At 42.7% G+C, this 144179-nt stretch overlaps 2 protein-coding genes across 7 annotated transcripts in view; one reads left to right on the top strand and one right to left on the bottom strand.

Moving 5' to 3' along the window:
• The window catches only part of LOC147307432 (formin), a 49826-nt gene extending 28933 nt beyond the window's left edge, over window positions 1-20893 (bottom strand). The window contains exons 1-7 of one of the 2 annotated variants that reach the window (XM_086275498.1): window positions 20798-20893; window positions 18313-19954; window positions 12464-12630; window positions 7504-7624; window positions 4396-4457; window positions 2381-3075; window positions 198-339 (exon numbers count right to left, since the gene is read on the bottom strand). In XM_086275498.1, the coding sequence (XP_086131624.1) occupies window positions 198-339; window positions 2381-3075; window positions 4396-4457; window positions 7504-7624; window positions 12464-12630; window positions 18313-19861 (2736 nt within the window). In that variant the 5' untranslated portion in view covers window positions 19862-19954; window positions 20798-20893. Of the gene's footprint in view, window positions 1-197; window positions 340-2380; window positions 3076-4395; window positions 4458-7503; window positions 7625-7754; window positions 10428-12463; window positions 12631-18312; window positions 19955-20797 lie in introns of those variants that run through there. The other variant, XM_086275499.1, reaches the window with a different exon arrangement.
• A 3603-nt stretch (window positions 20894-24496) lies between these two features.
• LOC147307431 (ryanodine receptor 3) lies at window positions 24497-134840 on the top strand. Of its 5 annotated transcripts, none has more exons than XM_086275160.1 (105): window positions 24497-24936; window positions 46867-46986; window positions 50896-51000; window positions 58084-58098; window positions 58569-58643; window positions 58791-58869; window positions 59399-59511; window positions 60633-60732; window positions 61032-61125; window positions 61897-61971; window positions 62431-62587; window positions 63113-63277; window positions 63669-63790; window positions 64543-64723; window positions 65473-65608; window positions 66984-67079; window positions 67383-67501; window positions 69243-69376; window positions 69668-69909; window positions 70169-70361; window positions 73454-73670; window positions 73927-74031; window positions 76174-76277; window positions 77112-77195; window positions 77512-77671; window positions 79374-79521; window positions 79730-79932; window positions 80131-80305; window positions 80621-80829; window positions 80916-81115; window positions 81221-81287; window positions 81373-81533; window positions 81627-81792; window positions 84930-85016; window positions 85138-85364; window positions 87720-88524; window positions 88888-89088; window positions 91064-91166; window positions 91725-91856; window positions 95149-95422; window positions 95534-95648; window positions 96163-96295; window positions 97406-97509; window positions 97676-97811; window positions 98033-98219; window positions 98362-98470; window positions 98560-98680; window positions 99158-99327; window positions 99647-99867; window positions 100042-100132; window positions 100814-100954; window positions 101431-101594; window positions 101726-101804; window positions 102409-102498; window positions 102612-102758; window positions 104066-104128; window positions 104287-104362; window positions 104642-104765; window positions 104902-105017; window positions 105119-105186; window positions 105282-105403; window positions 105580-105629; window positions 106609-106669; window positions 108014-108252; window positions 109257-109338; window positions 109429-109559; window positions 109897-110220; window positions 110426-110666; window positions 110758-110845; window positions 112415-112507; window positions 113150-113164; window positions 113928-114098; window positions 114336-114395; window positions 114491-114625; window positions 115177-115289; window positions 116016-116115; window positions 117984-118093; window positions 118382-118433; window positions 118518-118565; window positions 118661-118760; window positions 118838-118917; window positions 118999-119075; window positions 120342-120415; window positions 121219-121236; window positions 121879-121959; window positions 122095-122183; window positions 122261-122389; window positions 122533-122637; window positions 123984-124065; window positions 124243-125552; window positions 125636-125694; window positions 125906-126080; window positions 126192-126278; window positions 126373-126567; window positions 126800-126930; window positions 127010-127052; window positions 127178-127305; window positions 127414-127474; window positions 127621-127767; window positions 129188-129322; window positions 129441-129597; window positions 129736-129800; window positions 131591-131691; window positions 132404-132455; window positions 133716-134840. In XM_086275160.1, exons 1-105 carry the CDS (start codon window positions 24889-24891, stop codon window positions 133809-133811), a joined length of 14664 nt encoding a protein of 4887 aa, XP_086131286.1. In that variant the 5' UTR covers window positions 24497-24888; the 3' UTR covers window positions 133812-134840. The 5 variants fall into 5 exon arrangements, with proteins under 5 accessions (XP_086131286.1, XP_086131285.1, XP_086131287.1 ...); XM_086275159.1 differs by lacking the exon at window positions 116016-116115 and adding an exon at window positions 116766-116862 and having other exon boundaries at window positions 79727-79932; XM_086275161.1 differs by lacking the exons at window positions 113150-113164; window positions 116016-116115 and adding an exon at window positions 116766-116862 and having other exon boundaries at window positions 79727-79932.
• Window positions 134841-144179: the final 9339 nt, after the last annotated feature.

Raw genomic sequence — 144179 nt, 5'->3', positions numbered from 1 at the left:
GTGAAGATGACGGCAGACAGAAAGCCTCTATTAAACAAGGCTAGATGAAAGAAATGAAAGAAAAAGCCTGCCCTCAGCTGGCAAAACGTGCAAGATAACCACATGCAAAAGAATACAGTGATGAATTAAGCTTTCAACACAGCGCCCAAAGTCAATACAACCCAAGCCGGGGAGTGAGTGGAGCCCAATGATGCTACCTTCTTAGTTTTGGCTTTCTTCTCATACGTGTCCGACAGCGGCTTCTTCTTCGGTTGCAGCGTGGCCTTGGAAAAAAGGTCCTCAAACTCTTTGGCGTTGACGATGTTTGGCTCCTCCAGAGAACACCATAAAGTGTTGTTGCTACAAAAAAAACAAAACAAAAAACGGATCATAATTTTTTTAAATATAAACAGACCATGAAAAACTGAGGTTATAGCGTGTAAAACATTCGATCACAGTCAAGGCTTCTCATAGAACGGCTAGCAACATGGAGGCTACTTGAATCAAACAAAATTGAGTGTTCTCCATGTTTGGAAGCTCATTTGATGTTGTCCATTTTGCTGTTTGGACAAAAACCTGGCAGCCACGGTCGCAATCTTGACTTTTAAGAGCGCCGTTTATAACCCGGGTGATAGAAATAAAAGTTTAAAGACAAGCCTGTCTCTGTAATAAACCACCATTTCCAGGCAAAGGACAAAATGCTGTGTTGCAGAAGTTGCCGAGTAACGTGGAAAAAGAAACAAACGGAGGTGCAAAGTGAGAACGAGAGGTGTCTAAGAGTCAAGAGGGCGTTCAGCAGTTTGCTGTTAAAAACACATCTACTGTTTAATTCAACTCAACCTGCCTCACTCTGCTTCCCCCCCACCCCCATCACGTCTGGTCGTCAAAATGACATTAACGCCACAATCAGCAGGCTCCTCCCACCCGAAATGTATTCTATTATCTCCTCACACGTCACAGTTCTTCTTGCAGGTCACCATTGAACGATATTACAGCCGGCAGGCCACCTGAGAGAGCCTGGATGTAACCGCACTGGGTGCAAGTGCTTGGAGGCTTATCGTGGCTTAAATACCAGAGCAATCAACTGCCTTTCAACAGTGACTAGATTAGGGTCAGGCAAGTTCAGCTGCGTCTCCAAAGCATGCATTTGCAGAGGTGAGCATATTTATCTAGGGCAGCCAAGAGGCTTTATAATGATACCGCCTTAAAAACAAACTAACAAATCCTTGGATTTTGTTCTCTCCCACCTCGAGTCCAACAAACATCTGATGGCTCTGATGCAGGAACGTAGCTTACTAAAGAAACTCAGACCCGACTCCCCCTCCTAGCAAAAAGAAAAAAACCCACAAGACAACTTTCTAATTGGACTACGGCTATAAGTGAATTCTTTAAATCCCCCCCGTCGTACACGCTGCCCACTGTACTCCACATCTCAGGTTACATTCAGACACTGGGCACCATTTCAAACCTCACACTGCATCCCCCCCTACAGCCCCCCCAAACCTCATAACTCAGACCTTCACACCATTAACACAGATCACACAGCTGATCCAGCTACAGTTAAACATCTGACCCATTTAATGCCCCTTAACAGTTAAATTTATAGCTGACACGAAACTACTGCAGTGCAGACACTTAGTCCTCGAGCGCTGGCCACAACCGGCGAGAGAACACGAACCGCAGCTCAGCTTCTCCCCACTAATCCAGCCATGGAAATACAAGGCCATAAAGCTGAAAGGCTGGCACTCAAAGGCAACAACCACAGCCACAGTAAATGGTCTGGATAATCCACTTACTATTACAGAGCATCTCAATAGGGCCTTTAGATGAGGGAGTGCGGTGCAGCAACCATATCGCTGAAATCTCTTTGAATAGGAGCATTCAAGCCTTAGACTGAGAGCCCATTAGCCCAGAGCCAATAATGCCTACAGCTTCATTTGCACTGGGATGACAGGGCTACTCCTTTGACTGCAGGATATTTGTGTATCTAACCCATGCAGTCCTTAACAGTAGCATGTTTACATCAGTAACAAAGGAAACAGCAAAAGCATCTTTAAAATCATCATACTGAAGTTTGATTTTGAAGTATTAGCTTAAAGTTTAACATAAAAAAACAAAACACCCCCCACAATTTACAATATAATGGCTAAATCTATGGTTATAGATTTTTTGGGGACCATGACACACAGCGTGGGACATTTTAAGAGGCAGTAAATTCTGTAGTGTGGTGTGGTGGACAAACCCTGTAAGTGCACCACAGATTTTCAATGACATCAAACCTAGTTTGGCATTTTTTTTGCTTCACTTTCACTTGTTAGAGTTTGCAGATCTATAAAAAAACCTAAGCTGTAAACTGAAGTCCAGTGGAGCCCCAGTGGAGTGGATCCTGTCTTATACGTACTTGTTGTCCTGTATCTGGATCCGGGTCCAGTACAGAGGCTTCATGGGACACGCAGGCTCGACGGCAGGTTTCCGTGGGGCCATGTCTGCTTTCTGGCCGAGACCGAATCCCCCCATAGGTGGAGGAGGCGGGGGGCCCATTCCTGGAGGAGGGGGAGGAGGAGGTGGGCCACTGCCAGGTAAGCCGGGAGGGGGAGGTGGTGGAGGAGGTGGGGGCGGTGGGCCACCCCCAGGGGGAGGAGGAGGTGGTGGAGGGGGTGGCGGCGGGGCTCCAGTGTTGCCCGGCAAAGGAGGAGGAGGAGGGGGTACTGGTGGCCCTGAGAAACCTGGTAGAGGAGGAGGAGGTGGCGGCGGCGGTGCAGAAGGCCCTTGGTCCATTTCAGCCTTTAGATTCAGTCCGATCGAGTCCAAGTTGAGTTTTTTCGGTAGGTTCTGACTGGGGCTTTGAGCGAGCCCGCCTCCATCGCCCTCGGGGCTCTTAATGAACGTCTCCCGGTCCGTCTGGATACCCACAGTGCGGCAGGTCTTGGTTATGGGGTCATCTCCGGTGAACACAGCAACATCGCGGACCTCACGGCGTTCCCGTCCTGCGTTGTACGGCTTGTCTCCTTCCAAACTGGCAATGACTCCCTCCAGGTGTGATATGGAGACCGCGTGCTCACCACGCAGCTGGAACATCTTAAACTCAAACTCTGACTGTAAGAAGAAAATTGCCATGAGAACAAATCCAGAGTATCAGCAACTTTAGTCATTTCCCACCATCCAACAGAACCGTATCAGGCGGTAGACGGCGTTTTCCCTGAGATGAATTTGGACTAGAGTGCCTACTTATTCTTCCAAGTACACGCTTCTTTATTTAAAGAGGGTATTATATCGCTTCATCTTTATTCCAATTAAATGTTTCCCTCAGGTTAGTTTCCAATTCTTACAGTAAAATCCCCAAAGTCCAATTTTTATTTGACATTTCAAACAAGGAGAACCAAACAAAGCAAAGCACTGATTTTAAAGATAAACTGTTTTGCAATAAATCTTACACATGTTCCTTATTAACTCATGTCAGTTTAGAAATAGAATTAGCCCAGCCTTTGTTGTGGTTCGACTACGGTACGTGTTTCTCTGTGTCAGCAGTGGATTTGAAAGATTACAACAAAATTAATGTCTTTCACCAGAAATTCAGGAGGTCAGACTTTTTCGTGGGAGTGGCCCAGAGAGCAAATTATCATCAGTGGCACAAATTCTATAACACAGCCAGAACTTTAGTCTGTCTCTTTCATTTTTCTAAGAGCAAATTTGTTTAAATAGGCAGATAAAACATATTTCAAATTCTTCCAAATCACCGTTTTTGAAAAATGATAAACTAAAAATTTTAAGGGACATTTGATGGGAGCCATCTGTGTGTGCTTGTGTGTGTGAAAGGACTGAACAGCTGGAAGTTGTAATAGTACACATTAAGTAACCCAAGTTGGCCTCAAGACTTATATTATAGCAAGCGCTTTTAAATTGGTTTGTTCATTTATAATTGCTTCATTTTTCCCACCATCTGAGATCTCTGTTCTCTGCATAATGTCAGGATTGTAAAACTCCAATTACATTTCATATATCATATGAACATACGTTTGTCCATCGAAGTTTGACAGGCTTGATGTTAGTTCATCACCTGAATAGCTCAAAGGTTCCAGCCTTTTAGTTTGCATACTGAAGCTCCTCCAGCTGAGTATTTCATGCTTACTTAGTGCCATCTTGTGGTCATAACCGTCATCTGCTATGAGAACCCAAATTCCTACAGCTGAACTTGTGATTCATTTATAGATCTTGCACAAATGTACAGCTAAAGCTCGAACCACACTGAAGTTTAATTCCCTAACTGTGTGCTATAACACGCCTGTCATGACTCAGATGTAAGACCACACTGTCTCTGTTGCCTGCATCAGTATTAGTTTAGTTCTTTTTTGTCCCTTGACCTTTTTTGCTCATTTTTCCCTGTGTCTGGTTTACTGCAGTCATGAGAAAACTTACATGCATCTTTTCCAGCTCTTCCTTGCACTCTCTCTTCAGCTGCAAGAGGGCAGCCTGGTGCTCTGGAAGAATGCAGAACAAAGGCACATTAATGAAGCATATTCTACATATACTGTGGGGAAAATAAGTAATGAACGCGTCACCAATTAGACCACTAAAAGTGCTCTTGACATGAAATTTTCCATAGACGTCGCTAACAACCCGTCCAATGCACACAGGCAAAGAAATCAATCCATAGATGTCCAGAAATTAAGCTGTGTGTCAACATCACCAAATTGGTGATGTCTTTAGTACTTTACTTTTACAAGACTCAGTAATCACTGCTCACTGTTTTCCAATTATTTTTATAAAAGGGTGTTGAATTATGAATTGATTCAACATATGAATATTTCAACATCAACTTCATCTGTGAAACAGAGCCAGCTCAACAACGTGTACAGCAGCCTTTAAACATGATAAAAATACTAGAGAAGGGCGGATCGCTTTCACTAAACAACTCAACCAACCAGTTTCATACCATGCTGCCGGCTAATAGAAAACATTTAGATAAAAGATGCTGGTCTGGTTTCACTGACAGAATGAAAAACAAACAAAACTTGCTTGAGATTCATAATGTTATAATAATGTAGCTTATGTGCAAGATCATTAAGGCAGACTGGTATTCACTCATCCAACCGCCTGCATTCTGGGGCACTTGTGCCGCTAGTTTATTCTTTACATCACTTCCACTTTCCCACACTGTTACACTGGGTTCTGTCATCTCTCTGGCTGGATCAATTTTCCTGCCTTCAATGAGCTAATCAGTCTCTGTTCCACGTGCCTGAAATCTAAGAACTCATCTGTGACGCTGCCTTTTCAGACATTCATTTGTGCAATTCGCCTCCTTCCCATCTATATTTTCCCATCTAATGCTGCCCAGTTTTGAATCCTGGGTCTCCACCTGCTTCTTCTCTGCCATCACCTGCATCCTAGCAGGGCTTTAAAACCTAAGGACCAGTTTGTCCTGACAAACAGTCTAATCCGGCCTTGTGGACTGCTTTGAAAAACATAAAGGAGTACAAAACTTTGCACTTTTACCCATATTTTCTGAATTTTTACAGCTTTTTCTACCCTCATGGCCATTTATACCACACCAACATAATTAACTAACATATAAATAATTAAAAAGACAGAAAAGAAAATAGTTGAAACTGTGCTTCTTTTTTTTATATCAACACATCTGTGTTGATATAAAAAAGGTGTAACTGAACAGGTGTAGCTGAACTTCTGTACAGTGACAGAAAAAGGGTGTTTCACTGCTCTGGTCCACTTAAGATTAAAGTGGGCTGACATCCCTGATCTGGGATCTCCAGAGTCTAATCACCAAAGAATATATCACTCCAACTATGTCCGTCAATAAATCAATTCTTTCAACTGATCTCTTCTCACTGACATATTTATGGCCACATGTTTATTTTCAGATTATAACAGAATCCAAATACAATATTAATGTTAACTTTCAACGCTACTTGATCTCACTGTCACACGCACACACACTTGTTTATTAACTACAGCTATAACTGTTCTGTTGAACGCTTCTGCTGACGAGTCAAGTCTTAGTTTAAACTAATTTCTGTCCAATTTGAAGTTAGTTGTAGTGACTAACAAACAACAAACGCTAACCCTAAACACTACATGCCAAAAAAAAGAAGAAGATTGATTTGTGGCTCTCATCAGCGACATAAAGACTTCATTTCCAGAGTCTGTAATCTGTAAATTAACAAATACTTTAAAGATATGATTGCATGCACGGTTTATACAGTCTATATGGCTTATAGCCTGGACTTTGCTCTGCTTCTTAAATTCCACACACACTACTGTATTTGACAAGAGCAAAGCTGGAACACGGGACCCAGATCACTGCACTGGAATAATCCATTTTAGCTCGTCTTTCTCTGGGATGAAGCTACACCACAGAGAACAGCCAACATCTGCTGCACTGCTGCTGTGATTTAATGCTAGGCTGTAATTTAATCACCTTTAACTTGTGTGTGTCATTGCACCTTTTAAAGAACACATCAGGCTAAACATGGCAAGTTGCCAGGACAATCCTCATTTTCCCCCTTCTCCACTTTGAGCCACACATGGTGCCCTGTGGTGCAATAACAACAAAAAAATGGCATCATTAAGGTGCAGACACAGCCTCATAGTGCTCTTAGATGAAAGGTCTTACACACCGACACTGAAGCTTTTATCTCAGACACGTAAAGCGTGAGCATTCGAGGGTTAGATGATAGGGGTGCTGTCTTTGTTTCTGGGTTTTAAAGTTGAACATTGACATCATTTACAAGGCTAATCAGCGCGAGGCCTGTTGGTGTAGGCTTAGCTGGTGTGACTCTTAGTCAGCATTCCTGGTTTTAAGTGTAAATACAGGCAGCACCGCCTGAGGCGACGTCCACACTACATAGATTTGAAAACAGCGTTTTCAGACAAAAGCGCTCCGCGTCCACACCATCCTTTTCAGTCATTTTCACAGAGTTGCGCGTCCACATTGTAACGGCCAAAAACTCTCACGTTCCAGTCCTGTGCATGCATGAAACGCAAGAAGATTCAACCTGCCTCATTTCTGTCTGCCGCTTATTTACTTTCTGTCTCTTTGAAATATCGCAGCAAAATGTTGAGGAAAAGCAGCGAGTTTTTTTAAATGGACTAACAATGAGGTGGAGTTGTTGCTGCGAGAAACACAGAAGTACAAAGGTGCAAAAGCGAGCGAGAATTAAAGAATTTGAAGAAAAGCTCTCTGGAGCGCGTGCAGACTGTCAAAATTGAGAGCAAACAAAACAAGTGCTGTATAACGCCCTCCGCTATCTAGGTTTAATTGGTCACATGACTGCATCTTATGACTGAAATGCGTCGTCGTTTTAGGAAGTCTCCGTTTTTGCTGTCCACACTGCAACGTGAAAGCACCGTTTTCAAATGTACGCGTTTTCGAAAGCGTTTTCAAAACGCTGCGTTTTCCATCAGCGAAAACGCCGCCTCAGTGTGGACGGGAGGCCAAAACGGATGCGCTTTCAAATGAAAACACATTAGTGTGGACGTAGCCTAAGCCTACAAGCTTGTGGTTCTTACCTGCTTCGGTGTACTTGAGCCCCACCTTCTCTTCTTCATCCTTGGGTTTGGGTGGTGGCCACACAGCCTGAAGACGCCCTGGAGTCCGGTCCTCACTGTCTGTAGGAGACGTGACTTCTGTCTATGAGAAGAAAACAAAGAAACAAAAATCTTTAAGCTATGTATTTATTATAAAGACATGAAATAAAGTCTTAAGACTTAAATTCAACAGTACATGTGACTTAAAATATAATAATTGTGTAACTACATACAATAGCTTCTTTGGGACTTTTGACCTCCTTGCCAGGAGATTTGGTGGTTCTCTCAAATATCGACCTCAGGTTTTCCTTATCGTTTTTTATTTTCTTTTTCACCGCCTCCAGATCTACAGCTTCTGTCTTCTCCTTTTTGGTGGTCCTGGGCCCGAGGAGGTTTTTGAAGGTTTCGTAGGCCACGTCTGAGGTCGTCTTTCTCTCAAGAGCGGAAGCTGGAGTTTCTGGAGTTTTCGCTCCTGAAACAACTTCTCCTTCTGCAGACTCTTTTTTGCTTCCTAAAGAATCTCCCTCCTGCCCATTGACTGAGTTTTTTGGGTCATCATTGTCCAGCTTAAGCAGATGACTGAGTTGTCCCACTATGGTGCTTTTAGTTTCTGTAATAGATTTAGGTTCAGTGTACTTTTTCATAGGAGAGCCTGTCTTCTGTTCAGGGAAGAGCTTGGCTTTGTTCACAGACTTCTTGAGGTTAAGCAGAGCCAGCTCAGAATCCTTCTCCCTCTGCTTGATCTCTGACACAACCTCCCTATCTTCCCCTGCCCCTCCTTTCTTCAGCACCCGCAAACCACTGAATAGAGCAGGCATTTGAAAGGACAGTGGTGAAGAGATTTCTGCACCTCTGGATGGAGATGAGGTGGACGAAGCCGATGATGTGCTTGTCTTAGGAGTTTTTGTTAGCTTAGCATCTGGACCAGAAACTGCCTGGCTGTCACTTTTAGTCTTTTTAGATGGAGAAGATGGCGACAAGGGTTTTTTAAAGCCAGTGTCTGACTGTTCCTCTGGAGAGGATGTTGGGACCGAGGCTTTATGAGTCTCAGGGCTGGAGGGAACAGAGGAGGATATCTGGCTGGAACGAAGTTCAACCGTTTGCTCAGCTGGTTCTTCCTCTTGTGTACCGTCCGTCTGTTTTGTAGGAGAAGCCACATTAGCATCACTGTCTGCAGATTCCAAAGACTGATTTCCAGAGATTATTGAGGGAACTGGTTCAGAGCAATCTATTCCATCATACTCCTCACTCTCACCTGTTCCCACATCTCCAGCAACCAATGGTTCTGCACTCTCAGACACTGTGGGAGCACTTTCCTTGGGAGTGTAGCCTGTTCTCTGTTTGGAAAGTGAAGAAAGCTGAACTGTCTTAGAGATACTTCTGCCAGCAAACCTGCTGGAATATAACATAGCCTCTACGCGGGATCTCTCTGTACGTTTGTGTGTTCTAAACATGGGCACTTGTAGCGCTGCTTCATTGGCATCTCCGTCCTCTTGGTCTACTTTTTTACCGTCCTCCTCCGATAGAGTAGACTTCTTGGCCTCATGAGCCGCTTCGTCGTCCTCATTTTCATTGTCACTATGCGTTTCCACCCTAGTGACCTGGACCAGATCTGGGTCAAGCGGGGCTTCAGCTGCTGCTTTAACCTGCTCGCCAGAGTCGCTGATTGATGATTCGACCTTTTGCACTGTACGACCGGTAGCAGTCACATCACCCTGAGCCGAATCCTTCCTCCTTTGGAGTTTGTTCTCAGCGTTAACAGATTGACTGTCCTCAGCGTCATACGTCTCCCCATCTGGAAGCTCTTTAAATGAGACCAGCACAGCACACTCTACATCCGAAGAGGGAGAGCGATCCCGCGTGAAGAAATTGCTCAAGACACCTCGGAGACTGGGCTGTTTGCCCTGTTCAAATAAGTCACTACTTGCACTGTCCATTTTTGTTACTCCAACTAAGAGCAGATGCAAACCAGCACAAGTAGACGCTCCAGCAAACTGTCCGTTTAAAATGTCACACAAAAAGTTTGTCACCCCACCTCTAGTTAGCCAAGCTGCTCCTATTCCACCTCTGGCGTTGGCTGGGAACAAAAGGGCTTTGTGTGGACAAAACTCCACAGCTCCTCTTACCTTCTCCTGGAGGGTGCCAATAACAAAAACTATCCTGTAATCCTGTTTAGTGACACACTCACAGGTTCCATGTGGTGGACTTTACTATTTTCACATAAAGACGTCTACTGCCTTTGTTTTCAGAGGTACAGCCAAGTCTCCCCCTTGCGAGCGAGATTCCCATGACGCTGCAAGTGAAGTCAATCTGTTCAGTGGCTGGAAGCATGTCCTGCTGTAATCTCCCTGGGACAGCAGGAGAAAACCGTTCACCTGCCTTTCACAATAGCATTTCCTAGTGTTCAGCGAGTCGGGAGGTATTTTCCCATAAAACTGCAGGACACAAGTCTCTGCTGTGCTGGTGTACAATCCCAAACCTGTGACTTGAACAATGTTTCCAAGCTGAGACTCTCTTCTTTTGCGTCGATCTGTCTTGGTTCACAAACAAAACAAAACCTTGTGTGTGCTGCTGTGTGAGAAAACGCTGTCAGACTTCACTGCTCTACCCAGTCTGGGAATGCCTTCCTTCAGGCCCCTCCCTTACTGGGAGGAGTGCCTTGCTCTACAGGTGTCTGATTACCCATGCGCACTTCCTTATGGGTAGTGAGATAAGGCAGAAAACAGTCACTGTGTGGTCAGGTACAGAGAAGCAGAGGTCCAGCTAGGATTACACTATTAAGCAGTGAACTACAGCAGCAAAGTGCTAAAGATGAGATTAGTCAGCATGACCACTGCCAGCTCTAATATGCTAATATGCTAACATGATTAGCAGCTTATAAATGGGACCGAATTTGGCAAGAAAGCAATGCGATTTTATTCACCTACCTTAAGTGCGAGCATGACACACTGTGTGTACTGAGCGCTGACAATTTAGACCCAAACTGGAATATTAGCTTTGTTAAGTTTCTAAAGAGGTTTTTAAAAACTGTAAAGTGCTAGCTGCAAGGTAATGCTAGCATTCTATTAATAATATGTGATAAGGTAGAAATAGTTGAAAACAGGACAAATGAACAACTTTCTGGGCTTTGAACCGTCTATGTTGGTCAGCCTAAAACTGGTTAGAAACGCTCTATAGGGTTTGGATCAAGGTCAGCAGGTGGTGGGGTAGAAAGTTCAAATTGCTGTTTCCTTAGCAACCACAGGTCCCCCTTCCTGCATTCCTTCAGACTGCTGGACTTTCTCTCTCTTGTTTATCTATATGTGCAAAAAACTGTTTGTACACATACAGTAACATTGTAAAGTGTCGAGCACTGCGCTATGAAAACTACAAACAGTGACCGCTTCTGTGGTTGTGGCATTATTTTATGTAAGAGTAGTGGCATTTCACCCCACAGTAGGCTGCTCGGGTTGGCTGTGCTAGAAAGAGCCCCACTGACAGACACTGTGACGTGAACCGATATGCGATTACAGGCCGAATATCATGTAAACGCTACAGATAAAAATACTTTTCCCCATTCACATAACTGGGTGGTGTCCCTGCCTCCCTGCCTTTGTGTTTTCACCTGTACACACACTAAAAGCCATTATGCACAGCTGAGGTGCGTTTTTCTAATACCATAAACCAAACCGAATGACAATGAAGCCACGCCACACATAATGCTGTCACTCAAAACAACACACAGGACCTAATTATATGCAACGTGCCCTTATGCTGGTATGCCATCTGATTATGCCCACAGGCAGATCTGTTATGGTGTATTAGTAAACAATGCATGTCTTGAGCTGATACACTACCCACCTAAAACCGCACCCAGATAATCTCCCACAGGAATGTCTCTGCTCTGGAGCACTTCAAGTACTCCAGAAGTTTTACATATAATGTTCTGACGCACACTGTTCAACAGGATTACATATTTCACATACTCAGGAAAATAATTTGTGTTGCCATTTCTCTTTAATGGGAAAATGTCACCAATTACCTTAAAAAAAAAAACAAAAAACAAAAAAACATGAACATATAAGAGCATACCAAGGCTGAAATTGAAAGTCACTTTCATTTCTCTTAATGTGAGAGTTTCAAGTGGAAGGCTTCCCACTCAGCTTTGGTTTAGAACTGTAGTCTACAGATTAGGATTCATGACCTATTTCTAAGGATTCATGATCAGGTGGTTAGATGCCAGAGTAGACACAAATCCCCATGAGTCCCCGGTGGGTGGGGTGGGGGGGTAACTGCTGGAGAACATTGTTCTGGATGTGGAAACAGTCAAGTGTGAAACTGGATTTTTCTGAGTTGCCAAGTATATCAGAGCTCTACTGAAGGCTGGAAACGATAGGCTCATCAGAGATGTTTTTTTCATAATAAAACATAAATTAACAATTTTCAACTTTTCAGCCGCTGACACTGATAAATGCCACAATACACTAACAGCAGCCAAAAAGCCCAACATCACCTCATACGGATATTTGGCTGCATTTTACAAAAAAAAGGAATTTGTTTAACTTTACAGCAATGCGTTTGCAAAACTGGTTTGTGAAAGCACTGCTACACTCTGCATGGATGTGCTGCAAACATAATGCTGGGAGTATTTTAGATGATGGAGCAGCTCTGCGGGACAAACTGTGCAATGTAACCATTTCTAAATGACTTCAAGCACCTTTTTCTTTGTTAGCTTCTGTAAGAAACGAATAAAGAAATGTACCAATACAAATTTGGATCCATGACCCATTTGTAAGGATTCATGATCCGGATGTTAGATAACAATATCGATATCATCTGTACTGAAATATTACACCAATACTGGCACATATTTGATAACATATACATATTTGACTATCACTCATAAATTGGCATCTATGTGCAAATGCTTATAAAATAATAAAAAAAAAAAAAGAAATCTCACCGTGCATTCCAGCTTGGGATAATATGGAGTATCCCCAATAATGTCATCCTCGGGAGGTGTGATGCGTAGGAAATCCAGGTGATCAGGCCGTGGAACATGTGAAAGGGTCTCCTGAGGGTCATCGCCATCCAGCGTCCAAATATCATCCTGACGCAAGAGGGACTCTTCTACGAAGACACAAAGAAGCATGCAGCCACAGGGCTTCGTTAATGGTCGCAGCTGTGTAAGACATCGTGCCGCAAATTAATTGGAAAAACAGGCGCAGTCGCATGTGTGATGGGTAAATAAGCAGCTCTGACTGTTTTCCTGTGTAACCTTCAGGGAAACAGCAGTGATGAGAGGTAGGAAGCAGACATCGAAATCTCTTAGCATCAAAGAAACAACAAGTGAGACCCTCTAATGTGCAGACTGGAGGGTACACAGCTATTTTAAATCAACTCTTGGCCCAGTCTCCCCCAACAACACCACCAGAAAACTACATTGATCCAATTATGAGAAAGGCTAGAGAAATCGAGTAGCCTATACTAATATTAATGTGCATTCACAGCATATTCCCTGCAGCAGACAACATTAGATCAGTCAGCATTCCTACTGTACTGCAGCAGTGAAGTCAGTTGTGGGTAGGTGTGATTAGTGTAAAACCAGTGTTCAGTCATCCTAAGGACCTGATGGAGCGAGAATAAAAGACCTGGGGAAGACTGCCCTCTGCTGGCTGTGCAGTGCAATGAGATCATGGAGAAACAGATCTACAAAGAGACAACGTATATTTTAAAATGCAGGCAGGAACTCAGCATCTCTGTGCAGTGTTGTGTGCATTTCAAACCAGCTGACAATATTTGCTTCTCAGAGGCGCACTGCACACACAGAATCAGCAGCAGCCTGCAGAACTCGGTACTGACTACAGGAACCATGCAGAGAGTGCCAACACAGAACAAAAAAAAACCCCAGTGTCACGTTCTTACCAAGTGCACAGAAACATGATATATCATGCCTTGATGAATGAATTCACTACCTCAAGGGAGTTGATCAAGCAAGCTAAAAGAGGAAAATAACATATACACACACACACACACACACACACACACACACACACACACACACACACACGGCAGGACAAGAATAAAAGAGAGAAGGAGAGAACACAGAGAGGAGGAGGGTATAGATCTTGGCGACCTCAATTTCCTTCAGCTGTAAGACAACACCTTGACCTGCATGGGCAGAATTATGAGATCGACAGTGAGAAATATATGTGAATTCCTATCCAGCAGGAAGCAATACATCCCCTATCTTGTGTATGTGATAAGTAACCTTGAAGAGAACATGCAGCACTCATTTCCAAGAACTTGGAAGTCCCCTGGAAAAGATCCCCGAAGTTTTTAAATTTAGTTATTCGAGCGCACACATAAAAACTAAATGGGAGGCCTCGTTGAAATATGAAAGAGCTGACACACAATCATTCATTATGAGACAGCAGCGATGCCTGCAGTCCACCAACTGGACTGAGAGCAGTGTGTGTGTGTGGTAGTAGGATTAGATTAATAACTTTTCATTATGATAATGCTGCACTGCATGGTCCCGCAGTAGGAACTGCTGACTGTGGGCTGGTATGGTTCCAAATGCAGACTTAAGTCCAGTCTGAGCCAAGGAAAGAGACTACTGATGAAAACCAGCTCTCCCCATAATTACTGCTTCATAGACGAGGGTTTAACGGACAGAACACTATCCACCTGCAACACACACAAACATCACTTTTTTTTTGCTACATTCCTCCACGTCTCCAAAAATACTTTTTACCATAAAACAACATTGAACACTTTCATGTTTACTGTTACACTTCACCTGGTTGACAACCAACAAGTGTTTGATTGCAATATTTGTAAAGGTGGCCGACACTGCTACCATCTGTACAGGAAGAGGAAAGAACACATCTGTCTCCCTGCCAGCAGACACACTACAGTGCAGCTCCAATGCCACTGATGTATGCTATAAATGCAATATGAATAAATGCACAGACACTGCAAAGAAATAAACAACACAAATACTGACGCAGGACTCTTAGATGCATTAGGTAATAAGGCATTTAATAATTGGGGAGTTGATATACTACTAGCATGCATGCACACAGTTTACCATCCCTGAGGAAAGCTGCCCACTTATTACATTTAATCTCCTTCCCTGCTGCTCTAAAAGCCAAGACTGAATCAGTGTCCATAACTGAGTGAACACAGGCTGCAGATGTGTGTGTGTGTTGTGTCTGCTGGCTCACATGAAATGTGACATAAATAATGCACTAAACTGGATAATCCCAAGCCTAAGACAACATAAGTGCACCAAATATACACACAGCACAAAGTCTGAATGCAAAGACTTGAATTGACACCACCTTTTGGACACCATCAGAGGTTTCTGAAGAAAAAGCAAAAAGGTGCGGACGACCAACCTGCTGAGAGCAGCAATTTGAAGATGATGTGGTTATGTAAGCATTCTGATTTTAACAATAAGTGTGTGCTCGGTGTGGCTCAGAGACAATCTTATGTCCAAACCTGACAGGTGGATGCTGTTGTCAGGGTTGATGGATTTATCTGCCAGTCACTCCGCCAACTGTTCATCCGGTGGTCAGAGATAGCACTGTGAAAGCTGTATTGAGCACTCCAGAACAGACAAAAAAAGCCCTAAAACCACATTTTAAAAAGCCTTAAACGAATGACATTAGATCAGCCAGATACTCCATCTGCCCACAACAGCTTAAATTCACATTCTGATTTCAGGCTCAAAACAGATTTGGTCAGTGTGCCCTATTTTATCCACTAAAGTCTAACCTTATCATTCATAGTAAAAAGAACTGGGCCATATGGCATGGTGAGTACATCTGGCAGCCTCCACCCCCATCAATCACTTTTAGCCAAGAAGGAGAATCATTGGCTTTTATATAAATCATGAAAAATTCACGATTCTTAAATCACCCGGTCTCTTTTCTGCCCATCGCGGCCATTTTTCTCCCCTCTACACAGGCTATTGGCGGGACATGGCCATCAGGATGTCCGATTGATTGGTTTGGCAGCATTAGAGACCATAAAGACGGCCACAAGCAGAAAACTCTGGGAGGACTACTGCAGTGTCCTGGCTTAGAGCTGAAGCAGAAATGTAGCATGACACAATGCTCAGAGACATGCACTGCACAACTGAAATGCAGTAATTGCTCTGCTGAAGCTGGGTGCTTTTCATTGTGCCTGGCAAGCCACTAATTGGGAGATGGGGAATTTGGTCAACTCCCACCAGCGAGTGTTGGTTTTAAAATAGCAGAAACACTGAGGAGGAAGCCAGTTAGAGCTTCACATGGTAAGAAGCAACAAGAAGCATTAAGATGGAACATGGCTAACGCTTGTTAGCGTGGGCTTGTTAAAGCAGACAAGTTATAATTTATAAGACAGACCTTTGTGCCCAGATTCCCTGTATGTGGTATGCAGCTTAAAGTAACTATGCAAGGAAGACTTCATTATCTGAAAACAGCTGGCCCTTGTCCTCATTGGGTGTAACAATGCTGCATGGTCATGCATGCCCAGTTGAATGACAGCTAGGAGCAGTGATACGCGCTCAGTTTCATATGACCTTGGTAAAACATATTGGGTAATCAGATTATGGTATTGGCTGCCATATGTCACAGGAATTGAGGAAGGGAACTGAAGATGGGAGTGGGGTATAGAGAAAGATTAATCCCCAAACAGGCTGAAAGCTGCATAATCATGTATTAGCAATACTGCCATAACAAGAACTGGATCACAAAAATATCTGAGATGTGACTGGAAGTGTAGTTATACTCAGCTCTATGCAGACTTAAATCATTGTCTGAGCTCAGCTCATCATTTCTGCCCAGATGCAGTGCAGAAGATCTACAAACCACCTCAGCAACCAATCACAGACAGCTAAGCTAGCTAAAGTCTACTTTCTTCTGAATCAGGGCTGATTGTACTTTTTAAAATATTAAGAGGTGAAAGTCAACACCAAGATAACACAGAGAAAAGCAAATTTGCACCTTAGTAAATGCATTAGGCATTACATTAGCCAAACTGCAGGGCATGAGCATTGGCACATGAAGTAAACAATAGAATGTGTCACTTTAAAATTACCACCCGCATGATCACACTCATTAATAAGAACAAAAGCATCAATAAGAGGGGCCAGATTAAAGAGCCCAGATCATAATTAGTTCGACATTTGCAAACCATGAAGGTCCAGGCTCCACACTGACCCACTTAGCGCCTTTTGGCTGTTCCCTGTGATGTTCATTTATCTGCGTTAACATCTAAAGTGTATTCAGTTATCAAAAGGGCAATCGAGTAAACAGCAGAGGGAATTCATTTAAAATTAAAGCCTTCGCTTTGGGACTTGTGGAGCACGTGGACAGTATGATGCAAGGTCTTGGTTTCAATATTACTTTGGAAACCTGCTTGAAATATAAAAACCGATGAGGAAAAAAAGAAAAATAACGGCAGTCAAATTTCATACATTTTATATTGTGGCTACGTAGGGAAGCACATAAAACAACTTCCTTTCACTGGGTGTTGATCCTAATCACTTCCACATGAGCTATTCTGGACTATTTATTTCTCTATCTGCCCCTTAGTTTGGCTCCAGCTCATCTCTTTTCTCCCATCAGCCACCGAGCTGAGCATTGTTGGCCTGTATGTGATGTAACTCAAAGACCCCAAGTTCCTTAAAAAAAAAAAATTCAGCACTGTCGCTGAAGTGTGGGCAAAGTAGCTGCATAGACCGACATAAAAATAGCTAAATATTGCCTGCAGTCCACGAGTGCATTAAATAATCAATGGAAGGCCATCTGTTTGCTTTTGGAGATTAGAGTGAGGATTTTCAATGGGCTCTTTAACCATGTTACAGAGATACTAAATTTAATAAGATGGAATAACTGAAAGCAGCATAAACTTGGGTCGTGCAGTCTGGAGCAGGTAAAGCTGAAACCCACACTGAGGGTAAACGGTGACAGAATAGCATGACCACAGAGCTAAACACAGGCTGGAGGAAGAGAGAGAAATCGTCAGTCACACTGACATCACTGAACTCAGCTTATACCACGTACGGCTTTGCAAAGATTACACAGGGAACGCCGTGGGTTTTCAATCCCATTATTTCCGTCATTGTCAGAATCTCATACAAGAAGACAGATTATTACAAGAGGAAATGAGATGTACAAATAAGGAAATCCGAATCCATTCTGTTTTCTGTAGCCCTTCCTGCCTACTGAGTCCCTGATCCAAATTGGCAATGCTCGAGTTACTACTACACTCATGAGAACTCTGCTCAGGTTGAACTCTGTGTCAACTTTATGCCTTTGATCCAGGACACTCTTACTAATCTTCCCCACAGTGCTGAGAGAGTTAAAATAGATCATTAGTGAAACTATTCTCGAGCCCAGCTTGCCCCTTGTACAACTCTGTTGGGGAGGTTTTAATTTGTGGCCACACATCAAATCCCGAAGCAGAAGCCAGCAGTCACAAACTAAGAGGACTAAGAGAGCCTGGCCTGTTTATTAGATAACAGCCTGAATGGCAAATACATCTCTCTGTGTGGAAGATGTTTGTCAGTTACAATGCTGCAGATTGACTCAGCCTACATCTCAGGCACTGCATGTGCCGCTACAGATGCACAAAGAATGCCTTTCAAGGTGTCTTTTTGTTGTTCTGCTCTTTGAAATTAGCGTCTGCAGCGCCAGTCGAAGGGCATCTTCTAACAAAAAATGGTTTTAAACTACTGAGCGAGTAAAAGCATTTGCATCAAGGCAGGGTGTCTGAGCATGAATCGCTGCGTTAAATGCTTGATTTCTGACAGCTCACCTGTTGTTGTGGAATTGCTGGAGGAGTTCCACTTGCAGTTGCTCGGCGGCCTGCTGAGGTTCAGATCCAGCCGAGTGACGGCCCGTTTATTGCCATTTTTGTCTATGATCTCAGAGAAGATTTTGGGTTCATCTGTGTTACTGGAGCTGTCTTGATCAGGGTCAGTGTCCTTATCTGAAAGGAGTACAATGCGGTGATTGAGTTGCGGGCTTTCCTGTTTGGAAGACAGAGGGGACAGGACTGGGGACATGCTCTGGAGGCTGTTGGAGGCTGGGAAGGAGGTGCTGAACACCCCAGCGAGGGAAGGGGAAGAGGGGCTATTTTTGTGGGATTTGGGCAAGGGCTCAGTGGTATTGTACAGGGGCAGTCGCAGCCCCTCAGAGAGTTTGTTACATGACTTTTCCCCCCTGACCCTGTTTGGCCCTCTCCACTCTTTATAGCCTTGTTGGCCTTTGCTAGATTCAGGGTGTGGCACAGCCCCGTCTGGACTTGTGTGACTAACATGTTGCACCCTCCCTTCTACATCCTGCACTCTGGCAACAACCCTGACTCCAACATTCCTCTGGTTGATTTCACTATAAAGCTGTTGAGCTGACTTGATTGCTGATGCATCCTCAACTACCATGTCAACCGGAGAATCAAATCTTTTAAGCGGCCTAAGGTTACTCCCACTTTCTCGCCGGGTCAGACCCTCCATTAGGCTGCAAGAAGATGACTGGTAACCCAGTTCTCCGTCACACTCTGAGAAACAAAAATCCATGTCGGGGTCAAATGTGCGATTGTCCTCCATGAAGTCCCAGCCCTCACGGGTGATCTGGAAGGGTTCCTCCACTGGCAGGATGGGGTTACTGATCGGACAGACACAAGAGCCAACGATTGGGCTCTCAGACACATGGCCAGAGGCCTTGGTACCTGGCATCTGCTCCACTTCCAAATCGGCACATATAGACAAACTTTTCTCAGCTGGAAGCTCAAGACACGGCTCTCCACCTGGAGTTTTCTTCTTCATCTTACTGTGCAGGAAATTCTCTGCGCTGTCAAGCTTCTTCCCCCCTAACTTCTTCATCTTTTTACTTTTAGCCACACCTCGCGTCTGCTCTGGAGACTGATTAAGGGAGTAGATGCTGCCGCTGAGAACCTGACTGCCAAGATGAACGTCTTGACCCTCCATGTACTCCTGGAGTTTCCCCTCCTGGTTACCCATCCTGACTTTGTTCCTGCAATCCTTACACAGTGATAACAACTGCGCCAGCAACTGGTGGTGCTCCGCCACCAGCCAGCAGAGCTCTGCAACTGCTTTCTTTGTTGCCTGCTGGGAGGTGAGCAGTTCGCCTGGAAAGTCAGAAGACTGGCCTCTTTGTTTGGACACTGCAAGATCCTCCTTTCCTCGGTCACAGTCATTACCAGCCTTGTCTGAACGAGGGGCGCGGCTCTTGTACTCGAAACTTGGGGCCCGCCTCTTGGGGAAATAACGGCTGATGTTGCTTAGCTCATGGATGGGTGCATACAGAAGCAATATAGTGTGGGTGCCCTGCATGATGGGTGCCATATTAATCACTCAAGCACTGTGAGTATGCGGACGGACTCAGCTCGGACTGCAGAGGAGGATCTCTGGCTATTCATCACTTGGTCTGTCCAGATTCTGTCAGAAAGAAAGTAGCACAGAGTGATAAATCTGCTTTTGGATGGACACTTTATGTTCAAGTAACATACCTGTCCTGCTAAAGACACACATTACCTCCACATACCACACTTTATTTTCTTCTTTAGGATAAAGCTTTAACTAAATGAAAGCCTTTAATCTGAGACGGGGCACTGCTAGGGTAGGCTACATCACAACAGTCCTTTCACAAACAGGAAGCTTCCATATTTCAATGTCACATTAAAAGCTGGACACAATCCAGCAATCATGCATTTAAGAAGAAAGCTCCTAACCCCAGCTCCACCTCCATCCTCCTGTCCATTGCTGTGTAAGTGGATGAAACATTTTTAAACCGCAGTTCATCAACATTTCACAAGCTGCGGCATTTAAAAAAAAAAGAAAAAGAAAAAGCCTTGCTAGTGTCACACAAGGTGACGACACACGCCGAGCCCCGAGCAGGCGGCCCGCAAAGATGTTTACAAGCAAAACAGGCTTCCACACGCTCGCCCCCGCATGTCGCCTCATGTCTCAGCAGTTTATATGATATTATAATCCGATGGGTTACTGTCACCTTGCAGGAAAACACGAGTGTTAAGATGGCAGCGTAACTACACTGCCCTGAAGGCTTTCGGGTTACAGCTGCCCACTTACAAGTGAAAACCAGCGAACATTTAGTTAAATTAGAATTTTAATTATCTTGAATTACATTTTTTTTAAAGCGAATCTTCTTCATAAGAGCTTCGGTGACGTTTAATTATCGTTAACCAGAAGCTGAAAGTGCGCTACAACCAACAGCACCTGCTGAGGGTTGAAGCAGATGCTAAAAGATAAATACTTACTTACCCGTTTTAGTGGCATGGCAAATATTTCTTCACATCTTCTGCGGTGCAGCCAGCCAGTGCCGAGTGCTCACCGCTGCTTCTCCGGGCTCGACAGTCCTGATGGACTTCCGTTTAGTCCAATAGGGAGAGCCGCCGCTGGCTCTCTGCTCTGTGATTGGTGCCTTAGTGTTTATCCACAGCCCACATTTTGAGTCAGTGCAGCTGCGGCTTGCAGGTAGGCCATGTGATGGGTTCGGTGTGTACTTCGGACAGGGAATAAATAAAGTGTGGCTGTGCTTCAGCTATGGCAACGTTGGCAACAAATGCTACTGTTTTCTCGGATAACTTTGAAGAAAAATAAGCGAAAGCGTCGCAATTGGCCTTTGAATGACTTAACTAATATTTACAAAACAGTGACACCGGGTGGCCAACTGTGAAAAAAATTAATGAAATTTTATATATATGACAAAAGTGTGTGTATAAAATTAGATAGAATATTCAAAATTTATATTAAATTAAATTCTAAGCGGCATGTCCAGGGTGCCTTCTTTAACCTATTACAACTGGGATAGAGCAAGACAAGTGTTTTCAGCGTAAATAGTCTGGGACCTACGCAAATAAATGGCCACGGAAGTCCATGCATGCACGGGGAAAGCCATTTCGTAAAATTTCTATTCAAACACCAAAACAAGCCAAGATTCTGATAATAAACACATAATTAGAACAAGTGTCATAGCCTCGGTCGAACATGTTTAGAGTCGGACTTATGTCCAATAACTACCGTTTTGAAAGCTGCCATCCTTCTGGATAAAGTAATGTGCTCTCTCACATTTCCTGTGTCGTCTAAATGGGTTGTCGCGGTGAGTGAGGTTTCGGAGAAACAGGCGCGTTTGGACATTTGCATTTGTTGCGAGTTAGATTTGCATTGTTGGGAAACTGGAGAACTGCAGAATGGCTGTTTCTACAACGGTTTGTATCCAACGATTTTAAGGGTTATCATTAAAAACTTAAATGGGCGTTAATATGATCATGATTGATTATATTAATGCTAATACAAATACTTCTGCATAACTTTGAAATATTACTTAATCCTTCGGATGTACTTTTTAAAACATCACAGGAAGAATAAGATGAGGAATAAAGTAACTAAGTATATATGGTGCAATGAATGGTGGAAGGACGCCATGTAGAGCTGGTCTTGCAGGAGTGCTCACAGACATATTCAACCTGTCCTTGGCCCACGCTGTGGTACCGGCCTGCTTCAAATCCACCTCCATCGTCCCGATACCCAAAAACTCCAACCCATCTTGCCTCAATGATTACCGCCCAGTAGCACTCACCCCCATCATCACTAAGTGCTTAGAGCAGCTGGTCCTAGCACACTTCAAATCCTGTCTCCCCCCCACCCTGGACCCCCACCAATTCGCATACCGCCAGAACAGGAGCACAGAGGATGCAGTCTCCATCGCACTGCACTCTGTCCTCTCACACCTGGACAACAACAACACCTACGCCAGAATGCTGTTTATAGACTTCAGTTCAGCATTCAATACAATCCACCCCTCACAACTCATCAGGAAACTGACAGACCTGGGCATCAGTTCCCTCATCTGCAAATGGTTACTGGACTTCCTGACCAACCGCCCCCAACATGTCCGGCTGGATAACCGCTGCTCATCTACCATCACGATGAACACCGGTGTACCACAAGGCTGTGTGATGAGCCCTTTCCTCTACTCCCTCTTCACCCACGACTGCAGACCTGCTGATGGTTCCAACACCATCATTAAGTTTGCAGATGACACCACGGTGATTGGCCTCATCAGTGACAACGATGAGGCCGCCTACAGGGAGGAGGTGGATCGTCTGGCTGAGTGGTGCGACACAAACAACCTGCTGCTTAACACTGAGAAGACCAAGGAGCTCATCGTGGACTACAGGAGGAATGCTGACCCACATCCACCCATCCACATTAAGGGGACGGCTGTGGAGCGTGTGAGCAGCTTCAAGTTCCTGGGAGTCCACATCTCCGAGGATCTCACCTGGACGACCAACTGCTCCAAGCTGGTCAAGAAGGCTCACCAGCGCCTCTTCTTCTTGAGGACTCTGAGGAAGAACCACCTGTCCTCAGACATCCTGGTGAACTTCTATCGCTGCACCATCGAGAGCATCCTGACCAACTGTACAACAGTCTGGTACGGGAACTGCTCTGCCTCGGACCGGAAGGCGTTGCAGAGGGTCGTGAAAACTGCCCAGCGCATCGCCGGAGCACCACTTCCTGCCATAAAAGATATCTACAGGAAGCGGTGTCTGAAAAGGGCTGGGAAAATCATCAAAGACCCCAGTCACCCATCACATGGACTCTTCACCCTCCTGCCCTCTGGGAGGCGCTACAGGAGCCTCCGGACTAAGACCACCAGGTACCGGAACAGCTTCTTCCCCACAGCTGTCAGACTCCTGAACTCTGCCTCCTGACATCTGACCCACGTTAAACTCATGGACTGAACATACACACACACACAATGGACAACTGTACCCTCAAACACAATAATAACATGGACTGAACCACCACTCACAACCACTAGCACTTTATATAGCCTCTGTAGAAACTATCTACACCCTCACTTATCTTAACTGCACTACTGTATAGCTCTGTGTAAATAATCATTCTGTACATTCGATAATCTTTAATCCTACAACTGTTTACAACTTGCATAGTTCCCATTTCTGTATAGCTGTATATCCCAGATTCTGTAAAGTTATTTATTTCATATTCTGTATAGTTTTTCATATTTATATCCTGTTCATAGCCTGTACATAGCTTGTACTCACTACAGCCTGTACATACTTATAGTTATAGAATATTCACAACATACTTCATACCGTGTACATTATAACATACCATAATAGACCCATTTCTGTAATATACTCACATATCTATATTATTGCTAATATATATTGTAATATATCTATATCACTAAAGCACTTCTGGATGGATGCAAACTGCATTTCGTTGCCCTGTACCTGTGCATGTGCAATGACAATAAAGTTGAATTCTATTCTATTCTATTCTATTCTATTCTATTCTATTCTATTCTATTCTATTCTATTCTTAGCAGTTTGGCGCACTGACGCTAGAGGGCAGCATCTCATCGTGTTGGGGCGCCTGCGTGTTTATTCGCTGTAGATGAGATGAGCGAGCTTCATTATGCTTATGACCAACCTTTGGGTCACCAGAACGACCGCTGTCACACATTATAAGTGAAAAGTCTTACTTTGCATTCATTAATATGTAATTGAGTTAATCAAATATCTGATAAATAATTTACAAGTGAGGTAGTAGTTGTGCAAGAACCCCCCCCCCCCTTTTTTTTTTTGTAATAATAAAAAAAGAGCTCTGTTAAGACATCATAGCAAATGAGGGAACGTTGTTCTAGATTCAGGCTGATTTGGAAGACGTTTGCACTTCAGCGGTAGCAGTGACATATTTTCTATACAATAGTCATATCCACACTTCCTCAAACATTTAGAAATGATCGGCAACATGAAAAAATAGAAAAAAAGGAAAACAAATAAATAAATAAATAAAATCCCGTCCTCTGCAGGGTGAGTGCAGGACCCTCCACACTGAAAGCCTGTGCGGGTAGTGGGGTGCTGACCATGGTGCTGATCTGGAAATGGCAGCTAGCGTGAATTTCTTGCGTGCGCCGTGGTGGGAGGGCGCGCTATACCCCACGCTTTAGCATGCGTGTCGGGAAAGAAATTAGCTTTAGACGGAAAGCGCGTGTCGATTTTTTGAATATTCCCGCTTGTGCTAATAAGGTCTGACGGTGACGTCGAAGACACATACCCCCCCCCCCCCCTCTCCAGCATCTTTCGCTACAGGACTCGTCTTCTCCCCGTTTCCCCGCCACGCACCCGTCCCCAGTTGCTCCAGCCCTCCGATGCTGACACACACTCCTCCTCCGGGCGGCGAGCACAGGGGCGTGAGCGCAGGGGTTTTTGAGTGACACATGCTGCGGTAGTCTCCCGCTGTATGGCCGTGGATTAGCTATATGCTAATTTCGACAGGAGAAGGCAGCCAGCGGAGTCTGAACAGGCTCCTTTGCAGCCATGGCTGAAGGTGGAGAAGGAGAGGATGAGATCCAGTTCCTCAGAACTGTAAGTACATTACTTGTAAGCGCTGCGCTGTGGGAATATGTGTAGCTCTCTGTGTGAGTGTGTGAGAGATTATTCCTGTCGATTGGCTGCCACTTTGATTTACTGACAGATGTTATTCTGTCATGTAGCTTTCGATAACCCTCTCCCTTTGCACATCTCACAGGCGTTGACAGTGCCCTATTGTTTTGCGCATCGTTCACTGACAGCTATTGTGTTTCGTACAATCTCTGCCCCTAAGAAGTTCACAGCGGTATTTTCCCCCTCTTCTGCTGACAAACTTACCTGTTATCATTATGTGGTAACAGTTTGGCAGTTCGAGCTCTGCGATCCAACTTAAAATGGCTCACTGAATCAAGAGGCTTCATTGTTCTGTCAGCGTCAATTGACTTGTTTTTGAAGAGAAAAAAATGGACCTCTGAACCAGTGTGCTGTATAATGCACTAACGTGGTAGCCTGGCAGCCTACACTGCCTGTCCAGACAGTCGTCCCAGGGTTCCTGTGCAGCAGCAAAGGTCTATGCAAATGAACTAAGAAGGAGCATCTTTGCAATAATCACAGTCTCACTGCAGCCAGCCCAGATTACCAACGCTGTCTTACTCGTCAGAGACAAAGCTAACATAAACAGACAGTATTGTATGCTCATTAAATAGTGTATGATTAGGATTAAACGGGCTGAAGACTATTTTCTCTCTTGGCTCTAGCTCCGCACTACAGTGGAAATATTTGCCACTTAGTGGAAATGGATTTCTCTAGCTGAGGATGGGTGTTTAAGCTCGTAAATATCTAGCTGTGTTTGGACTGAGAGGAACGCTTTCTACTGCTGACAATGATAGATGTTGACACAACCCGCTCATCCACGAAAAAACACACCGAGAGGCATATCATACCCGAAAAATTCCACGCTAGTCTCGGATAGATGAAGGAGCGCAGCACCTGGAGGTCTTCCAGATAGACCCAGAGACAGTAGGAGGTGTTCGGTTGCACACACCACTGGCGCTGCTGCTTGTGGTTTCCCTTTATTAAGCTGCTTACAGATGCACAACCTGCTGTACTTGGAGGCACACACAGTAGCGACGTTGTTGTTGTGTTATGCAGATTACAGCCTTTTTTAAAGACTTGAACAGAGGTGTTTTAAATGACATTTTAATTAGTGATTAGATATTTTACAGCAGCGTCGGATAATTAGAGACGTCCAGCTTTAAAATGTGACTTTAGAGGCATGAGCAAGACTGGAAACCACAATCCAAGACTGCCCCTTCCTTTTCACTCAGAAGTAAGCTTATACCCCCTGCTCATTTGCCCTGCAGCCCCCCAACCTTTTAGCCACAGCACATAGAGGTCACCACATCAGCATGTCTGCCACTTCAAAATAGAGCTGACATTTCAGCACCGTTTCTTCTCTTTTCTGGCCTTGAATTTAAATGCCACAAATCCAGAGTTAAGATTTTTAAAGTCAACCTCAGGTGAGAGTTTTGGAATTGGCGGATTTTTCCTTGCTTGGCTCTTTGTCCAGTTTGTTGGCGCGTCACTGAGCAATTTTCGTAAACTCTGGAAGCAGAAGCAAGATGACACTGAGTAATAGAAAACTGCTGTTGCTTTTTTTTTGTTTTTGTTTGTTTTTTTAGCGGCTTGTTGCATCCTCCACACAGGGAAGCGTCTGGCAGAATGGACGGTGTCGGGACGGCGGGCGCATGCTTGGTGCTCATCAGTGTAAAAGTGTGAGTGTGTGCGTTTTGAATGCAAATGCGGAGCTGTAGCTGTGTGGTGCAGTCAGGCTGCACCAGACGTGCCACAGCAGAGCACAGTGCAGAAATTATTCATCAGTCCAAGTAAGGCACAGCTGAACCGCTCGGCGTAGAGGAGCAGAACAGATATGTGTGCGAGGATGTACGGGCAATGAAAGCAGTCCTGCAGAAACAAATGCACAGTTGGATGCACATATGCCTATCCAAAACATCACACACACACCCACGGTGACTATTCTTGCCTTTGCACTGATGCCACTTAGCGCACTTATAAGCACAGATATGCTGAGGCTGTATTTCTTCCTTGCGTTGAAATGTTGACTGTTACTTGAGACGGGGAGCTTGATAAAGCAGTTCGCAAACTGCCTTTTCTCTAACAACACAAAGTAATTTCCCTGGAGTGGTAGCAGAAATTACCCCTGCCGGACTGCTGCCTATAAACCCAACACAGTGGGAGGAAATAAAAGGAAGAGAGGGAAAGAGCAGGGATATCTCAGCCACGGGTAATTTGATGTTACAGGAAGAGGAACGGTGCTGATTGTGAGCCAGGAGACTCTGACAGAAGCTTCCCCCACAAACTGCTGTTTAATGTCCAAGGGTGCGAGGGGCTGTGCAGAGACTTTAATAAGTCTGCATATTCCACAGGCATTGTGTTCGCCCTGTTTGCAAATGTCCTCAAATGCACCGGCTCCATCAGCAGTGGCTTTGTAATAGGCCCTATAGTGAAAAAATATCAGCTTATGGTCACATTGCTCAGGCTGCTCATTATATAAGGGTAGTTTTTTTAATGAATTGCTTGCCTGCTTGTGTCATTAGTGCAGAAAGAAGAGGGGGAATAAAGCAGGGGGGGCCTTAAGAAACTTTCGGTCCTGATGCTCGCCGCTCTTCTCGCTTTAATTCTCAAAAACCACCCTGTTAGCCCCCCATGAGGGCACTCGCACAGCTTCGCTGATGGATGTATCCCTGCTAGGCTAATATCAAATTCTGGGGCTCTATTAGCAGTTTGAGTAGGAGTAGCGACTTTGAAAAGGCCAGACCTGAGCTGTGACTAATGCGCTGTGGCAGCGCTCGGCTTGTTTATGTGAAGGCACTGGCCTCACTTTGCATCCAGGCGATGACTGCCAGCGCAGCAGCACAGAAGAAGCAAAGCAATGAGCCTAAACAAGCAGCAGAGAGAAAAAAGAAAGGAGTCTGTAATCTCAGTAAAACACTAATTTTGAGTGTGCCGCGCGCCGGCGGCCTCGGTGCCAGAGGTCGCTCGTCCTGTGCGTCTCCTTTCTGCTCCTTCGCTGCTGTTGCTCTTTTCTCCTCCATGTTTTTCTTCAGCTCCTTTCCCCGCAGATGAACTTTCATTTCCCTCTAATCGCATAGTTGTGAATAACTGCAGCTGTGCACGTTATTATCACGTGTCTTTCCTGGAGGATGTCATCTGCAATTTGAGATAGTAGCAAGAGTGCGAGGGTGAAGGAGCCTCACGCTGATCCAGAGGCAACCAAAGGTGCCCTTGTTCTGCAGTCAGAAACTTTCAGAGCTGAGAGTGGGTCCCTGCCAACCATTCATCATTCATATACATACTGGGGTATGTATATGAATGATATGTACCTCCATAATATGTACCTCCATACTGGGGTACTTGTTTGTGCAGGGTTTGAGTGCCACAAGTATGGCAGGCTTGCACTGTCACTCACTTGGTCTTTGTATAATTATTAGAGATGACCATGAAATTATTCCACGGACGGGAAGTTCGGTTCAGCACATCACCGCGTTCTGTGTGACACCAAGGAGGCGAGCTTTAACGCTATTATGATGAGTGCTTCTGTCATTTCACGGTTGAATTAAAAAAGTAATAGCTCACTTTTGTTAGTGAGCGAAAGGCATTTCGAGTATAATGGTGCAGATTTTGAGCGCAGGGAAAAAGCTTTGTAAGGAAGCGATTTCGAAAAAATGTCTTTGTTTGTTGCCTTACCGGTGTTTGTGTTTTTGTGTGTTCGAAGCAGAGAACTGATGTTTTGTGTGAAAGCTTGCCTTTCCACGTTTGCATACTTAATTCTTATTTCTGGCCTGCTCGCTTGGCGCGCGTGAAATCAAAAGGATGTGATGCATTATATACATATCACTGCTCAAATACGCACACGATCATAAAGCCTCATCACACTCCATCTCATAAAAAAGTCAACTTACAGAGCGATAAGTTGGTGTGAGGTTAAGAGTGTAATTGTTGTTCAGCAGGAGGCTGTTTCTCTGTGATGAAGATGGACAGATCAGATAGGCCTGGAATGAAGCCAGAGGGCCTGCCCAGAGACAACACAGTGTAAAGCTGCAGTAATGAGCTATTGATTGTGCCACCAAATGAAGAAATTTCCTCAGCAATGTCAGTGGCGTGTGGTAAGCAGGCCTGATTGATCTGGCGTTTCGGATATTGAATATTTAATAAGGCAGTGTAGAATCTGTATTGTGACTGCTGGAAAACATCAGAGGGAAAAAGCATGAAATTCAATATGCTTGAAGTTTTTTTTTATAATTAAATTATGAAAGGATGTGAAAAGTGATCTGTTTTATCTCTCGATTTTCTTATTGGAACTAGCATACGTAATAAAATTCACTGCAGGGTTTTTATCACTTTCTTTTCACATGCTTGTTTAAGCCACATTTGTGTAAAACAAACAAATTTCCATTTAAATCCACACTAACGTACACTTTATTCCCCTGAACTGCGTTTTCCCGACACAGTTCACTTTATCCAGAAACAAAATGATTTTCTTTCTTATCTTTACAAGCAGCATAGATGTATTTGAGTCACGGCCCAACAATTGACTGGAGTTAAGCAGCAAAAGCCTTAAACACCATAAGTCAAAGGAAGCAGAAGCCTCATAGGTTCCACCTCCTCCAGCCACTGTTAGCCTGTTGGTTGCTGTTGCCTCCTCCATCATTACCAGGGCCGTCTCCCATCTCTCTCTGGGCTTCTCTTTGCTGCTGCTTCTTGGCAGTTAATGTTGGCTCGCACACTCGAGCATATTCTGTGTTGCGGGATATGCTTTACTCTAAAAAGCTGTAGCTATCTATTAGTCATTGATTGTAGAAAATCTGTGATACAGATTTCTGCTTGTGAGGCAGTTCTTGGCTTTTCCTCTTAAGTACTTTTTTCTGAACTGTTTTGTCTCAGAGCAGAATATAGAAGATTTCTCTTCAGGTTAGCATAAAAACTGAAATCTATAAAGCCCCACTGGTGACTTTGGAGGTCACAATTTTGTTAGTGTGTAGCAGAAACTGCAGTTCATTTAAGAGTTACCTGAGCCTTGCACCAAAAACAGGTCAATCTCCATAAGTAACGTGAAAATGCCCAAATTAGCAGCACAAATAGAGATATTTACACCCTAATATCAAAAATTTGTTTTGCTCTCTTACAGCTAATGTCATAAAAACTATCCAGTGGATGACTTTGTATATAGAGTCATGTGAAAAACTAAGTGCACCCTTTGATTCAGCAGTAACTTGAAATAATAATTTTCTGTTATAAGGACATTTTCAGTCTCTCATGTCACCGTGTTGGATTTGGCCCACTCACTGCAGTCACTCTGTTTGATTCAGATTTGCTGGTGTTCTTGGGATCATTGTCCACTTGCACAGCCCCTTTTGGGCCAAGCTTTAGCCCTCCATCACTGTGCTGATAGTTGATATGCTGTGTTTGGTTTTCATTAAATGTGGTGCTATGGCCAAACATCTCTATTTTGGTCTTGTCTGTCCAAAACATATTGTTCTGGAAGTCTTGTGATTTGTTCCGGTGCATTTTGGCAAACCTAGCCTGTGCTGTCATGTTCTTTTTAGAAAGAAGAGGCTTTCTTCTGGTAACACTTACAAACAAGCCATACATGTTCAGTCTTTTTCTACTTGTACAGTCAGGAACTTTAGCATTTAATATTCTGAGGCCTGTAAGAGCCTGAGATCTAGCAATTGGGCTGTTTTTACAAAAAAAGCTTTGCACGGTTTGACCTTGGGGTGAATTTACTAGGATGTCTACTCCTGGGAAAATAGTGGCATTCTGTTAACACACCTTTAATGCTCAAAACCAACAACCAACTCCAGAAACTGCTGAAACTTCTGCTTTTATAGAGGTGCTTACACTTGTTTATGATCAGTTAATTAAGGTCATTTGATTAGCAGCACCTGGCTGCTGCTTACTCTCCTTATTCTCATGGAAGCATCAACAGTGCACTTAGCTTTTCAGAGAACCCCGTGAAAGCTTTCTTTTTCACATGGCTGTAACTGTGTAAGTTGGCCACTTAAATTCGGTTAATACAGTCTGAGTTAAGACCAATGACTCTAAAAAACGTTGCACCCCACTTTAAAAGCATTATGGTAGTAATTAGAATCAAACCTATGAGAAAGAAGACCCCTTGAACATAAATCAGCGTAACTACTGATAATGAACGAAAGCATCTTTGGAAAAAAATTATCTGAGGAGAATTTTTAATTTTAATCTGACCCCAGTCCGCTAACATGCAGGAGGTGGGGTTTATGACCTATACTGCAGCCAGACACCAGGGGGCGATAGAGACGTTTTGGCTTCAGTTTTGGGAAGCCAAAACTGGAAGCGTCGTCCATGTTTTCTACAGTCATTAACTGTGTCCAGTTGGGACACAGCTAAGGTGGCAGTTCAGTTTTTGTGTGAGGTACATGCCGTTTTAAGCTAATCGCTCACTAGCCAAAGTAGCATCCCATGTGACATTTAATCTAGCATGAACCTTACTAGCCAAGTTAGGTAGCTAGCGCGATACCTTAGAGAAGTTTACTGTTTACTGCCTCATCCAAATATGGTCGTACCCAATTTCAAAAACACTACAGTGACTAAAATCCTGAACTCTAGGCTTCAGAACAGCAGTCTGAAAAACAGTGGTAATGACCATTTTTTATACACAATTATATAGAGTCATTCACATGCTTAAATTATAGCTAATTATAGCTATAGGTTAATCAAGGCTGTTTCCTTCTTCCTGTTAAGCTAAATCTAGTGTTTAGCTAAATATTTAAAAGGCATAATACCGGAAGCTACTTTCTCATTTAAATCTCGGCAAGAAAGGAAATACAAGTTTAAAAAGCACTGCTTGTAGTGGTCCTTTAGTTTCTCATTCACTTCATGATTTTAGTTGTTTTGCAGTAACATGTGTGCTGCATGAGTTCTATCACTCTGCAAAGAGTTTGCTGCCTCAAAATGTATTGAAAAAATATCATCTTCCCATTTTTAATTACCTGCAGGAATAGCACCAAATCCACCCAGTGAGAAAACATTTGGCTCATTTAAAGTGTTTGCCAAACAAGACAGATGTTCGTCTGAATCTGTAGCCATGAACACAGTGCAGTATTCACTGAAGATTTATACATCAGGTGCATCAGATGGAAAAAAAATAAAATGAAAACAGATGTACTGATGGCCTTTACTGCTGTGTCTGTGAATTCAGTAAAAAAATGAAATGGTACATTTGTCAGGTGACACAGTCTGCTAAGATGTTTTTAAGATATTCCTACCTGTGCAGCTGATAGGCCTGTTACCACTGTTAGGCCTTTAATAAGCCATTTAGAAGAGTGTTTACTGCTGCAATCTGCTGCTGTTGAGGCTCACTTTGCAGAAGTTAAGATCCTTTTTCCAGATTTATTTTAAAGTGAACCTTGACGGTTATCTGAACTGTAACGCCAGGTCTTTATGCTTTTGGGTAATACACTTCCAGCCGTGTCACCTGAGCATGTCAGTGAAGAATCTTGATTGAGTCGACCGAGGGAGTGTAATTGGGTAATTTGCGGGATGGCATAGGTGCATCCAGGCGCAGCAACAATTGCTATGCTGAGAAAATCCCACCTCGAGGCGGGTGCCAAACTCTCGGCCCTTTCAACTGATATTGACAGCGTTACTCATAAAAGATTCGTACCTCTTTAACAACCCCCGCGTCGCACCACGCCAACACAGACAAGGAGGCATCACTCTTTTTATTGGGTCTTTTTGCTGCAGAGTCAACAATGTGTGTTATAAAAACATAAAGTACTATTCTGCCCCGGCAGCAAGCGAGGCAGGAGATTCATGGGCTCCAGCAAAGACAATCACAGCAACACACATGCTTGCTGACACATATCCAACTTACCAGTGCTGTGTTATATTTTTAGTTTTCAAGTGCATTCTCTGCATTATACTGTAGCTTTTTTGTGTGCTCTACTTTCTGCTGGGACTCTGCAGTGCTTCAGTAAAGAGGCAACCTTTATAGCTAGGTCTGTGTCTAAGCCTGCAGGTGAGAAATGCTGGAGCTTTTGTATCCTTCTGCCCTGCTAAATATCTGCAGCATTGCTCAGCCCTCAGTAACACTCACTCCCAGCTCAAAGAAGCGTTACTGTGGCGGTATAACTGAGGAGCTGACACTACAACTTTCCCTTAATACGCTCTTAAGAAGCTCTTCCTTAAATGTATGACAAGTCAGAGTGCTATGGGCTGATTCTTTTTATGCAGTAAAAGTTACCCTACAAGAGGCTGCCACAGAACGTTGGATGCTGTTTTCTGCACCAACACCTGCATTTTCAAGACATGCACTGAGGTGTCCTGACTCCACATTTGGTAACTGCTACTAATTCAAGTCTCTTTACCTCAGGATGCTTTTCTCTACTCTTGTACGCTCCTCTACTTTGAATCACAGCGGTGCTTTAGCTTTGACACCCAAACCCTTCACCTGGTCAGCATCACAAGTCCCTGAACAAATCGAGTTTGACACAGTGATGCCTCAGCTGTAGTTTAATCTTAACCCTCTCCTGTGCCAGGGGCACATTATGGCTATGCTCACATGCATGGAGATGAGCGCTCTGAAGAATTTTCATCAGGTCAGGCCTTAAAGGACAATGGATATTTTTATCCTGGAGAAGCTGACACTGTGACCACTGTTAGAGCATATACAGTGTAGGAGACAAGTGGAATACTGTCAGTCTCTCCAGGATTATGCAGAACAGGTCAGAAGTCTGTTTCTCAAAGTTTGAAATTTGACTGCATTTGTTTGAATTCATTAACAATATGAGAAATAGAAAATTTGCCTTGTTTAAATGTCAGGCACACAGTTGTCCTGCACATCTGAAGTAAAGAAATATACACGTCATATCTTATTTGTCTGATTATAGAAAAACTCAAACTATTTGTGAGGCAATGGTTGGCTTGCATAGGAAGCCAGTCATTGGAAGTAACTGCTACTGGCCTTGAAATAGCAACACAAGTAGAGGTTTCTTTGCACATAAAGCTGGACATAGTCACCATGACATCAGTGATTAGGAAATTCCCATTATGAAACCTTAAGTTGTATATTTTTCTCACTGCCACCTTGTTGTTTTGAAAATGTAAAGGGGTGGATCAGACTGTGAAGTAGTTTGACGCGGCATTCAGTTGATTGACAGTTTGTGATTGTCAACAAAGGTGTTAGCATATGAGAATACACCTGTTTATCCTCCTTTCTGACTAATTATGTGGTTTGAAGCTAGAACGCTACAAGCAGTGCTTTTCATTTGGGCCGATAAAGTCATCAGGAAAGTCTTTACTGAAGTCAGAGAGCAAGAGAGCTGAGGGACACTTACATAGACTTCTATATAACCGGAAGTGTTTTTGACTGTCTATTGTACGGTAAATAGTATATGGCTTTAGACTAGTTATGGCTAATCTCTTTTTCCAGTTTATGCTAAGCTAAACTAGCTAGCGGATGTTGTAGCACAATATTTACCATAGACATGACGCTTTTCTACTCTCCCAGAGTACTGAAAGCACCAGCACTTTCTTCTGTGATTTTAAGTGCTTTCTAACTAACATTCACACGCTATTGGATGCATAAGTGTGCAACTTTATGGGTTAATATCTTACCCAAGGTTATTTGGCATGTAGACTAGAGGGGGGCAAGGATCAAACCACCAACCTTCCAATCAGTAGATGAGCTGCTCTACCTCCTGAGCTACAGTCACCAGTATTTATTGTCATGTCTAAGTGACTGTATTTCTAAGGCGCAAATACAGACAAAATCCTGAGAGTTACAAACGCATTAATGCAGGCTAACATGTGTGTGTATATTGCTAACGCTAATTTCCAATGTAAGTCCAATGTGGACTTCAATAGGTCAGGAGTCATTAAGGACACCAACATGCTTGCAAACACTCACCGAGTGGTAGTTAAACCCTAAAAAGTACAACAACCTGAAACGGAGAGATTCACAGAGAAAAGGTGTGCGGTTTAAAATTTAATGGTTGCACAACTTTGACTTTGAAGGCCAACGTTGTCCTTTTGCATTTGTGTTGCATTTTTCAAGTTTCACTACAGCTTGGAGAGTGAGTGTTTGGAGACAAGTCATATAGGGCAACAGCCAGCAACCATTCAGCAACTGTTCTGAGAGTACACAAATGAAATCAAAGCAAATCACAAACACAGATTTTCAGCAGGACTTGATTGTTGGAGCAAAAATTTAAATTGAATTTTCTTAGAGGTCTCTTGATTAGCACTTACAGTTCAACTTTGCTTTTTATGTTTTTGTCCATTTGTGTCCACAACAACTCTGAGCTAGTCTGCTGCTGTCAGAATATTGGCAGGTCCTCAAATGTTGAATTATTTACCATACCATATCATACCACCTTTATTTATAAAGCACTTTAACATAAAACCAGAGTTCACAAAGTGCTGTACATGCTAATAGCATAAGTAAAGAAAATTAAAATGAGATAAGATAAAATAAATAACTAAAAAACTAAAATAAATTGAAACATGTTAAAACATAATTTGTGTTTATGTAGAGCTGAACCAGGTTATGAAATTGCAAAATTAACTGCAATCACTGCTCTCTTTTATATTGTAGGTCACATATCCAGCACCTCCCGTTCTTGACCTGAAAGCAAAGCATAATTTCCATCCATCCCACACCACTTGGGACTTTCTTTAGTGTCACAAGTTGAAAAAGTGAGTCAAAAATCATGCTTGACTTGCTGCACATAGAAAGGTTATAGATGCACCTGTTAGTGCTGCTCTCCCTTCGGACCTCCAAGAAGGTTCTTACCCTAAAAATAAAACACATTGCTTGTGGAAGGGTAGAAGCAGCCTATTTTCCTTTACCGTGTGCTCTGCCACAAAGAGTCTCAATCTCCTTGTTAAGTGACGCTGCTTTGCAGAGAGGAGTGGAAAAGAGTTTGTTCCTTTTGATTTCTGGTGCAAGCCCGAGCTACAGTGCTGTCACATCTTGCCCCCGAGGCTCCCCAGTGTCATCATGTAGCCAGGGGAAAAATGCAATAACACCCCAATCTTTTTCCGTAGTCACTGTAATGCTTCAATGCCAAGCATGTAGAAACATTGCAAGGTATTTTTTTCATAAAATAGCCTGCATAGACCTAAAGGAAGGCAAGAAAGGAAGGAGCGAAAGTGCTTGCTTAGCTTTTCAGATTAAGCCACCGCCAGAGAGGCAAAGTAGTGCTGCAAGGTGCAGTCAAACATTTTATAGCCTCCCTGCTTCACTCCTTTGCTACAGAGGCATGTAGACAGTCTTAATATCTCCAGACCTGAGTAAGGTTGGTTCTGCCTACAGGGCTTATCTCTTATATAAACTTTATCCTCAGGTGAACTGTAGCGTTCTGCATTTTCAACTGAGTTTTCTACACAGTACCTATACCATGATATACACACTTGCATAGAGCTAACACTGTGCTACAAGCAGGAGATGCCATTTTTTACCTCGTGCTGTTTGCTTCACAGTGATAGCCACACCTGTCTAATCTTCAAGATGAATTGCCTTGGTCCATATGGTGGCTACTGTTCACAGCTGTATAGTGCGAGTGTATGTTGATTGGGTAATTAGAGAGTCCAAGACTGAATCCGAGGTGGCCATATGTGGCAGATGACACATGAAAATCGATGGGCCCATTGAACCACCGGATATTAGATTATCTTCCCTTTGATGGTATTTTCTCAACTTTTTACTCTTGGAATGTCAGATGAACTTGTTGGATTCACTGATGTGAGGCTCTATCACTTAATGAGAGGCTATGTATACAAATGGCTTGACTCTGAGACTTGTCGGGGACTATCTGGCAACAACCAGTCACACTGGAAAAATGTGCGCTCCCTGGCTGGTTGCAAGGGGTTGCTGTAGGTTGTTGGTAGTCAATATGAAATCGATTGCCAAAGCCCCATTCATGGAGGCTTAGAGACTGGCGGGTGCCCACCTGGTATCCAACAGTTGGTAGGGAAAAATATTTATTTTGCATCTGGTTGGCGAGTTGTTGCTGGAGGCTGCTGGCAGTCACTAATGTGAAACTGGTCACCCAAATATGCTGGTTGCAGTGGTAAGGCACAAATTTCACATTGAGAGTGAATTTTCTCTATTTCTGAATTGATTTCTGGGTTAACTGCAGCTCAGAAAGCTAATGGCAGTTGTCTTCAGACAAGTCTGAGTTCATGTAAATTAAGGGCAATCACGTCAATCTGCTACTAAACAACGCAGTCACAAGGAGGTTCTTTGCAACTGATTTCACTCAGGCTAGCAACCACTCACCAGCCAGTTGTGAAAATATACATTTTCCTTAGTAACTGAAGGTTGCCAGTGGGTCGCTGACTGGTGTCTAGGCCTGTGTCACTGAGAGCTTAACTGATCTCATGTTGCAGAATGAGTCCAGGATGCAGCTGCACGCCGATTGTTCCAGGATCTGGTCAGTGACACAGTTCAAGAACATGCTGTAAGGCTTTTATCCTCAGCACAGCCTTAAAAGGAGGCTAAAATTTTAACGGATGTCAAGATTAATTTATGGCGTCACCCTGATTTCTGGGATTTTAATGATGTGTGGACGAGAGGACTTGATACTCTCTGTAGCTCTGTTTGCCTTCTGTCTACCTCTCACTCTCTCATTCGGTCTGTGCACTCGGGGCAGCATGTTCAGCAGTTTGCTTCAAGATGAGCATTAACACTCCCATTTACAGAGTAACACTGAGTCATGAGAACAAAGCTTCACTCCTCTTGTCCAAAGTGTTTCTCTCTTTCGCTTTCCATTTCGACTGGTGTCACACCACAGTGCGAGAGCACTAAGCTGCAAGTCTGTGAATCACCCCGACAGCAGAGAGCTTTAATCTCCACCAGACTGTTCTGGAACAAACATTTTTGGCCCACAGTGCTTCCTCTGATACTGGGGGTCCATTACAGGAAAGGATTTTACAAGTCTTGCAGTTATAGTCAGGCAGATACGCTCAGTGCGTTCGCATTGTATTATTGTAAGCTGTAGCATAACTACAGTTATTTTATTTTTTTGTGATGCATATATATCCAATTTATAATAATGTGTGTAAGAACTACATGTTTGCATTCTGATTGGATGCAGCTGCTCATGTAGATAGTTCAGATATGATTATTGATGATGAGTTTTACATAAATGACACAATCAGTACCAGCTTCAAAGCTTTATTTTCTGATTATTCACTGGTATATATTGCCTCTCTCACATATATACTGCAGTCATTCCCTCTCTTTTTACTGCCTACAAATAGGCTGGGATACACCGGGACTTTTTCTACCTGCACAGTGTGTTTCTGGGTGTAATACAAGAATCCAAGGCAGGAGAGTGTCCTTGTAGGGGGTACAACCGCTGCCCAGCTGCATTTAGTTCTGCATTGCCTGACCAGCTGTATCAATCTGTCCAGAACAGAGTCTCAGCGTATGAGCCAGCTTCAGTGCAATGTTGAGTGGCAGCAGGCCTCTGGTAATGATGGAGAATTACTACACAGTGTAATACAGAATGATAATAGGGGGACAAAAAGCTAAGTGGAGGCAAGCGCAGACTGCTGTTCGGTGTGGTGGTGCGTTTGGAGATGAATGCTCCAGGAGCCAGGATCTGCCTCTCTCCTCTCACCTGTAGTGCTCCACTCTTCAAGCTTCCTCCCAGGGGGCCACTTGGTGCCACCCTCAGATCCATGTGCTGTTGATTCACTAGATTTTTTGGCACATCAAGCTGAAGAAGACAGAACAAATCTAACCTCAAAGAATGAGATAGAAAGTGAAGATCTGCTGCAGCTGCAGGAGTGGAGTCTGGATTTATTTATTTATTTTTATCACCACAAGTCTTTACTTTGATGGGATATACTTAGCAAAGGCAATTTCTTCTTTATAGGAGGTGTAATTGATTTTGCTTTTGTGAAGCCATATGAATATTTACACGCTCCTGCATTAGTGCATTTTTTGACTATGTTGGTAATTTTTGCATTTAGCTTCACATTTTAGCTTATTTAGCTTACAACTCTGAAAATAATGCAGTTAATTAGAATCCATGTGGCCTGGTCTCGCATCATAGGAATCATAGAAATAAAACTTGTGGTTTTAAACAGGAGACACAGTAGTGATGATGCTGCTTTTCGTGCAGGTTTTGTGTTGTACCCGTGCGTCTTACTTTCGCAGAAGCATGTAGGTTTTGGAATTGAGGTAGAATGCATTCAGTACACATTCAATAAGTGGAGGAATCATGATGTCATAAGCATAATGCAAGCAGTAGTAATACGAGGCTCATGGGAGCAAAGCATGAAATACTGGAGCAATTCAGTTGCCATTGCACCCAGGCTCACAGTGCCGCCCGCTAAACAGCACCGGGAGCTTTTTGCTCGCTTGCTCCAGTTTGTTATTGCGACTCGAGCTTTATAGTTGCTCATGTAGCCCCTTCAGGATGTATGAGTGAGTGCATTGCCAAAGCACTGCAGCCGCGTGTGGTGTATGATAAGGCAGTGAGAGGCTTTTCGGTGAGCTGAGGCATGCACTGTACTGCAATACCTGCTGAAGTACCTAAGGCATTTCTTCAAACCAAAGGCTTACACGCTCCTCTTGAGAGTCTTTAGATTCAGATTGCTACTTATTCCAGTACCTAGGAGAGAGCCTTCCAAATAACATAAAGTTACACCCCGAATAAACCCTGGACTTCTCAGATTTGTTGTTTGAAGGCAGATAACCGGACGAGAGAACAAGAGATGCTCTTCACATAACTGCACATTTATGATGCCAGAACAAATTTTTTCCCTACAAGCCATAAGGATGCATTACCTTCCTTTTGAGCTCAGTAATCACTCCTAGCCATCATAGGAGCCCTGTTGTTAGAGAATAAGTGTGGTGCATGTCACTAACACTGGAGCCTGATTTCATATAGTGTTCAAACCCGTGATTGGCTCACAGTAACATGACTATGCCTGCCTGTCTCCATGCAAACACCAATATTATGATTATCCTGAGTATAAGACGGGTGTGATTGGCTCAAAAGAGGGAGGGGAAAAAAAGCCGCTGTCAGAGTCTGCTCATTGATATGCTATAGCATTACTCACACGATTTCTCCAGAACAAGGTAGATCTTTGTGCTATTGTTGTAGCGCACGCACAGATATACACAGTGGAGATGACAAACGCATGTGTTTGCACAGCACGGAGGAATACGAAGGAGGCAGCGTGAGCGAGGGAGTATTAGGATTGAGTCAAATTCAATCCCAAGGTGCCCTTGAAGGCTCAGCTCGCTCTCCTCATATTTGTTTTAAAACAGTTTAATAATTTATGTTTTCTTTAACACAGTCAATAAGTAGCTGAAGTCCTGCCTTCTTGCTGGGTGCATTGGTTTCAGGGTGGAAAAATATTGGTGTCAAAGTCACTTTGCTTAAATCATTACCTCTTCTGATAAATGATGCCATGATGACTGCTTAGCTCGCTGGGGTGGGGAAATTATTTCTTTTCTTGGTTTTAGTAGTCTGCTTCAAAGGAAAATTTATATCACAATGTTTGGGAAGCTTTGAGAAAGATACGTAGATATCTTTGTGTTTGTCTCGAGGGCTGTATGCCAGTATCCTTCAACTCTAAGTACAACATCATCTATTATATATTTAAACCAATTTCATTGTGCCAGTGTTGAATGTCTAACAATATAGCTGTAAAATGAACTCTCATGTCATCCTTTTAAACCTTTCCTGTAGTAATAGAGAGACTTTTGCATATAGACAACCAGGTTCAAATATTTTAAGAGTTTAAGAGTAAAAAGAGTACCTTCCATTCTTACAACCTGACTGACATCACTTAGTGCTTCTCTTTATGAATCCTGTGTAGAAGTCAGGGGCAAGAGGAGAAGAATAAAAAAACAAGGGGTTTGTGACACAGGGTGAGAGAGAGAAAGAGAGAAGGGGGGAGATACCCCACATTACTTCAGTGCAGGGGTGAGACAAGGGAAAAGGGCCAGCTGTGGGCTAGACTGAAGCAGAGACGTGAGAGTTGCCTTCTCTGATTGAATGCCTGGATCGATACTATCCTTATGTGGCTCAAATCAGCTCTGCTCTTGGTCCCTTAACAAGGAGACTGATTGCATGTTCTAACCCAGCTCAGAGCCGCTTTGCCATAAGGGCTATTCATTTCAGTCTGTATCTGAGTCGAATACATTTTATTTGTATTTGTATTTATTTATTTATTGTCATTGTCAAGAACAATGAAATTGCGTTTGGGGCTTCCATACAACCCAAAAAAAGAAGAAAATAATAAATACCCCTTAAAACCCAAGTGTACATATTTAACCCAGTGTGACTCCAATGCAATAAGACAATCCTTAGCAATAATGTTCGTAGAAATTCAGACAAAGACCTGAGAAACATGACAAAATACAACAATGCACCCCATTCAATATTATTGTACTGTGAGATATGATATCAGATATGATAGTTATCTATTTAAGAAAGAGGGGGGGGGCAGGAGGGGGAAGAGAATAAAGATATGATGCACCAATGCAGACCAGTTCATTGCTATTAAGAAGTTGGATATGGTTATTGTCCGTGAGAGGGGGGCAGAGAGTTCAGGAGCCTCACAGCCTGTGGATACAGGCTGTTGGCCAGTCTGGATGTTCTGGCCTGTATAGACCTGTACCTTCTCCCTGAGGGCAGCAGATGGAAAAGGTGGCGCGCAGGGTGATGTTGGTCCCGCAGGATACTGTGCACCCTCCTCAGACAGCGAGTGGGGAAGATATTACTGATCTCTGGCAGACTTGTTCCAATAATTCTGCCAGCTTCTTTCACCACCCGCTGGAGTGCTTGCTGATCGGCCTTGGTGCAGCTGGGGAACCACACTAGAAATCCATACGTAATATCGATCTGAGATGGTTAGCATTATGCAAAGTGTTTCCCATAACAATCCCATGTTCGTCGTGGCATTGATCATTGACCAACGTAACCTGGATTATAATTCTCCCCAGTATCGAACAACCCCGCCAAGATTTATTAGTTCCTACAGTCAGCCTTAGTTTAAATATATAATCTCCCCACTGTGCAAACAGTACACTGTTTGTGTACTGACAGCATGCAGTGACATAACTATACTCAAGCGGTTTGAACTACCGGCCTTCATCAGCAGCTTCATCAGTTTCCTGTGAACTCAATGAGAAAGCCCCATCTGTTTTGAAAAGCTAGAGTATGACACACGGATGAAAGCTCTATAAAATTTGTGAGGAGGAAAAAAGTGTCAGAAGCTCTTTCTAAAGTAGTTCTCCACAGATGTCAAGCTCAAGTGCAACCGCTTAGTTTATTTGCTGTGGGGTTTTTTATAGATCACATAAGCTGTTGCACAAACTTCTGGATTTCTGTGCTCAAGGTGGTTAAATAGATTTGTTGTGCTGCACCCCTCTAGTATCTTACACACTGAGTGGTCAGCAAGACTAAAAAAAGTCATACATATATATAAACTAATCAGGCATAACATTATGGCCACCTGCAGAGTAAGATCCACATAGATGACAGGATCCAAGGTTTGCCCAAAACATCACATTCCCTCTTCTGGCTTGCCTTCTTCCTACAATGCATCCTGGTGCCAGACGAGCGATGCACCCAGCCAGGCATGCGATTCTTCAGACCAGTCCACCCTATCAATGCTTAATCACTATTCCTTCCTTGAACAACTTATGTTAGATACTGACCACTGCAAACCGGGGACACCCCACCAGAGCTGCAGTTTTGCAGGTGCTCTGACCCAGTCGTCAAGGCATCACAATTTGGTCCCAGTCAAACTCACTCAAATCCATACACTTGCCCATTTTCCCTGCTTCTAACACATCAACTTCAAGGACAAAAGGTTCACTTGCTCCCTAATATATCTCTCTCACTAACAGGTGCCATGGCTCAAGAGTTGGGAGTTCGCCTTGTAATCAGAAGGTTGCCGGTTCGAGCCCCGGCTTGGACAGTCTCGGTCGTTGTGTCCTTGGGCGAGACACTTCACCCGTTGCCTGCTGGTGGTGGTCAGAGGGCCCGGTGGCGCCAGTGTCCGGCAGCCTCGCCTCTGTCAGTGCGCCCCAGGGTGGCTGTGGCTACAATGTAGCTGCCATCACCTGTGTGTGAATGTGTGTGTGAATGGGTGGATGACAGGTTGTGTAAAGCACTTTGGGGTCCTTAGGGACTAGAAAAGTGCTATACAAATACAGGCCATTTACCATTTACCATGATGAAGAGCTAATCACTTTGCCTGTCAGTACATGTAATGTTACGCCTGACTGGTGTTTTAGTCCATTTCATTAAGCCAGAAATGTCCGAACTTGTCTCTTCCTAGCTCCGTACGATGCTCGTCCAAATAAATAAAAAGTCAATATTGAAGGTTTCATTTTTACTGGTATCGCATCGTAATTAATGCTGCATGCTAGCATTGTGCTAGTAGTGCTAAAGCACGTTTTCACACTTCCAGTTAAATTCCAGTATACTGCTTCCATTGATAATGATAGTGCCATTAATAATGTTGTTAATAATGTTAATTGTCATTCCCAACTGTTAAATTTCATACCCACATTTAACCTTAACCTAATTTAATGCGAAGCTACAAGGCTGTTTGTAAGGGGAGGAAGACATCCGCAAACCACATAAGCTTTGCTGCTGTTGGTAGCCATCAGATGACACATAATAGTGGTAATATCATTAAGGACACCCACACACCCACAAACACAAATGCACGCACACATTGCTTTTTCTTTTTTTCACTAAAAGGAAAATATCTACACCGACAGAAGCACACACGAGCAACTCGAAAATGAATGTGTAACGCGTGCGTTGCAAAGGGGCCTCGAGGCTTCTCATATTGATTTCCATGCAGTGCTTTCTACGCACACAAACACGGACTTGCACCCGGTGACGTGCAGATGCTAGTCCTCTTTATCTCTCGCTGCTGTGCATTGTGCTGCACTGTAATGGAGTGCTTTACTGTTACTACTACTACTGCTGCACTCTGCTCTCAGCACAATCCCTCTCACATTAAATAATGCAGCTGGCAATTGTGCAGCAGCTTCCAACCCCCCCCCCATCCCATAGCAGCCAATATCAGCAAATTTCTGCTTGCTCTGCTGTCGTAAAGAGTAACTATGCCCAATTCAGCGTTTACAGGGCCAACACTATAAACACCATAAGCCCATTTACACAGCAGTGGCATTGGATGTTTGTTTTTCAGCTCTTGTGCTCCCAAAACAATTTATGTTTTTGGTGACGTCTGTCGTCATCAACTGCATTTGCCTTTACTCGCATAACACACAAAAACAATGAGCCAGCTTTTGTGTGTTATGCGATTAATTTAAATCATGAAATGAGTCTTATTTATTATGGCTTTATTTTCATCCTACTATAAATATGTAAAATCTCTTGTTTTCCTGCGAATTTCTCCTGCACAGTCATGCAGCTACATCTTAGTTCCCTGAAGGTTTTCATCTATGCCAGATATTATGACGTCATCATGATGCCTAGCAACCACCAACCAATTAGCTAAAATGACACCTTATAAAAGCATTGTATAATTTTCCTTTCACAATTACAGCAATTTATTCTAATTTTTAACCATAAAACTTTCATTATGGACGATTGATTACAATATGTTGCCTAGCAACCACCTACGGACGATCTAAAATGAGCCATTTGTGGCCTTTATGTATCTGCAGCACCTTACAATAACATTGTAGTCTTTTAATTTTATCTAATTTATATCCACAAAACTTTCATTTTGCACACACACACACACACACACACACACACACACACACACACACACACACACACACACACACACACACACACACACACACACACACACACACACTGTTTAGTATTTAGTATTTATTTATTTATTGTCATTGTCAAGAACAATGAAATTGCGTTTGGGGCTTCCATACAACCCAAAAAAAAGAAGAAAATAATAAATACCCCTTAAAACCCAAGTGTACATATTTAACCCAGTGTGACTCCAATGCAATAAGACAATCCTTAGCAATAATGTTCGTAGAAATTCAGACAAAGACCTGAGAAACATGACAAAATACAACAATGCAACCCATTCAATATTATTGTACTGTGAGATATGATATCAGATATGATAGTTATCTATTTAAGAAAGAGGGGGGGGGGCAGGAGGGGGAAGAGAATAAAGATATGATGCACCAATGCAGACCAGTTCATTGCTATTAAGAAGTTGGATATGGTTATTGTCCGTGAGAGGGGGGCAGAGAGTTCAGGAGCCTCACAGCCTGTGGATACAGGCTGTTGGCCAGTCTGGATGTTCTGGCCTGTATAGACCTGTACCTTCTCCCTGAGGGCAGCAGATGGAAAAGGTGGCGCGCAGGGTGATGTTGGTCCCGCAGGATACTGTGCACCCTCCTCAGACAGCGAGTGGGGAAGATATTACTGATCTCTGGCAGACTTGTTCCAATAATTCTGCCAGCTTCTTTCACCACCCGCTGGAGTGCTTGCTGATCGGCCTTGGTGCAGCTGGGGAACCACACTAGAAATCCATACGTCAGAACGCTGCTGATGGCACAGTTGTAGAAGTTCAACATCAGAGATCTGGGAATGTGTGCGCTCCGCAGTCTCCTCAGGTAGTAGAGGCGCTGTTGGGCCTTCCGTACAACTGAGGTGATATGGTTGCCCCAGGACAGGTCCTCGGTCACAGTTACCCCCAAGAATTTAAAACTGCTCACCCTCTCCACCGCCTCACTGCCAATGAAGAGAGGCAGATGGTTGTTATGACCCCTCTTCCGGAAATCTACAATGATCTCCTTGGTCTTTAAACATACAGTATCTGCACACAGTCAAATGCATTCACTTGTTTCAGCCATTATTTCTGTTTATAGGGTGAAATGCTCCAGCAAATAGCCTTAACCTCATTTGCACCATATAAACAGCGTAAATAGCCTAAAGAAGATTGGGTTGACTCAAAGGGATCAGCCATGGATAATTTGGAAAAAAGGTCTAAGAACGTCCAATTTTATGTTTGAATGCAACATAGTTTACTTATCTTTTAACAGAAATTTTAATAATTCACCTGACATTCATTCTAGATGCAAGGACATTTTATTCCATCCATTTTTATATGAGGAAAACAAAAAATAATGAACATTTTTGTAAATCCCCGCGTTAGGCAGCTGGCAGATTTGAACCCAATGTGATGTTAAAAATTACAGACGCCATAATAACAGAACAATCATTGCTATGGCAGTGAACAAGTTATGCAAAGAAAGAGCACGGCATTAGTTCTGTGACAGTAACCACCGTGTGGCCATTCAAACAACAATAAACCAACGATAAATGGACTGGTCCTTATATAACGTTTGTCTACTCAAGCGCTCATTAATGGCTCATTCACCCATACAAGCACTTTTTTCTACATCTAAGTGCTTTCCATCTAACATTCACACTCCATTGAGCACAACCTGGGGTTGAGTATCTTACCCAAGGATACTTTGGCACGTACACTGAAGCAGCCAGGGATCGAACCACCAACCTTCTGATTAGTAAATAACCTGCTCTACTGTCTGAACTACAGCTGCAAATCTGAAAAAGTCATTATAGACCTTTGAATATTGGTTAATTGTCAAAAGATGATCATCACTGTAACTTAAGCAAAGCTTCAAAGGTTTAAGGTTAGGCTCGCTTTTGCTTGCACTTCTAGTTTGCTTCTCTTATTCTGATGAACAGCTGTATGAACTAAACTGTGGTTGGTGTCGAGGTTCAGGGGAGAAGAAGGAGCACTTCTCAGGCCATGGTGGTTTGAGAGTTTCCTCCGATCAATGCACAAGGATGGGCATGTGTGTGGATGAACTGGGTTTCTCCCAGGATGACACACACATGCACACACACTGACAGCGTCTAAGCTTGCATGCGCAGACACAAACTGAAGTCTGTTTTGTTTTGACAGGATGATGAAGTGGTGCTCCAGTGTGTGGCTTGCATCCAGAAGGAGAATCGCAAGTTCTGCTTGGCTGCCGAGGGGCTCGGCAATCGACTGTGTTACCTGGAGCCCACATCTGAGGCAAAGGTAGGCAACACTGGCTCTACTGTTGCACCGTTTTATTCTCTCAGATTTGAACTGGCAGCACAACAATGCATGTCATCAGTGTGAGATGTTTCTATATCTTTATGTTCACACACTTGTGTGTGTTAAGATGCAAATAAAAAAATGGACCAATGTGACATGAAGCAGTTTTCAGAAGCGTGTACCGGATGAAAGGAAGCGTTCATCTATAAAAAAACCTCCATGGAAACCAAACATCCGCTTAGTCCGTTCGTGTTTGGGTTGAGCAAACCATCAGAGAAGCCAAGCAGACACGCACAGAAAAAAAAGCAGCACAGCAGCTCACATCCACCGCAGTCTCCTTGATGAGCTTTTCTTTCAAGGGATCAGGGACGGCGTCGCATCTCCGCAGGTCCCCCCCCTCAGATGATAATTCCCTGAAATTACGCCCCTGGACGTGATTGATGGATTGTTTCATAAGCTGCACTGTTGTTAGCTGTAATTGCCCGCTGCTTACTGTAGCAGAGCAGCCTGTTTGCAGTTTGTTTGAATGAGTGTAAAGTTTTAATGAGTTAAATGCAATTTCTTTTGCTTTGCTGTCAGTGGGGGTGCCATCATAATGCCTTTTTGTGTAATTAATCCATATGGCACACATTCTCTTCTTTTTTTTTTCTTTTAATTGATCCCCCTGTTAAGCGATTATTTATAAAGATTGATCGGCTGGAGGGATGTGTATTCTTTCTCGCCTTTTCATGGCTGCCGATGCTTTGCTGCTAATCTGGCATTGATGTTTCCCTGTAGCTACAGTTGACGGGCCTTAGGCTTCATCTGGATTGATTGTCTCTTAATAATAATCCATTAATATTGACTAATTTCACTCAAGACACTATGTGCATGGGCAGCGTGGGTGACCATGTAAGAAACGCAGAAATACTTTTCAGAGAAAGAGGGAAAAGAGTTGTTTTTTACTTGGCAAAATACTGACATTTACTATCATAGCTCACACAAAGAGTATATCTGTGTTTCAAGGGGAAGGTTAGGCCTTTACTCTATTTTGGATGGTAATTATACCTGACAGGTGTGATGGATGTTCTCCGTATCAGGCACTTTGTCTTCATTCCCTGTAGTTTTTTTATGAAAAGGCATCACCCCACCTTTGGGATCAGCAACATAGCTGTGAAAAAAGCCCAAGATGTCCATTTAGAGGTGGATGACTGAATAGGAAGCTTCGTTTCCTCGGTGAACTAGTCTAGTAATGAGGGACAGAACCAAAATGATGCAACGAGGCTGATTTAAAGCGTGCACGTTGTAAGTGGCAACATCAATCAGCTCGTGAGAAGCCGTTGGTGTGATATACGACCAGCAGCTTTCACTTGTCAGAGATTCAATATTATGGAGTTGTGCCCGCATACCATTATAGCTTTGATGCTTGTCTTTGTTGTTTGGAACCAGCTCATTTTTCTAAATTCCTTTTCATTACCAGCCAAAAGCTTTAGCGCCGCCCCCAATTAAACTAAAGAACAATGGAAGCGGATGAAGCCACATCCTCAGGACAGTCAGCTTTAACCCTGCTTGACCTTTCTGTCTGGAGACAGAAATAAAGACGCGATCGATCCTCGCCCACGATCGCAAAACACTTGCTCTCTCATCACACAATTGGTCAGCCAAGCTGCCTCAAAACTATCTCCTTGACGGGGCTTTATAGTCGCCATCCCCTCCAGGTCACTCTGATTTTTATTTCCCCTGTGTCTCGAGGCTGTCCCTCCCCACCTCCTGTTTTAGTCCAGGCGAGGGCAAAGGTCCATGTGTTGTGACCTAGAGAGGTTTGAGGAGGGCTGGACGGCTTCTCAACAGATAGGAAAGACGTTTCACCAGCCCAGACTTCGTGTCATACCTTTACACTGCACACAGAATCAGAGACTTTTCTTTTAAAGCTGCGAGGGAATGGAATAAACTTCCTGAACATTTGAAAACTCTTTTTTGTTTTTTATGTTGAAAGGTGGACTCAGATCTGTCAACATTAACCATCCAACGCTTTGTAATTCTTTCTGTTCGTTTTGAAGTTCTTGATATTTATATATGACGATAATGGATGATGGGGTTTGGCTACTGTTGATATGTTTTTCAAATAATTTCATCTGCGATGTGCAAGGTTAGGGTGCAGTGCATCATTTTCCTTAGAAAAGTGAAATGAAAGAATGAAGATATAAGTGTATTTTTTATTTGCATTTTCACATAATTTATTAGTCAGTACTATTGAGATCTATCGATCATGTGAAACTAGCCAAGAGACATTTGTCTAAGCTTGTATTTAAACAGGAAGTCAAAATCTTATGATTAAAACGCTGTTTTGCGAGTGTTGTGTGCTGAAAGAAGCTCCGACAGACCCAGAACCCATGACTTGGGATTTCACAAGAGATTTTGTTGCAGATCAGTCATTGTAAAGTTGTCTATAAAGTTCATATAAACTACTGTAAAGGCTGATGGAAACTGCAGTTTCTGAGTTAGCTGCCAGTTCACTGTGGGCTCATCACCACAAACCTTTCACACGCAAGAAGTAATCTGCGCCTTTAGTTAAGATAGAGATATAAACTATATCCCTTTACCTTTAATGAGCATGTCATCAAGTATCGAGCTATGCACTTTCTCAGTCTGGTTCTTTCAGTGCATTTGTGTGTGTGGTTCTTTTTCCTTCTGGAAAGCAAGTGAGTTTTTAAGACTCTTCGAATTAAACTAAATTCTCACCATCTCTCGACAAGTAGCAAATCAGTGATGTCTAAATTCAGCAAGCGTGTCAGTGGAAGTGTATCCGTAAAAACTATTTTTGAATTCCAACACGCTGGCTCGTGTTTCTATAAAAAGTCACGGCTGTTTTTCCCCCTGACTTGCCTGGAGCCTTTCTATTCAACACAGTAGTGGCCATTGTTAAGATTCAATTTGCCTTCTGAGTACTTTAGCATAACACTGGGTTGTGGGAAGTTTTTCAATGAGGTTAGATTTACCTGTGTGAACGAACCACTTTGGGACCAGTTGAGATACTCGGGAAGGAGGCCAGAGAGGGTGTTTTGGGTTGGTGTCATTTATCTCGTGTTTATGCCCTGCAATATCTCCATCGGCGCTTTCCGTGTCCTTTCTCTGAATCGTCTGTCTTTTCCAGTACTGCCCTGGTTCAGCGATTTGGCATCTTCCCTATTTTTTTAATGGTGCTCTTTCCAAGACCTGGCTTATCTGAGCGCAGACTGACCCGAAAGCGCTTAATCTGAATTAAAAGTACCTTTTAATGAATATCGCCCACTCGATTAAGACGAACTCGGTTCAACTGGGGGTAAAAATGCAGCAGTCAGCAGAGATTTTATGAGTGGGCATCTAATCAGAGTATCCCTGTAGATTCAGGGAGCTGTTTTCCTTTTTTTCCAGGCTGTATGAAGATGTTTTGCTTATGGAGCAAATTCCTGAAGCACTAAATCAGAATCAGTTTTGATGGACAGCAGAATAACTGCAGTGGTGATCTTTTCATTATTAGCACTTTGGTGAAGGCTGAGTCACTGTAGATGGGATCTTTTGGAGCACGGTGGAGAACACGCTGTACTGAAGAGTGCTTAGTTTGATCTTTTTTCTTTGCTGTCATTTACTAAACATGAATTAATAGTTTGATATTTTTAAAAAAATGCATGCGAGAACATATCCACAAATTTGAATTATTGATTTTTTCCCCATCATTGAGCCTTTCTAAAATACTACCTACCAGTAAAGATGATATATCCTGTACAGAACCCGTTATTTTGCATTTTTATTTACTAATAAAATATAAATATAATGTCTATTTTTTCAAAAGAAAAAAAATGCTAAAAATGTTCATAAAATGTTGCCTAGAAAAATGAGATATTTCATCTGTGACTGTTTTTAACCAGAGATGCTTTTATTTGGTTACAGTATGTTCCCCCAGACCTTTGCATCTGCACCTTTGTGCTGGAACAGTCCCTGTCAGTGCGAGCCCTGCAGGAGATGCTGGCTAAGAGCGGACAGAACAGCGAAGGGGTGAGTGAAGATAGACACAAAAGCTCTTTGATTCTTCATAAACCATCCCCGAGTCATTTAATGTATGTCTCACTGTGCTCTGATATCCAGAGGAGGCGGCTGTAATAAATGCAGTCAGCTAAGTTGAATTTTCTTAACTGTTAGGAGCTTAATGGGCAAAGTAGGCCCGTTTCAGTAGCCTGGGGACCCTGGCTGCAAAGAGGTCTGGGCACCCATGATGCTGATGTGGATGTATCCATTGAATGTTGGGAAATTACTGCAGGTTTCATGCGTTATGTTTACCTTTGCCCATTTGATTAACACTTAAGAAAACAGCGTGATTTTCTTTTGTACAATAGCAATTAAAAGCCTGCATGCAAAATCAGTCGACAGTAGATTTGGATTGTATTTACAGCATTGTACAAAAGTCTCGAGCTGCTCCTAGTTTCTGTAGATTTTGCTTCCAAGCGAAATCCCTGTTTGCCAAATGCCAGCTGTCAAGTAGCCATTACGAAAAGGGCGGATTGGGGGAAAAGGCTTAAGTTATATTGGATAGAACAGCGATGAATAGCGAATCAGTGATGAATCTATATTTTAAACTTTTGATTCAAATTTTCTTCATTACATACAGAAGAGGAGGTTAGTAGAGGCAAGCAACACAGAGTGTATACGACCAACATGGCGGAGGCTCTGGCATGATACGAGGCTGCATTTCAGCTGGTGGTGTGGTCAAAATTGATAGAATTATGAATGCAGCAAAGGAGTATCAGATTTGATCCACTGTGCAGTACCATGTTGAAAACATCTGATTGGCAGTGGCTTCATTCTCCAGCATGACAGCGATCCCAAGCAGACTGCCAAAGCAGGAAAAGGATAACTGGATAGAAAAACAGATAGTGTAACACTCTCAGTCATGGACTGGCTTCCCCAGAGCTGGGACCTCAACATTACTGAGGCAGTGTGGGATCATGTTGACAGAAAACAAAACAAAAGGCAGCCAACATCCAAAAAAGAGCTTTGAATTTCATTCAAGAAGCATGAACAATTCCCGAAGACTACTTAAAGAAATGACAGAGAGAAGAAAAAAGGTGGTCATATTAAATATTGACTTTCAAGTTTAAAAATAGAGTTGTACAAATTCTATTTATCTGCTCTTATATATTCTGTATTTCCTTGAATATTTGCACGTTTCAATAAATCAGAGCACCTAGTTCCTGTTTACCTAGCGAAACATAAAGAAATGAAGGGCTGCTAAAGACTTTTGCGCAGTCCTGTACCCACATAGTGAAAGTAAAGAGGATCGTGTAGTAGGGAGAACTGAACACGTTTCAAATTTTGCAGTAATCTGCACTCATTCGTCAACCTTTCCTGTGCTGCAAGTGTGTTTCCTGCTCTTTTACATTTCTATGATATATAATTCTACCATCTTTATCTTCTATTTTCTGTGTATAATCCATCTTTCACGTGATAGACACGCAGCCTGGATCAGTGGGTATGTTCACTGCTCATGCCATTCCCCTCTCATCCCTTTGCACACTGCAGTGCATCCTTTGCTCTTCTTTTCTACCCTCATTGATCTCTGGTTTGACTTTTACGACACGCCACCTGTGAAATTTGTCTTTAGAAGTCATAGTTTATTACACACCTAAATCATTTTCTTTGAAACGATGGTACAACTGGTTTCTTCAATCTAGTATTTCCGTCTGATTGAAACCCAATCGGTACAAAGTACCTGATTGGGTTTCATACAGACTTCCCAATAAGGTTTTCCATAAAGAATTACTTGTTATATAACTTGATTTTTGCTGGAGAACTAGAGCGTCTCCAATGTTGGATTAGCGTCAGATTAACATTTGTCTTGTCTTCGGGGGATTCAGATGAATGCTCAGTGCAGCATCATTTGTTTTGTGCTACCCTCCGCATAGAATAAGCTCTCATTTGTCACAGCATCTTCTTCTAATCATAGCAGCTGTATGCTGTGAGAGACGCTATAGCATGATGCAAACAGCTGATCTGATACGAACATTTCTGGAAGGAGACTGAAAGCGATCACGATTGATTTAGTCTCATAAGCTCTCTGCATGATTTGGTCTGTTCATCCTTTAATACCATGTGGTTAAGGATAAATCTTTAGTTGTTAAGGCACATATTTAATGGCTTTACTTCAGAGATAAATGGAGATGTCAGGAGTGGATCTTGTCTGTGCAGCAGAATGACACGAGTCAAGACCATTGGTTCCACTGCTGCTGTGGGCGGTGTTAGCAGGAAATTGCGAGCTGCGGCGGAGAAAAAGGGAGCTCCAAAATATTAAACGCTAGATCAAAGCTCAAATGAACATGGTTGACCATCCTTCTTGCATCAGCACCTTTAAAAGGCTTAAAATAACACTGGGGTTAGCTTGCCTCTCTCTCTTCTCCTTTTGGGAAAGGAATTATGCACCGATTTACATTTCAGTCTGGCATCAAAACATCGTCTCCTTATCGCTAATTTGTTTGGCCTTCTGTTCGTCCCTCATCTCTGTAGAAGGCAAACTTGTTTCCACATAGCCAATCAAATTCGTTTTGTCAGCCACACTGACTCACTATCAGCCAGATGACAGTTTGAGCCATAGATTTTAAACAACCAAATTTAGCTGCTCAAGTCTCATTTGTATCTAGCTGGCAAACATAAACACACATCTTGTCCTGGGCTCTGTGCTGTGAATCAAGTTCAACATACTCTGAATATTTTTCTGTTATCTGGCTTCACTTGCACCGACACTGGCAGTCAGGCTAAGCAGACACAGGAAGGTGGTAATCAAGTCAATAAGTCAACCCAGGGTTTCCCAGTGGAGCTGTGAGTGCGTTCGCATGAATGGGGCTGCGTTGGCAGCATCTTGCCAATCACACACATGGAGAGATCTACTGGCAGAGCAGGCAGCAAGCAACACAGCTACTGCAGACAAAGCAGCTGTGTGTGTGTGTGTGTGTGTGTGTGTGTGTGTGTGTGTGTGTGTGTGTGTGTGTGTGTGTGTGTGTGTGTGTGTGTGTGTGTGTGTGTGTGAGAGAGAGATTGTTGAGTGAAGTGCTTTGGAAACATTTGGTATAAGGTCAACTACAACATGGAAGACGAATCTAAATGTCTTACTGATGCTCATCGGGGAGAGACAATGACTTCAGACTCGATTAAACGAATTGAGATGCTCTTACCATCTTCACCCTTCCAGGAATATCTCGCAGGTAATGCTGGAATAGTAGTGACACCATTTTCTGATTGGTCAGTAGGTGGTGATTTCACACATGCTGATCGCTAATCTCAAGGATATCCTACTCAGTATCAGGTTAGATCTGCAGTATAAGTTGCCATGGTGATGCAGTCTGCTAAGAAGTGAACTGCCTTTGTAATACTGAAAACCCAAATCCTGCTTCGTACTACTGGCCTCTGCTCCTCCTCTGCACTCAATGAGAAAGGGGCTCTGCAGGCATCACTTTGCACCTGCTTTTTATCTGCTCAGCTGTAACATTGAAATACTTCAGTTCAGTTCACACAAATTCAGACCAAACAGAGGAAAACAGGAAGTGAACTCCAAAAAGACACAGGAAATAGCAACATGGGAAAACACAGAAAATGAAAAGGACAACATACAATACCACAAAGAGCAACACAGGACTATTTATACACTAAGGGCTGATTAGGAAACTGAAACAGGTGAAATTCAACTAACGTACAAGTGAAGATAGCCAGGATGCCACGACAAAGAAACACAAAAGAACCAAAGCAGGAGCACAAACAGAAACACTACTTCTACTACAAATAATAGACAAGGTGTGAACTAGAGCTCGAGATGTCACTCATCCATTCGCTTATCGTTTTTCGGGGTTTCGGCGGGGCTGGAGCCTATCCTAGCTGTCTTAGGACGAGAGACGGGGTAACACCCTGGCCAGGTCGCCGGTCTGTCGCAGGGCTAACACATACACATAGACAGAGACAGAGACCTATGGCCAATTAACCCACCCCCACTAAGTGCATGTCTTTGGACTGTGGGAGGAAGCCGGAGTACCCACACAAACACGGGAGAACGTGCAAACTCCACATAGAAACTGAACTCAGGACCTTCTTGCTGTGAGGCAACAGTGCTAACCACCGTGCCACCGTGCTGCCCACGGTGATATGCTGCTGATATGATGTTACATTACGATGCATAAGCATCTAAAACAAATGTTCAAACCTGATAAAACAGGAATGACAGGAAATGTTACTTAGGTCAGTTAAGCTGCTGATTTTGGTTCCTACTTTACAATCAGTTAAAAAAGGAATAAATAAATAAACGTTGCCTGCTCGAGTCTGAGCAGACTGTCAGTCAGACTGAGACTCTAACGATGCCTCCAGCTGGCTGAGAGTAGAGAAGTATTTTGACCTCTTTTCCTCCTTTAATCAATAAAAAAAAAACTATAAACACTAAATTCAAAGATCAAATTGACCTTATTTTTGAGATGAATTCTCGTGTACATACACCTATTGGATTTACTTATCGCAAACATTTATATTGTAACCCGTCTCACTTTACGTACCCGTGTAGCAAATACTCCAGAGACTTTTTAGACTTCTTGGATTGGCAATTTGAACCGTGTCACTCGAGTGCGTTCTCTCCTCTCACGTTTATCTGTTTTCGATATTGTCTACCTATTCATCATTCTTGCCTGCACTGAAATGTCACTGGAGGAAGCGCCATTAAAGGGGAAATGGAGGTTGAATATGTCTCGGCTGAGGCTCTGAAATCAATATGTCTTTGAACAGATGGGCTCATCAATAGACAGTGGCTGGAGCAAATGGTTGTTGAGTTCAGGCAGTTCAAGCGGTTTTAGCCGGAAGGCACAGAGACACAAAGGGCACAACAAGGTACCTGCAAAGACAACACACAGCAACTAGTGTAAATGCCAGGCCGCATTCAGATCAGTATCCACTAATAATTACTAAGTGCAAATTTGTCTTTACTAATATAAAGTATCCCAGCCCATATTGGAGGGTTGCTGGTCAGAATGGGCGAGTGGTAAGACTGGTCACTGGGGAATACCTGCTGCAGGCTCACACACCATGCAGTGGGGAAATAATTATTTGATCCCCAGCTGAATTTGTAAGTTTGCTCGCTTCCAAAGAAATCCATAATTTCTCTCAATTTTCCTAGTAGTTTCATTTAAATGTTGAGAAACAGTATATCAACCAGAGTTCCAGAAAAAAAACACATTTAATAAACTTGTAGGTTAAGTGGATAATCCAAATTGTCTGTCCCTGTGTGTTGGCCCTGCGACAGACTGGCGACCTGTCCAGGGTGGACCCCGCCTCTCGCCCTATGACAGCTGGGATAGGCTCCAGCGCCCCCCGCGACCCTGAAAAGGAGAAGCGGAAGTGAATGAATGAATGAATGAATTTAATAAAGTTATGAATTAAAGAATGATTTGCATGTCATTCAGTGGAATAAGTAATTTGTCTTAATGCTTCAGCTTCCTCCACAGATTTTCTGTAGGACTGAGGTCTGGAGACTGGCTAGGCTACTCCATAACCATAATGGTCTTCTTCTTTAGCTACTCCTTTGTTACCTTGGTGATGTGTCACTGTCATGCTGAAAGACCTATGTTAACTGAAGGAAGGAGGTTCTCATCTGATATATTATGCTACATCTTCCCATCCACTGGCTGTCAGTGTAGTGAAGTCATCCTGTAACTTAGCAGAAAAAGTGCCAAAGAGCATCGTTTTGGTTTCATCTGACTTCATTACTTTCTCCCAATCTTTTCTGAATCATTTAGATTCTTAAATGATTCCTAATTCATAGCTTAAGACAAGCCTGTACATGTGCCTTCTTGAGCGGGGGGTGTTGCAGGTGCTGCCAGATTTCAATCCATTATAGTGTGTTACCAATGGTCCCAGTTGCCTTCAGATCACTAACAAGCTCATAGGGCTAATACACTGCCTTTTTCATGATTATCCTCATCCCATGAGGCAAGATCTTGCATGGAGTTCCAGACTCAGGGCGATTGATAATTATTTTATATTTCTTCTATTTCTGAATAACCAAACCAACAGCTGCCCAAGCTTGGTGTGAAGGTAACAGAATATCTGTAATTGATTGATTAATTGATTGTAATCTGTGTGCCACATGGACATACACCTAGTCTGTTGGAGGCAGGCTGGATTGTAAGAGATCAAATATTAAATGACGTGGAAACTGATTTATAACTTTTGAGTATTGTATTTTTTCTGTAGTTGCTCTCTATCATGAAAATCTGAGACTTTTCATTTCTACGTAAATGAACAAAATTGCAGTTTCAGCATTGGATCAAATAATAATTATTTCTGGCACTGGATACGGCGGTTTGTGATCTATAGTTGGAGACAGCATCATTCAAAAGTTTTCTCCCATATGGTTCATTCATCCAGGGGTTATAACAGCTTTGCTCTTTTCACATGCTTAAGTTATATTACGTTTTTGCTGCAATGTGTCTCTACATTTAGAAAATAACTTTTCTTGCTGATCATGCACAGCCCGTCATTGGGACAGGAAAGTGAGTTTGGGGTTTATCCGCTGTGGTGATTGCAGTGCTGCATGCCTCACTGCATTAGACTCAGCCCCTCAGCCAGCTTAGAGCAGTTACCAGCAGCACAGAAGAAGCCTGAAAGCCAGTACTGCAGTCTGCAGAACACAACTGCATCAAATCACAGGCCCGCTATTGTCCCAGTAGCCAACTGAGGGGGATAGAGAGAGAAATAGAAACGCGGCAAAAGAAGATGTAGGACCACACTATGATTTTATAAAACGAGCCATGATTCACATAGCGCTTGGATATTACGTAACTACAATTTTGCAAAATTGCATAGAATAAACTCAGCTTTGCTGGAAACATACTGTATAGTTAGTATCCTGCTTGGCTTGTAGAAAATATTTGTTTTCCAGTGGCTTCACTGTAAAACACACACAAAAAAAGATTGTCAGCTTCTTTTTCTTCATTCCTTTAAATAAGTAACAGCTGTGTGTGGCCCTAAATTTGTAGCACCTAAAGCAGACAGGCTCAGGAGAACAGTAGCTCTTTTCTGAATAATAACACTCTTTCTTACCTTAATGCTTCCTAGAGGCTCATAAGGAAGGTGAGTAACATGGGAGTTGATTGCCAAAGAGAAAAAAAAAACACCCCCTTTTGCATTTCTCCCAATAGATATATTAATTGTTCCCCCTCCTGCATCTTAACCCAATCCCCAAGGCGATGGAGTCATTGTCTGCTAATACTGACATTGCATCCAGAGACTGACAGTAGTTTACAGTGTGCATCCTCCCACATTCCTGTAGCTGGAGTGCTGGAAAGATGAGCCCGTATCCTGCTCACTCACGGATACAGGAGCAGATTGCATGTGTTCATTGGAGAGACTGGGTGCAAACCCTCCCCAGGAGATGCGTGCCCCCAGCTTGAGGTCACCCTAGTCGTCGATGAGGTCAACATTCAGTGTCAGAGGTTCGATTGAAGCGGTTGGAGGGAGACCACTGGGGTTGTTCTGACAGAACACTGAGCTGACATGTAACTATGCGCTTGTGTACATGTGTTTGTGAATCGTCTCTATAGGCAGCGCAGAGTGGCGGACACAAGACTCTGCTGTACGGACACGCCATCCTCCTGCGGCATTCCTTCAGCTCTATGGTGAGAGATCTCAAACAATCCCCGCTAAACAAATCACGACAGATTATAACGGTTGATTTATACGGTATATCAAAAATGACCCTTGTCAAATACAGGAAGCGTGTGACAGCTCTGTCTTTTGTGGTTTGATGTGTGTGTTGACCACAGTACCTGGCCTGTTTGAAGACATCAAGGTCACAGACAGATAAGCTTTCCTTTGATGTCGGCCTGCAGGAGGATTCAACAGGTAAATAAAAGCTCCGGTGCAGTTCCCTTTGTCATTGTCGCTACGCCTGTCTCTCTCCGTCTTTGTTCCGCCTCCGTCTGCTTCTTTAAATCTATCTAACCTCCTCTTCGCTGTCTGAAAGTCCCCTCTTTATCTTTCTTCCCGCTCTTCGTTTGTTTGCGAGTGAATTTCACTGTTTGTCTTTTCAGAATCTCAGTTGATACCCCCCTCCCACAGTGAAGCAGTGTACACTTACTTTGTGCTTCATGTTGTCAGCTATGATTTCATCTGTGCAGAATATTTAACACCCTCATGTGTGGCAGGCTGATACCTGGACCCACTTCTGTTTGCACTTGTTAATTGCATCATGTGATACGCTCGATGAGCAGTCGCCTCAATTTCACTTGAAAATCTTGCTGCGGTGACCCATGTGCCCTCATCTTCAGCCCACTGCGACAATATTAGTAATTACAGGGGGTATTTGGGCAGTGGTGTTTGATTAAAAATATAGAAGAAACGTGTTTGTGTATGCGTGCGCTTACTGTTGCAGGTGAGGCTTGCTGGTGGACAATCCATCCAGCCTCCAAGCAGAGATCAGAGGGAGAGAAAGTACGCATCGGCGATGACCTCATCCTCGTCAGCGTGTCCTCAGAGCGATACCTTGTAAGTCTAGTGTTTGCCGGTGTGTATGTGTGTGTGTGCGTGCATTTGAGTGATCATAACACAGAGGTCTTGGTAGGAGCGCATCAATTCTACTCCCCTGATGTGGCAAAATTTCAGATTATAGCAATCCTGTTACCACATGCTGCAGCTCTCTCCGTGACCTCTCTCCAGCTGGAGGCTTAACATTAAAAGCAACAACTTTTTTCCCCCTCCAGATGACTGCAAAAATGCATACAATTACATTAAGCAAAATTTGATCTGCACTGCATCACGTCTGATCTCTGGGGGGGATTATGATTTCTTTGCTTCCAGTGCCTTTTCAAATCAAGCTCCTACGTAATCATTCTGGTCACGCCCAAACATTCCTCTCCTCTGCAGCTATGATTCTAACTTTTTCAGCAGCGGGTAACTTTCACTTTTAGACTAACTTTGCCCACTGAGCACACGGACTCGGACGCTAACCCTGGGAAACATGTTCTCCGTGATCCGTGAAGTTTGTGACAGCAGCCAGGCGGTGCTTACAGCCCCACGGCAGTTGGGGGCACGGACAGATGACCACTATCGCCTTACAGTCAGCAATGCCAATCTGGTAGTCTGTCCCAGCTGTCACACACACTGTGGTATGTGAAGACACACAAGCACCGAGAGGGCTGCAGGAGACTCTGGGGAAGGAGGATGATCAGGACACAGCTGCCACAAAATTTGTTTTTTGGATGCACAAACACTGTGGAAACCACACACACACACATATTCTCTACATTATAATCTGTTTGTGTATCCCTGAGCGCTCATCGATAAATTGGAGTCTTCTTCTGCATCAGTGGTAATAGACTTTCAAGCTCCAACTGACAACTCATCATCCTTTTCAAGTTGAATCAATACAATCATGCATTACAAACCCAGGTCACAAGCAAGTGCACTCCTAGTGTCGATCCCAAGCTCACATAAATGGGGGAGGTCACGTCAGGTAGGGCATCTGATGTGAAGGTTTTGCCAAATCAAACATGTGGCTCGTAAAGATGTAGATACATTGCTGATTGCTCATAAGATCACAGTGCTGTCACTTGCATATTTCTGTAGTTGTACACAAAAGTGAAAGCTGGATGTGCTCTTTCCTGCAGCATTTATCCATCTCAAGTGGCAACATCCAGGTGGACGCTTCCTTCATGCAGACTCTGTGGAACGTCCATCCCATCTGCTCTGGTAGCAACATAGAAGAAGGTAGAGACTTTACATAATTATTTGATATACCTTCAGGTAAAAAAGAGAGACAAATATACTTGAAGACAGTGTTGTGATGAATTTTGCAGCCCATATAATTTGAATTTTCTGCATATTCAGTCAAATCCAGGTGACAGTGGCTAAATTTGCAACGAGTTTAATGTTTCTAACTGTATTTAAAAATGGGTAAAACACTTAAATATGGCAGTTAAACACTTAAACCTCTGTGATATGGATTGTCTATTTTTCCTGATTTCATCTCTGAGATGCCAAATCTTTTCTTTGTCCTTCTCCAATAGGCTACCTGTTAGGTGGTCACGTGATGCGGCTGTTCCACGGACATGACGAGGTTGTTACAATCCCGGGATCAGACCAGAGTGAAGAGCAGCAGAGGTGCCTAACACAGCATCGCAGGGGCAAAGCTAAAGTAGTTACACAGCACATGAGAAGCTAATGGAGCTGCCAGCCCTCTGTTTCCACCACGCTCTGTGACCAGTGTGACCCCGCCCCCCTCCCCACGGGAGCCAAAATGGCTGCGGTGTTATTTTTACCTACAGCATAGCTGCTTGGTGCCAACTCACATAAGGCAGAGCGCTGAATAATGGCACACTGGGCCTGAAGTGGGTCAAAACAGCGGGCACTACACGGGCCCGTACACATTCAGCCAGGTGCCAAAAGATGTGTGCGTCTTCCTCTGTGATACACACGACGTGCACACAGTTTCTGTTTTTAGACCGGAGCAGGATTAGATTTAATTCTAATTTCTAGCTTTGGCTTTTACTCCTTGATATTTCACAGATGGAGCGTGCTTTTTAGAGGTCTCACATTTTTCTGGGGCAGATCAAACGCACTCCAAACTGTCACCAAGGGGTCGATGAGCGATTTCTTTTATCTTGGGACCTAGTCACCCATATCACTGAGAGACGGCGTAGCTGCGATTTATCGGGACTCGTCTGTGTTTGAAGGATGTGACGGCGCAGTCGGCAGAGTAAAAACAGCGTGCTTATGTGCCAAAGTCAAACATCTTGTCTGTGAATATCAGTGTGACAAATGAGAGGAGAGAGGGCCGGGATGAATGACCTTGAGAGTGTCCGTGGCAGCTAGACAGTTAAAGCATCTGCCCACGCACACACACACACACTCATGCTTCTCTCTCATCCTCAGGATAGTCAACTATGAGACGGGTAAAGCTGGTGCCAAGGCGAGGTCCTTGTGGAGGCTGGAGCCACTCCGAATCAGGTGGTTTTGTGTTTCATGCGATCTTTTATCTGTTGCCTTTCTTCCTGTAACTCTCTCCTTTGTTTTTGTTTAGTTCATCGCTGTCCTTTCCACCTTTCTTTTCTGTCTTTTGTTCATTGTTTCCATTTTATCTGTTCTCCTTTCCTCACTGCTGCACTTTGGCCTCTGCCTTATCCCCTCTTTCTCTTTCCCTCTGTCTTTGCTGCCGTTCCCCTTTGATTTCTGCCATGTTTTTGATGCTGTTTGTTTAGACTTTCCTGTTTCCTAAAAAGGAAAAAAAAGGTGCATAATTACAAAAATGTTTTCATCCGTTTCCAACTGATTCAATTCATATCTACTAGATAATTAACAGCTGGCAGCAGTTTTTTTTAGATCAGCTAATTAGCAAATCTCCCTGGGTTTGTGAACTGAACATTTTTGTGTATGCTTAATATTAATGTGCGGTTGTGGCGTTGACAGCTGGAGCGGGAGCCACATCCGCTGGGGTCAGCCCTTCCGGCTACGGCACCTGACCACCGGTCACTACCTGGCTCTAACGGAGGACAGGGGGCTGGTGCTTCAGGATCGGGAGAGGTCTGACACCGTTGCAACGGCCTTCTGCTTCAGAGCCTCTAAGGTAAGGACACATGCACACAGAAATGAACTGCATCATACAGGATCAGCCACACCCTTTCCCATTTAAACACCAGCAAGAAGGCTTTATGAAGGATCACCTATTAACCTTTTACGAATGAACTGCCAAATATCCTTGGGCTGGAAGATCACAGCTTTTTCAAGGACAATGAAAATTGCAAGAATTATTGGACGAGCGAAAACGACACCATTGAGGTTAATTTAGCTGAACTTGCCGACTCTAACTGAAGCGACCGTTTAACTACTCTGTTCAATATAGTTTCTTGAAATGAATAGTGATGCTGAACCAATTACCGACCCCCTTCCAATGTGGATCTGAAGCATGTCTTGCAGAATATGTTAAGCAGCTGACTTGATTTACATTATTTACATCTAATCCTAAAAGCAAAACAAATACAGCCTTCTTGCTTGTGATGGGCGGAGAGCTTTAAGTTGTAGATGCAGCTAATATTTGGTCGTGGTTTGATTAAGAGCAAATCTGGGTCTCTTTTCCTTCCTTTCTGTGCAGGAGAAGCTGGAGCAGAGCCCCAAGCGCGACATCGAGGGAATGGGAGTGGCTGAGATTAAATACGGGGACTCGATCTGCTTCATCATGCACGTGGCCGCGGGTCTCTGGCTCTCGTACCAGGCGCCCGATGTCAAATCTGCTCGTCTGGGTCCCCTCAAGAGAAGAGTGAGTGGCGACATACGCGAGCGCACACTGCTCTGTCTTTAGATGCAAGGCACATGGAGAAAACAAGGAGCATTAATAAATAAATCACACTCCTTTGAGTGGATAATTATTTCGAGAGTAATGACTTGATTGAGTTAAGATGATCCTCTGTTAGTTTGCATCTCATATCTCTGCCTCTGCTAAATATAGACCTCGTCTCCTGGCTACTGTTGCAGAGGGGGTGTGCGTGCGTGCGGCATGTAAACACAGCCAGGTGGCCTGTAGTGTCAGCACCTGTGTTCCAGACACTGTGGCTCAGTGCGTTCTCCTCCTTCATTTCTTTACTCATTTCTTTATATCGTCTCATGGCAATGTTTCTCGCCCTTTTCTCGCCCTGTGGCGTCCTCTCAAGGCATGCCTGCATTCTGAAGGTCACATGGATGACGGATTGACCCTCCAGCGCTGTCAGCACGAGGAGTCCCGCGCCGCGCGCATCATCCGCAACACCACGCTTCTCTTTAAGCGATTCATCAGGTACGCTACACGGTGACAAAACGGTGCCGTTGCTCACTTCAGCACACAGGGATGTGATTGCACAAATTAGCCAATTAAACCAAATTGCAGCCCACATTTGTCTTTCGCCACTTTATTAGGGTAATCTGCAAAATGTCCTGTCACTGGGACAAGTTTCATAAGCACCCACGTTGATGATGGTTTAGCGTAATTACGCCTGATGATAAAGACATTCCAACATCGGCAAATTATATCTGAAGGCTATTTTCGAAGCCCACAGACTCATAGGTGTGATATAACTCGTGATGTAACAAGAGGGGCCTGTGGGTTTTGTCTGAGTGGGGTGCCAGTGCCCCATGCAGTTCACTCAGAAATGCAGTGGCATCACTGCTATGTGTGGTGAGCTATGAAGCACATACGTGGATGCTTCCATTGCCTGTATTTGTTATCAGAGGGCTTGCTGTCTCCTGGGTCAGACTTAGGGGCAGGAATCTGTCAGCCCCCACCATCACCACCACCACACACACACCGCTCCCATGCATAGGACTAGAGCTATTTTTAGCAGGCCAGCGGAAATCAGCATTTCAGCATGAATGAACCGTTGGGTTAAAGATCGTGTTAGTCATCACTGCCTCTCCTCAAGTCTGTTCAGCTTCCCAGTCGTCGTATCTTTAGCAATGGTTTGTTTCCTCGAATGAATGAGAGAATTTGAGAAACGGCAAGTAGTGTTAAATGTGTGATTGAGTTTTTTTCTTTCTGTCTACTTCCCCCAGAGACCTGGATTGTCTGGGTGTTAAGAACAGGGCACTGGTCGCTCTGCCCGTGGAGGAGGTGCTCCAAACCCTTAATGACCTCATCACTTATTTCCAGCTCCCCGATGCCGAGCTGGAGCACGAAGAAAGGCAGATCAAGCTGCGCTCGCTCAAAAACAGACAGAACCTCTTCAAGCAGGAAGTGAGTTCATCCATCAAGGAAGGTTTAGTAAAAAAGAGCTCGCGAGGCAGTCAGGCAGAGCAAAAGAATCTCAACGTGGTTTTTAGTGAATGAGTGCACGTGTGATTAAGCTAGCAGTAGTTGAAAAAGCGAAACCAATTGATTCTTTGTGGTTTGTTTCAATGGCATCCTGTATTTGGACGCACTTTATATGACGGTGTCAGCAGTTTTCCTGAGGCTGGCATGAGCGCACTGAGCTTTCTGCTAAGCTTCTAGGCTCTAAATTGCTTTCATCAATTATAAAATGTCAACTGCCTCGCTGAGGGACCCTATGATGTCACCCACTGAAAAGCAGGTTAAATCTTACAGGATACAACAGCATAACTGTGTCAAAATGTCTTCGAGAGACCATAAAATAAGAGACTTGATTGCAATATATCTGAAGATTATCGACACATAGAGTATTGATTTTTGCAAGTTACATATCTTTTAAGGATTTTTTAATCTTATGTACCTTTCTATGGGGGACTAAAGGAGCACATTTCTATCTTAATTCTAATCTCGAAGGTCAGCTTGTCACAATAACTGGAACACTTTCCATTTAGCATATCAGATCTCAGGTATTTCAAGTCTGTAGAATAAACCAGTACAAGACCATCATGAAGCTGCATTACACTAACTGAAAACTGGGGGCAGATTTCATCAGAGGAAGCTCTTATACCAGTGACATGTGGTGGGTCATGTGACATGTGTCACTGCCTCTTTTTTAGGGCATGCTGACTCTGGTGTCCAACTGTATTGACCGACTGAACGTCTATAACAGCGCCGCACATTTTGGGGAGTGCGCGGGCTCGGAGGCTGGAGCGGCGTGGAAAGACATTCTCAACCTGCTGTATGAGCTGCTGGGTGAGATGCTGGTCTTAACAGCACACACACAAATACACACACAGACTCACTGCCAACTGCAATTAATCTTAAAATTGAAAGTTCAGATTCACATTTGCACACTGACACACAGGATGCGGCAGAAACCTCTGAGATTCTGCCAGAGGTTTCTTCCTCTTTAAAAGTGCGTTCTTCCGTCCCACTGTCTCCAGATGGTTGATCACAGCGGTTTTCTCCACATAATTTTAGGCTCTTTGCATCACAGTATAAAGCACCTTTCTGTGACTGTTGCTGTGAATTGATGCTGTATAAATAAAACTGAATTGAAGACACATGAACCATAAATACACTTTTCTAATACTCCAAAAACAAAACAGACAAACACATTGTTGCAGAAATGGCTCGGTGGCATGCGGCCCAATGCCAGGGCATCAACCCAACAACATCAGTCATCTCAGACACACACACACACACACACACACGCACACACACACACACACACACACACACAGAGTGTTTGGGTATTTCCCACTGACCTCATTTCTTTCTAGCTGCCTAATGTCAATTTTCATCTCTGTCCTCTCAGTTCTCTGTTTTGTTTTGCTCTCTGTGTTCCTACTGCCCAGTGTCATCACCGCTCCTTTTCAAATTCACTATAACCTCTTGCACTGCATCCATATGCTCCGTCATATATAGGACGTATCTCAGTAAAATGACCTGGCAGGAAAAAGCTTTTTTTTTGCTTCCCTCCTCTCTGTCTGTATATCCTGCCATCTTCCATCTGATGAGTACAATGTTTGTCTCGACTGTTATTTCAGCAGTTTTCCATTTACGAGCAGAAAATTGTGAGCAGGCACGATTTTCTTCCTGTCATGTTTGAAATGAGTTTCATTCTTAAGCTGAGATAGCCCGTATGTAGAGTTTATCTTTCATCTCGCCACACTGAAGCCCTCTCTGCCCTCCAAGGATGTCCTTCACGCTCTTATTTACACTGACTTCACCTGCTGACTCATATTAGTGTTCTAGTCACATCTCTCTTTCTCTGTTCCCCTTCCCCCTTCTTCACATACCTGGTTGAGAGCAGCGGGGCTAAGTGGATTTGGGATGCCTCCCTCCTTTCTTCTTTGTCTCCCTGCATCGGATGACCCTGTTTTTTTCATGCTAGGACGTACATGTGGGTGTGTTTGTCCTCATATGTTTATGTCTGGTCCCACCTTCTCTCTAAGGCATCTTCTAAAACTAATATGTTTAAGAGTGTCAAAGCACAATGTCTTCCTTAACCGGCTTTGGGCATGAATTCAAAGTGTTCACCTTTGCGTGACATTGTTTTTCTGTTGTGTAAGTCGTCACATTAAGCAATGCGCTGACTCGTGCACACTTTCCTCGTGTCCTGCAGCTGCGTTAATCCGAGGAAACCGCAACAACTGCACACAGTTCTCCAACAACCTGGACTGGCTGGTGAGCAAGCTGGAGAGACTGGAGTCCTCTTCAGGTACACTCATTAGCATTCTGACACATACACATGAGCCTGCAGTGAAACAGCAGTGTGAGAGAGCTTTTGTGCAACATCGCAGAACTATTAAAATTCTTTAACAGGTACAGGAGTCTTTTTTTGAAAGGTGACACTGTTGGCTGAAATCATGGGAATAGCGACTTTTACTTTTTAAATGTGCAGTAAGGAGTGCACCAGCAGGGTTTTCTGTTGCTCTGTGCGGACAGAATGCGTCTTTGACGAGTGTCCTTTGGTGTGTCTTTTGCGAGTGTTAAGTAATTGATGAATTTTGCGGCTGTGCAGGGATTCTGGAAGTTCTGCACTGCATTTTAATCGAGAGCCCCGAGGCGCTCAATATCATCCAGAAAGGACACATTAAATCCATCATATCGCTGCTGTACAAGCATGGACGCAACCACAAGGTAAGCAGTAAGTGTTGTTGCTACACGGTGAAATACACATCTGGGTTATGCACATGTTGAAAAATAACTATGCAATACAAAGAACAGCAATTTATGTTAAGAAAAAGCGTAACACTTTATAATACGGCCCGTGACTGCAATGAAATTGAATTTTTATGTGTATTTTATTTGAAACTACAAGAAAAAATACCTTTAAAATTTGCAGGTCTATGTGACCTTCGTGATGATGGAGCCAAGTCTAACTAATTTTGTTTTCCTTTCACAATCACTGTTTACTCATAAAGGGACTGTTTACTTTCCTGTAGTACACTTGGGACATTAGGCGAGGTTAAACCACTCCATACCCACCAAAATGTACAGCACACTTCTTATGTAAGATGGGGAAATATTGGTTGTTTTTCCACAAAATTACCAAGAAATTACTTAAAATTACTTACAATGGAATTTGTGTCTTGTTTTCTTTATTATAAAATATGGTTTAGAGCAGGGGTAGGGCAACTCCTGGCCTCGAGTGTCGGTGTCCTGCATGTTTTAGATGTGTCCTTGATCCAACACAGCTGATTCAAATGGCTAAATTGCCTCCTCAACATGTCTTGAAGTTCTCAGAGGCCTGGTAATGAACTAATCCTTTCATTCAGGTGTGTTGACCCAAGGGTGAGATCTAAAACCTGCAGGACACCGGCACTTGAGGCCTGGAGTTGCCCACCCACGGTTTAGACTGATTAAAATTACTTACAGTATAATTATTGCTTTGTTCCCTGTAGAAACCTGACTCGTTACCCCATTTTTTTGTGTACTTCCTTTTGTAAGTAGTTGTTGGCAAGTATAATTATACTAAACTTTCAAATAAAATACATTGAAATTAGATTGATTTACAAAGTAATACCAGAAAAAAAATGTAAAACCCCAATAAAAGCATAAAGGAATAATGTGATGTTTTCTTTGTTTGTTTATGTGTCTGTACGATGAATATGTCACAATAACATGCAACCAATTGAAGTTGTCTTATGACTTATGACTGGCTGCACAACAAATTACTCCTGCTAAGAAGTGCACTAGAACAAAGCATTCAAATAAAAACTGCAAATTAACTTGGTGTTTAATGTTTTTTTCAACAGTTGAAGCACACGACATGTGAACTTCACTGGTGCTTGTGTACCTAACTTGGAAAGAGCAACACTCTTTGCCACAGTCTCCATGCTAAGCTGACCATCTGCTGGCTATTAGCTGTACATACTGTACAGATGAGTGGGGTTCTTCTTGTTGAGAAGGCTCCTGGAGCTTTTCGTAGCCGCGTGGCCCTAACACGAAACAGTCTGTTTAACAGTGAAATAAGATCAGGAGCCGGCCTGGGTCGTAAATCAGCCCGACTGTACCGTTTTGCAGTGGAAGCAGGAGAAAAAGGTCAATGCTAAAGCGTAGGTGTTCTATGCTGTCATCCTGGCCCATTTAGTTCTACAGCTTTGTTAAGCTAACATCAAAAGGGTATTCTTTAACATGTTTTTGTACCCAGTAACAATCGCAGAGTAATTATGCAGTGGTTGCATATAAAGGGACTTTCCCTCCGGCAGCATCCTGGACAGTGAAGTATAATTAGTCATTTTCAGGTGCAGATGCACATCTGGGGTATAATAGGGAAAATGAAGTAAACGTGTTATCATTAGTGAGTGTTAAGTGCTGTTATGGTCTTCCATTAGATGGTGTTGCTTATTATCCCTACCTCCTTCACCTTCTTTTTTAGATACTAGATGTGCTCTGTTCACTCTGTGTGTGTAATGGCGTAGCTGTGCGAACCAATCAGAACCTCATCTGCGATCACTTGCTGCCCAAGAGAGATCTGCTGTTGCAAACCCAGCTGGTCAATGATGTCCAGAGGTTAGAGAGCCATTTATTTATCTTGCTATCTTTCTCCTCCTTGCTTCTCTGATAACTCAGCCCACAGTTATTTCTCTAGAGTCTAAAGCTTACTTTCAATTTATTAATCTGGTGAGGATCTTTTGTGAAATCATTATATGTTTTTTAATCTCTTGTTTGTTTGTTTTTTTATCTTAGTAGTTAAATAACTTTGTATGGAATGTTGCAATTTGCTTTTTTTAAGTGAAAAGTACAATATTGTAATTAAAAATGTAACTCTGGTGGTGATGTCACATTGTACTTCTTTGCCAGCATGAGACCGAACATCTTCCTGGGCGTGAGTGAAGGCTCGGCTCAGTACAAGAAGTGGTACTATGAACTCATGATCGACCAGGTGGACCACTTTGTGACCAGCGAGCCCTCCCACCTCAGAATCGGCTGGGCGAACACAAAAGGCTATGCACCCTACCCGGGAGGAGGAGAGGGCTGGGGAGGTAATGGAGTTGGTGATGATCTCCACTCGTACGGCTTTGATGGACTCCACCTCTGGTCAGGTGGGTGGGACAAGCCAGTGTCTGGAGTAACTAAAGCATTAGAAGATGAGCGGTAACCCTGGGTTACAGCCAAGTTGTGTCTAGACAGAACCAGTGCCCTGCAGGGACGATCTCCTTGCCCAGAGTCTGTGTCATTGTGCGCAAATGTGTGTATCCAACAGTATGTGTGTGTGAGAGAGGGAGGTAGAGGTGTGATTTGTGCCAGCACAACTCACTAGGTCGTATTTCACAAAGCAGTTTGTGCGTGTGTCCCGATCAGGTCGTATCCCGCGGGCGGTTGCGTCTATGAACCAGCACATTCTGACCTCAGAGGACGTGGTGAGCTGCTGCCTGGACCTTGGAGCCCCCAGCATATCCTTCAGGATCAACGGACAGCCCGTCCAGGGCATGTTTGAAAATTTCAACACAGACGGACTCTTCTTCCCTGTTGTCAGTTTCTCTGCAGGTGTCAAGTGAGTGTGTATTTTTTCTGTTCATATGCTTTATTAGACGTTAACAGGCAGAAAAAACTCATATTTATATATTCTAAAAATTCTATCTTTATATTCTGACTTTCATTTTGTCTTCGAGGCTTTTAGATTAGACGCGGCTTAAAAAACAGGAAAAAAATTCTGTTTCCATGGTGACCACTGATAGTGTGATTGATGTGACTTGAAAATGGAATTTCAAGCTCCAGCAGTTTTCCCACAATTCCATGATCGACTCCGACTTTGAAGAGCACAGTAGCCTTTTGCCACGTTCCCTCTGAGACACCTGCCACAATGTTTGGTCATGTTAAATATTAGAAAATGAATTTATTTAAAAAAAACGTCAGAGTTCAATCATCATTCATTTAAAAAAAAAAGTGGTTCATCTGTGTGGCTAAGAAAAGGAAAGAAAAAGGCGTATCGCTCCGCTTGATTTCCCCGTCTCTCAAATCATTTTCATGCATTTTTTTCCACAAATGATGTCACTTTTAATAGCGTCATTGTTCTCACACTGTCTGTATTATCTGACGTGCAGAAAAGATTAATTGAACAATGTGTGTTACTGACCCAGTTGTTACGCTGGTTAACAGAAGTCAGATAAGGAGTTTATTACCACTCACACACACGCTCATGTGCCAACATGCTGCATGAGAATTGCTTGAAATATTAAACAGTTCCTTTTTAAGGGATTTTAGTGTTTTTTTGTGACAGCTTGCTGTTACTTTGCACCTGGTGCAAAATTGGAGCAAGTAGAGGATTGGTTGTTTCTGTTAGTTTAAAGGTTAAAGGTTAAATGTATTTATGTAACATGTTTAAAACAGAGTTGACCAAAGAACAAAGATAAGTGATTAGACAACTAATGATTCATTGGCCCCTTCAAGAGGTCACTGGTCAGTTTCATGTTTTTTTTGTTAGTCTTTGCTGTTGATTGGAAGCCTAAATAACCTTTTAGATCATGAAATATGTTTCTTATTTTACAAGCGTTTCATCTTCGGTCAATGCATTCTACACTCAGAAACACTGAGCCATACTAAGGATTGGCATGGACTCAGAAAATGCGCTCAGATGGGAGTTTGTGTGTATCAAGTGTTTATTTTCAAGTTGGCGAATAAGCATATCTAATGTGGTGGAAGTTGTGGGACTGAGCGTGCGCATGTGAGGTCTGGGGAGGATGAGGAACAGAGTTAGCAATGGTTCAACCGGAGGTCGTGATTTGTGGACTGGATTGTGGAACCTGGAAATGGTCTTATTTGAGTGGGAGGTGCTCTGGGGGAGGAGGCTAGTTTCCACAGTAGGGTGGATCGGTGGAGAGTGGGCAGGCAGGTGAGCAGGTGAGTCTTCTCCTTTACAGGTTTGTATTTGTATTGTATCTTTATTTCAGACATATACAGAAAAAAAACCCAATATATACACAACTACACATACTTGCATTTACAAATACGAATATATATGTAAATACACACACACACGTATGTGCTCAGATAAAACAAAATAAAAAAAAATAAAACAAAGTCTAAATGACATGAAATGACAATTATTAGGTCTGAAATGGAGTAGGAAGAAGTATAACATACTTATTAATCCCTACCCCATGCTCAACATTTTATTGAATGCCACTATTCACCTAATTCCCATCATCACTTACCCCACACAATAAACAAGGAGAACATGTATAAACATAGCTACAGTGATAGATATAATTTAGATACAATTTAGTATATATATACACACAATGGGTGATCAACTTTATCAGTTTCATATTCTTCCTAAAGCAGTTTTCGAAACATCTTTATGAACTGACTAATTCTTGAGCATTGCTGTAGGTCCACAGTAAAACTATTCCACAGTTTTACCCCATAAATAGTAACACAAAAGGTTTTAACCTTTGTCCGTGCTTTAAGAGTCTTCAGATTTAATTTCCCCCTCAATTCATAGTCCCCTTCTTTGTCAAAAAACATCCTCTGTACATTTCCTGGTAACATATTGTATCTGGCTTTGTACATAATTTTTGCAGTTTTATATTTTATAAGATCCATAAACTTCAGAATTTTTAATTTCAAGAACATAATGTTAGTGTGCTCTCTAAATCCTGCTTTAGTAATCATCCTGATTGCTTTTTTCTGAATTTTACATAGTGGTTGAAGTGAAGTTTTGTATGTATTTCCCCAGATTTCCACACAGTATTCCAAATATGGCAATATAAGTGAACAGTAAAGTACCCGGAGTGATTTGGAAGGCAAAAAATGTGTTTCTGAGGTTCCAAGCTGAAGCGGGCACATGTGTCTGAAAGGTTTTCACAACTCTGGAGTTCCAGACATTCCAGAGAGACACGTGATTCAATAGTGCATGAGATTGGTGACTGAAAAGAGTGGAGAGACTTAGGATCGCAAGTTCTACATCAGCCCAGCACACCTGGTAAAGGTGTGACAAGAACAAACCAGACAGGGGACGAGTCCTGATGCCAACCTCACAGCTTATAATAACAAAGAGGTTCAACATGCAAAGACCCTTGAGCTGCTTCATTATTACAGACCGAGTGAAAGAATCCAAATTGTCTACAATTTCATAAAACAGGCTGTTTGGAACAGATTTGTCCTTTTTAGTAGTTGAAGTGTTGTCAAGGTCTGATCTGACTCTTTCATTGGTCGGGTGATTGTACAGCTAACACTGTGTTGACCAGTCACAGCAGAGCGTGAGCGTGTGGAAGCTTGGAATTGGCCCAGTGAACAGGGTGAACGTCTCCACGGACTTAAACGTGCCAGAACATGACAGCCACACATCCTCAGTGCTTAATAATTGAGGGCCGCAGTGAGAATGAGCTTGGTTGCGTCACTGCTACTACTTGAACTGCTATTTTGAGGAGCCTCGAGAGACGGTTTTGCAATGTTTTTTTCATTCACAGAACTAAACGTGTCCCCATTGGAGTAGAACCTGTTTAAGAGAGTTAAGAATAAAAGTAGAGGATTAGTTTTCTTTTCACTAGTCGCTTCTTTTATTAACAGCATTTAATTTTCTTTTAGTGTGCACGTAAAACATTGCAATAAGCCAAGTCACGTGAGCAACTTTTCTCTGGTTAGGGTTCGTTTCCTGTTGGGCGGACGGCACGGTGACTTCAAGTTCCTGCCTCCATCAAGCTACGCACCGTGTTATGAGGCTCTGCTGCCAAAAGAGAAGATGAAGGTGGAGCCGGTGAAAGAGTATAAGAGAGATGTGGACGGAGTTCGAGATCTGCTGGGCACCACCCAGTTCATGTCGCAGGCCTCCTTCATCCCCACACCTGTGGAAACCAGCCAGGTAAGCTCACAGGAGGCGTGCAGGATGGTGATCATGAGAAAAACGCCCCCTTTTTCACAAAGGCTGTGATGCAGTGTGACATGTAAAAGAATGCAAATCAACTGAAAAAATGCTCATCTTGAATTTGATGCATCTTGTGTATTTGTTTAATTTTTCCAAAAGAATTGCATTACTTTGTTTCAACTACTGAGTTTTTTGCATTCTATAGTTTGCACAACTTTTTGGAAAATGCTCATTTGCTTACCTGTTCCTTCAGATTGTCATGCCGCCTCATTTGGAGAAGGTTCGGGACAAGCTGGCTGAAAATATCCATGAGCTCTGGGGCATGAATAAGATTGAGCTTGGCTGGTCTTATGGCAAGGTAAGGGTTAGATTGTTAATGAGATTGTTATTTAGTTGCTTATGTTGTTCTCCTACAAGTTCATCGCTCGGATCAAAAGATAAAAAGCATACTCCATGCCGTTTTCCATGTTTGTGGAGAAATAAACACGACAATTACAATTTTTTCTCGATGAGTGTGACAACTTACCATCACAGAGGCTTGTGTGTCATCTTGCTTTCTCTTTTATAATTTGCGGTTTACACCAAAAAGAGGGTAAGTGGAAAAAGAACACTGTCATTGTTCACATTCAGCGCTTTTCCACGCCACTCATTTACATCCTTCATTCACATCCAGTTTGTTTGTAGGTAGCAGAGTCATTGTGTCTGTGCTCTAGTGTCAGTCATGAATTACAAATTGTTGTTTCACCCAAAGGGCAGAACAGGATGTCTTGGCAATTTCATCACCTCAATAAACCCAGACTAAAATTTGCATTTTGTTTTTTGTTTTTCTCCTTTTCAAAGAAAAACTGATGGAGTTTCTAATTCTTTAAATGTTCAGAGGGTCAATCAAAACACATGACATAACCCGCTATGAGCCAGAAACCAATCAAAAGGCCTGTCTATATATTCGGAGCAGATGTTGTATCTTTTCTCCTGCTACTGATAGGAATCTGAGAATGTGATTGTATGCTATACTTAAGATTGGAAGATTAATGTGAAATTGAGATGAGGCTGTGTTAGTCTGTGTTATTCTTGCCTCTGCTGGCTATGTCCAAAAAATTGCCAGATTAACAGCCGATGTTTTCTATTATTAACTGGCATCAAGCCTGATCAAGCATAAAGACCAGAAGCAGTGGGAAACACCTAGTCTGGATCTGTGGGGCAAGTTCAAAAGTATATCTGACTTAGCTTTTGAGCTCTTTTATCATCGGAGAGCTTATGCTTGAGGTTTTTTAAGCTGAAGTCTCCTGGCTTCACCTGTAGTGATATCAAATTCTCATCTAAACTCCCTAAAAGAACAAATTAGTGTATTTCCCAATACAGTCAGCTGGAAACGCATGCTTATAATTACAGTGTACGCAGTGCAATCAGCAGGCTCCTGCAACAGAAGACAAAAACTGTACCTGATTTAAATTCAGCTCCATCCCACTTCAAGTTCTCCTGCTGTGTTCGTATTGTTTACTCTCTGCTCGGGTCTATTGTAAGTCACGGTTGCACAAGTGGTCAAAAAGAAGGCACGTCCAAATTTAAGTCGGTTATGGTTTCATCTGTTTAACTCCAAATTCTAGCTGATGGCTTTCTGGTTTGTTGTATAGTTACCACAGGATAACGCCAAAGTGACCTGTTTTGCTCTTAAAGGAAGGAAAAACAAGAAACCAGCAACAAGACGCAGCTCTTATGTCTATAATACAACATGAGAATTCTGCGCTAGCTTGTAAGCTTTCACTCTGTCCTCCTCCTCGAAAAATCTTTGATTTAGGACAAAGACAAGTCTGAGATTTGGTAAACAACAATAATAAACTAGTTTTATTGTCAAGGTTGTTTTTTTGTTTTTTTTTTACATGTGGAGCGATAGCCAAGTGAGTTGGAGTCAGTTATACATGTGGTAGAGGTCACATAGCAGATAAAATAAACCTGTTTTTGCTATTTAGCACTGGTTGCATGTAAATATGAAAGAGGAGATTTCCCATAGTTCTTGTACTATTCACAAAAGAGCTGGCTGCTATTCATTGGACCCACGGAAACAGCTGCATATCTGTACACAGCCCTGCATGTTTTCTTGGTAAACATCCACCATTGCCATGCCACCTCCTCTGAGCAGCATTGCCAAAAGGATTATTTGGCTTAAAGCGCAGCCTCGAGAGAGACGCATTACGCCTCTCACTCGGTATTCCTGCCATACAGCTCTCTGGCTCTGCCAAGAAAACATGCTCTCTTGTCCCTCTCTCATAACATGTTCACTAGAGTAGTCTAATCACTGCAACTAGTAGCACCCAGGACTTAAACCACATGCCCGCCCCCCTTGTTAGTTCACAGTGACAATGAGTTATGAGGCTGTGTATCTCATATGCATAGATCTAGTAGGACTTGATGTACATATGAATGCAGAGCTGCTGAACAGCAATGATGAGAACGTCAGGAGGTGTTTGATATGTGTGTTTTTTCTCTGTTTTCCTCACAGATAAGGGATGATAATAAGCGGCAGCATCCGTGCCTGGTGGATTTCTCCAAGCTGCCGGAAACGGAAAAAAACTACAATCTGCAGATGTCAACGGAGACTCTGAAGTACGGCGAACATGATGGATTGTTTTTGTCTTCATGGACAACACCTCTGTTATAAAAATAGCCTAAAAAACCATATCTGACATATTATTCTCAGATAATGCATTTTCTTTTTTCGTTGGATTTAAACTATGAGGAATATCACAAGTTTAGCTAACAGTTCACTGATCTCATAGTAAAGCTGAAGCGATGACGTGCTGTAGTTTAGTTGTTAGCACTGTTAGGACTTCTTAGCTTTTCTTTCTCTATTGGAAAAACACACACCAGCTACAAGGCTGTGGGCATTCCCATCCTTGACAGAGGTTTCCGCAACGCTGGCTCCACGTGTAGGATGACCTGCCTGTGTTGAGATTGTCATGCCCCATTTGATGAATAAATGGAGTATCTATTGCTCTAGACTACCAGTAGTCCTCTCTTCTTTAGAGAGACCAGGCTTTCAATACTTACACAGAAATGTGCAAAATGGAGGGGTAGGGTTAAGGTGGAAAGGCCCATCGCAGGTGATTTACATAAATGCTCTTCGAATCAAAAACATAAATGCATGCCGTCATTAATCTTGATCTGCTGCTTTGGGAGACACATCTGGGTGACAGGGACGAGTTCCTGAAAGACATCAAACTCACTTTTACTGTCGCTCCGTCCGATCACGAGGTGTGATTCACTTGGCGCCCGTTTCGTTGCCGTGGGTATTGCTCGGTCTTTCTTGTGTAACAGATTAGGACACGCGTAATTTAACCCATCGTGCTCTGTTTGGACACATTCAGCAGCCTCTCTGGTTCTTTGCATATACTGTCAAATCAGTTTGTTGGTCACTGTGGTTATTTTTTTCCCCTGCAGGACTCTGCTGGCCTTAGGCTGTCGTATAGTTCACATGAATCCAAATGCTGAGGACTCTCTCAAAAAGATAAAGCTCCCTAAGAAGTAAGTGGGTATGATTATAGCAGCGATGCGAGCACACGCACTACTCATGATATCGATTGTACATCACACAATTGGACAGTAATGACTAGGCCGCTCTATAGTAAGACAGTAAGAGAAATGAAATGAATCAAAATATTTGGTAACCCAATCACAGATCATCCAAAAATGTCCAGCAGTATAAGAAATAAAGGATATTTATTGTGTTTACTGCCATAGAGATTCCCATCAGGCTGTAAATGTAACTAAACTGGTCCCTGTGGTTTAACTGTATCCATAACTGGGGGAAAAATTCCTTTTTCATTGTTTTTTCCTGTAGCTACATGATGTCCAATGGTTATAAGCCGTCCCCTCTGGACCTGTCCGATATCAAACTGACTCCAGGGCAGGAGCTGCTGGTGGACAAACTGGCAGAGAACGCTCACAATGTGTGGGCCAAGGACCGGATCAAACAGGGATGGACATACGGGATTCAGCAGGTATGCTCAAATCCACCAAAGAATCGACACCTTCGCCAGACATGTGAACAGCGCTGAGGTTTGGTTAGAAGTGAAAGACGAATAACAACCTTAGATCACTGTGAACACATCTAGGAAAACACATGCTTTAATGTTCAAATTTGATTGAAGAGATTTAAAAAAAATAGCTTCTCAGAGAACAGGTACATTCAAAAGCAGACATTGTTGCTCTAAAGTGCTTATGAGTGCATCCCTATAATCTAAGAGCAGCAGCTTTACATTGTCCAGAGGTCTGTACAAATTACTCAGCCAGAAAGTAGTAATGTTCCTGGACATCTGGTGCACGTCTGTCCGGTTGTTCAGTCTGACGTCACTAGCCGTGTCTGGGCCTAAACTCCGCTGCAGGTCCATATATCAAACGATCACTGTGGCATTACTGAGAGTTGAAAAACTTTCTAAAGTCTTTCATCTTTAATAAAATGATCAGCGTTCTGCTCTACCAGGTGTAACAATTGAGTTTAACATCCAGGCATCCATGAAAACGGAATTTATGACATTTAACGGAGTTAGAAGTTAGCATGGAGTTAGCTCGCTAGCTTCTATCTAAATACAATATAGCATGTCCTGACTGCGGGGTTTTGGAAACAAATTAAAACGTACAGCTCTGTTATCACTTCCAGCATAAATGAAGACAGAAAACTAAACAGCAGTGACGTTTGTAGGGTTACTGAAGTTGGGCTAGCTGGTATATAATGATGTGCTACGTGACCGCTAGCGACACAGCTATGTTAGCATAATATAAACAAGCTAACTTTTTTTCCACTCGATAAAAGTTAACGTGAGTGTTCTCGGTGGTCAGGAACAAATGTAATCGCATGGCAGGATGCTGTAAAAGGACCAAACTTCAGCCAGGAGAACAACTGATCCATCCACAATACGAGGTTAGTCATTCATATACTGCTGCATGGGCTGGGCTGTAGTTACATCCTAAGGTTTTAAAAACTGAGCTTAAATAAATGATTAGTGGTAATAAAAGCCGAGGGAGGTCAACAGTGATCACTGACTGTTTTAGGAGCTTTTTGAGATCAAAAAGAAGAAAATACATAACATTAAACATGTTACGTCACGTCATCACTGAACAACCGGATACAATGTGCTGGGAAAAAATGCTCAGATCAAATACAAATGCTGCAAAGAAAGAAAAATCTGTTTTCTTAATATGTGGAAGAATACGCTACTTTTGCCTGCTCCCTTATTCACAAGGGGTTGCCACAGTGGGTAGCTCCGCATGTTTGAGTTGGCAAAGCTTTTTTATGCCGGACCCTTTTCCTGACAAAAGCCCACTGGGATTTGTGTCTCCTCCCGGGATCAAACTGGGGATCTTTTACTTGTCAGGGAATTGTGTAAACCGAAAGGCTGATTTTGTTCTATTTCAGCTTTGTCTGTTATCTTCTCAGTTTCAGACCAGTCTATAGTTCACTTGTGGATTTGTTAACTAATAAAGTAGTAATATTGGACACATAACCAGCTGCAGAGCTTCAGCTACAAGCTCATCAAACAAACCTGAAATAAATAAAAGAAAAAAACTCTAATTTAAATTCACAAATCTGCTTTACAGCTGAATGAAATCCCTTCATTTGCCTTTCAACTGGTGGGACAAATGAATGTTTTTAAAAAAGGCTTTAAACTTTAACATTTCTCTTGCTGCTTCTCCTCCGTGAAGGATCTTAAAAGTAAGCGTAACCCTCGCCTGGTTCCTTATGCTCTGCTGGATGAACGCACCAAGAAGTCGAACAGGGACAGCCTGCGGGAAGCTATCCGCACTCTGATTGGCTACGGGTACAACATCGAGCCCTCGGACCAGGAAGGCGGTGAGTTTCACCCATGAAAGTGTGCTAATCAAAATGCCCAGAAGTTCAAATTATACAGTGCATAATAAAATGCTCCTTACAAAGAATAAGGATAAAAAAATATGTCCTGATATGGGACTTTGCCTTCCATCTCCTTTCAGTTTAGAGTGAAAGAGAATATGCAATTAATATTTCCATTGCTTCTTATTATTCTCCTTTCACCCAGCAGGACAAGTCTCGGAGCGCCTCAGCATTGATAAGATCCGCTTCTTTAGGGTAGAGAGAACGTACGCAGTGAAGACCGGGAAGTGGTACTTCGAATTTGAGGCCGTTACCGGTGGAGACATGAGAGTGGGCTGGGCCAGACCTGGGTGTAAGCCAGATGTGGAGCTTGGCACAGATGAGCTTGCGTTTGTCTTTGATGGATACAGGGTAAGCTGTCAACCAAATCTCAGTTAATCCCAACAGCGTATTGGTGAAGTTCACGTAGACTACTCGAAAAATGGCTTTCGCCCTTTATTCTTTCGTATTTAAAAACCTATTTAATTATTTGGTGTTAAGCTCATTTAAAGTAGTTGCTCACATTGTGTGTATACCATATGGTATTCCTTGTGTCTGTACTGTGCACAGGGCCACTGCCTGAACATGGGCAGCCGGCTGTTTGGGCGCTGTTGGCATGCTGGGGACGTGGTGGGCTGCATGATCAACATGGAGGACAAGTCCATGATCTTCACTCTGAACGGGGAGATCCTGATCACCACCAAGGGCTCTGAACTCTGCTTCACGGACTTTGAAACTGAGGATGGTGAGAAAGAGCGTGTATGAATGTGGCTGTGAGGAGCTGTTGAGCACACGTCCTTGCCATCCTGCCCTCATCTTTTAAAGCCTTCACATGTAGAGCAGAAGGCTTTATCCCAGAACAATCATGGTGGTGATATAAGTTAAAATTGAGCGGCTCCCTGTGTGGAAATCAGCCGTATTTGAAGTGCCACTTGTAAATTGCCTTTTGCAAAAGCTGCATTGATGTTCCATCCCTCCTGCCGTGTATTCTTAAAGACTTCTTTCTCTCCTCCTCCTTTGCTCCCCCCCTTTGTCTTTATGTCCTTTGTCTGTCCTGCAGGGTTTATTCCAGTGTGTAGCCTCGGTCTGTCGCAGGTGGGTCGTATGAACCTCGGGAAGGATGCTAGCACCTTTAAGTACTACACCATGTGCGGCTTGCAGGAGGGATTCGAGCCATTTGCCGTCAACATGAATCGAGAGGTCACAATGTGGTTCAGCAAGCGTCTGCCTACTTTTGTCAACGTGCCGAAGGACCACAACCACATTGCGGTAAGAAAGAAGAAACTGTGAAATTGTTAAAAACGATTGAATTGGCCTAGACGATGAACGCGAAGATTGTCATCGTTTGTTTGCAGGTAACCAGGATCGACGGCACCATCGACAGCCCTCCTTGTCTCAAAGTCACCCACAAGACGTTTGGGACACAGAACAGTAACGCAGACATGGTGTTTTGTCGTCTGAGCATGCCTGTGGAGTTCCACTCCGTCTTCAAGATCAGCCCTGTGGTGGACATGAACGGTGTTCATGAGGAAGAAACCCTTAAAGTCAAACACAGGTGCTGAACTTCCCAAAACTGTGACTTTAAGCTCTTTTGCGAGAAAACCTTGAATCCGACATGTTATCTGCTCGCTAATGACTTTTTGAATATGGTTTCTGATAGATATCCACTGAGATCTGTGAGGCACAGCGATGAAAGTAGACGAGTGGACTACAGCAGCATCACTACGGTACAGAAGAAACGTCTGTTTGCAGCTGCAAAAACTAAATGCGTTTTCATTTTTGGCTAAGTCTCTCTTCTCTGTTTTGTTACAGTACTACCATTCAGTGAGGGTCTTCGCAGGTCAGGACCCTGCCTGTGTGTGGGTTGGATGGGTTACTCCTGACTACCATTACTATAGCAACAACTTCAACCTCAGCAAGAATCGTACAGTGACTGTAACCCTGGGCGATGAACGTGGGCGAGTCCACGAGAGGTGACGCCCTCTGTGTTCATATGTAATAAATGCTGACGATTATTTTTAATTACTAACCTTGTAAAGATTTTTATATATGCTTATTACTGACAGCGTGAAGAGGAGTAACTGCTACATGGTGTGGGGTGGTGATGTCACCAGCACTTCCCACACCTCCGGTCGCAGCAATGTGGATCTGGAGATCGGCTGTCTAATAGATTTGGCCACTGGCCTATTGACATTCACCGTCAATGGCAAAGATATCTCTACCTCCTACCAGGTACAATACACACAGCTGTGCAAGCAAGAATATAACTATTGCTATGTTTCTCTATAATTAAAAGTATCTAGTGTGATGGGTGCAACCCAAAATAACTATGCTACCGAACTAATAAAAAAGTAAATTTACAAAACTGTGCAAAAGTCTTGAACCTCTTCATCAGTTTTTTATATTTTGCTAGGAAAATAGAAATAAGGTGAAAGATTGAATGGAAATACAAAATATGGGGCAAAAACAGAGTTTGTACAATTCTAATGAGCTTGAAAGTCAATATTTGACACAACTGCCTTTGTTTTCCAACACATTTCTAAATAGTCTTCAGGAATGGTCCTGCAGGCTTCTTTAGGACATTCAATGATTTTCAGATGTTGGCTCCCCTTTGGTAAATTGTAAATGGAAAGTTATATTGTCTTTGGACTGTGGGAGGAAGCCGGAGTACCCGGAGGGAACCCACGCAAACACGGGGAGAACATACGAACCCTGGCCTGATGGTGGACTTGAACTCAGGACCTTTTTGAAGTGAGGCAACAGTGCTAACCACTGTGCCACTGTACTACAGTTAGTGGGGTTAGGTTGATTGGAAACTCTAAATTGTCCATAGGTATAGATGTGGGAGTGAATGCGAGTGTGAATGGTTGTCTATGTGTTAGCCCGGCGACAGACTGGCGACATGTCCAGGTGTAGAGCTTTTATCTACGCTTTCTATGCCTATTCACGTGCATCGGGGGCAACTTAGTGCATTTAGCAGGAGTCATGGATCGACCGACCTGACCTGCTCTACCGTAGCTTCTTTTTACTCCCAGTATGATCCCACTCTGTTTCAAAGTTGTTAAGGTTCGGGGAGGCCAGTCAGTGACCGACGGCATTCCATTGTGTGTTTTTCTATCCAGGTATGCTTTTACTGCTTTGGCAATGTGTTTGGCATCATTGCGATGCTGAAAAATTAAACCGTTGCCAATCAGATCCTTTCCAGATGCTATTTCATGCTGGATCAAAATCTGACAGCACTTCCCACAGTTCCATCAGTTTTGACAAAATCCACTGACTGACATGCAGCTCCAAATCAGACAGAGCTTCTTCTGTGTTTTACAGATGGCTGTAGACACTCACTGTTGTACCTCTTTCCTTACCTCCTCACTACACATTGACGAAGATTTGGAGAAAAACGTTCTTTCCATAAGACCTGTTCTCACTGATTTACATTCTAGTTCATATGTAATGTGGCATACCTCAGCTTTTCTTCTCGTTTTCCTTCCTTAAGAATGAAAAAGGCAATCTTGTGCCTGTCAGACTGTGTTGTTTTTTTGTACATTTTGTATATATATATTTTTTGAAGATTCAAGGAAAAAATTACATGTTTTTGCAAAAGGCTGCTAGTAAAAATGTCAAAGATACAATTGAATATTCGCTCTTTTTGTCTGTTACGTGAAGACACAACACTTGTTCGTCCCTTGAGTTATGTGTTTGTTATTGCTTGAATGATTCATAGGTTGGAGTGAAGTGTTAACTTTAAAAAAACCCAGAGAACTGTGACGCAAAACCAATTGAAAACTTTAAAAGAACATCTGGCTCATTGGAAACAAAACTGTGAATTTGGACATCAATTTCAGGGTCTGCAAGTGCAGCCATAAACAATTCCCATCACTCCCACTTTTGAATCACCCTTTGAATCACCTGAATACCTGCACATCACCATTGTGCCCTGGAAATGCTTCCACGAATGCTGCTGTTTGGTCTCTGTTTATCGTAGTTCTCATCATCACTGATGGTCCTTGACAGTGTCATGGCGACAAAAGTTTATATTTGATGATGATAGCAAAATCACAAATGTGCAAGTGGTCAGAGCTGGATGCTCAAGGAGAGAACCATGAGGGGCATGGGGAGCAGTTAAATTTAATAAATCAGGTCAGTTTGTACACTAAGGAGCTTGGAAAGAAAAGCGTCTGGACTTCTTTAAGTTGCTTGAAGACGTTTTACTTCTCATCTGAGAAGCTTCTTCAGTTCTAGGGTCAAATAGTGGAGAGTCCCAGATTTAAGCCCTATGGGAGTGACCCCCAAGAGAGACATGGACCCCCTGATGATCCTCTACCTAATCATATGAGCCAAGGTGTGAAAATCGGTGTGGGTCACAATCAGCCAAGGTTTTGGGTGAACCCGCTGTGAAACCTAGCCCCACACAGTTGGTGTCGTAAGCCACTGCATCTGTTCAAAGATGTTCGTTCACAGTGGACATAGATGGCTTCTTTCACTCTGTCCTCGAAAGAGTGACCTTTGCCCTTTAGATGCAGATGGATAGCTGGCTCTTGTATGTTGTGCCATATGTTTATGAAGTGGTGTTTGGTCTCTCCGATGTAGAGGTCTAAGCGACTTGAGCGAACTGAAGAAGCTTCTGAGAGGTGAAACTTCTTCAAGCAACTTAAAGAAGTCCAGACGCTTTTCTTTGCAAGCTCCTTAAACTACGATGACCTGGATGATTGAGAACCTTCACAGACATTTTGTAGAGTTTTATGGCTTTAGTTGTGGATCTTTTTTGGTAACAGCTTGTAAAATGATTTATAAAGGATATCAAGTCTTTTGCGAAGAAGATGCATGCATGCATTAATATCCTTATTCTTCACTAGCCTAATATTGGCCATGCATATATCCCTGCGTCTCCAGTTTAATCTGATGACCTTGAGAGTAACTTAATTTAAGACTTAATTTAAGACATATTTACTGAACAGAGAAGTGACTGTGCATCTTGTTGAATTGTGGACTTGTTGTTCAGATGTCCTCTCAAAAGTAAATCCCAAAATAATCTTTCAGAGGGTATAATCTTCTTACGTTCTTCCTCACTGAAATTCTTTGAGACTTCACACAGTGCTGACTCATCGCCGACACTCTTAAATGTTCATGTGTACTCACTCACACACACACACACACACACACACACACACACACACACACACACACACACACACACACACACACACACACACACACACACACACAGGCAAACTAAACTGCACTAAGTAGCAGAGTTTTCATGATGCATCATTAAGCTGCTTTCCTTAAGTCACGCTTTCAAGGTCCTTCTCAAGCTTTTGATATTTACTTCCTGTTTGGACCTTTTGTTTGCTTTCTTTTCTCTGTTCCAGGTGGAACCAAACACCAAGCTTTTCCCCGCTGTGTTTGTGCGACCCACCAGCCCCAGCCTCTTTCAGTTTGAACTGGCTAAAATAAAGGTGCGTGGCTCCTAATTTTACTTTTCCATTACAACAGGCTTACTTTTGTGTCTGCAATACCATAGAAATGAATGCTGTGCTCAGACAGGATTCCCATCAGCTGTCTCTGTGTGCTCTCCAGAACGCCATGCCTCTGTCATCAGCCATCTTCAAGAGTGAGCATAAGAACCCGGTTCCACAGTGTCCGCCCCGACTGGATGTCCAGACCATAAACGCCGTGCTGTGGAGCCGCATGCCCAACAGTTTCCTCAAAGTGGAAACGGCCAGGGTTAATGAGAGGCATGGATGGGTGGTTCAGTGCGTGGAGCCCCTGCAGATGTTGGCAGTGCACATACCTGAAGAGAACAGGTGTGAAACAAGGCTTAGTTCGCTTATAAGTTGGATTTGTTACTTTTTAAAGCACACTAGTCAATGCACACAGTATCTTAAATGTTTAATCTATACAGGAAGTTTCAAACCTTTTTTACCGAGGACCAGAGACAGCATGCAACTGCCTGTTGTAACACAACTTGTGTTCTTTATTCTTAAACAAAAGATGTACTAAATACTGATCTGCTAAGTTCTTTTTGTTTTGTGATCAGAACAAGGCTAACTGTTTTGCCCCATTTCTATTTTCTTAAAGCTAATTTCCTGTTTCATCTAGCTTTATTTTTAGCTTAAAGTAATGACAGTGGTATTCATATTCTCATTTAACTCTTAAAAAAGACAAGCTTCCTGTAACCATCAGCACACATTGCAATAAAGTGATTTAGTCATATTTTATTTTTTGGTAACACAGTAAATTTTTTTTTAATCTCAACAGTCACTCAGGATTTTCTGCTTTCCTCAGTTTTGTCGCTGTGTATTAAAATGTCCTCGGCTATAAGCTGTTAGACAGACAAAACAGGTTTGAAGTTGTCACCGTGGGCTTCGCTAAATCATCGTGCTGATTTTTTAACTGTTTGTGACAAGTGTATTAAGCAACCAGAAGGATTAAGGGACGGGGAGTTTCAAGTTATTATCACCTTCCATTCTGACGTATAACTGTTAAGATTCTGGCCACTGAACCTTTAAAATTTAAGAGCAAGACGTGAGTTTAGAGTGCAGTGCCATTAGCTATGACTAGCAAACTTGGTTAGTAACCTACATCGCATAAACACATGATTCTTAGTTAATGGTAAGCAACAAACCACCAATAACATAACTAATAAATTACTGTAATTTCACCACACAGTTATCCATATTTTCTGTCAGACAGAAAAGGCACCAACAACACAAAAATGGTTGAGTGACTCAGATTAGCTAGCATGAAGCCTAGCGGCTAGCGGACAGCCACCTGGGAGTGAAAGCAGCCATGCTCCTCACAGTTAGTGTGAAGGGGGGTAAATTAGCTGTAGAGGGAAAAATCATTCTAACCCTCAGCTGTGAAAACCTCACCCAGCTGGGCAAGTAGGCAGCTAAGTTTGTGAACACAATAACTAGAGAATGAGGCGATGTAGGGTTTTCAAATTGATACCATAACAATAATACCATATCTGTTAGAAATGTCAGGCAAATTTGAATCTCAGTCACCTTGAAGGTCAAGTTTTCTGAAAATCTTGTGATGCGATAACTAAAGATGTAAGTCACCTTGGATTTTCACATTGATTGGAGGTGAGGAGTAGTATTTTTTTATACCAGGTTGTAAACCTTCCATGGTAACGTTGGACACTTTAAGACTGGGTTTTATTGAGAGTCACTCACTAATGCTGGGCAGACACTGCGATTTTTTCAGTCACGTTATTCAGCTCCTGCTCAAACTGCACGATTGACTCGCAGGGGTTAGAAGTTCATAGGTCACGATGCAGGTCTCGCACTATACGGCCCGATGCTCTGATGCGACCTGAGTGCTCACACTGTGCGTCCATAAAAATGAAGGTTATAACAGAAATTCTGTCGCTCGCTCTCCCTCTCCGTCTTTCACTCACACAGACACACACCACCACCATCAGCTTTGCTAAATTGCTAATGAAAAACATGATCAGGCAGCTGTGATTGAGCAGCAGTGTCGATCCAACTATTTTCACGGTTGTTGTGGTCGTGATCATTTTGTGAGGCCACATCGAAAAGGCTCGGATGAGCTTTCCAAAGTTCTCCAAGTTGTGCCTCCATCGCTTGTGTCCAGATCACACGCTGCACAGCCGCGCTGCGCCGTCTTTTTTACCGACATTTGTGTTTGCGCGTGCGCAGTGTGACAAACTGCGGTGACACCCTCACGACGGTCGCGAGGATTTCAAACAGGTTTGAAATCCTCGTGACCAAGCGATTGATGATCGGGAGCTGGTCGTGAGGTGTCAATCGCGTCTCGTTACCCCACGTATACTACACGATGCACGACGCACGATGAAGGCCAAAATCGGGCCAATCGCCAAAACGGTTGCACGACTCAAAATGGGCCAAAAATCGCACAGTGTCTGCCCAGCATTATGGAGACATCTTTAATGACCATTTCAAGTCCAACTGCACTGAACTGGCTTTACTTTTTAGCTCTAGAGGATGCTGCTTGAGAATTTCACATTGGATGCTGTCACATGTAAAAAGCAACTTACTGGCTTGAAAAAAATCCCCAAGATAGAAAAATATGAGTTTTTAAAGTTTCTCCCTGACCACCAAGTAGACTAGATCACAAACTTCGTGTTATGAACCATCATGAATTCTGCTAACTCTTGCTCTTTTTAATGAAAGGTGCGTTGACGTCATGGAGCTCTCGGAGCAGGAGGACATGAAGAAGTTCCACTATCACACCTTGAAACTGTACTGTGCCCTCTGCGCTCTGGGAAACACTCGTGTGGCCCACGCCCTTTGCAGCCACCTGGACCAATCACAGCTCTTGTACACCATCGACAATCAGTACCTGTCTGGCACGTTACGCGAGGGCTTCTACAATGTTCTGATTAGCACCCACCTGGAGACAGCCAAAGAGGCACGACTCATGATGAAAGATGAGTTCGTCATTCCTGTCACGGCCGAGACACGCTCCATTCGTCTCTTTTCTGATGCTTCTAAAAAGCACCTCCCGCCTGGGGTGGGGCTTAGCACCTCCCTGAAACCACGCCTAAACTTTACCCCACCGTGCTTCATCAGCACCAAACGGGAGCATCTGTACAGTCCCCAAATCCCACTGGATGCACTGAAGGAGAAAGCGATTTCGATGTTGACAGAGGCTGTTCAAAGCGGAGGGCACCACATCCGAGATCCTGTCGGAGGATGCGTGGAGCACCAGTTTGTTCCAATCCTGAAGCTCATTAGCACCTTGCTGACGATGGGTGTGTTAGGAAGCGAGGACGTTCGTAAGATTTTACTGCTCATTGACCCGAACGTCTTCAAAGAGGCAAGAGAGGAGGGAGCCACGGGGGCCACAGACAAAGAGGGACTAACAGGGGCAGAGGAAAAGGCGGTGGAGGCTGGAGAAGAAGAGGCAATCAAAGAGGCTCAACAGCCAATGGAAGGACTGCTGGAGAAGAGGCTGCCAGAGCCGGTTAAACGACAGGTGATCGTGAAAACACACACAATTGTATACACAACAGACAAATAAAAATAACCAAAACATGTGAAATCGATGCACATTGTAATCTTAAAGTGACAATCCACAGCTACGAACTAACCACACAGCTGTCCTCTCAAATGCTCCGTAACTGCTCTAATGTAATAGGCCCGTTCAGAGATCAGCCAAACACGAAATAGCTCCGTCTCGTATCGAACAAATGATCTCACGAGTAAATATCTCTCTTTAACAAGTGGGATAATGTGAAGCCATAAGGCATTTCGATATGTTTCTGTCATTCTTGATAACTAACACCTGCTTTGTCACAACAGTGATGGAAGAGTACCTGTTTGTGTGCCTCCTCTCCAGATGTGCGAGCTGCTTCACTATTTCTGTGACTGCGAACTGAAGCACCGTATCGAGGCCATTGTGTCCTTTTCTGACAGCTTCGTGTCCAAGCTGCAGTACAACCAGAAGTTCCGCTACAATGAGCTGATGCTGGCCCTCAATATGTCTGCTGCTGTTACAGCGAAGAAGACCAAAGAGTTCAGATCACCGCCTCAAGAACAGGTGAGAAGAAGCACGCCGGGTCTAAGCCAGCGGATCCCAAAGTAGGAAGTAAAATGCAGCATTTCGATCACTGACTGGCCTGTTCCAGTTTAGATGATTATCTTTTACAGCCATTCTGCTGTAGATTTACTGCTGTGTTTGGGATTGTTATCCTGCTGTATGACAAAAAATTTGTACAAGCTTTAGCTGTTGGAGAGACGGCCTCACATTTGACTTTCAAATACTTCAGTACAGAGTTCATAGACTTTTTCCAGCTACACAATTTCTGTAGCTGCAAAACAAAAGCCAAATCATCTCCCTCCACCGCCATGCTTGACAAGTGGTAAGAGCTGTTATGTGCTGATATGCTGTGTTTCATTTGGCACTGTGCAATATGGCCAAACATCTCAATGATACACAGTGCATAGAAATCACAAAAGTATTCTCCTGATTTGTTCTTTGTAGAGAGAAATGGCTTTCTTCTTGCAGCTCTTCCAAACAACCCTTACTTGTTCAGTCTTTTTGTATTTATAGTGTCATGAAATTGAACATTTACCACAAGGCCTTCTGTGAGCATTGCACATCTGAAATTGGGCTCAATTTTCTTGGATGTCTTGAATGTTTGCTGCTACTGAATAATCTTAATCACTGCAGAGTGATTGACTTCAAACTGTTTGGCTATTGGCTATTGCTTCTCTAAGACCATTGGTGGTCTAAGGCATTGTGTTAACACACACCTGAAATCTCCAGACTAGTAAACATCTGCCTACTGATGATCAATGAGTTGAGTGTGTTTGATTAACAGCACCTAGCTGCCACTAACCCTCCTAATCCCAAAGGAAACAATAAGGGTGTGTTTAATTTTTCACATTTTACCTTCATTTGTGTCGGATTGTTTTTGTTCAATTGAGACTGTTTACCAAATTTTAAAACCCGACACTCACCAGATTATTCCATTTTTACGTTAAAGCATTAAAAAAGAGGTGATGTATTGCGCTTCTCCACCACAGCACCACTTTTCATCTGTGCCGGGGCTCCCTCGTGACAGCTTTACCCCGGCAGTTGTGTATCTCTGCTAATGGATTTCTGACAGTGCGCATATCTCCCGAGTGATCGTAGTGACGCTCGTGTGACGCAAGTGTGCAAAATAGCTGCAGAGGGTAAATGGCAGTAATTGTGCATCATTTAGAGAAAGAATAAAAAAAGAATATGTGACTCTGTAATAACTCAGTATACGGAAAACCTGCAGGCTCATGGCTTCAACTGATTGGTCAGTACCGTTGTTGTCTGAATACGTGACTAATTTGAGATTAATGTAGATTTTGGTTCAGTTCTTTCTGCCTCTTTTAGCCCAGAGAGAACCAGAGCTGCTTCTGGCTCCTAATGTTTCATAAAGCTCTCTTCTTTGTCTATATGTGAGAGTGTGCGAGCAAAGCTTCAAGGCAAATTCATTCCTCTTGGTCTTGGTTTGATGGCATTGCTTCCCCGGGAGGGCACACTCATCTGCACAAGAGTGCACATACATAGAGCATTTCTTTAAGGTCACGGCTGCAGACAGAATTCAGTGCAGCACAGCTCGTTTAATGGCTTGTCATGGTGTCCTTCGGCCTGTTAGCGCAGAGAGAGAATTAGCCACTCGAGCTGCGTTTTTTCTCTGTGATTCCTGCAATAACAACATTATAACAAAGCTGGGATAGTCTCCAGCCCTGCACAATGTACTACAGTAATTTGTATATAGAATAGAATAGAATAGAATAGAATAATCCTTTAATTGTCCCACAAGGGGAAATTTGGTTGTAACAGCAGCCAGAAAGACACATATACAACAAACAGGACACGGAACAGAAACATACACAATTTTTCTTACTTATTTACATTAAGGACAATGGTTACTATAAACAGAGTACTGTACAGTTATTAAATTAAATAAAAATAACTAACTATGCATTTTTTTGTATCTCTATGCATCTAATTTGAACATTTTCCCACATTTTAGATCAACATGCTGCTGAACTTCAGTATGGGAGAGGACTGCCCGTGCCCTGCAGACATCCAGGAGGAACTCTATGATTTTCATAATCAGCTGCAGCTCCACTGTGGTGAGATGCAGCTCTTGCAAAAAACATTATGAACCGCAATGCTAAACTGTTTATGTTTATTACAACACATATATCATCATTTTGCAACATGATGCAGCAATGTTACATTTCCCTGATTGCTTTTAGAATTCATTACAGTTATTTTACCGAGGCAGCACAAGCCGGCATTATGGCTGATAATGTAAGAATAATAAACAAAACAAACATCCTTATGAAAAATGCTTTACGTGCACATATTTCTTGGCACTGTTAGCTGCCGTTGCGTCGCCATCAGCAAAATTGTGCCTGTACTTCATGAGATGTTTCTTCCTCTCTCTCTGCAGCGCTTTCTGCCAAGGCAGAAGATTTGAACGTTCGCTGCTTCCGCAATTTCTCTGACATCTTGATGTTTTGATAAATAATTGAATCGCCCTCCCTTCCGTGGTGCTGCCGATCTAATGGCGGCCTCACCTGCGCAAAAAAAACAAAGAAACTTTAAATTGCTAAGAAATAAGAAGAGGGAGAGTTGTCCTGCGCATCATGCACATTGTGGTTGTTTTTTCTCTCTGTGTAATGCAGGAATCCCTATGGAGGAAGATGAAGACGAGCAGGATACATCGATTAAAGGTCGCCTCCTTATGCTGGTGAACAGGATCAAAGGCCAGGCGCACAAAGCAGAGGAGCCCACGAGGATGGAGCAAGCTGCACCCTGTGAGGAAATCACCGCTTTCATTGCACTGCATGAATGATGGAGCTGTGCCTACTGTATCGTTACACCTGAACGTGGTTAAGAGCTAACGATGATGCGGATTAAAAGTTAATTAGTGAGCAGGGGAACAACAAATTTGAGGAATATGACTGCAGAAGCATACCGAATCACAAGTGGAAGCAGTTTACTCTTAGGATGTGTTACTTCATAGTCAAGCTGTCCAACAACAAGAAAAAAAGGTGTCCTTGAGCAAGACATGGAACTGGTTTGGTTTGTTGTTGTTGTTTTCCCATAAAAGCACAAGTGCTGAGCTCACGCCTTGTACATTTAGTCCCTGCTACATTTTGCTCATTCATGGCCTTGTTCACCTCTTTCTGTACAACCTCTGTGTCTCTCTTTGTGTTCCTGGCACAAAAGAGAGGGCAGAATTAACAGGAGATGTTTCTGTATTGCACTTCTAGCGCCCTCAGTCTGCCGCTGCCACGTGGACTGATTCACTGGGTAGCAGTCATTTCCATTTCAATTTCCCTTCAATTTCATTATGGAAATATGCAGCCTGGTGGAGCAGAGAGGCTTCAGAGTGAAGAGGATCCTGTGTCAGCCGCTCCGGGAGATGAGAGCGGGGAAACGAAGGGCAAAAAAATCCAAAATCGTCAGCGATAAAACTCAATGCTTAACCTGATTAAACTCACAGACACGTGCAGACTGCATGAGATCGAGCACAAACATAGCAACACAAACGTTTCAGTAGCAGGTCCAAATAACGGGTGTGCCGCAAGAGTGCAACTGCGAGATGTGTCTAATTGCCTCTCTCAGGGATCAGGGACCACCACTGAATGTGAGTGACCACAAGTTCTTATTTAACTGGGCAAAGTTCTGTTTAGAGTTGGATATTTTGTGCTTAAAGACAAATTGCACACTTAGGCCAGCCCTAAAGCATCCCTACTTCACCTCTCTAATGGTGACCATACTGTAACCTGCCCAAATAATCATCCTGTGTTCAAAATATCTTGAAACATCATGAAAGTGCCACAGACAAATCACATATACAAATATGATAGATCTCTTAAATGGTATACCAAGCACGGTTTTCCTAGATGTTAGGATATTCAAATGGCACAACAAAAAAAGATTCGATCCACTGGTGTCGTTGCTGAATGATTTTAGTGTGGACCAAAGTTGTGGACCAACTGACCGTTGTCCTCATCCCTGTTATCGTCCCTCTTTGTGCAGTTAATACAAAACTGAGCTGGCTCGTGCTTTGTTCTGTCCTTTTATCATACACTGATAAGCCACAATAACCTTCCAGATGATCAGCTGCATTTCCACAGAACCTCTTGGGCTATTTTGTGATATCCACTGGGGATTTAAATGACCATGGATGCTTGTGTGATGTGTTTAAAACAATCTGTAGTTGACTGATACTTTTCAAAGTAACATTCACATGAATCCCAGCAGAGTGTTGCACTGCAAAGAAACAATACTTTTTATTCACCTCACCTGTAAGTGGTTTTAATGTTGTTGTGTATATTATGTGTCTGGGATTGTAGATAACGTTTAAAACTAGATATATGCTTTAGTGCAGCAGTCTCCAACCCCTGGACCGTTACTGGTCCATGAGTCATTTGGTACCGGGCTGCGAGAGTTGAGGCTCGGGTGTGAAATTTATCGTTTTTTAACGTTAACTCGGTTTCCCGGGGTCTTTACCCGTGTGTTATGAATAAATCTTTTTTTTTTTGGTACCAGTACTGGTTTTATTTTGTTGTATTTATCCGCGACACCTTAAAGGCCGCTCCGTGAAAATATTGTCGGACATAAACCGGTCCGTGGCGCAAAAAAGGTTTAGTGTGCTTTAGTGTCTACGGTTTGTCATTTGTTGGTGTGTTTCCTTTTAAGTGGGTTTAGGCTCCAAGGAAGTAGTAGGACACCAAGTGAAGAAGACACCTATTAAATTTTGGTGCTGCGATTCAGGCTGTAACTGCTCTTCATCACGTCATCTCTCTTTCTCTCCTGGAGTCCCTGAAGATACAGATGGCTCCACTGTCTCAACCATTATTTCATAAGAATGAAGTAAAAGGAGCACAGAAGCTGTTTGGTTTAGTTTATCCAGTAGGAGCATTTAATGGTCAGATATGAGGAGATCTGTGTGTTTCCGTCACTGTGACTCTGGATAGTCCAGCTTTCTTTACTGGGGCGTAGTAAGGGAGAAAGTGGGAGAGCAGTATATTTAACAGCAAAGCAGGCAGTGACTGTGTTTGATAGTGTGACAGAGTGCGAGTCAGGTGCTTGCTGAGAGAGGAAAAAAAATGTCGCTTCTTAATCTCGAGCTTTTGCATCTGCCCTTTCTCTGACACCCACGCAGCTCTCGGCAGCAGGATCTGTTACTGGTGCCATCCTGCTGGCTTCCCGCCCATCTCACAAAAAACCACAGACGCACACCCGTGCACTGACTGACAGTCTGCTGTCAAACAGTCTTTTGAAAACCAAGAGAACCAATCAACCAAACAGACACGTGGTCTTAAAAACGCAATCACCTAATTGCAGTACTGTTAAGGAAATCAACTGTGTGTTAATGACTCCATCGTTTATGGTACCGGACTGTTTAATTGATGTTTTTTTCCATCCTTTGTGTGTTCATAACCATAAAAAAACAAACCCACACACTCTATTGATCCAGTTTTAATGAAGCCTTAAGAGTAACCCACATATGAGCTGTCCAAACAAATGTTTCCTTTTAACCGCAAAGAACTATTAAAACCATATCCTGTTTCCTTCTTTATTCTTTACATAACAGTGGATCTTTCTGCCCCACTGAAAGTGTGGCTTTGGCATAAACTAATATTTTTCAAAGATTAGCTCATGTGACACAAGCATCCAGTTTTTTGTTGTTGTTTTTTAAAGCCACGTGAAGACTTCGATGTTGCCGTCTTTTTTCTTTCTTCTTTCTGTTCTTAAGGTCTTATTTGCCACATGGAGCAAGTTCTTTTGTTCAATATTCAAGCGTCAGTTGTGAAAAAGAAAGCACGCTGTCAAGTAGGCAGGTTAATGGAGGGAATTTGTGCATTAATGTGTGCCTACTGTATGTTAAGTGCCTCTTGTTGTGACCCCAGCTAAAGCGAAGAGGGTCAAAGTCAATGTTCCTTTCAAGGCCCGTGATGTACAATAAGGATGTCGAAACGATACAGCGAGCGCTTCTGCCACGGCGAGCCTTTCTCTGCTTTGCTGTTTAATACGAGGCAATCAGCTTGTTTAATAAAAGGAAACTGAGTCGTCTTTGCTCGTGTTTATTTCCAGCCAATCTGAAAGAGCTTATCTCTCAGACCATGGTCAGCTGGTCCCAGGAGTGTCACATCCAGGACCCTGAACTTGTTCGCAAAATGTTCAGCCTGCTGAGGAGGCAGTACGACAGCGTTGGAGAGCTCCTCCGAGCCATGAGGAAGACGTACACCATCAGCGCTGCCTCGGTCCAGGACACCATCAACCTCTTGGCCTCCCTGGGCCAGATCAGGTCTCTGCTGTCAGTTCGAATGGGAAAGGAGGAGGAAAAGCTCATGATTGATGGACTGGGGTAGGTCATTCGACTCGTATGGAACTGATTTAGATAGAAAAACTGTTTTTTTTTTTTCTTTCAGCAAACACCTAAATATTCAACGTTTGCTTCTTTTCATGTGCTTTTTAGTGACATTATGAACAACAAGGTCTTCTACCAGCACCCGAACCTGATGAGAATACTGGGCATGCACGAGACTGTCATGGAGGTCATGGTCAATGTCCTCGGAGGAGACAAGTCCCAGGTTTAACATCTTCTGCTTTACCCACATGGAGTCTGTAGCACCATCTCAGCAGAAACTGTGTTTTAATCCAGTCTTGCATGCTTTCCTTTGTGTGTAAAGCATGGTCGCAGAGCAGGTTTGCATTAATGAGGACGTGGTCCTGACTACGCAGAAGGGCAGAAAGGGCAGACTGAATCGGGCTGGCTTGCTGGCAGCGTGTGACGATGTCAGGCCTTTTACGCATCAATTAGAAGCCGAGACATGCGGGGGGAGTTTAGAGTAACACGCATGAAGGAAGTCATTACTGTAAACTCAGTTCCCCAGAGTGAAGCAACAGTTTCTCCAAAACCACTTATGATCAGCTGCTTTTCGAGGGACACTTCTGTATCCAGGGATAAAAGTAGTCATGTCCACTCATAAAAGCATGGCTGCTGCCTGCAGTCATTTCAAAGCTTTAAAAGATGCAGTTTACTCTTATTAATATCCAAGTGAAGACATTTGAGCCTCTTAGGCTCTGTTTTATCCTACCCTTCAGGAAATTGCCTTTCCCAAGATGGTGGCCAGCTGTTGTCGCTTCCTGTGCTACTTCTGCCGGATCAGCCGTCAGAATCAGAAGGCCATGTTTGACCACCTCAGTTACCTACTGGAGAACAGCAGCGTGGGCCTAGGTGGGTACAGCCATGTTTAGAACAGGAGTGTAGTGGTTTACACATTCGTGTAACAAGTGAAAAATCCTCCGGTTTGGTCCCAGTGTTGTGGCAAAAAGTCATTTCTGACATTTCTGTGCTTTTTAAATATTGATTAACTTTATTTATATTGGTAAATACACTAGTGAACCGGATTAATGAAGGGGTCATATATAAAATCTAATCTAATCTAATATGTGAGCATTACGTGATGTATGACTTTATGACTCTACATTATGGTTCCCACATTATAATCAATGTTGTCCTTTTTGGTCATTAAAGTATATTTATAAAACTGGGATGTCATATTTGTTACATTTTTCTGATAGAAAAATGATAACTGTATAGATAACAGTCACTCAGCCAAAAACCGTTTGCAGCTTCTGACAGGAATATTCTTTCTGGCTCAAAATAACTTAATATCAATTATTTATATTCTTTATCAAGTGACTTATGCCAGTTTAAATTCCCGCAATCGCTTTTTGGCAAATACCAGGAGGAGACACACATCCCTTCCTAGTTGCATCAGGAAGAATATAAGAAAACAATCTGCCAATCAGAAACAAGCTGACCTGACCACTGTGGCGACCCCTTTGTGAATAAGGGAACAGCTTAAAGTAGCTACGTGGCTGTCGAATTCTCTGAAAGGAGCCAAAGACCTCTTTCATTTCAGCCAGAGGATATGTGAAAGCTGAGCTGTATGAACTGACAACTCATTGAACTTATGTGTGTGTGTTTGTTCGCATGAACGACTTCACTTATTGCTCATAGGTTACAGCAGGTTATTTAGTACTACGGGAAAAAAGCTAAAAAGGAAACAACTCTTGTGAAATCAAACAAGCTGTGATATAAATAATGTACAGTGCTATGTTATGTCCTAGTATGACTGAATTGTTCAGTGCAAACTGGTAAGAACCCTAAAACTAAGGCAGGTTAGCTTCCTGTTACATTTTAAAAAGTGGAAATAGCACCCCCTGCTGTTTACACATTATTTTGAACAGCACACGTGGGCACAGGGTAGCTGTCTGAACAGTAAGACACAACAAAAATGACACTAACTATCTGAGCCTGTGTGGGTGGATTGTGTTGCAGCTTCGCCAGCTATGAGGGGCTCCACTCCGCTAGATGTGGCTGCTTCCTCAGTGATGGACAATAACGGGCTGGCTCTGGCACTTGAAGAACCTGACCTGGACAAGGTGAGTTTAAGTCACTGTGTAGTCTTCCTGCTTGATTCAGAGAGAAAGACAGTTTGGACTTGAGGACCTATACATGCATATTAAGAAAGAGATACCTACGGTAAGACCACCAGGGAGGGAATGCACAGATTATTTGAGCTACATGATGTGTGTAATGTATCTTTAGGTGGTCACCTACTTGGCTGGCTGTGGTCTTCAGAGTTGTCCAATGCTTCTGGCTAAAGGTTATCCAGACATTGGCTGGAACCCCATTGAGGGAGAGCGCTATCTGTCCTTCTTGCGGTTTGCTGTCTTTGTGAACGGTATGTCTGCATTTATTGGTTTCTCCCTGATTTCATCTCTCACTTGTTCTGTCTGTTTATTCTTGTGCCGCTCCTCTCTTTAAACGCACAGAGAAACGTAGCAGAGATTCAAAAGAACTGCCGTCACTTGCTTAAGGCGAAGTCTACTCAGATGTTGTCTACTCATGCTGAATGGCGAGCATCTCTATTCTTGCACGTATCCATATATGTTCGTGTTGCAGGCGAGAGTGTGGAGGAGAACTCGAGCGTTGTGGTGAAGCTGCTGATCCGTCGTCCGGAGTGTTTCGGACCTGCTCTGAGAGGAGAGGGAGGGAACGGTCTCCTGGCTGCCATGAAGGAAGCTATTAAGATCTCTGAGACGCCCGCTTTGGACCTCCCAGGCTCCGTCCAGGGAGTTAGCTCTGATGTGTAAGCCATAAAAATCAAGCAAATCTTGTAAAATCAATGCCAAGGCCTTAGCCTTCAGATTAACTGCTTTAACCAGCCCCTGTTGATTTGTGTCTTTGCTTCAATGCCCTTAAAAATGTTTCTGCTCTTTTCCCACTGTTAGGTCTGGTGATGGTGACGATGAAGAGGAGGTGGTCCACATGGGCAATGCCATCATGTCGTTCTACTCTGCTCTCATCGACCTGTTAGGACGTTGTGCCCCTGAGATGCATGTAAGTTTCTTAGAAAGTGTCACAGGTTGTTTTTCATGGAATTGCTTTGTTGTATTTTCCTCTGATTCACTTGCTTTTCCCGCCTAAAGCTCATCAACAAAGGGAAAGGCGAAGCTCTGCGCATTCGTGCTATCCTGCGCTCTCTGGTGCCTACTGAGGACCTCGTGGGAATCATTAGCATACCGCTCAAAATGCCCATTACTAACAAAGGTACTGGCTAACAACGTGACGTGTGAGCATGTGCATGTTACAGCATGTCACACACAGCGATTCCCAAACTACGCACGTTCAGTGCAAGGCGGAAAGTTATCGATTTCACTGCTCATGCCTTTTTAATCAGCGCGATGCTTTACCGCATGCTGCCGTGGCTCTGAGTGAGCCAGATCATTTCTATAGCGGGCTGTCTTGCTCTATTGATTGATCTGCTTAAGCATGGCAAGACTCGCCTCTTAAATTTGCTGCTGTGAGCATTGCCACACAAGCTTTGTCAGCAGGCCAAGAACCAAGACAACGAGTCAAGGGTCCAGAAAAACTGCTGCGTGCGTGCGGCCTAATGAATACGCATGGCTCTCCTAATTAGAAAAGACTTTCCATTATGAAGTGCATGCTGTTCCCTGGGTATTTCACTGCTTCATGCTTGCGTGGATCACAAAACTCCTCTTTGTTATGTCTGCTTCAAACTCCTAGATGGGTCAGTGACAGAGCCGGACATGTCGGCGAGCTTCTGTCCGGACCACAAGGCCCCCATGGTGCTGTTTTTAGACAGAGTGTATGGCGTGGAAGCCCAGAGCTTTCTGCTTCACCTGCTTGAAGTTGGCTTCCTCCCTGACCTGAGGGCTGCTACTTCTCTGGACACGGTAGGCGCAGCTGATAGCAGCGTAGGAGAAAAGTAATGAGTAGCCAGCCACCGTAACACGAACTTCAAGGAGTTTCTGGATCGATAATATCAGGCTCTGTTTTATAGCAATAAGAAGCAGCTCATTAAGCCAAAGCTCTGCTTTAAATTTGTTTGATTAATGTCATTGCTCTTTATTCTTATTAATCAACAGTACGCTTATAGATTACAACAAATAGCTGGAACACATCCATATGTTGCTTCTTTCAAATTGCCTCCTTAAAGTTTTAATCACTGTATATCTGAGTTTTGACATGTTGTGTGACCTTTTCCCCCTACAGGAGGGTCTGTGTACCACCGAGACAGCCCTGGCTATGAACCGCTACATCGGTTCAGCCATGCTGCCCCTCCTCACCCGCTGCGCCCCTCTCTTCGCTGGCACCGAGCACTACGTCACCCTCATAGACTCCACCCTGCACACCATCTACCGCCTGTCCAAAGGCCGATCGCTGACCAAGGCGCAGAGAGATGCGATAGAGGAGTGTTTGCTGTCTGTTTGCAAGTAAGAAGCGAAAGAGTTAAAAAAACCACTTTTCCAGAAGTAGTAAAGACTAACAACTTATCTTAACCATCTTTTTGAGTCAGTGTGACGCGCAAAATTGGTCAAAGTCTGAAGATGTTTAAAGGCAGCCCGAGTGCAGCAGAGCTCTTATCTCTCTCCCGCCCTGTCCTGCAGGCACCTTCGTCCCTCCATGCTGCAGCAGCTCCTGCGCCGCCTCGTCTTTGATGTGCCCTTGTTGACTGATTACTGCAAGATGCCTCTAAGGGTGGGCAACAGTTTCTTCGCTCTTTCATTCATTTAAATTCCTCCGTCATCCTTTATTTCAGATCCTCTGTCGCCCTGCCCTCGTGTTTTTGTTTTCGCTGCTTCCCGTCGTCCTAATTATTAATTACTTCTTAATCGCCGTCTTCTCCTTTATTTTAAGTTCTCCCTTTCGTTTCTACATGCTCTTTTTGTGTGGTCCATGTGGTCGCTGCATGGTCCCGCTTTGCTCTCATACGTTCATTAGATTTTCAGCTTGGTGGGGAGCTACCAACAGCTCATTTCCACTAACTCTAATCAATGTAATGGTGCTTGCATTCGCCCCTCTCACTCTCTTTCACGCTCACATAAACCCTCCCAAGGTGCCACAGCTGTAACGCACCTGTAAGAAGTGTTAATCAAAGTGGGGAGCTATAGGAGGGGAAAAAACAAAACAAGGGGGTGAAGTAGTGGACTGTCATTACGGGCTTGTTGGCTCTACGTCTCGACTCTGTCTCTCAGGCCACAGCAAAGAAACCCTGGAGATGTAATAGATTGCGGCTGGCCCACAAAAGTGTTTCTTACTTTAAGTTGTGCTGATTTTGGAAGAAGTGATTCCCCTGTGCGGTGCCATGTGTGGCAGTGTGCATGCTTATTACCTGTCTTTGAACTCGCTAAGCATGTGTGTCTTTCCTGTGCCCTCTAGCTGCTAACCAACCACTACGAGCAAAACTGGAAGTACTACTGCCTCCCTTCAGGCTGGGGCAGCTTTGGAACAGCCTCTGAAGATGAACTACTGCTTACCAAGAAGATCTTCTGGGGAGTGTTTGACTCTTTGTCTCAGAGGGTGAGGGAAAGTCCAAATGCTCTAAAAACACGATAAACCGTTCAATAAAAATCCCATAATTCATGCAGTCTTGATTAACATGTATGTATTCGAGGCACTACTTGGGTATAAATAGGTTTAGGTCTATTAGCAATGCAGATGGCTGGACTCAGCACATCTCTCTAAATGCCCACTCACGAAAGGAGGCTTTGCAAAGCGCCGGTCTGAAAACATCAATATCTGGACAGCCGTCATTGATCCAAAGCCCCGAGCACGCCGGTCCCTCAGCTTTTAAGAATAATTCTTCATTAACGTTTCTTCCTTCTTGCTCTTTCTTTAAGACTGGAGTGGCTATACGACTTTATTCAAGTTCAGCTTAAATTAGCAGTGGAAGACATTACTTGCATTTGTTAAGTAACATTTTTATTTGCAGAGCTCTATAGGAGGAGATGCAATTTCACATTTATTCCTGTTGCTTTCCTTCTTTCCTCATGCAGAAGTACGACCCCGAGCTGTTCAAGATGGCCATGCCTTGTCTCAGTGCCATAGCTGGAGCTTTGCCGCCAGACTATGTGGATGCCTCCATTAGTACCACTGTGGAAAAGCCTGTTTCTGTGGATGCTCAGGGCAACTTTGACCCCAAACCAATCAATACGGCTAAGTAAGCCATTCTGAAGCCAGACACCAATTAGAAACCAATGCACACAAAAAAATGCAGCCACACACTCTGCGTAATTTCATTAACATGCATTTTGCACATACTTGCGACTAACTGTCAGCTTTTTATTCTAGCATCGCTCTTCCAGAGAAACTTGAGCATTTTGCCAACAAGTACGCCGAGCATACCCATGAGAAATGGTCTGCAGAGAAGGTAAGAGCCTTCGCCGAGTCAAATGGCTATTAAATGATGCTGTTTTAGAGCAGGCCACTGGTGTTATGAGAACAGAGCAGGGCACTGCGGAGGATGATAATCAGTGGAGGTGGATTTCAGCTACATGAAAGTGAATAAAAGTAACAAAATTAAGTCAGTGCTGTACATCATGATATCAGCATATCCAAGCAGGGTCCCTGGAAGCGGTAGGTGGAGCCTAGCCCAGCTGTCTTAAGCTGATAAGTGGGAAAAAAGTGGATGGATGGTTATCATGATATTTTCTTTTCTTTCTCCTGTGTCACAGTAATGCTTCCCCCTTGGCGATGCCTCCTTCTTTGTTAGAGTGGAGGGATTGCTCTGGCATGCTGACAATAACTTTGGTAGAGCCATAGTAGAGAGCTAATGCGCTCTCTTGTGCCAGCTGCTTAGCCTGCATTGTCTCATTCGTTAAAGTTTTTAACAAAAGCTGAGAGCAGCAACAACCATGACACGGCAAAATATGATGTGTACTTAATCTCGTACTCAGTCTGTCAAATAGTAAATCTTGTCCTCGGGAGACTCTGAAGGCAATCAGGTTTGCTGTCACTCTCTGCTTGCGCCTCAGGTGCTGCTGGGGTGGAAATATGGAGACTGTGTTGATGAGAAGGCGAAGACTCATCCTCAGCTGAGGACCTACAAAGGCCTGACAGAGAAGGTACAGTATGAAGAATGTGATATTTGTAAATAATATTAACTTTAAAGAGATTAGGGCTTTTAAGGCTCATGAGGTTTTTTTATTTGTTCTCCATTTCTGTCTCTGTGCTTCAGGAGAAGGATATTTACAGATGGCCTATTAGAGAGTCCCTGAAGAGTATGCTGGCAATGGGGTGGAGTATCGATAGGACCAAAGATGGAGAGAGCATGTCTCAACAGAGGGAGACTGAGAAAATGAGAAAGATATCTCAGGCCTCACAGGTACGATGCAGGGATGGAAAGTGTTTCCAAAGATTGTACGGTGAAAAATTGCTCGTCTCCAGCACAGCTGTAGTTGCTAATTTGCTTTCCTGTTGAGGAAATCTTGCTTGACTTGACTATGATTGTCAGAGAAGTAGTATAGATGTATGTGATTCCTTACAGTCAAAACACTCAACAGCTACTTTTTAGCTGAATGAATTTAGGCTTGTACACATTGTCATGACGACCTGCTGAAGTTCAAAGTGGATTTAAGTGACTTGCCAGACAGTCTGGTCCGAGTATTTCAGAAACTGCTGATCTACTGGGATTTTACTGGCATCTACTGGGATAGGAACCATCTCTATGGTTTACAAAGAATGGTCCTAAAAAGGCAGAGTATCCAGTGAGCAGCAGTTATCTGGGCCTCTGTGATGCTAGAGAAATCTGGCAGACTGCTTTTAGTTGGCAGGCAGCAGTGACTCAAATAACCACTCGTTACAACGACAGCAACATATGCAGAAGAGCATGTCCGAACTTGTTGAACCATAAAAAAGATGGGTTACAGCAGCAGAAGACCGCACCAGGTACCACTCCTGTCAGCTAACAGGAAAGAGAGGCTACAGTTCACCCAAGCTAACTAAATGTGAAGAACAGAAGATTGGAAAGATGTTGTCTGATTATATGAGTCTCAATTTCTGCTCATTCAGATGATGGTATAAATAATTTAAAGCATGGATTCTACAGCATGATCTTATATGGACGGTTCAGGTCGGTGCTGTTGCTGTAGGAGATATTTTCGTGGCATGCTTTGGGCCTCTTAGTCCACAATTTCATAGATGAACGTGAATGAATTCATCGTTAACGCATGAATATATGCCACATGCACATTTAAGCAGGTTAAAGGCACAAATGCAGAATCCCTGCGATCCTAACAGAACTTTGAATGCTGAACTTCTACCTGGTAGTGTTACTGTGCTGTTTTTTAGCTTTATAGGTTAAAATCAGTTAATTATACTGTTACCTTGTATGAATTCTAAACAAGAATTTATTTACATTTCAGAAGCGTGATCTTTTTTTTTTTTTTATCGAATCATTACTTGTAAATAAACTTAGCAATGTTAGCTGTATTTACTTTACATTTTCTAGTTTTCGTACAGGACCACCAACAGCACAGTACTAATGTTACTAATCACCTCCTTCAATAAGCCCAAATACACAAAATAATCCTTAAACACAGGCTATTAAGTCTTCTGTTATCCAACGTTCGATTTACAGATAACAGCACAATCAAGCTCAGACTCTCACCGCAAACTTACATGTGTTTTCAGGCTAACGGCTTCAATCCGAGCCCAATAGACACAAGCAACGTGGTTCTATCCAGAGAGCTGCAAGTGAGTGACCCCGCGTTTGATTTGTTGCACTTCTTCCCTTTTTCATGTATCAAAGGACGCCTCAATCTGAATGCGAGATCAAAAGCAATCCTTCCTGCATGCAAATGAGTAATGTGGGCGGGATGTGCGTCTCACTTCAATTTTGTCTTGTTTTCAAGGGGATGGTGGAGGTGGTGGCTGAAAATTACCATAACATCTGGGCCAAGAAGAAGAAAAGTGACCTTGGAAGTCGAGGTGATTTGCTAATGAAGCCGAACAGAAATGCGTACTGCTTAGAGACGCATGAAAAGCAGACAGGAAGAGTATGTGTGTGTGTTGGGTGGGTGGAAGTAAAGTGCTGGTTGTTGCGTTTAAATGTGTTTGGGAGCATATGCACGTGTCTGCCTCGCTGGTCTTGACTAACTCGATTCAGCCGAGTGGTGCTCTCCGGTTCGCCATCTGCCTTCACGGAGACGCTCAGCGGAGAGAGACGTGGCTAATCGTGTCTGAACAATAAGCTGCTTGTGGTTTCAGGAGGGGGAACACATCCTCTGTTGGTGCCCTACGACACGCTGACGGCCAAGGAGAAGGCCCGCGATCGAGAGAAGGCTCAGGACCTTTTTCGCTTCCTGCTAATCAATGGATATAGCATCACAAGGTCAATACAAACAGAAGCTCTCTCTGATGTTGAGTTAAGGTTTTGCAGAAAGTTTGAATGAATTTATAACTAGCCGTGGAATCCATCACCAAGGTTTTACCAACATTTCATTTATAGACATCTTCTTATGTTGCAGAGGTCTGAAGGACTTGGAGCAGGATTCCTCCTCCATGGAGAAAAGGTTTGCCTACAAATTCCTCAAGAAGCTGCTCAAATATGTTGACTCAGCCCAGGAATTCATTACCCACTTAGGTATGACAAAAATAATACTAATAATAATACACAAGATATGACTAAAGCAGACTTCAATTACATCAAATAAGCTTCTTTTTAAATAAATATTCTCAATCCAGAAGCCATGGCTGTCAGCGGCAAGACAGACAGGTCACCTCATGAGCAAGAAATCAAGTTTTTTGCCAAAGTAAGAAAGCGGCACAAATACTGCATGTGGAGAGCTCGTTCAAACATGATGCGATTAACCTGACCTGGCTTCTCATCGTCTTTGTTGCCCTTCAGGTGCTCCTCCCTCTCATTGACCAGTACTTTAAGAACCACTCTCTCTACTTCCTGTCCTCCCCTAATAAGAATCTAAGCAGCAGTGGCTATGCCTCCAACAAGGAGAAAGAAATGGTCACCAGGTACCCATTTAGTTGATGTACATTCAACAGTGCAGCATGTTGCATGATTATTTCTTGTTGCCATATTCTGCTTGAAATTAAATTGAACTCTTAACTTGAATTACTACTCCTCTGTTCATTTACTAACCCTGATTTTCTGATTTCATTGCTATTTCTTTAATTCCTCATGCCTCCAGCCTCTTTTGTAAACTGGCAGCTCTTGTCAGACATAGGATTTCACTCTTTGGTAAGCCGACTACTAGTATCTGGTCAGGTGTGTGTGTGTGTATGTGTGTATGTGCTGCCTTATGAGCTTTGTTAACATCACCTTGAACATTTTCAGCTTAAAAATGTAAACACAGATGTGAGAGAAAGAGTCAGGCCTTAAGGGAAGAGTTCTTGCCCAAAGCTACTGTAGCATGAGAAGCTGAATGCTTTACTTATAAACATGAAATATGACACCACTTTAGCTCAATATAAATATTAGAAGCAGCCAGCCTGACTTTGCCTAGCATCTTTTTTTTGTAGCTATGTCGCTAACTTAGTTTATGTGCTGACCCAAAGTTACTATAATTCCATAACATATGCAAGAAGAGGAGCTGTTTCAGCAGCTGCTGGTGCCAGACTCTCTGCCTGGCGCCATGCATCAGACATGGCACATGGATTTGAAATGCAAGAAAATCTAATTGGCTGCTGGCTCTAGAGTGGGAGTAAAGCGAGTCTTTATTTCACTATGTTGGAACTCTATAAGTAATTATGCATATTCTAAGTCTTTGATGTTTAGTTATATTTATATTTTCATCCTCTTAAAAATTCTTTATGTTAAACATTATATTCATTTTATAAATGGATATAGTCTGGAAACTGAGCTGTCATCTGACAAATTGTCCTCTGGGGACAACAGCCAGTGTCTTGCTACTTCTAGTGCAGTGATCAGATAAATGTCTCCTGTGCTATACTTGTTACTATCCTATAAGTGAACCTGGATACATTTTAACAAGCTAAAAGAAGCAAAATCAGACAATATTCAGTAGCTTTGAGTCTGTATTGCTGTCACATGAATCAAATGGAAATTGTTTTGACTGCACATCCAGCTAAGGGGGCTTCTTGAATGTTGTGTTAATCTGAGAGGCTCAATACAGACGAATGAATCATTCTAAGACAAGAAAGAAACGAGCGTGTATCCACATCATGATGATGGCTTATGTGTTCTTGGTGTTTCGTAGGGAGTGACTCCACCACCATGGTCAGCTGTCTGCATATCCTGGCACACACACTCGATACCAGGTTGGTGCAAATTTTGGTGCTAACTTTAAAAATTAAAGGAGATCAATTTAGCCATTTCCAAGTTTATGTTTTTTCATTTGTTAGTCACTTTTTGTACCATAACTTGCACTTTTAAGACTAGTGGGAAATACCAAAATACATCATTTCATTTGGACTATAAGACACATAAAACAACAATAATGACCATGTTAAGCACATGTTTCCAATAGTAATGTCTGAAAAGTTATGATTTGATATGTTTTCTTCCTCATACTCCAAACCTTATTTGTGCTTTAATTAAAAGCCTGATATGTAGAGCATTTTATTCCCAAAGACAAAGATATTTTCTCTTTTTTCCTGGCTCCTGGCTAGAACATTTTATTTCTGGAAAAGTAGATTCCCAAATGTAAAAACAACATCCCCAAAACGTTTTTGAACCCAGCTTCACTGAATATTCACATCCTGGAATGCATTCAGATTAGAGCACATTTGGATACAAAAAAAGCCAATTTGCAAACACAAAAATAAATACATAAATCTCTCGCTCTGAATAATCGACACAGGAAGGTTTCATCATGATATTTTTTGTAAATATTTGCCTGTTAAACTCTGAAAAACAGAAGATTTTAAATGTTATCTCAGTTGTGCTTAAACAATAATTGGTTTGAGAGGCACTGAAAAGCAAATCTAACCTCTGCTGAGCCCTCGAGAGGCGTATATTTGTCTTTTAAACAGTTTTAATTCGGGAGTCTTATGGGAGGCACTGGCATTAACAAAGAGCCTCCTTTGCCATTTAAATAAGCAACACAAATTTCATGCAGCACATGTTGCCCAAGGCTCACAGTGTTCTTTAGAGGCAGTGCACTGTTTCCTAATGCAGCGTACACATAATGAGGCTAAATTTGCAACATGTTATTGCGCCCTGTTTGTGCAGAAGATGCCCACAGACTCTGTCTTTCATTTCTCCTTCCTTCTGGGATACGTTAAAGCTTAACAATAGGCAATTCATTTGCCAATGTTACGAACTGTGAAATGCTCAAAACAGACACACTAATCATCTTAATGCACCGAGTGCTGTGCCGTTTTTCTTAGGTCTATAACAGGCATGCTCACCTTGGACTTAAATATTCTCCTTAGTTTATTAAATAAATCATTCATGTTTGAGTGCGAGGGCAGTCGGGTCGATACTCACACCTCATATTTCATGACTAAAGCCTTCACGTGCTCTGAGAGTGGAATAATTGCGTTTGTGAGCGCGCTCCACCGTGGGTAAACAACGTCGTCCTTTGCATGCCAATCTGTCCCCCCTTGTGTTTCTCCTCATTCGGTTTCAGTTGTTCATCACGCTCTCGTTCACCCTAACAGGACAGTGATGAAGTCGGGCTCCGAGCAGGTGAGGGTGGGGCTGAGGACGTTCTTCGAGAACGGCGCAGAGGATCTGGAGAAAACGTTCGAGAACCTGAAGCTGGGGAAGTTCACCCACTCCCGCTCGCAGATGAAAGGAGTGTCGCAGAATATCAACTACACCACCGTAGCTCTGCTTCCCATCCTAACTGCTCTGTTTGAACACATTACTCAACACCACTTTGGAGTCGACCTGCTCCGTGAGTCCTGACAGCAAAGGAATGATCAAACGTGTTGTTTGAGAGGTTGCAAAGGAAGGAAAAAATAGTCAAATGTCAGTGTTAAGTTTATTGTAATTCATGATTTTATCTTTGTAGAGGTTTTTCACAGTCCATTAGAATATCATATCAGTTTAGCTTCACTTTAAATTTTATGTAATGAAGTACTTTTTGCTCTGACTCTGGTTAGTACCTCAGGTCACATTTCACTCATTCTGCTCCAGAGACATGCTCAGTCATGTGAACCGGGCTGTGTATAACCTTGGAGCGAGTATTTGTAACATATAGTACTATGCAAAAGTCACCTCACATTTCTATATATTTTGCTTTTAAGGAGTCGGACATTCTTAGAATTTTTTGTTGTCTTGATAGTTTCAGTATTTCTGAAGATTATTCAAAGTTTTCCTTTGGATGCTGTTTTTCCACTATTATCACTCCAGTCTTTATACTTGGCCATTTGCAGGAATGTTTACCAATTTCAAATCTTTAGGCACTTTGTTACCACACACATTTTCTTCGCATTTCTTTTAGCTGACTCTACAAAAAATGCAGAAACAGACACAGTTTTGTAGACATAAAATTATATTTTTTGCACCAAAGATCTAATTGCTGAAAACTTGGCATGTCTTGGTGTTGTCACGGCTGGGCAGCCGGTGTGTTTGCAGTGTGGACCCAAAAGCAGACTTGGGAGAACAGGAAATGAAGAGTACTGAAAAGCGAGTTGTTTATTAGGCTGAAAACCAAAAATAGAAAACACACAGCAAAGCAAAACAAGGGCGGGACTAAACTAAAACCTAAACTGGGAAAAGTTAAATGGTAAATGGCCTGTATTTGTTAAGTTAAGCTAACTATGAAAACGATGACATGGGAAATGAACACGAAACTGAACAGGAACACGCAAAACGTAGACGTGAGATAATCCAAATTCATTTACAGATGTCAAATTTACTTCCTCCAGCTGAATTCTAATCGTTCTATTTTCCTAGTGGATGACGTCCAAGTGTCCTGCTATCGAATCCTGACCAGCCTCTATGCTCTGGGCACTGGGAAAAACATCTACGTAGAAAGGTATCCTAAGGTTAAATGTTGTATTCACTGATAAAAGCTCCAATACAGAAACATGCTGACCTTTAATTAAACTCTCTTTGCGTCCCTCAGACAGCTGCCAGCTCTCGGTCAGTGTCTGGCAACTCTGGCCGGCGCCTTGCCTGTTGCCTTCCTAGAGCCGCAGCTCAACCCGTACAACCCCTGCTCAGTTTTTAATACGAAGAGCGCCAGAGAACGAGCCAGTGAGTCATACGTAATTATTTCAAAATAAAAGAGATTCTAAATTCAAGCATTTATCATCATGACCTCTTTTTGCTCTCAAACATTAGGATTTATGAATCGCCTTAATTATCACAATCATGCGACACAAGATTTTATAAAATTGCAAATACCCCTTATTTGTCTCTTTTTATGTCATCTTCTCTTATTGTCTAACAAGCATCTTATTGATATGAATGATGCCCAGCAGATGGATAGTGATGATGTTGTGGGGTGTTCATTACTGATGTTCGAAAGAAGAAATCCTAAATGTGCTGGTGTGAATTAAATCTTCAAATATCAGCCCCTGTTGTGTTTTAGCTCTAGGAATACAAGACTCAGTGGAAGAAATGTGTCCTGGCATGCCACGGCTGGACCGCCTCATGAAGGACATCAATGACATGGCAGAGTCTGGAGCGCGGTACACAGAGATGCCTCATGTGATTGAGGTGGTGCTGCCCATGCTGTGTAACTATCTGTCCTACTGGTGGGAAAGGGGTCCTGAAAACCAGCCGGCCAGCGGAGGAAGCATCTGCTGTACCACAGTCACCTCGGAGCACCTCAGTCTGATTCTCGGCAACATCCTCAAGATCCTCAACAACAACCTGGGCATCGATGAGGCCTCGTGGATGAAGAGAATTGCAGGTGTGGATCTGTGAATGCTGCCACTAAACACTAAATGACTGAGTCATGAGGAATGATTAAGAAAACGGGGAAATATATTTACCATAATTTTTAGCTATGCAGATGTTTGCATGCTAAATTTGAATTTAATCGTGGTAAACATTATATCTACAAAGCTTACATTAAAAAATCAAATATAAATTTTTTTCTGCCTTTCACCGTTCAGTGTACGTACAGCCCATCATCAGCAAGGCCCGTGCAGACCTGCTGAAGAGCCACTTCCTGCCCACGCTGGAGAAACTAAAGAAGAAGACGGTAAAAGTGGTGGCTGAGGAAGAGCTCCTCAAGGCCGACTGTAAAGGAGACACTCAGGAGGCCGAGCTGCTCATCCTGGACGAGTTTGCCGTACTCTGCAGGGACCTGTACGCGTTTTACCCTATGCTCATTCGTTATGTGGACAACAACAGGTCAGCTTGCTGAGCAGTAACTCGTGGGGTTATTTTAAAGATGCATTTTAAAGTTGGTTTAAAGTGTAATCATCTGTCTGTGCCACTGCAGGTCAAGGTGGCTGAAAGAACCAGATTCAGACTCCAACGACCTCTTCAGGATGGTCGCAGAGATATTTATCCTTTGGTGCAAGTCACATGTAAATGTTCTGATTTATTACATGTTATATCGTGTCTTTTGTCCCGTCTCCCACCCCTCACCCCCAACCGTTCATGGCAGATGGCCCCGCCCCTCTCTGAGCTGGTTCTGTTCGAGGTTTCTTCCTGTTAAAAGGGAGTTTTTCCTTCCTACTGTTGCCAAAGTGCTTGCTCATAGTAGGTCGTCTCATTGAATAGAATAGAACTTTATTAAACCCTATGGGGAGGACCCCTCAGAGAAATTATGAACACCAGTTCACCTGAAATACAAATTAGAAAAAATACCAAGCAGGTACAAATATTTAAGAAAAGAATTTTCAAAATAAAACATCAGAAGCAGCAAGCTGTTGGGTTTTTATCACTATTATTTAGGGTCTTTACCTTACAGTTTAAAGCACCTTGAGGAGATTGTGTCATGTTTCAGCTGTGTGGCAGGCAGGAGAGGACCCAAACGCAAACTCACGGGGACAGAACTAGAACTCAAAAGCACAGCTTTAATTGCTGGAAAAATAGAACACAGGCAATACAAAACTAAACTGGGAAAGCTAATCATAAAGTATACCAGGAGACACGGGGAGACTCACACACAGCATGAGGGAGACTACGACACTGACAAAGAGAAACACAGAGCCTAAATACACAGAGGGATAACGAGGGAATGAGACACAGAAGGAGAGCACAGCTGGGCGTAATCAGGCTGGACGAGACAAGGGAAGCAAAACTAGAAACACTCACATGAGACACGGACCTTCAAAGTAAAACAGGAAACACACTGACTGAACTCTAAACATGCAAACTTAACAGCAACTGAGAAGACAGACTATAGGGACCAGAAACATGGTACAAAGAGGTCACAGTAGACACAACATTGAACACAAGGAAGCCATATTACAAAGCCAAAGAACTAAACCTATGATAAGCATAACTGAAATCTAGGGAAACAAGAAACAGTACAACAAAGGACTCAAAACATAATCCATAATATAAAAAAACACGAGATTTCTTCAAAATAAAACAGGAAACATGAGAGGCAGACATGACAACATAAGACAACAGACATGAAACACATCAGGGCTGCCCAATCCCAGTCCTCGAGAGCTACCGTCCTGCAGCTTTTAGATGCATCCCTACTCCAACACAACTGAATCAAATGAATGGCTTGTTATCAGGCCTTTGCCAAACACGATGGCATGCTGAAGAGGTAATCAAACCATTTGATTCAGCTGTGTTGGAGTAGGGATGCATCTAAAAGCTGCAGGACGGTAGCTCTCGAGGACCGGGATTGGGCACCCCTGAAACACATGAAGGGCAAGGGAGACTTCACAGGGGTTGAAAACACAAGGGGGAGCTAATAAGCAAATGAACATAGGAAACCTAATAAGCTTAAACATACACTATAAACATCAAAATGAACTAAAACTCAAAACACTGGGTCATAAGATCCAGGATCGTGACAGATTGTTGTTGTGGTTTAGTGCTATAGAAATAAAATTGAATTGAATTATATTAAGAAAGGTCAGAGAATCTCTATGACCAATAATACATATTTATAATCTTTTTTTTTCACTCAGAATTTCAAAAGAGAAGAACAAAACTTTGTGGTCCAGAATGAAATCAACAACCTTTCATTCTTGACTGGAGATAATAAAACCAAGATGTCCAAGGTAGGTTTCAATAAACTATCCACTTGTTCTTGAATTGACAGTTCAGTCGATTAACGCTCTGTTACTACTCATCGGTGCGTTCACCAATCACGGCGCGGAGGAAAAAATATTATGTCTGTGTTTCAGAGACGCAGGTAAAAAAGAGCAGACGTAAGTAGGTTTCTTCCTGTTAAAAGGGAGTTTTTCCTCCCCACCCTCGCCAAGTGCCAAGGATCTGATTGTTGGGGGGACTGTTGTTGTGATTTGGTGCCATATAACAAAAACTGATTGAAGTTGAATAGAACTGAATGTTAAAATGGACTTGTGTGTGTGTGTGTGTGTGTGTGTGTGTGTGTGTGTGTGTGTGTGTGTGTGTGTGTTAGGCACATGTGTATGAATGTACTTGCTTGTTGCAATAACTTGAGGAAACTAACATTCATCCCTCACTAAACAAATATTTCTTCATATTTTCAGGCCCTGTAAGCATTACAGGGGTTAGCGCGTTTTATTTCTTGTCTGCCTGCTTTAGATGTTTAAAGGCAAACAAATGGTTTTCATTGCAGTGCACGTCCACGCGACGACCGTGCGCTTCCATTAATTGCCCTCTCGTCCTTTTTCTTCTATCTGTCTTTCCCTCTCTGTCTCTCTCTCTGTCTCAAACAGTCCTTTAAGGAAAAGGTAGAGTGATGCAGTGCATGAGCTGTTTACCTGCCAGCTTATTGGCTTACATGCTCTAGTCGCCAAGCAGAAAAGCCAATAGCTTGAGCCCCTGTGCTATATAGTCTGCAGTGCAGTTATACATTATGTCACCCAATTATTTGTGGCCTCCATTCATCACCTCGTTTGACGTGGACACTTTGGTCATTCCTCATTGCCGTGTGGGTGAAACGTGTCTCATCTAGAGTAATGAAGCCCAGCCCGTGTGTAGAAAGTCTTGTGGTGTGTTTGCTGTTGATGGATTGTGATCCTCCGGTGTGTTTAGCCCATACTATTTATATTTTTGTCGATGTGTGATAACACTGTGCGTGTGCGTGTCAGACTATATATCTATGTTAGTATGGAGATTAGCGTTCTCTCAGAGCCAGCATCTCCAGTTTGGCTCAGCCTGCTTTTCAACTGAGGTGTGAGACTCCATTCTTAATGCTTCAGTAGCACCCATGATTTAGTCCAGTCACAGATTTTTGCCAAGGCTGAAAAAGTAAACGCTTCAGTCGCCTCTGGCTTTTGCTCAAGCACAGTGTGAATGCTCCCACTGTGGCACAAAATACTGTTAAGGTATCAGTGTAAATGTAGAGGGGAATTGTTTTGGGTGTAGCATTAGTCTCAGCAAAAAGAAAATAGTGTGCTCCACCTTTTAAAGACTAAACATATTAAATGCGGAGAGCTGTTGGCTTTTATTTTCTAGTGTGTGTGGTCTAAGATTAACACTGTGAATTCACAGTCTGGGGGACAAGATCAGGAGAGGAAGCACAAGAAGCGGCGAGGTGAGTTCTACTCCATCCAAACCTCACTGATTGTAGCCGCCCTGAAGAAGATGCTGCCTATCGGTCTTAACATGTGCACCCCGGGAGATCAGGAGCTCATCTCTCTGGCTAAGACACGCTACCTCATGGTGAGAAACCGTCTGTCACATACTGTATATAATTGGACACGAATAAGTGATTTACACACTTTCACAGTAGATTCTTATTGTTAACATGACCCCTGCTAACTTTTTTGAGCTGTCGAGTGAAACACATGCATGCAAAAACACAACCTCCTCGGCAGAAGCAACAATTACTGTGAAACGATTTGAAGAGCTTTGATATGAGGCATTGTCCAAGGTTTTCTTTCCCTCGTTGAATAACAGAAAGATACAGATGATGAAGTTAAAGACCACATTCGGCAGAACCTGCACCTTCGTGAAAAGGTGAGCAAGTCGAAACGAGGTTCATATCTGTGAGTAGATGCTAGCTTTAGTATATTCCTCTGCGTCTGACTTGCTCTTCTTAAACATACTCGTAGTCTGATGACCCTGCCGTGAGGTGGCAGCTCAACCTGTACAAGGACATAGTGATGAGGACTGAGGGGCTTTCAGACCCTGAGAAGGTGGTGGATCGTATCCAGAGGATCTCTGCTGCCGTCTTTAACTTGGAGCAGGTCAGGCTCTAACATTTCTACAGAAACAATATGAGGTGTGTAATTTTATTAGAAGTATTAGAAGTATTAGTCGTATGTAGCCTGGTGGTAAAGTTGCGGGATTAAAGGTGCACGACTGTCTGCTTCCAAAATTTGCAATTATTTCAAATACACTGCTTGGAACAGGAATACACTTTAGATATGCTTTTGTTCTTTGTGCCGAGATTGTTCTCCCTCTGTTGTCCCCAAAAAAATCTTACATGGGTGACAAATCCTGGAGAGTAAAATTGCACCTGGCCACTTTACCATTTCTGACTCCCACTCTGCTGTGCCGTGTCCTTTCCATTACAAACAGCCAGGTTTAGGATGAGTCAGCAGAATACACTGAGAAACCAATTATGTGTCTGATCAAAAGTTCTAAGCTGGTGTGTGTGTGTGTGTGTGTGTGTGTGTGTGTGTGTGTGTGTGTGTGTGTGTGTGTGTGTGTGTTTTCCTCTGGCTCGCTCGGTAGAGAATGCCATTTGAGTGCGTTATAGAAAAATCTTACCCCTCAGTTTCTCTCCCCTCATTAGGTGGAACAACCACTGAGATCCAAAAAATGTGTATGGCAGAAGTTGCTGTCCAAGCAGAGGAAGCGCGCCGTTGTCGCCTGCTTCCGAATGGCTCCGCTTTACAATCTGCCGAGGTATGACTGCGGCGTAACAGTTAAACCGACATTGTTTAAACCTCCCATCGTTGTCTCCAGGTCTCCGAACATTTGAAGCAGCTTTGTAATGATGAAACCAAGGTGACGCTCCAGCAGAGGGTAGCACAGACCTTTCCGTGGTACCGGTAACAGATAGGAAAATGCTGCAGAAAGGGCATCCACGCACTCTGCCATCACACTTTCTCCTTCTTCTGTCGCTCTCTCTGACCCTGCGTTAATGCGTAGCCTCCCCTCGGTTTGTAGGACAAATGTCTCGCCTATAGCTGTTATCAAAGAGTAAATAAAAACATTTTTAAAAAAAGGGACACAAGCAATTTCACGCCCTGCTGCTCTGTAACTCAATCACAGGAAGTCGGGCAGGGTGCTACAGTAAGGAGGAAAACAATTACGAGGCCCAACCTCAGGGTGGCCGTCCTCAATATGTTCTCAGACGATGCCACCCGCCTGCCTGACAGCATGACTCATTTATTCAGAGTTATTGACAGTGAAATATGCTGCAGCATAGCAAATAATTACTAGTTAGTATTTGCAGTACGGGAGCAATGATTGTTTTTCTTCAGATTAATAGATTTGGGTTAGGGGGAAGTGTGTGATGGCAGCTCTTCCAAAGTTTGACACATTCAGATGTCATTTTTCTCTATTGTGTCTCTGTTCAGTCTCTATTCTCTCCTCAGTGTCACATTCTATTGTACGTCGTCCCCTTAGGCACAAAAATAACAATTACTTCCTGAATTCCTACCGGCACATTTGGCTGGAGATTATGCACGAGAACGCAGACCGTGACAGTCTGCTCTCAATGCTGACGGTAACGTAGCGCTGATCTAATGCTGTTACTATGTGGCCTGCTAACCCTCGCGCTCCCCCCAGAGGCATGATTTCTGCCACATTTTAGCTTTCCTTTTTCCACTGGTCCATGTATGTGCAACAATTTAACGAGCCACATTGTAAAGAATTGGTTCAAGTAGTTTGAATTTTTGCCATTTTTATTTCTTGGCTGACTCAGATGAGAACAATGATGCTACTCTTTCGACACCTCTTAGGTAAGGCTCTCCAGACGCTGCTGTGTTCACAGACAGAAGCAGTTGGCTTCAAGTCATTCGGAGTGGAAGCTACAAACTAACATCCGACACTTGTAGCTGTGTGATGGCGTCTGACTCGAGGCGAATCAAACTTGAGCTGGCCTCAAATTTTTTCATTACTCTGCCTGTGTGAGAAGAAAAAAAATGTAATGTGGGAATACATTATCTCCAGATTTAGGCCAGAAATAAACAAAAGGAAACAAAAAACAACAAAAAAAGTCAAGATTTCCTCACAGGTGGCCTGTTAGATCAGTGCTCTAAACTAACTGATATTAACCTCTCCTGAAGGGACTTCTACCATCCTTCTCTCCAACTTCTTCCGTCCTTTGCTCTGCTCATCTTTAACCCAGGCTTCTCTATTCTTACCCCTCCCTAGGCATCGCTCTATTAACCTCTTCCTCCTGGCCTATCAGAGAATATGGATAGAAACAGAAGAGTACTCTTTTGAAGAGAAACTAGTGCAGGACCTTGCAGTAAGTACTTGTGCTGTCCCTTCGGTGCCCTTATGTCGGCACCCATGTGCTGCGGGAAGCAGCGCGTAGCTCACACCACTCTCTTCAGTCATCCGCAAAGTGGCTTACAGCTAGGCCCATTTGTGGTAAGCATGACATCACTGCTGATGTCAGAGCCAGCAAAGTAGTTTGATCACTGTGGCCCATCCAAGCAGAGGCAAGAAAGCATCCTGTCAGGATGCTTTGACTTCCATTTAAAGTTGATGAAAGTTCAGATTCTTTCCTGGACTTTCATTTCCATTAAGCTCCACAATCAGGACAGCAGCTTACTGTTAGACATGCGATATATTACATGCGGCATATTGGAACAAACTAGGCTGTGTTTGTTTATTAAAAAAGAAACTTTTTGAATTTATAAAGATTTAAACTATAAACTTTCTTCTTAGCATATTCGTATCAATGTCTTACTGTATCTTTATATTACTGATGAAGTTACAGTGCAATAGATGAAGAATGTCAAGATTCAGCCAATCAGACGCACGTATTTATAAAAACATTTAAAAAACCAATTGTTCCAGTAAGTAAAATAATTATAAAATGGTTATATATGAGGGTAAACTGGGCTTGTGGAGAGTCATGCTTAACTCCACTCACCTTTAACGCTGCTTAACACCATCAATCGTGTGTGTGTGTGTATTTGTGTGCGCTTGTACCAGCGTGTGTGTGTTTGTTGCATTTGCATGCATGTTTTGTGCATGTCTTTTTCTCCCATAGGAGTTAACAGTTGGACCTATTATGTTTTTCCACCATATGTATGTATGAGATAGAGATTTCTCATATTAAACGTAGCCAAAGTTTCAAATAATCAGCTCTGGAGATGTGCAGGTAATCCATGTGAGCCAAACGCTTAGGCTTCAAATTCTTCTCTCACCCACCTGCTGTTCAAACCTTTAGTTTGTCAGGGGCAGCAAGACGATGACCTGAAGGGATCCACCAAGATCCAGAGATAATAGGATGTTGTGCTAATCATGTGACTCTGGGAATGAGCATAATAGGTCCCCTTTGACATGAACTTGTAAAATAGTGTTGTGATACACATTTGTTGGGTTAAACGTTAGCCTGACTCATGTGGCTGTGTCCAGAAAATACAGCCTAAAGTGGAGGAAGAGGAGGAGGAGGAGGTGAGAAAGCAGCCAGACCCTCTTCACCAGCTCATTCTGCATTTCAGCCATAACGCTCTGACTGAATGCAGGTAAATATACTCTCACACACCTGGCCACCTGGCACTAACACAGGTTGCTCCATCTGTGCTACATAATTGTTTTGGCATGCTTCTCAGCTGCTACAGAGAGCAATAAGCTAAACCATCGTCATATTTTACACTATGAAGAAAACCGAAGCAGCTTTTCAGTGTTTCTCTGGTTTATTTGCTGCAGTGGCTATAAATGCGATCACTGCCACTTATTATGTACAGATTTACAGTAGAGATGTGAAATATACAAGGTTCAATAAAGAGATATTTATCTCTCTTCTTTGTTAGTTCTCTGGAAGAGGATCCCTTGTATATTGCCTATGCAGATATGATGGCAAAGGTATCTCATTGAATCTCATTAAATTGCTCTTGTCAGCTTCTTAGCAGAAACATGCAGCTCTGATAGTCGTTTTTTTCTTCCCAGAGTTGTGCTGAAGGCGAAGAAGAGGAAGGAAAAGAGAAAACATTTGAGGTGCTCTAAATATTTGAGGGAATGTTGTTCAAGATTAAACTTTTTTTCTGTTTTCAATCATATTCAGAAGTGGTGCATGTCATAATGTCCTACAGGAAAAGGAAATGGAGAAGCAAAAGATGCTGTATCAGCAGGCCAGACTTCATGACAGAGGGGCTGCGGAGATGGTGCTTCAAATGATCAGCGCCAGCAAAGGTAAGAAATCAAATGCCTGACCTGTCTGCCTTCCTGCAGTCTATGTATTTAGATCAACGGTCATCTATGATCATCAGGTCGACTGGGTGCTACGGTAACTGTCACGCTCAAGCTGGGCATCTCCATTCTCAATGGAGGGAACATCCTGGTTCAACAGGTAACACGGTACTCTTCACGTCTAGTCTCTGCAGTTAACAGCTTCATCTTTTAGCCTGACTGTACTTTTCCTTTCATGCAGAAAATGCTGGATTATCTCAAGGAAAAAAGAGATGTTGGCTTCTTTAAAAGCTTGTCCGGACTCATGATGTCATGCAGGTACTGGAGCGATGAGGGATTAATACACAGTAAACTTGCTTTTTATTGCAGTTGCAGTTCAAACAGTTATCTAGTTTTCCTGACTCAGAACTAGCCATTTTTTTAACATCCATTTTGACCGTTCTGCTTTACTTTCCCACAGCGGTAAATTGTTATCAATCAGCTATAACATTATGACCACTGACAGGTGACGTGAATAACACTGATTCTCTTTATCATGGTACCTGTTAATGGGGGAGATATATTAGAGAAGATTTTGTCCTGAGAGGATGTGTTAGCAGGAAAAATGGGCGAGTGTAAGGATTTGTGCAAGTTTGATAAAGGCCAAACTGTGATGCTTTGACAAATGAGAATCTCCAAAACTGCAGCTCTTGTGGGTGTTCCCAGTCTGCAGTGGTCAGTATCTATCAAAAGTGATACAAGGAGGGAACAGTGGTGAACTAGCAACAGGGTCACTGATGCATGTGGGAGACTATGGCTGGCTTGTGTGGTCAGGATGAGCTACTGTAGAGCAAATTGCCAGAAAAGTTCATGATGATTCTGAAATAAAGGTGTCAGAATACACAGAGCATCACAGTTTGTTACCTGTGCTTTGGCATAGCTACAGACCAGTCAGGATGCAAACTGCGAAAAGTGCCAACAATGGACACGTGAGTGTCAGAAATGGACCATGAAGCAATGGAAGAAGGTGGCTTGCTCCTATGACCAGGACACGTGGATGGGCCGGATGCATGCGTGTGATTAACTGGGGAACACCTGACATCAGGATGCACTATGTGAAGATGCTAAGCCTTTGGGAAACCTTAGGCCCTGCCATCCATGTGGATGTTACTTTGACATGCACCACCTACCTAAGCATTGTTTCAGACCATATACACTCATTGAAATGATATTCCTTGAAGGCTGTGGCCTCTTTCACAGGATAATAATGGAAAATTGGTTCAGGAATAGTTTGAGGAGAACAACAACGAGTTTGAAGTGTGGACTTCACCTCTGATCTCCTCACTGCTATGCAGCATCTGTGGGATGTTATGGACAATCAAGTCCAATCCATAGAGGTCCCACCTTGCACTTTACAGGACTTAAAGGATCTGTTGCTAACATCTTGTTGTTCGATGCCACAACACAACTTCAGGGGTCCAGAGGAGTCCATGCCTCAATGGGTCGGGGCCGTCAAACAGTATTATACAAGTGGTCATAAAGTTATGCCGATCGGTTCATTTTCCAGAAATTCAGGTTACTTAAATCGTTTTTCTCTTTTGGCAGCGTCCTGGACTTGAATGCTTTTGAAAGGCAAAACAAAGCTGAAGGTCTGGGTATGGTAACTGAAGAGGGATCAAGTAAGTGACTAAAACACAGTTTTAGTGTTCCAATTCCTTCTCGTCCCCTTTCTTGGAGACTTTTAATCACCTTAATAGGAAAAGCAACAGACGGCATATTTGCAAATTGGCAATGTGTAGAAATGTACAAATTTGTAGCTTTATTTGTGCAGCAGATTGACCTTTATCTTCTTCCTCACTCCATCGTGGACGATGTCTCTTAGCAAACAACCGGTATTGTAACGTGTAGTGTCCTACTTAGTCTCATTTTGCTGTTTTTCTTAAAATGACAGCCACAAGGTTAGCTTGGAAAAAAAAAATCTGCTCTTTAGTTTGTTGTTGTACATCTCCATATCACGTGGGTCCTTTGTGTTACGTTGTCACATCATCATGCAGGCAAACATGTGCTACTGTATGTCTAAGTCCTGTCTGAGCCTCGTCTGCAACTTAAGAACACTCAGTTTGCATAAAAGCTCACTTTTTATAATCAGAGGTCTTTATTTAAACCGATGGGTTGCATACAGTATATAAATATGCTTTAACCATACATATCCCAGCTCATTTTCACCTCATAAGCTCAGGCATAAGTGATGGTAACTGCTAGTTTGGTCCTAAACACCGGCCCAATAAGCAGACTGTACTCTTTTTAAGACTTGGTACTGCATGTCAGTGTGAGTATGTAAAGATATATCTACAGCCCTATCACTCTCCTGTTCCTACTTCTTCTGATTGACTCTAAATGTCTTCTCCTTTGCTTATGTCTGCTTCTGTTTTGTTTGTTTGTTTGTTTTCTTCTGATCATGTTTTTATGTCATCGGTCGCAGTCAACGTGAGTGAGCGGGGTAAATACACGGTTTAGATTCTACTCATTCTATGAAATGCTGACATGTTGATTGCCTCCAGTTCAACTCCCTCATCCCTCTACTCATCCTCTACCAGCCCTCCCCCACTTCCCCCCCTTCCCTCATTCTGAATGCAAAATAACCACCTTCTTTAATCTGGACTTGGAGGAACGCATGCATGCATCCTTTGACATCTGGATAGATTGTTTACAGTCAGCTGCCCCAAACTGACTCAGATCTTTCCACTTCTTCTTTTAAGCAAAATTAATGCTTGTTATTTTTGGACCCCACCCCTCCTTTTTTTTCCTTTTTTGATCATACTAACCAGCGTGTATTAAGCAATAAATCTCCCAAAGCTTTGTTTGTACTAAACAACAAAGATTTGCTGGTATTAAACAACAAGGCTCAGTTTGGTTCCTATTATAAGCCTTATTTTGACTTGTGAGATGATGCACTATACCTCGTATGCGTGTGTGTTCCGAACCGTCAATATAGTGCACATAATTTGATGCCGTCTGACAACTAAACAGCAGCTTTATGAGGATGTGCAACAAGCTCTGATGCCTGTGCAGACATTAAAATGATGGGTGCTTGACCTTCCTGTCACTGAGGAGGACAGCTAATCTTATTTCCCGTCCTCAGGTTCCAAGGTACTGCAGAATGATGAATTCACTAAGGATCTTTTTAGGTTTCTGCAGCTTCTCTGCGAGGGACATAACAATGGTAGGTGGATGCTTTCCCATAAGCCAATATTAAAGCCATGCTGCCTCAAGCTGCATAGAAATGACTAGAAAATAAATTCCTATAGTATCTATCTGCAGGAAATTGGTGTTTAATCTTTTTTATCTTCTGTTTTAGATTTTCAAAACTTCCTAAGGACGCAGACAGGGAACACAACTACAGTCAACATAATCATTAGTACTGTGGACTACCTACTAAGACTGCAGGTATCACATTGTTACATCCAGAGCTTTAAATTTCAATAAAGTAGATATGCTATTAATTTTAGTGCTTTCTCTTTTAGGAATCTATTAGTGATTTCTACTGGTACTACTCTGGCAAGGATGTCATTGATGAGGCCGGTCAGAGGAACTTCTCCAGAGCACTAGCAGTGGCCAAACAGGTGTTCAACTCTTTAACAGAGTATATACAGGTACATAATCACAACTCTCCACAGTAAAAGCTGCTTAAAATGTTCATTACAATATCTTAACGGTCTTTCGGCGCTTTAGTGACGAGAAAGGCTGCTTGTCATCGTCTGAGCGTCTCTTTTCGTCTCTGTTTTATGTGCTCCAGGGTCCGTGTATAGGGAATCAGCAGAGTCTGGCTCACAGCAGGCTGTGGGACGCTGTGGTGGGCTTCTTGCATGTTTTTGCCAATATGCAGATGAAGTTATCTCAGGTATGTGTTTGTCTGCAGTGACGCAGATGTGCCTTAACTTAAACTAACTTAAACACTTGCTTGAGTTGTTTCATTCTGTGTTGACTAAACTGTTTACTTGTGTTTTGCTCATCTTTACTTTCACTGTGAAGGATTTCTGCTTCACATTGGAAAGCTGGTACTTTGCTGATTAAGATTTAATCCTATTATAAATGATTTGCCTTAAATTGACTCCACTTAACAAAATATATGGTGTAATGGCCTTTTTATCTTTAACTGAGAGGATTGTTTTTCTCCATTTTAGCAGCATATAGAGTACTATGGTATGGCCTGTATTTGTATGTACTACGCCAAAGTATTGTTTCTTTCTATTTGGCTTCCACTGAGCCGCTGTTCCTTAGAGTAGTCTTTGAAAATTTCTCTTTTTTACTCATTTGCTGTCGCGTTCTTATACCTAACCATGTTCAGTGGGGTTTTTTTATGTTAATGCTTAATGTTTTTCAGTCATGTTTCAGGAAACTACTGTACCTGTTTCCCATTTCCCTAAAAAAATCATGAAAGGAAGCGTACCTCAAGACTTTTGCACAGAAATGTAGATCTAAAAATAATAGGAACCAAAGGGATGGCAGTGTAAATAAACTAGCATATGTATAAGGTCAACCACCTGCTTGTACAACTACATTAAGTCAAGTGACAGTTTTTTAAAAGAAAATGGGCTGCTTGTTTTAATACATGCCTGCTTAGCTATAGTTAATAGTTGTTACTTAAGTAAAGATTTGAAATAACGGCTTGTACAGATGTGAAAATGTGAACAGCCCCTGGTGTTTTATTCGTTGCCACTAGAGGTCTCTCCAGGCTCATTGATAATCAGAAGCAACTCCAGTACAATTACACATGTTGTTCACCTCAGCTACATGATATATGACTCCATCATTGATATGTCCAATAAGCCAGGAGTGGGATGAAATCCACCCACCTAATCTTATCTCGTGGTCGTCACAAAGGGGCTGGGTCTGACAGCAGCAGCCAGGATGAAGAAGAGCACAGGTGCATCAAAGTACGCTTCAGATTTATGGCACATTGAATACAAAGCCCATAGAGACCTTAAACGAGTCAGCCTGACCTCGCCATCTGTTCCTAGACAGCAAAATAACATAAACCCTGGTTGTGATGGATCGATGTTACCTAGAAGGACCTTCTGAGCCACAGCAGGGGCCATTTGAGGTCCCTACAATATTAAAGCCTTGATCTCTCCAACTCTCTCTGCATCACAGGGATATTAAAGAGCCTGGCTGTACCCTTACAGTTAGACTATCAGTGGTCTGTGTGACATATTGTACTATGACTTTCTGTCTTTTTTCTAACAGGACTCCAGTCAGATTGAATTACTAAAGGAGCTGCTGGACCTGCAGAAGGACATGGTCGTCATGATGCTCTCGCTACTTGAAGGTGGTTTTTTTGTTTTTAATAACATTATATAAGCTTTGTATGCTGGTACTTTCATAAATCGGATTTATTTGCCTGATATAATCAAATGTGTAGCAGAGCAGATTAGTCTGATCTGCATGGGGAAGTGTTTTTTTTAATGAGTTTACTGATAAAATTTACCGCTTTATTGTCTCACAGGTAATGTTGTGAATGGAACTATCGGCAAACAGATGGTGGACACCTTGGTGGAATCTTCCAGTAACGTGGAGATGATCCTGAAATTTTTCGACATGTTCCTCAAGTTGAAGGACTTGACTACTTCGGACAGTTTCAAGGAGTACGACCCCGAGAGCAAAGGCGTCATCTCAAAGAAGGATTTCCAGAAGTCCATGGAGAACCAGAAGCAGTATTCTCAGTCTGAGATTGAGTTTCTTCTCTCCTGCGCCGAGGCTGACGAGAACGACATGTTCAACTACGAGCAGTTTGTTGAGAGGTTTCACGAACCGGCAAAAGACATCGGCTTTAACGTCGCCGTGTTGCTAACCAATCTTTCAGAGCACATGCCTCACGATGCCCGCCTCTCAACTTTCCTGGACCTGGCCGAAAGCGTCCTCAGCTACTTCGAGCCTTACTTGGGCCGCATTGAGATCATGGGCGGAGCCAAGCGCATCGAGAGAGTGTACTTCGAGATCAGCCAGTCGAGTCGCACGCAATGGGAGAAGCCTCAGGTGAAAGAGTCGAAGCGGCAGTTCATCTTTGACGTGGTCAACGAGGGCGGAGAGAGCGAGAAGATGGAGCTGTTTGTAAACTTCTGCGAGGACACGATCTTCGAGATGCAGCTGGCCTCTCAGATTTCAGAGCCAGACCCCGTTGAGCGCCCGGAGGAAGAGGATGACATCCAGACCATGATGGAGAACCAGGAAGAGGAAGACGAGGAGAGCGCGATGATGGAGTCTTCCTCGGCATTTACAATCGCATGCATCTCCATGAAAAAGAGCTTGTGTCACTTCCGCCAGCTGCTTACTCTTAAAAGCATGCGGCGGCAATTCAGGAAATTCAGGAAGATGAGTGTGAAGGAGATGGTGCGGGGCTTCTTCTCCTTCTTTTGGATGATCATCACAGGCCTCTTTCACTTTGTTTACAGCCTAATTTGGGGATTCTTCCACATCTTGTGGACCACGATGTTTGGGGGTGGCCTCGTTGAAGGGGCTAAGAACATGAAGGTTACAGATATTTTGGGAAACATGCCTGACCCCACTCAGTTCGGGATCCATGGAGACGTGTTAGAAACAGAAAAGATGGAGGCAAGCGAAGCGTCAGCGTTGGCTGAGTTGGGTCAGATGGCTCAAGGGGAAGCAGCAGAGGCAGATCTGATGGCTGAGCTACTCAACATACAGCCGAAGAAGGAGGGCAAGCACGGGGCCGAGCCAGGTTTGGGGGATGTGTCTGAGGTGGTGGTGGGAGATGCCCCGTCAATAGCCAGTGCAGTCAAGCAGAAGAAGGCACAGGTTAGTGATTTTGTTCAGAAAATAGAAGAAGAACACACCCTTATTAGTAGAACCTGAATGTTAAAGTAATCTGCTGATTCCAGATGGCTGCAAAGACGAGGGCTGTGAACGGAGACTACAGATCTGATACAGAGAAGGGAGAGTGAGTGTAACTTGTTCATTGTTACCTACATTACCACTTGCATATGTTTATTTGAGGATTGTGTTAGATTAGTTTCACATAAATAGCAGTTATCGTATCCATGCTTACTCCTGTGCTTGTCCCTTTGCTTAGTATCCACATTTTGTTTCTCCATATTAAGTATACATCTGTGTCTATGAACACAACACTAATGTATAATTTATGCTTGCAGTTCAGAAGATGGTGAGAAGAAGGACCACGACAAGACTAGAGACGAAGCTCCTCCAGAGCTGTCAGTGGAGGAGAAGAAAGCCCCGAAGAAAAGGCTCGGCTTGAAGAAAGAGGCACCGGAGGCTTTCATGGCGAGCTTCTTCGCCGGCTTGGAAGTCTACCAGACTAAGATGCTGGTCAGATGTTTTCCTCACTGCAGTTTTAAGATCACAACTGTTACATTAAGCACAAATACAAACTTGTTAGACATAAAAACAAAGATGATGATCACGATTACCTTTTCACAGAACTACCTGGCAAGAAATTTCTACAATCTCCGCTTCTTGGCACTTTTTGTTGCCTTTGCTATCAACTTTATTCTTCTCTTCTACAAAGTAAGTTTGGAGCTAAACTACCACTTTATATACTCACCTTAGGGTCCCGCTGTTTTGTAAGCTGGGTGTCAAATTTGGTGTCGTCACCTTTTAGGTGACCGGTGATTACTCGGATGATGAAGACCCCTGGAAGGGTCGAGGCAGAGCTGGGGAGGAGGAAGACGAGGGAGCGCTTGAGTATTTCGTCTTGCAGGAGAGCACAGGTTACATGGCACCAACACTTCGCTGTCTGGCAATACTACACACCATCATATCTTTCCTGTGTGTAGTGGGATACTACTACCTGAAGGTATGCACAGTTTTTTAAGGTGGTCTAATGAATTTGTTAAGCATTGTAGGTGCAAAAATAAAACTGCACACATGTGGAGCATTAAAAAAAATCAAGTAACTTCAAATATCTTGTTTGGGTATATGTACATTTTATATTTCAGTACACTTGTTCATTGTTAACCCATGCACTCACGTGCACACACACACACACACTGTCTCAGTGATGCAGCCCGATTTCTCGTGTGTTCAAGGTGCCTTTGGTAGTGTTCAAGCGGGAGAAGGAGATAGCAAGGAAGTTGGAGTTTGCAGGCCTCTACATCACCGAGCAGCCGTCTGATGACGACATTAAAGGACAGTGGGACAGACTGGTCATCAACACTCCGTGAGTCTGCCTTTTATCAAACGACGAATCATAATCTTGTGCAAACAGACGTTTAATTCTGTTTTTGTTTTTTTATCAGCTCCTTTCCCAACAACTACTGGGATAAATTTGTCAAGCGCAAAGTAAGTAGCTCATGTAATTTAAGTTTAATCTGCTGTGCACACAAGCTATAAATGGAATCTGGTTACACTTACTAAATGTCAGCTGCCGTGTCTCTTATATATTTCCGCGCGGCTTCTGTTTGTAGGTGATAAAAAAGTATGGAGACCTTTACGGAGCAGAGAGGATAGCAGAGCTGCTGGGGTTGGACAAGAGTGCCCTGGATTTCAACCCTACAGAGGAAACTGTTGCCAAGGAGGCTTCACTGGTGTCATGGTGAGAGATTGGGCTGATAAAAAGCAGACAGCCCAGGGCTGCTTGGAGTAAAAATAGAGGTCAAACAGAAAATACGAGCCCTTCATATCAACTTTTCTCTGTTGCCAGGTTGAGCTCAATCGATACAAAGTACCATGTCTGGAAAATGGGGGTTGTGTTTACAGATAATGTAAGTTTAAAAATAAGTTTGGATGATTAATTGCTTTGTTTTGTAGTTTTATTGATGGTGGTTTACATTATTTGACAGCTGAGGAGGTTGATGGAGGATTTTATAGCAGGGCGAACGGCTTCTGATCCATTTTGTTTCTCCACCAGTCATTCTTGTATCTAGTTTGGTACACCACCATGTCCATCCTGGGTCACTACAACAACTTCTTCTTTGCCGCCCATCTGCTGGACATTGCCATGGGCTTCAAGACTCTCCGCACCATCCTTTCATCTGTCACGCACAATGGCAAGCAGGTGAGGAGGAAACACATACAGCTCTTCTATTGAACAGCAGGGGTCACTGCAGAGCTGGTGGTGAAACACATTTTTTGATCACAGTTTGCAGTGATGGCATTTGAAGTATGCCATTCAAAATGTGCTAAATTCTGCTTTCTGCACGCCCAAAACAGATTTCAGTTGAAATCATTTTAATGTTGCTTTAAATGTTAACACAGTTATTTAAATATTATGTATTTATGTCCTTAAAAAATGGTAAATGGCCTGCATTTGTATAGCGCTTTTCTAGTCCATAGGACCCCAAAGCGCTTTACACTACATCCAGTCATCCACCCATTCACACACACATTCACACACAGGCGATAGCAAGCTACATTGTAGCCACAGCTGCCCTGGGGCGCACTGACAGAGGCGAGGCTGCCGGACACAGGCGCCACCGGGCCCTCTGACCACCACCAGTAGGCAAACACGGGGTCAGTATCTTGCCCAAGGATATTTGGCATGCAGCCAGGGTGCAGCCTGGGATCGAACCACCGACCTTCTGATTAGTGGCTGACCTGCTCTGCCACCTGAGCTACAGCCACCCACAAAAAGCTACTTTAAGCGCTAAAAGACCCAGGCTTGGTTTTATAATAGGTTAAAGCCAACATATTAACAAATATGATCTTTTTATTAGGCAGTTTCTCTTGTCATTTAACTGATCTAATTGACCATTTAGGTCTAATTTGGTTCATCAGGTTCTGAGAAAAATGATCTCGCTTGTTGGCAGCTAATATGCAGGTGACATGAATCACAAATGTGTCATCTAGCAGATCCTGTATGTGTCGTGTGAGATAATTGGAATGTTCTCAGCATCCTTTGACATTTGAGTTCAAATGGCTCACATGGCTTAATTTAAATCCCACTTTGGATTGCCAGTTCTTCCAATAATTCCCATGTTAACTGACCAGAGGGACAAATCAGAATTTAATGTCACCTCAGTCTCCAAGGGCGGAAATGTACCAAAATGGCAAGGCCACAAGGAATCAGCGACATCTCCCAGACTCAGCCGTCTGTGGGCTGATCAATCACGCTGTCAATCTAAATGCGCTTTACGGCGTTGTTGCCTTTCAGGTTTACAACCGGCTGAGCTGTAGCTGAATCCATTTTTTATTATATGTGAAATAATAGACTCTTTTTTTGTATTTACTATAAATAAATAACTCATGTGAGTTTTCTTATTGCACTAAACTTTCTCTTCGTTTCCACGCGTTTGAACTTTTCCCCTTCTCTCTACTCACTCCTCTCTTGCTGATCTAATTTTGTTGCAATTTTTTTATAGAAAACAAATGGAAGCCAGCAGCTCTGCCCCTGCTGCGTCCATTGTGTGTCTAAAAGAAATACATAAATAGCAAAAAAAGAGTGAGTCTGTGAATGCAGATTTCATGTGTCTCTGTAGCTGGTGCTGACAGTGGGCCTGCTAGCTGTTGTGGTCTATCTCTACACTGTGGTGGCCTTCAACTTCTTCAGGAAGTTTTACAACAAGAGTGAGGATGAGGATGAGCCGGACATGAAGTGCGACGACATGATGACGGTAAACTGGAGTTACGCTTTCTTTTTTAAGGAACAGATTTGGGCTCGCTGCTTAAAATAAGCCACGACTTAATGCTCAGCCTCAGATTTCAATTAGACCTCCACCTGTGTTCCCGCAGTGCTACCTATTCCACATGTATGTTGGGGTAAGAGCAGGAGGCGGGATAGGGGATGAGATCGAGGACCCAGCTGGTGACCCCTATGAGCTCTACCGCATCCTGTTCGACATCACGTTCTTCTTCTTTGTTATTGTCATCCTCTTGGCCATCATCCAGGGTACATAAAAAAAAATCCCAATTTCAACCTTATTTATCAGTAATTAGACGAACCCACAACATATATCCATTTAAATATTACAGTCTTTATGCTTAGGGTATGTATGTCATGCTCACAGCAGTTCCTTTATGGTTGCAGGTTTGATCATTGATGCCTTTGGAGAGTTAAGAGACCAACAGGAGCAGGTCAAAGAGGACATGGAGGTGAGAGGACAGATCATCATAACTTGCAGCACTGAAGGAAGTGGCAGGAGTGTAAATCATATAAAAGATGGACTTAGCTTATAGGTCTGTGAAGTGAAGCCATTGTAGAAGTCGTCCAGTGTGGCCACTCCGTGTTTGTTGACTTTGGTCATGTTGTGGATGATGTTCTGTGGATTCACGTAACGATGGTCTAAAACCTCTTCAAGAGACGGAACATCCAGAATCCTCTGATGGTGGGTCAGCGTGATGTCCTTCCAGATCTCCTGCTCATCCCACTGTCAGCTCTCGTCTCTGTTTCTGCTGCTCTTCTGTTGGCTGATTGTTGCCTTCCTGCTGTGTTTGGAGTGCAAATTCTACATTTTCCTGGTTCTCCGTCTCCTGCCTCCTCCTTCTGAACCTCCTCTTTGAAGGTCTCTTTTTTATGGATCTGGAGTCTGAGGGTCAGGGGATAGAAAAGTGGAGGGAAACCCGTGCATCACATTGTTGTCCTCCAGGTCCTCTGTTCCCCAGCATCCCTTTACATCTTCAGTCACATGGTTCTTCAGAAACTTCTTTAGGAGGTGAACTGTCTGTTGCCTAGTAACGTCGGGGCCAAGGCTACTGTTACAGAGCAGCTGGTGCAGCCAATCAACAGCAGCAGAAGCGGTGAAGCAGGAAGCATAGTGCCTGAAGTTCTATCGATGCTTCCTGAGGGGCATGCAAGCTCGAAACAAACGTGTCACATCATTCCACAGTTTTGTGGCTCTGTACAGTCCAGGACAAATAACATGAGAACTCATATTTATCACAAAAGGGCAGCAATAAAGTTTATCTTCATTCGATGTAGCGACAGGTAATATCCATCACTCGAAGAAATATTTATGCATGTCTCGCTACAGGCTTAAGGGCCATCAGGGGGCAACTGTTAAAAAAGAAGACTGGATGAGACTCCACAGTAACAGCGCTCGGCTCTCTTGTTCTATGACCTCAGTTAATACTCTCTTGGTGAGCAACTGTTTGTTTCACAGACTGCTGAAAACAACATGATGTTCATTTTTGCAAATGATTACACTCTTTACCATCTGAAACCGGGTATAGTTTATGATGGGCCAACCTCATATCTGGAAAGTTGCTTCGAAATAGCGAGACAGTTGAACACTCAGCTCGACCCTTCATAACAGCACCTCCCTAACCATTAGACGGCATAATCGCGCTCACGTCCACCTTTCTTGTACGAATAGATTTAATGTAGATCTTCTGGAGATTACGGCCTTATTAGTGGACTCTTGTGTCTCGTCTCGTGTACTTGTCTCTTTTTTTTCATTAATATTTTACTTTGTCTGGGTTACTTTATGGAAATTGTACCCCCTAACCCCCCTATTTGATCACGTGTTGAGTTTCAGAGATGTGACACATTTTTGTGAGCTCCCCATCTCTCTTGAGTATTTAAACAGTCACTGTGACAGGCAAGTGAAGATCAACGTGCATGTGGGAATATAAATATTAAGCCGAATTTTGGAAGCATACTTGTTGATGCATAACCTTGTCGCCTAAGAAAGGGCAGATAACCCTTAATGAAACTGTCAATAATAAATAACTGTGTTATTTTCTCAGACTAAAAGGTCCCTGCAGAGCTTCTGTTGTTCATAGGCTGAGTGGGACTGAGCGTGATGAGTAACTTGACCTTAATATTGTAAAATATGTCCAATCTGGTGTTGCTTTAGGCAAACTCTTGTTTACTGTAGTTCATCAATGAAGCACAGAAAAAGAAGAAGGAAGCGTGCCTTCTAATTTTCATTTTCTGTCCTCAGACCAAATGTTTCATCTGTGGGATCGGGAACGATTACTTCGACACAACCCCCCACGGCTTTGAGACCCACACCTTACAAGAGCACAATTTGGCCAACTATCTGTGAGTATCCTTTTGATCAGCAGTGTTTTTAATGTTTTTTTGTTTTGTAATCATTGCAGTAATCTTTTACCATTCGTGTCAACGCTTTTCTGTAATTTAACCACATGATTGATGGCTTTAGCACGTTACTGCAGCATAAACACCAAAGTCACTAGTAGCAGCATTGATCCAGAACACTAGATCCCTTCAGGTATCCTGCCTGTGTTTCCCTCACACGCACCGCTTAGCCGGTGTTTCTGAATAATACCAGTAACAATAGAAAGTCTCAGTCCATTTGCTCTCACAGTCAGCTGGCCGGAGGATATCAGAGCGACCTCATTATGTTGCTTCATTACTATTTAATGCCATGAACTTTATTGGAAAATAGGTTTGTGATAGCATGCTCTCATTCAGTATTCATTATGATTTGGCATGCTGCGATGCCCATAGAGATACAGCGGCTCATTGCCATTTACGCTTGATTTGGGGAACAACAGGTGATTCTGCGATAGAGACGAGGTGGTGTAACTTTACTTAGACACTAGCATCGGGAACTGTGACACCCAGTGACGGAGAGTTTGACATTTATGTGATTAGTGTTGCAAAAATCAAATGTGTCACAGAAAAGCTTCTCATGTCCCTGCTCTGTGCTTCAGCTGTGGTGATGGGCTTAGATACAAGACTGCGATTCCCCTTTAATATTTTTTTCTTTGTTCTCGTTTTTCTTATAAAGGTTTTTCCTGATGTACCTCATCAACAAGGATGAGACAGAGCACACTGGACAGGTAGAAGACTATTTTACCCTGATTAGCTTAACCCATTCAATATTTCTCCTCTTACTGTCAACACCTATTTTGGTTTATTCGTTTTTTCATATCTACCCATATTGTGGTGGAATTAAAGTGTTGTTTGATACTCTGTGGTTTACATAATATTAATTAAGGTCATTGTACTAAACACATAGAGATTCAATTTTAATTTTAGGTCATATTTGTGTGGATAAAGTGGTAAGATTAATACTGCTCAATAACATTTCAAGTAGGTGCTCATCTACTAGCTAACTGTTTTGCCTCTCTTAGATAAGACAGTAGCTATGTCCCAATTCATAGGCAGCATCCTCCGAACACCGAGTTTAATAAACTCAGCCGTCTGCTCCTCACTCGCTAACATATAACTTGACATTGGAGTAAATTCTCGACCATCTCATACTTCTGCTAATCAGTTTTCTGTTTGACGTTTATTTAGCTGTAATCTCAGCTGAACCGATTTACTCAGGAACAAATAAAACACTGAAAAAAGCCAAACAATAACATTTTTAATTTATCTGAGTGACTTAGTTACATGTTTAACCTGAGTAGTAAAAGACCGCGGGGGATCTGAAAGCGATGTGCCGGGAGTCCGCTGTTCTCACCGGCTCCAGTGAGCCTTGAACCCCCGGCTAGCTATTGATCTGGAGGGTAACAGACGTCTCCGAAAACATTGGAGCACTTTTGCAAATATGTGATGTCTTGATAAATCGAGCAGATATTTGAAATTTACACAGCTACATTCTTGCCTGAGAATATGTTAAAAGTTTATTTTGTGATTACAGAAAGAGTAATCAGAGTAATATTAAAACTAAGTAGCTGCCGCCATTGTTGGAAACTGGAATCGGCTGGGCCGCGCTATGAATTCTGGGGTAGGGTACAATCCTTCAAATTCGGGGAAATGAAGGACGCATTTGTCGACCGCGTTTGGAGCAGCCTTCAAATTGGGATGGCCTTCGTCTCCTGGCTGTGACGTAATCAGCCTTAAAATGAGGTGGCCTAGGTTTTGGGACACAGCTAGTATACTCACTAAATACCAAAACTGTTTTAATGATCTTTCTGTTGATACGTTCACTTGGTATTAACTGCATGTTAATACCAAGTATACCCATTTCAGCTCATTAACACACCTGTAATTATGTAATGTTTAAATTTTGGATATTTAAGTTCAAAACATTCAGCCTTACTTTAGGCAAGTTAAAGATTTCGAGCTAAACTCTGATGTTGGCTTGTGTCCAGGAGTCCTACGTGTGGAAGATGTATCAGGAGCGCTGCTGGGACTTTTTCCCAGCTGGAGATTGCTTCCGCAAACAGTACGAAGATCAGCTTGGATAGAGCAGATGCATCCTCCTTACCTCTATCTACGTGGCCTGCTGGAGCATGTAGTCCCACCTACAACTGCTGGAATACGACACACACTCCCACACTGGTTTGGACTGGTGTGAGGAGAGGCAAATGAAAATGATGTACCCTGTAACTGTCAGTACAGCACCCGTCTATGAGGAAATGACCTACAACTTGCCCAGACATTTAGGTTTTCTTTTGGTTTGGGGGACTCGTTTTTGACAGCGTGTTGCCTTTTACTCCACATAACCCCAAATCATTGCACAATTTTTGTTTTCTTTTGGTCTTTTTGAGAAATATTGGGTTGTGTGGGGTTATGGGGACAATGTGTGAGTCATATTATGCACAATATATGAATGTTGAACTTGAGACTTAATGCCAAAAGAAAAGCAGTGGAGTATAGTAGATATACATAGTGCGCAAAAATGTGATTTAAGAAAAGATTTTTTTTCGTCAGATGTTGTAACATTTATCTATCGAGATGGAATCTGTAGGATGACGTGACAAAAGGTTTATTGTGTAGGATTTATTTTTAAAAATGCCTAAAGTTCTTCATGAAGTGCCTTACAGTACTGTATCTACATTACAATGAAGCTATGCAAAACTTTTGTTTCTTTTCTTTATTGTATGTAAGTACAGTAGTTTTCCTGGAGCAGTAACAAGTAGCTGTCCAGATATGTAGTTTGTGGCTGAACACTTTCATTTGAACGTGGAAGAAGAGCATTGGGACGATTTCTTTTGTTGCTGAATGCAGCGTAACTGCAAATGTTCAAGATACAGTGTATACATGACACAACAGAATTTCCTGAAGACTTTCAAACAAGAACAGAAAAAAAATGAATTGCTATTGTATGGCCATTTGTATGTAATAGCTTTGCTGATCTGTGCATTTCTTTTGATGGAAAAAAAATAAAGAAATTGATGCAAGAAACGTTTGTGTTTACATTGTGGTTGTTTATTTTTCAGATCTTTGAATTTATTTCTTAAAGCAATTAAATAAAAATATATCTCCAAGTCTAAGATCTCTGAGTCATTTCAGACACGTAAATTTCACACACCCCAAACCTCAAAGCTATATCATAACTCTGACCTTCCTGTAGCTTTTAATTATGATTTAGTAATAAACAAGTAATGGCCAAGTAGGTGCGTACTTCTGGTGGGTTAGAATGGCAGGACGGGGCCTCAGCAGACTACATGATGGGAGTTTTAGACCTATTACCCATGGTGCCAGCTGTCAGCTCACATCACGTCACCACACCTTGGGCACCACACAGTGCTGAAGCCTGCCGCTGAGAGCAACTCTACCACCTCAGCTTACAGCTCTGGCATTCTGACTATTTTGTATGGTCCCAGCATGTTGTGTGTGTATTGTATTTTTGAAATTAAAACGTGACCCATCACTATCGGTCTTTCTACTGAAGACTATTGCAAAGCAACAATAAAAAGCTATCATTACCTCCAATTGTTTTATAAAGCTGCTCTTGTCATAGTGCAGTAAATATTTAACATGCAGTGTTTTGAGTGGATTAAAGCAAACGCAGTCTCTGAGCTAACTCAGTTTAAAGCTTCGTATGTAATGTCCTGTGCTCTAAAAAGCAAATGGGCTCCCACATTATTTAGCATATTATGCGGCTATAAAGGCAGCAGAAGGAAACTGTAATGTGCAATATCAGTGATGACTTCCATGTGAAGCAGAGCCAACATGAATTAGCAACAATTAAGCCATTCGTGATGACACACACAGAAACACACATATAACAAAGTCGTGTTACCAACAAACAACCAAGTTATAATGGGTTTCATGCATATAGATTGTTTCTGGCTACCACTTTTTAAAAACTCATAAATTTGTAAAACTTATAATTTGGTTTAGGTCAAGTAAAACTGATATGACAAATAGTCTACGTCAAGAAATTTTAACTGAGCTTAACTAACCTTGAGCTAGTAGAAAGGAAAGGAACTAGTGTGCTGCAAAAGAAGGTTCAGGGTCAAAGCGGCAATAAGGAAGTCTGTTCATATTTAAACCTTAGCGTTAGCATGATTCATGAGTAGTGTAAAGTGCGTAGAATCAAAACAACAAGTTAAACACTGCCTATTTTGGGTCACTTTTTCCAGTCCAAAGCCAGATAAAGGAGGAGGGATGGAATTGTGACATTAAAAAAACAATAACTACTGAAAGAAATTTAATTTGTAGTTCTAAATATATTCTAAATATATATAAATGCATTTAGGGTGTTTTTTACTGACTTTATGTCTCTTCCATGATGTTATTTCTCTGTCGTACAGCATCGGTTACAATTACATAAGCATGACCAATGAAGTCATTGAGCGACTTCTAGCCAACAGCCAATAGCGATTTTTGTTACTGAGGAGTTGGCAACACTAGATCAAGCTACCTGGTTGAGCTACATTTGCTAAAGCTAAAGCTACTGTTAAAGAAGGAGATATTACCCATATGGAAAAGAAATAGAACAAACTTATAGAAGACTTGCAAAAGATGTGGCCCACTTCATATAGTGAATCATATAAGGCTTATATGATTTACTCATGAAAGTGGCCATTTTCTCATTACTTTCATATATTGTTTTAGGAAGTATCCGAAACATACAAGTTTTATTTATATAATTTTTCAAGGGATCTTATATCTGTTTTTACTCTTGTATGCTTTTCATACAAGTTTCACACAAGATTTATATTTATATATATTTATCTTTTCCATATGGGTACATAGCCTTGCTCAGGGTTTTTTTAATCTGCCAAACCTTTTTAATTAATTATTATTTATTTATTTAATTTGATGCAGTTTAGCATGAAGCTGATGGGCTTCAAAGCAAATTTATAGCTTTAGCTAGTTCGCAACTCTTGTCCCTAGTTGGGCTTTTATATACTCAGTGCACAACCAAGACTTTACAACATCACACACATACATTACATACTTTGTCTGAAAGTAATGATACCTTTTTTATGAACAAAGCCGGGGTAAGTGTTTATCATCTTTTTTGCTAGCACAGAAGCTTTGCTAGCTTGAACCTTTGCTAACATTAGGCCAGCTGATATGATTGCTATTGTTCTTTTCTCCTGACTCTTGTTGAGAGACCCTTTTCCTTTCCTTTTTTTTTTTTTTTACCAGCTTAGTGGTAAAGTGAAAAATGTTTATTTATGGAAATGTAGAGCAGGGTTAAGTTTTAAACAGGAAAGACAGCTAACTCCCTAAAGAAGCACTAATGTGTTAAAGTGCCTTTTACACAGTAACTCCATTATGGTACATGTTTGTAAGGAAGGAAAAAAGGTACAGAAAGTTCATTTTATCGGGCAGAATTACTCTGGGCTTTTCAGACACATACCCAAGGGGCTTGTTTTCTAACATAGAGTACAACATGACCGGAGCCTAAAGGTAGAATGACACATTTTACACCTGATTTCACTTGTTCCTTAGGGGAAGACCTGCCTCACAAACATCAATAAAATACAAAGCTTCTGGGTTTTTTCCCTTATTGTTTGGGATGTACTATTGTTTTCAACTTGGGGAAGTATCTGCTCCCTGTCTGTGTTGAATTTGGTATGCCATTTGGTGTGCCTTCTGTAATGCCCAACCCCTGTTCTTACCACAAGTGACCTATTGCTGATGTAATGTAGCTGAAAGTTGTATCCGGTCGATCATGCCGGGTCCCAGCGTGGAGCACGGCTGCAGTGGAGTGACAGATCGCTCGGGAGAAAAAAGAGAGCAGCTTGAGTCACAGTGTGCGCTGTCACTTGCAGCTGCCACCTGCAGACAAACCTCCAACTGGTGACAAGATGCTACATATGGTCTGTTGTCAGTGTTTGAACCTTTTATTCAACATTACACAACAGCATACACTCTAATAGTTAAAGCAGGTTGGCTAGGTTTGTCACAGTGAACTCGATAATACCAAGATTCAGCTCTTGTTGCATTTAGTGTACGTATTATTGCCGTGTAGTTGTGTTTACAGACTCTGTGTCCATCTTGTTACACTCATATTTTGAGTATAATTCGTTTGACAAAACTCACAATAGACAAACTTTTAAAAAATTAACAGATATACCGTTAAGTCCACAAGCATCTGAACAATCAACACGTTTTTGCTGATGCTGCCATTATTCTGGTACAAGTAAAACTTGGTGTCAATAATTATTTTAAGGGCTGTCCAGGCTTTTTAGATGTTTTCTGATGAAGGTTAATCTGGCCTTCTTGTTCTTGAGTATAACCAGTGATTTTCACATTGCTTTAAACTACTTTCACGAAGGTGTCTCTTGATTATTGACTCTGATAATGATACACCTACCTCCTCAAGAGTGTTATTTTGTCCTGTCTTCCTCCCTTCACCCCCAACCAGTCACAGCAGTTGGCTGCCCCTCCCTGATCCCAGTTCTACTGGAGGTTTCTTCCTGTTAAAATCATGTTTTTTCTTTCCCACTGTCGCCAAGTGCTTGTTGAAAAGGCATCATTTGATTGTTGGGATTTCCTCTGTGTCACTGTTGGATCGTTACTTTAGAATACAAAGTGCATTAAGGCGACTGCTGCTGTGATTTGGCCTCATATAAATAAAACTGAATTTAATTGAGCTGACTTATATAAAAGCTATAAAATACAAATTCAGCACTTTGACTTTGGCCATTAAATTGTGATTAAAATGTTCACTTGATTTTAAATCTCTGAAAACTGTCAACTGGTTCGCTGTAATTCCTAAATAGTTACTTTGTGAACTAAAACTGAAAACTGCACTTCAATCAAATACTGACTGTTTGAGTTTAAATCCACAAAAAAAAACCCCAAAACAAAACCTACAAAAATTGTGTCTTCGGCCAACGAATTATTGATCTGTACAGCTGTGTAATAACTGTATAATAGTATAATTTTGCACACATCAGCAAATCCTGACATTAGCTTTTTAACTCCAAAAGAGTGGTGGGGAAGACCATTAACGTGGCCCCAGTTGTGGATAAGAACCTCAAACTATTCCCAGTAGTTTACCAACTACTTTTGTAAAGACGTCTTTTGATTGTAGACTTTGATAAAGATAGACTTATTTCCTTGAAAGTGTATTGACTTGACAAAATCATTTTGTCATCATACCCTTTAGTTTCAGTGTCTTTAGTGGTCTTTCAGGCCATCATTGCATTAATTCTTTTTATGAAAGGGCCCGATGTTTCGACCACTCCTGAAGATTTTGCAGTCGCCTAATGACAACCTTCTTCAGTTACATCAAAATCTCTTCGGGCTTCAAATTAAGAGCTCCGCCGAACAGCTAACCAAATGCAATTTCAACACATTTTTTATCAGCTTAATTTGTCAGGGAATAATGAGGGAACTGCGCTGACCTGGCCAAGAAAGTGCTGACGGATTAATTTTCAAATTACATGTAAGGCTTTGAAAATGGGACACTATGCATGAAAATGGCTGTAATTCCTAAACATTCATTGCTGAAAGTCTGCGCTTCAGTCACATCTTCATTGTTCGTTTCAAATCCACTACGGTGTAGAGGAAAAATCACAAAAATGTGTCCTTAACTGTGATTTTTTTATGTATATATAATAATAATAATATTGTGAATTATTTTGGCTATGATTATTTTGCAGTGAAAAATCTCATACTTAAACATCTCTACCAGTTAAAGCACTTTGAGTAATCAGTTATATAAATGCTGGTCTCGTTTCTTTTCTAGTTAATCAATTATAATATGAATAAGTAGTAGTAATATATAACATTTAATATATTCCTAATAAATGTTCATTTTTCCTCAGGTAAAGTAAACGCTTCTCCTCATCTGAGAACTCAGCTGCCTCTGAACAGAAGCGATGCTAACTGTAAAACCCTCTGTGCTCTGTCCAAACACTGCAGCACTGGCATCCATACTGTGGGCAGATGTGTTCCTCCCTGAAGCAAACTCTACAGCAGTCGATTCCATGTGTGACTTTGTGTGTGACAGAGAGCAGCTGAATGAAAGGGATGGTGACTAAGAATAAAGGCAAAGAGCAAACTAACAGCAAATTTCAAAAGGCACCAGGAGGTGTAAAAGCAAGAGAATGAAGCCGTGTGCTTTATTCTCACAGACTGTAAATCATGACATCTGTCAGCTGAGTCATCCGAACTGAATTTGATTGCAGCCTGCAGTAAGTTTTAATAAGAAGTCAGTCGAATGGGGTAAATAGTTTTATCTACTGGTATCACTGAGCCTTACTGGGGGGCCAGATTGGATGTAGCCTTTATTATGTGAAGACCGCAATTTCTATCACAGCCCCTTTGTAAGGTACATAAACCACAGGATTGATGGATCTGGGATATTCTATCTTAGAAACTCTTTGTGTGTCCAAACCACACCTATTAATGTTTCATGTGTTGTTTTTCTGTGTGCTGTTGGACTGAGGTGCTGTTTCAGAGTGTCTTCCTTTATAAAGTTTGGGTGGGAAACCCTTCACTCAACATTGTTCCAAACAGAAAAGATCTTCCCCTTTCAAATCTTATGTAATGTACTCTGAAGACAAATTAGACAGCCCCAATAAAAGAGCTAACACATGTTTTATCTGTGAGTACGGCCCAAAAAGTGTTCAACATGAAATTGAAACGACAAACTTTCTTGCTATATTGAAATCTTGATAGATTAAAAAATGCATTTATAGTTTCACCTCTGGTTTTTGTGGACTCTCATCCTTGATTTTTCTTGCTTGCTGTTTTATGGAGGGTTTTTTTAAGAGAACTAGGTTCTAGGCTCTTGTCCAGGGATCTGTTACATGTTCAAGGTCAGACAAAGACATTTTAGCCCATGGCTGTTGAGCAAGTGAAGGCTGCAGGGCCAGCAATGCAGACATCCAGTGAGCGAGTGCTGAGCGAGGGGTTGAAGTGAGCTGAACAGGCTGCTTCGTACTCCGCGGGTGTTCTATTGCGCTGATATGGCAGGGGACAAGTCAAGTACGAATCCAGCGCTGACACCAGGCTAAACATCCCTGGATAGGACGAATGAGAATCCAAAGAGATTATGCCTTTATAAAATGAGTAAAGGTCTTGGAATTTGCTCCTCAAGTGGAAAGTCTGTGTTTGCATATAACACATAATCTACAGTGTTGTTATTTCCTTCTTGCTGAGCCTCATATATGTATTTCAGTTAAAGAGAAATATGAAGCTAGCGCTAGTCCGTCAGATAAGCAGATTGGCAAAAGCAAAAAAAAAAGCTTAAGTCTGAAAACAAATCCACCCACTATCTCATCTAGAGCCTATTATTTTACTCATTCCTGTTTGCTCTTGTTGGGTTTAGTAAAGTACAAAACCCTGCTGGAACACAAGACCAACAACTGCACGGCAAAACCAGACAGAGCTCTTTTGTCTTTAGACTCGCGAGGGAGGCCGGCCGAGGTCAAGAACTGTTCCCTTCATTTGAACCCAGCCAACCTAGGAACAGACTCCCGGGACCGCTTCTTTTTTTGAGCACAGGCAGTTCATACATGAATATGCAATTACAAATACACATGACAGTCTTAGCCCTTTACCCCACCAGCGGGCCCATTTTACAAGCGCTCTTTAAACAACTGTAACTCCGTCAACGTTTAGGCTAGAGCGAAAATGCAAACGGTTTTGAAAAGAAGAGAAGCTGCGCTTTACAGGGATATTTGGGGTATTACGGTAGCACAAAGCGTTCACAAGCTACTGCTACCTGAACACAGAAGGAAAACTCAACTCCGCCTAAGTTTTAGCATGTGCGCTTCGCACTACCATAACTCATCGACCATTTGAGCTAGAGAAAAAATTCACACGGTTACTGAAAGAAGCGAAGCTGCGCTTTACAGGGATATTTGGTGTATTACGGTAGCACAAATGGTTTGCAAGCTACTGCTCTGGAAAAAGAAAAGCCAACTCCGCTTAAGTGCGCTTCGCACTAGCGTAACTCCTCGACCATTTGGGAAAGAGAGACATTTCAAACTGTGACTGAACGACGAGAAAAACTTTATGTGCATCATTAGGAAGCACGAGCTGCGACGGTCCAATCACAAGCAGAGATGGGCAGTAACGCGTTACTGTAATCTGATTACTTTTTTCAAGTAACTTGACCAACACTGATCACAAGTAAGAATTGATGACTCACGGAGCAGAGTGATGAGTGTGGAGAAGTGGCAACACCCCCAAAAGGCCTGGATATTTAAAAAAAACTGAGTGACCTAGGCTCAAAAACTTTATTGTACATATTTAGTATAGCTCATATTTAAAGTTGATGTTGTGTTACATTTTGTTCCTGTTGAATATCAGTTTCAATTAGCTATAAATCTGAAACAACAGAGTCCGATTTTTATTTTTTTCCACTTTTAACTGTTGTTTCATTGTCACAACAATACAATCATGTAAAATGACTGCCAGATATTGAAACCTGAGGTTATTCTGAAAAAAGGGGCAAAAGAATTCACTTTTACAGCCAAAATTACCAAATAAGTCCAGGCGGCTTAAATGATGCTTGGTCAATAAAGGCAGGCATATGTGTGTGTGTCACTTCCTGTCACCATTTATGGCATGACCCTTTAACGAGTGTGAGCATCTTGCTGAACTATAAAAATAGGAACTTGTAGCTGACTATACTTTCAGTGAAAATTAGCAAAGCTTAAAATAAAGCTTCTAATCGGCTAGAAGATTTATGGTGCACAATGACAACTGTATTAGGACACACAGAAGCAATAATCATGTGACTTCCTCTAACTATCAGCATATTTAGTCTTGCAGAACATGTCTTTCTGGTGAGATGACAGGAACTGGCAGGTGCAGTCGTGGTTTCAGTTCCTCGATCTTGCAGGACTCTATGGGTTTAAAAGGTTACAACATGAAACGGTCTGGCAGGTTCAGTAGGTCATGTGTTAACAGTTTATAGCCATTTGTTTTTGATCATGTATTCTTTGCACACAAATCATTCTCATTAATGACAATCAATTTCTCCAACAACTCTATTTATACAACAAATATTGTGGCATGAGGCACACCAACATAGACCAACAGCGTGAACAGACAGCGCTAATATAGCTACAATTATTTCCTTTTTGAGAGTTAGTGTGTGCGTGTTCAAATCACAGCAAAACCTGGTCCTGCATTTACACACACACACACACACACACACACACACACACACACACACACACACGCAGACAAAATGGTTTTGAGCACAATGGCAAGTGTGGACATTTGACATTTATTAGATTTTGGAGTTGAAATCCCATCGTTTAATAGTTTCTAGTTAAGTTAAGCCTTCAAAACACAAAATCAGCTTACTGAAGAAACCTACAAAGGTCCTGCGGATCCTTGGGGGATTTGTTAGTGGAGTTTATTACAGAACAACTCGCAATGAAAGAGGTTAAGGAAACAAACAGTCCTTCAGCTTTCTGTCGTACTGGTGTGCCAAACAGAAACAGAAAGACCTTCTAAATTATCTGTTAGTGAGAAAGAGGATAAGCTTATGTGCCAAAACATGTTTTTTTTGTCTTTTTGATGGCTGCAAACTCTTAGATAAGATCAAAATTGCAAGATAGGATCACAAAGAGTAAAAGGTGAGAGCATCGCTGAGATGATGAGACAGAATGCGAGAAAGAAAGAACACACGTGGCAGAGAAAGTGATTAAACGATAGCACGGATAACGACATGCTACCTTATCTTCTGCCTGGCGCAGAAACAAAGGGATGGATCTAATCAAGGTAATCGTGCTGGAAGTAGCAGTCAGCGAGTATAAACGTGTGGAGTAATTAGCCATTTGCTTCTAATTACCAGGTTGTCATTCAAAAGCTTCCTGAATATAGTTTTTCAAACCAGGATGCAACCTCTTTACAAAGAAGAAGCTCGTTATGATTCACCGTCTGCTTCACAGTTAGTGAATTCCAATGAAAAACTTCACAAAAAAAAAAAAAGCAGCATCACTTAGCATAAGTAAAAACAGACTATTGATGACGACGACGATGATGATGATGATGCTCAAAACAGTGATTGTATAATTTAATCTTGAGCTGATCCTCCTAAACATGAATAATACATGTTATTATCACCGCAGCGTATGAATGGGGTTGACACTGATGCTGACTAATGCAAGTGGAAGAAGCTCGCAGAGGTAAGTCTCTGAAAAGCTTTTCATGAAGTCCCTCCGTTCTTGTAAGCAGTTTTGGATTTCCACTTCATGGCCCATTTCCTTTTCCCGGGATGTGAGCCAAAATCAGCATGTGACATTTGGAACGTCAGAGTGGAACGCATTGAATAAGGGATGTCCCTGTGGACCTTCTGTCATCAGATGTAGCATTGTGCATAGCAGTGGATAAAAGATATTCCCTTTGACTGGTTCCTTTTATAATGGTGGCACAGGTCATATGGCGAGCAGAGAAAG

This window comes from Aulonocara sp. 'chitande type north' Nkhata Bay, linkage group LG19 (genome assembly GCF_057382095.1).
Source record: "Aulonocara sp. 'chitande type north' Nkhata Bay isolate Kocher_YH1m ecotype deep benthic linkage group LG19, A_spYH_male_GT1.1, whole genome shotgun sequence".
In the NCBI taxonomy this organism is placed as follows: Eukaryota; Metazoa; Chordata; class Actinopteri; order Cichliformes; family Cichlidae; genus Aulonocara; species Aulonocara sp. 'chitande type north' Nkhata Bay.
This window is presented reverse-complemented; position numbering and strand designations above follow the sequence as displayed.

Excerpts from the sequence above, each read along its gene's own strand:
- LOC147307431 (XM_086275160.1), top strand. The coding sequence starts at position 24,889 with ATGGCTGAAGGTGGAGAAGGAGAGGATGAGATCCAGTTCCTCAGAACT. Across the intron at positions 79,933-80,130 it reads TTGTCTTTGATGGATACAGG|GGCCACTGCCTGAACATGGG; the intron begins GTAAGCTGTCAA and ends TACTGTGCACAG. Across the intron at positions 81,288-81,372 it reads ACTACAGCAGCATCACTACG|TACTACCATTCAGTGAGGGT; the intron begins GTACAGAAGAAA and ends GTTTTGTTACAG.